This window comes from Acartia tonsa, chromosome 6 (assembly GCF_053477335.1).
Source record: "Acartia tonsa isolate MP-2025a chromosome 6, ASM5347733v1, whole genome shotgun sequence".
Lineage (NCBI taxonomy): Eukaryota > Metazoa > Arthropoda > Copepoda > Calanoida > Acartiidae > Acartia > Acartia tonsa.
The window spans coordinates 24,494,714-24,638,892 of NC_137265.1; the positions used below are offsets into that span (position 1 = coordinate 24,494,714).

At 32.0% G+C, this 144,179-nt stretch overlaps 9 protein-coding genes and 2 long non-coding RNA genes across 18 annotated transcripts; 7 read left to right on the forward strand and 4 right to left on the reverse strand.

The window, feature by feature from the left end:
• Positions 1-409: 409 nt before the first annotated feature.
• Positions 410-20,983, reverse strand: LOC145322193 (scm-like with four MBT domains protein 1). 2 transcript variants are annotated; one of them, XM_080164035.1, is made up of 25 exons: positions 20,286-20,983; positions 19,748-19,804; positions 19,012-19,157; positions 18,713-18,830; positions 18,225-18,308; positions 16,686-16,804; positions 16,212-16,279; positions 15,605-15,724; positions 14,712-14,785; positions 14,314-14,414; positions 13,764-13,940; positions 12,931-13,032; positions 12,410-12,477; positions 11,795-11,934; positions 9,898-10,035; positions 9,362-9,437; positions 7,683-7,816; positions 7,065-7,191; positions 6,556-6,631; positions 6,034-6,149; positions 5,778-5,912; positions 5,247-5,315; positions 4,748-4,850; positions 2,760-2,848; positions 410-840 (listed from the first exon to the last, which is right to left on the reverse strand). In XM_080164035.1, exons 1-25 carry the CDS (start codon positions 20,446-20,448, stop codon positions 762-764), a joined length of 2,679 nt encoding a protein of 892 aa, XP_080020161.1. In that variant the 5' UTR covers positions 20,449-20,983; the 3' UTR covers positions 410-761. The 2 variants fall into 2 exon arrangements, with proteins under 2 accessions (XP_080020161.1, XP_080020160.1); XM_080164034.1 differs by having other exon boundaries at positions 11,795-11,940.
• Positions 20,984-21,131: 148 nt separating this feature from the next.
• On the reverse strand, positions 21,132-30,850 carry LOC145322195 (uncharacterized). The gene is made up of 10 exons (XM_080164036.1): positions 30,715-30,850; positions 29,442-29,541; positions 29,237-29,282; positions 28,727-28,873; positions 27,723-27,832; positions 27,265-27,471; positions 26,658-26,787; positions 25,892-25,958; positions 21,752-21,861; positions 21,132-21,403 (listed from the first exon to the last, which is right to left on the reverse strand). Exons 1-10 carry the CDS (start codon positions 30,839-30,841, stop codon positions 21,284-21,286), a joined length of 1,164 nt encoding a protein of 387 aa, XP_080020162.1. The 5' UTR covers positions 30,842-30,850; the 3' UTR covers positions 21,132-21,283.
• Positions 30,851-36,728: 5,878 nt separating this feature from the next.
• LOC145323026 (putative ATP-dependent RNA helicase DDX5) lies at positions 36,729-41,717 on the reverse strand. The gene is given in 5 exon segments (XM_080165413.1): positions 36,729-36,887; positions 37,101-37,226; positions 37,718-37,817; positions 38,426-38,617; positions 41,503-41,717. Coding segments are annotated over 5 exon segments (792 nt in total).
• Positions 41,718-41,719: 2 nt separating this feature from the next.
• Positions 41,720-42,063, reverse strand: LOC145323027 (uncharacterized). Its single transcript, XM_080165414.1, has one exon. It carries the CDS (start codon positions 42,050-42,052, stop codon positions 41,720-41,722), a length of 333 nt encoding a protein of 110 aa, XP_080021540.1. The 5' UTR covers positions 42,053-42,063.
• Positions 42,064-45,418: 3,355 nt separating this feature from the next.
• On the forward strand, positions 45,419-47,683 carry LOC145322199 (uncharacterized). Its single transcript, XM_080164045.1, has 5 exons — positions 45,419-45,888; positions 46,278-46,374; positions 46,697-46,805; positions 47,005-47,136; positions 47,379-47,683. The coding sequence occupies exons 1-5, from the start codon at positions 45,845-45,847 to the stop codon at positions 47,567-47,569; spliced, it is 573 nt and encodes a 190-aa protein (XP_080020171.1). The 5' UTR covers positions 45,419-45,844; the 3' UTR covers positions 47,570-47,683.
• LOC145322200 (uncharacterized) lies at positions 47,630-52,098 on the forward strand. Its single transcript, XM_080164046.1, has 4 exons — positions 47,630-47,746; positions 47,843-47,939; positions 51,448-51,551; positions 51,915-52,098. The coding sequence occupies exons 1-4, from the start codon at positions 47,658-47,660 to the stop codon at positions 51,964-51,966; spliced, it is 342 nt and encodes a 113-aa protein (XP_080020172.1). The 5' UTR covers positions 47,630-47,657; the 3' UTR covers positions 51,967-52,098.
• A 1,508-nt stretch (positions 52,099-53,606) lies between these two features.
• LOC145322198 (peptidyl-prolyl cis-trans isomerase FKBP4-like) lies at positions 53,607-66,417 on the forward strand. 3 transcript variants are annotated; one of them, XR_013880554.1, is made up of 13 exons: positions 53,607-53,757; positions 54,171-54,275; positions 54,804-54,901; positions 55,149-55,207; positions 55,664-55,762; positions 57,822-57,865; positions 58,708-58,807; positions 59,117-59,194; positions 59,601-59,697; positions 61,991-62,077; positions 64,904-65,042; positions 65,282-65,608; positions 66,363-66,417. XR_013880554.1 is itself a non-coding variant. In XM_080164044.1 (12 exons), exons 1-11 carry the CDS (start codon positions 53,611-53,613, stop codon positions 64,992-64,994), a joined length of 1,005 nt encoding a protein of 334 aa, XP_080020170.1. In that variant the 5' UTR covers positions 53,607-53,610; the 3' UTR covers positions 64,995-65,020; positions 65,282-65,670. The 3 variants fall into 3 exon arrangements, 1 of the variants encoding a protein (XP_080020170.1); XR_013880553.1 differs by having other exon boundaries at positions 64,904-65,020; XM_080164044.1 differs by lacking the exon at positions 66,363-66,417 and having other exon boundaries at positions 64,904-65,020; positions 65,282-65,670.
• grsm (probable aminopeptidase NPEPL1 granny smith protein) lies at positions 66,394-80,549 on the forward strand. The gene is made up of 17 exons (XM_080164043.1): positions 66,394-66,549; positions 66,960-67,046; positions 67,389-67,484; positions 68,144-68,227; positions 68,604-68,674; positions 69,431-69,483; positions 70,340-70,445; positions 73,610-73,735; positions 75,311-75,404; positions 75,596-75,655; positions 76,023-76,115; positions 76,836-76,974; positions 77,425-77,501; positions 78,489-78,631; positions 79,038-79,180; positions 79,512-79,632; positions 80,207-80,549. Exons 1-17 carry the CDS (start codon positions 66,478-66,480, stop codon positions 80,241-80,243), a joined length of 1,602 nt encoding a protein of 533 aa, XP_080020169.1. The 5' UTR covers positions 66,394-66,477; the 3' UTR covers positions 80,244-80,549.
• LOC145322196 (uncharacterized) lies at positions 80,519-102,999 on the forward strand. Of its 5 annotated transcripts, XM_080164039.1 has the most exons (23): positions 80,519-80,589; positions 81,356-81,458; positions 81,934-82,071; positions 82,908-83,001; positions 84,706-84,823; positions 85,438-85,648; positions 85,935-86,229; positions 86,606-86,733; positions 87,156-87,204; positions 87,532-88,355; positions 89,363-89,600; positions 89,862-89,916; positions 90,758-90,902; positions 91,864-91,954; positions 92,339-92,438; positions 92,808-92,899; positions 93,405-93,477; positions 93,930-93,995; positions 94,656-94,730; positions 95,216-95,282; positions 95,533-95,593; positions 96,425-96,575; positions 102,985-102,999. In XM_080164039.1, exons 2-22 carry the CDS (start codon positions 81,356-81,358, stop codon positions 96,534-96,536), a joined length of 3,135 nt encoding a protein of 1,044 aa, XP_080020165.1. In that variant the 5' UTR covers positions 80,519-80,589; the 3' UTR covers positions 96,537-96,575; positions 102,985-102,999. The 5 variants fall into 5 exon arrangements, with proteins under 5 accessions (XP_080020165.1, XP_080020163.1, XP_080020167.1 ...); XM_080164037.1 differs by lacking the exon at positions 102,985-102,999 and having other exon boundaries at positions 96,425-96,584; XM_080164041.1 differs by lacking the exon at positions 102,985-102,999 and having other exon boundaries at positions 87,538-88,355; positions 96,425-96,584.
• Positions 103,000-103,316: 317 nt separating this feature from the next.
• On the forward strand, positions 103,317-103,919 carry LOC145322202 (uncharacterized). The gene is made up of 2 exons (XR_013880555.1): positions 103,317-103,610; positions 103,830-103,919. It is a non-coding gene; the product is annotated as an uncharacterized LOC145322202 (long non-coding RNA).
• A 28,412-nt stretch (positions 103,920-132,331) lies between these two features.
• LOC145323437 (uncharacterized) lies at positions 132,332-133,044 on the forward strand. Its single transcript, XR_013880979.1, has 3 exons — positions 132,332-132,413; positions 132,874-132,934; positions 133,014-133,044. It is a non-coding gene; the product is annotated as an uncharacterized LOC145323437 (long non-coding RNA).
• Positions 133,045-144,179: the final 11,135 nt, after the last annotated feature.

Sequence of the window (144,179 nt, forward strand, 5' to 3'; positions counted from 1 at the left end):
TTTAACTTAATTTGTATTTGCGCCTTTAAATAAAGAATTATATAAAAAACTAATTTTATAAAAAATCCTTAAAATTTTATGCAGATTTCAAATCTATTATATCGATTAAAAATCTTTAAAACTTTTATAGTCTATTATACATTCAATATTTTAATTTTCAAAATTTTGATTTTTTTTTGGAAGTTTGAAGCTTTTTTAGCTAGCAGCAAATTTTGAGATAGGACGCGGACGCTAGGTACACTTTCGGAAACTAAATTTCAGTTCATCTCTAATTGTCATTAAACTTGTAGAATATCTTTGCTATGATAAGGATGGTAACCTCCAAAAATGGAAACTCAAGAAATAAGATAAAAATACTCACTACGGACTTCTTACAAACCTCAAAATCAGTTATAATAAAATACAATAATTTCACTAAAAATTTATTTATATTGTAAATTTTCTGCAAATAATACAATAGATCTAAAAAAAATACCCGAAAGATTACATAATAAAAAGAAACATTAATAAGTTATAGATATGGGGCGCAAAAGTATGTAACTATCACGTAATCAGAGAGTTTTTTTTGATTTGATTTGATCTATAAGAAAAAAAGAAAATAATAACATTTAAGTAGGCAATTATTATCAAAATAGATTTATTTTTGCTTGATTACAAGATCATTACATACTCGCCCCCTCCCCATTCTCTTAATTTGATTTAAAATACTAGACATATAAACAAAACAACAAAAAAATTAAAAAGGGTAGGTATAAATATTTCTAATTTTTAATGTCTTTTTGGTTTCTGTTTTGATGTGCGAACTGAAGGTAAAAAGCTAGCTTCACACTCTCAATCAACCTAAAAAATAATATTAGTACTATGATGGTTATCTAATTGTCTTACAGACATAAATCCGCGGATAGGAAGGATTTATATTTTTTTAAATAATAATTTTTTGACAAGCAAAAAGTTTTTTTTGTGCCTTTGTTTTTTTTACTGTACCATTAGTCTATTGTAACCTTAAAAACGGTTATTTTTACAAATAGCAATGGTGGAAATAGAATATAAGGGGATATTGTGACATGGGGAAAATTGTCGTCAATTTAGGTTGCTAACATGAACCCAGTTCCTCCATCCAGTAGGAGGAGAGCCACAGTGGGATCTTTTGCCAAAAAACGGGACATTAAGGGTAGACAAAAGTAAACATCAATAAAAAAGCTTGTATTTGACGAAATGATGTAATTTCTTTTGCTTTAACTCAAAAATAACATAAATTTTGCTCCTGTTAACTTCTAATGTGCATTTGGTAAGTACGTCTGGCGGTTTTGGAGGAGCGAAGCTACCCTATTTTTAAAAAATCTATAAACCTTCATAACTTTAGTTAGGATAGGAATATTTTAACAAAATAAACGTCTATGTAAATATTTCTTCAATTCAAACAATGTTTGTGAACATGAATATAGCGTCAGGTGCACCCAGTTCGAGTCCCGGGATTTTTAGGTAGGTCCAGTATAAGTAAAATAGGACACTAACAAGGCATGTTTTCTAATGTTTTTTTTACAGATATAAACAACAATAACATAATTTTCAAAACACTTTTGATTTTGTGTTAATACCTTTATTCTAAGTCTAGCTATCTTCATTTAAAGTTTGTATAAGAATATAACCATAATTGCTTACATTATATTCTCTCTCAAACGTATATTTCTCTCTCTCTCTCAGACGCATATATAATGTTTTTGCAATATTATAATTAATCCCCGAATTTAAATTTCTGCTGAACCAAAACCAGTTAGAAATACATTTTTTTTCAGAACACATGAAATTGAGCAAATTTAATTGCTGAAATAAAAGTATTTATAAGTCATCTTTTTTTAAGGACTCCTTGTTCCCTTAAATGTCCATTAAAACGGCGAGAACGGCAAAAATCGTTAAAAATCACACCTACGGCGGCAAATAACGGCGAAACGGTTGGCCGGAGGCAAATAATGCATAAGTAAAGAAAGTTCCGCCTCAAAAAGTTAGAAAACATTGCAGAGATGACTTTGGGCTCTAAAATGACTCCTTCCCCCTCTAACGAGGGAAAATTTCAAATTAACAAGAACGAAATTATTCAAACCATGCAATGTAAAATGCTCAATTACTCAAAAACGGCCGGGAGGCCCTAGGTTATGAAAACTGTTTTAAACACAATACATGTTGCATATTAATATTATTATTGCAAAACCCGGGGCATCCTGGCCGTTTTTGGGTAAAATGGAGAAACTGATTTTTTGGGGTTAAAAATCTTAATATTTTTGGTGAAATTTTCTCACAAAATGTCAATTTACACCACCAAAAAAATATTTTTTTTAAAATTTTTCTTTAATTAGACATTGGTACAGGTATCTGAAAAGTACCTCAATCAAAAATTATTTTCATAAGATGAACATAAATGTATTTTTTGTAGCTTTGAAAAAATTGTGTAAAAAAATCTGGAAAATCATCAAAACTGAAAAGAAATTTTTCACTACCTTTTTTAAAAATGGCATAAATCCGCCAAAAATGAATATTTTTTAAAAATTTCTTTTCTAGCTGTCTACTTACAGCCATTATTAATTCCTAGGATAGATAAAAGTCAATCTTAAATTTTTTGGATGTCCCACTGGATCCCACTGTGCGATAGGGAGTGCGGTAGGGTAAAGAAGGTGTGGGGTATCATTATTTTAGCACTTTACACATTTCACATAGCGCAGCTAAAATTCTATAAAATTTAATTACCATGTGTCTGTATTTACCTGCACAAAGAGTAAGCTGTAGTGAATTTTATCCGCCAGTGATCCAGAATTGTTGGCAGATTAAGCAACAGAAACGCTGGACCATCAATCTAAATTTCAATAACTTAATAATTAATCCAAAAATTTTAAAAGCTATTGTTAGTGTCGAAACGGTCAGTCTTTTCATGATTATTTCTTTAAATAAGATTTTACACCTTAGTAATATTTTTTTATGGGGGGAGGGGAGAGAGCAGGGTGGGCATACAAAAAAAACCACCCAAAAAAACCCACCCAGGGTTTTTTTTAAAACCCATTGAAAAAACCCCAAGGTTTTTTGGGTTTTTTAAATTTACAAATTAAACCTCTATTTACTCAAAGACTAGGATCTAATAACATTTTAAAGCAAATTTTACCTAAAAAACGTAAAAAAAATATGAAGTAGGGGGGGGGGGGTTAATGCAACCATCTCGTAATCAATGATTAAATGGCACTTAGAATTCGAATTTTGATCTGAAATTTTGCATGAATAATCCTTGGTAAGTCTATTTTCCCTAAATCGAACAAAAAGTTGGTAAAGTAATAGCTAACGGCTGGCAGCTCAGATGTTTTGCCATTTTTCGGCTATCTTAAGAGCAAATTAGTCACTAAACCTATTTCCACATAATACTTTTTGTCGCACAAAAACCTTATCAAACGGTTCTAGCCGGTTGCTGTAGGTACTAGAAATTTTAAAAATGGTTATTGCTATCATTTAACATGAATTAAACCAAAATATGTTTTAAAAAGTTGATTCCTACGTAATTAATGATGAATTTGCCCACAAAATAGGCAAAAAACGGCTAAACAGCTGAGCCGCCAGCCGTTACTTTTTCCAACTTTTTGTTCGATTTAGGGAAATTAGACCTACCAAGGATTACTCATGAAAAATTTTAGATCGAAATTCGAATTCTAAGTGCTATTTAATCATTGATTACGAGATGGTTGCATTAACCCCCCCCCCTTATAAAAATGATGCTCTTCTTATTGTTCAAATGTTTATGAAATTACTTTCTCTCAAAACTTAATTTCAGAAAACGCTTTGCTACTAAATTGATGATATATTAATTGTGTAAATTACATAATCATTAATCATATTTGATTTTTAAACTAAAACATAACAATTTATGAAAGGAAATAGTTACAGTGGCGTGCAGAGGGTTTTATTAAGGGGATGTAAAAAGGGGAATACCTTATAATTTCTGGGAGGGGGGGGGGGGGGGGGTGAGTGTTGACAGCTTAGGAATAGAGGAGGAGGTTCTATGTTTTGAAGCTTTTAACCTCACCTCCCCTTTAATAGAATATTTTGTGCACCGTTGCTAATAAGGGTTTATTTATAATTGATCGAAATGCCAGATTTTTTCATTATCTATCTTGTTTATTGTGAAATCTTGCTTACCTTTTACCTACAACAACATAAACATTATTATTTCATCAATATATCAAATGTATTTGACTCCTAAATGAAAAAAACCAATAAAACCCGAAAAAACCAATAAAACCCAGGGTTTTAAGGGTTTTTACGGGTTGGGTTGGGCTTTTTAAAAAAAAACCTGGGTTTTTCCCCACCCTGGGAGAGAGGATTAGTTTTACAAGGCTCCTAGTCTTTTTCATTTGATAACAACAGATTTAGGAACAAATAAGTTAAGAACATTTCTGCAGATAGGACATTATTTTATACTAGTTGCTTCGACCTTAGCCTTTAGGGGAGGGCGAGGGAGTGTAAAAAAAAGATCCGAAAACCCAGGGATCTAAAGGGATAGACAATGGCCGATAAATAATGTACATTCCTAATGATGACACACAAAATTACCCTTCTGTAGAATAGTGTTGAAACGTTTGAACACTCAACTTAAAAAAAAACCAATCATGATTCTTAAGCCAACGAAAATAATAAAAACGTTGGAGACTAGTGTAATAAACAGCCCATTGTCTCCTTTCTCTCTGTGGAAACTCCCCTAATTTGATTTTACCTGTTCCTGTTTGAATGCCTGTGCAAGCTGTGAGATTTCCTCTTCTTTCTGACTTAATATAAACTCAGAAACCTTCTCGGGTGACCAGTTTACAGGATTACTTCTAAACAAAATCATTTGTTTTTTTTCAAGATTTTCATTAAAAATAAAATACCCAACCTTACAAAGTCATATAAAAGATCTCAAACATGTTAGATCCTTTGTGTAAATGTTTAGAAATAGATAACATCAAAGCGGTTTTTTTTTAGGGAGGGAGGGGACATTGGGCTGTTTATTTCACTAGTCCCCAAAGTTTTTAATGACGTTTTCTATCTGTTTGCTTAACAACTTTGGAGACTTCTATTTAATTTGGATTGGTTGGTTAATTGAAATCTACAGAAGGGATACATTTTTGTATCATTATTGAGGATTTACATGACTATCCTTTAGAACCCTGGTTTTGTTTAAATGTATAATAAATGACAAATTTGGTGAAAAGTACAAAATTTATATTGTTTACCTGAGATGTATCTTTTTAACTGGTGGTGGTTCCATCATAGGCCTTGCAGGGAATACTAGATCCTCATATCTTGAAAAAAAATGTTTCATATGATTTTATTAATAAAAAAGTATAAGGAATAAGCTTCTCTCAAATATTTGTTTCCAATTGAGAGAGGATGGATATGATAGATATAAAGGGATTGGACAATGAAGGATAAATGATAGTAGCCCCAAATATGATAATTATTGGTTTAAATGTTTGAACATGATTTAATTGTACAAACCAATTATTCTCTTTGGAGGGTGGTTGTAAACACGACCCGTCAAATGATTAAAAACCTTCCACGGACCTATGAAAAGGTTTATAGCAAAGTAGAGCTATACCGGTTCGGCAGTTATAGAAAATCTTCGGTACATACAGACGCACAGAAATACATCCTGTTATTTTTATATAATAATAATTTTGTAGTGGTTTCATCCAAAATTAAAAACATCCATTTAACTAATGGCAGATTAGTTGTAATTGCGGTAATATTGTAATAAACTGTACCTGAAGGCTGGTTCTAGCTCAATGCCGCGGCCAATTACCGCTGGATCCGGCTCATCAAACCCGTTAATCGGAGAGGCGCGTGACAGTGGCGTGTTTGATGGTGTTAGTGGCAACGGCGATGCAGGTTTAGGCTTTCTAATATCAGGGATTTATAGATAAGTATGGTTATAAAACAAGATTATAAAATAAAAACTTTTAGATACAAAATTTACTTTTACATAGGTTGAGCTAATTTACTTATGCATATGAACCCTGCCTGGAGCGAAGAAATTTAGGTGATGGGGGGCGGATGGGTGGACTTGGTGTATCATCTCGCAAAGATTCTTCCAACAGTTCCTCCATTTCTTCCATCTCTTTCGGTGTGGGCTCCACCTAAACAAACAATCTATGTAAAATATAACAAAGATAGGTTCCTGCGACTGTAGCGCATATGCTGTGATTGGTTTTAACATCCGTCCTTCTTACCGCATCGTAATTACAGACGTTAAATTTGTACCTTCTGCTGCTTTGACAGATGCGCAAAATTAATGACCAGCGTAAGAAAAGGCCTTGCCATAAAAACAAAACAAAAAATAAACAACTTAAATCCTTACAAGATCTTCCCAGGTAATAATAATGAACAATGAGATCTATTAATCGCATACCTATAGGTTTCAAAAATAGAAGATGAAATAGTTTTTAACTTACTCCTAAACAAATACATATAACAAGCATTTGTAATATTATAGCTATGCTGAATCAGTTACACGGATAATGGATGGGTGAAAGGAAAACTTGCCTTAAGTTGTGAAACAGCTCTCTTCTTGAGTGGTGGTCCATTTTCTTTATCTGGGGAAGTCTCTCGACTTGGATCCCTGAAATATATATATAATTACTTGATTGCACGTTCTTTCTCTTAAAATCCTGATTTTGCAAAGACCTAGCATTTTCACGCAACTAACATAGTAGCAGAATGTAATTGTACAGTCTAATAAAGTCTAGAATTTTCTCAGGGCCAAGATTCGAACCCACCAGTCCAGAAAAATAGCATGCAAAGATCTAAAGAAATAAGACAATGATCGATAAATTGTTGTACATCCCAATGACGATACACAATATTACCACTTCTGTAGATTATCATTAGTTGTTGAAACGTTTAAACACTCAACTAATGAATCAACCAATCAAAATTCACAGTCCCCCAAGTTGTTAAGCTAACGAATAATAAAACGTTTATGAAACTTTGGGGACTAGTGTAATAAACAGCCCATTGTTCCCTCACTCTCTGTCAGATATGTTAATATTGACCTTGTATTTGAGCAGGAAGGAGTGGCAGATTCAGTTTCATCGCTGCTACTCTCCTCTCCGCCATTTTTCTCTTCGCCGCCATTTTGTTCCTCTGGTTTTCGGTGCCGTTTTTTCCCGCCTCTTCGGCCTTTAAAAAGGAGATTGTTCAACATGTTTCATACATTTCATGATCTATTTCATCTAACTTAGATTAAAAATAAAACATGATTATTTTTCATGAAAGCTTAAAATTGCTGATTCATGAATAAACTTATTAAAACAACAGGAAATTCTAACTTAGAGGCAACGCCCATGGAAGTCTTTAAGCTGAGTAAAAACTTTATTTTTGTTAAGGGGGGGGGGGTGGGGGGGGGTCATTACCTTTTTTTGAAAGCTGGAAGTAACCTTCCCTAAAAAAGTTATAAACTTTCTTAGACCTTCTTTCTTTAGATGGGAAGCTTCACTGTAATGGAGAAAACAGCTAGAGACACGCATATTTTACTGTTACTTTTACAAAACAATTAGCTAAAAATTTTGAAAACATCAGAGAAAAAATAAGAAATTAATTCAAAATTACATTAAGTTAGAAAGACACACATTTTCAGACAAAAAAAAACTAGTCAATCATAATGTTCATACCTTTATTTTTATTTGATCTTGTTTCCAGTAGAAATTCATGTTTTGGTCTTGTCTGACATGCGGAGGGACACTCACCCCCCACTCTGACAGGTCCAAACAGGTAGGGACAACACTCCAGCTTCTGACAAACCTCCCTGAGATAAATTAACATTAACTAAGTAGTAACAATAAGAAATGTAGGTAATGTTAATACATTTCTTTGTTACTAAAAAAGCTAGGTACTTACCCAAAGAAGGTGTATCAACTTTTTTTTTTTATAGCGAGCCGGTTCTTTTAGTAAGTAGTAGATGTAAAATTTTTCATAGAATTCAGATATGCAATCGGTTTTTTTTGTAGACCTCTTATTTTTTAAGTAATTTAAGTTTTTTTAAAAAATAATTAAGTCGGTTTTAAGGTACTAAAACGCAACAAAATAAAAGAAGAAAATGGCCAGTAAGAACAAAAATAGTAAGATCTTTAATTTGACACCTTACTTTTAAAATTCTGTTGAGTAATTATTGAAAAAATCTATTTTTTTAACCTCGGTTTAATAAAAACTTTAGACCTAAATATTTTCTCAAACAGACATAAAAAACATGGGTTCATATATACCTTTAGAATCAGAAAAATATTACGAATCCATTGTAAGCAAAATTGAAAAAAAAGTAAAAAAATAAACAAATGGCCAATTATATTTTTTGTTCAGGCAACACTATCGTCTTCCCTTTTTTACCCCCTCTTTACCCCCTTCCCATTTTTATACTCAATTCAAGAATTAAGACGTTGCCTGTACAATATAATATGATATTTTCATATAATTCCTTTTATTGTAGTTTATATACTACATTGTAAACTTTTTTTTCAATTTTGCTTACAATGGATTCGTAATATTTTTCTGATTCTAAAGGTATATATGAACCCATATTTTTTTACCTGTGAAATAATAAAAGTAAGTTCAAAGTTTTTATTCTCATGGGTTTAAAAAAATCGATTTTTTCAATAATTACCTGACAGAATTGAAAAAGTAAGGTGTCAAATTAAAGATCTTACTATTTTTGTTCATAATGACCATTTTCTTTCTTTTTTTTGTTGCATTTTAGTACCTTAAAATCGACTTAATTTTTTTTTTTAACTTAAATTACTTAAAAAATAAGAGGTCTACAAAAAAACCGATTGCATATCTGAATTCTATGAAAAACTTTACATCTACTACTTACTAAAAGAACCGGCTAGCTATAAAAAAAATAGTTGATACACCTTCTTTATAAAAAAAATTAATAGCGAAGATTTTCTATAATTGTCCGTCCGTCTGTACGATTCGGGCAGCGTAACAACTCTTTAATCGTCATTAGGAAGTCCGTCAGTCAACTTGAAATATGATGTTTTTTTTAGTTTTTTGACAATAATTTTTTTCCAGTAAAAAAAATTCATATTAGTCTGATTTCAACATTTTAATTATCTTTCTTAGTATAATAAGGTACAATTATAATATTATAAGCGAAGCACCTCTAAAAGTAAGTCTAAAAAATGTAAGTATGTACTTATACAGTATCCTGTATTTCATCAATTTTCCAACAAATTTATATACATCTTTGTTAAGACTTACAAATTAATGTTCTTCTATTAAGATCTGACACTCTACAAAAGTTATCCTTGATCATTATGTGCTTATTATTGATCTAACTAAAAAAATATTTTACCTGCAAAATTCAGTAACCTGTTCAGCTCTGGAAGGAACCTCTACCTGACCCTCCAGCAGTAACACACGCGATTTACCTGGATATTATTGTATGTTAGACTTAAGCAAAACATGTGAGAGCCTTAAAATAGCGGATTCAAAAAAGTTTAAGTAAAATGTGTATTTTTCTAAAAACATATCAACATATATTGAGAAAAAGTAAAAAAACCTAATATTGTTTCAGAGACCTAAGAATTATACCTTTCTTAATTGTTAATAAGATAATAATAGATATTAAAACACGGCGTTTTCCTAAAAGTGCCTGTAATGCACTGAACCCCATCTTCCTTTTAAAAAAATTTGGAAATAAGGGGGTTACTTAGTTTAGTTAGGTTTATTGAGTACTTTGAAGCAGGATTAGGGCCCCCGGGCCCCGACAGGTCGTTAGGCACAGGAAAACAAATTACCTCACACTATTCTTTTCAATCTTTAGAAAAAAAAGGGAAGGGGTTCATGGATCAACAAGCACTTAAAGGAAAAAGCAACAAAAATAAATACCTTTCATGGTTTCCAACCAGAAATCCGGCCGTCTTCTTTCCCCGACTTCCAGCTTTTTAAGAACAGCTCCAGACTTGAAACTGGATCCTACGAGACGGGATAACACCTCCCTGATTACCAGACGGACGGGGCCAGGACCTACAAATATATTTTGCTGGTAATTAAAAGTAAATAGGTACATAATATGATTTGATTTTAGTTCCTATATGGGAGAGAGAGGGGTTGCTTACTGAAAGAAAGAAATCTTAGGACTGGATGATCGGGCTTGTCTTTAAAGCTTTACCAAAAAAAATTAAAGATTAAAAATAAGGAATTGGATTGATATCTTTAAAAACAATAGGTACTATTGTTCCAACCTCAAGATTTTCATTTCCTATAAGTGTATAAGTCCCCCAAACTTTATTTTTATGAGTAAAGGTAAAGTTGAGGTTTTCCAAAAAAAATACTTAGAAAGACTTGGGTTGCAAGCTAATGACCTCCCTTACAAATTCCTATAGGATAGGGACGCATTCGCTTGATTGATTTATAGAAGGATCAATCAATAGAATTTATTTGAAACCTTATAGAAGGTTCCTAGGAAAAAATATCTTCATTTGTATCAAAGATACAAAACGAAGAATAATTTACAAAACACGTAGTAAATTCTTAAACCTTCTGTTATAATAAAAACAAAATTTATAATAAAATACCTTGATTCAAATTTACATTTATAATAATTGTAAAAGCAATTAAGTACTAAAGTAATATCAGATTTTACAGTATTGTTATAAGTTGTTGACAAACAAAATTCTAACTTATGTCATTTACGAAACACAGAACTATAAGAAGTATGTGAGACATCTAGTGTTCGTAAATTGAACAATATTCTGTTTTCAGAGAGAGCCTTTTATGACACAGTCTCCGATATCAGAGACGATGTGTGTGTGTGTGTGTATGTGTGTGAATAAAAGAGCAGAACATTTTATTCAACGGGGGTTGGGAGGGCGATAAAGGGAATTTACAAAAATACGAGAAAGAAAGCATGAGAGAGATAGAGAGAGGGAAGAGAGGTATAGACAGAATAGGAGAAGGGGTGAGAGGGGGAGGGGAGTGAGTGAAAACAAAAAATATGTTAAAATGTTTGATTTTTCAAAGAAACATATAAACAAACATAGACAAATGATGTTTATTACACTAATACCCAAAGTTTTATAATAACGTTTTCTTGTTTATTAGCTTAACAATTTTGGGGACTTTAGTGAATTTTGATTTGTTGGTTCGTTGAGTTGAGTGTTCAAAAGTTTCAACCACTAATTTTAATCTACAAAAGGGGTAAATTTGTGTATTATCATTGAGGATGTACATCAATTTGTCGGCCATGGTCTTATCCCCGTATAAAAAGACAGACATAGACAAATGATTCATTCATTATACATTAAATTTGCAAGTATATGCATTTTGTATAAAAGGCACACGTGCATAAAATTTACTATAAATTAAATAAATAATGATTGTAAATTTACATTAACCTTACACAAAAAACAATTAATAGCTTTATTAAATAGATATAAAATTATTTGAAGATATTTGATTAATATTGAAAATTAAATTATTAATAACAAACTGTTCTAATAATACAGTAAAATATTATACTGCAATTAAATTCTATAAATGAGGTATTACAATATAATTTTGTTTTAGCATACATACGTATGCAGACGGAGTTAGTTAGAGTAGCAGACAGACAGGAGTACAGATAAATAAAAGAGTAGCTGCACTTTCTCAAAAATACCAACCTATCATCTGTAATTGCGCATCTAATCTTTATGTCCATCAAAATTAGGAAATATAGAACAAAGTTTATTTAAAGACGTAGTACATACAAATATAGAGCAGCTGTGCTGCTAAAAGTACCAACCTATGAACTGTGGAAGCGCCTCTAGCCTTTGTTTCCTCAAGAATGATGCCGAGTAGCATTGATGGTTGAAATAAATGGGGGGACACCAGTATCCTTTGAGAGATGTCTTGCCATGCTCTGTCTTGTCTCCGACAACAGAACTAATTCTTATAGAAAAAAAAATTATGTTAAAAACGCGTATGTCCGTAATAAGTGCAGCGTTTCGAACAAATAACAGCACATTAATTTTTATTAGATGAGAGTATTTTGGCTGCAATGGTGAGTTTTCTGGGTTTAAAATTACCAAAAGATAATCCTGTATATACCTAACATATTTAAAGAAATTAAGACAAAGGACAATAATTTTTTGTAAACAAAATAACCCTTTCTGTAGATTAATTATTGGTTGAAAAGTTTGTACAAGAACCCATAGTTTTTAAGGCAATGAGTGAGAAAAAGTGGTTATAAAACTTCGGTATCAGTATATTTTACAGTCTAAAGTCCCCTCCCACCCTGCATCATAAAAATTAAATTAAGTAAGAATAAGAATTGAATCAATGAAATAGATGCGATAAACAATACATTGCATATTTATTTGTATTATCCAAATATATTCAATTAAAAAAATTAACTTACTTTTCCTCTTTTATTTCTATATCTGTCTCTTCTTCAGTTTCACAGAAAGATTTCAGTTCCTCAGACACCTTAATGTAAAAAAAAGATTAGCTTTCACATTATTTAAAAAAATGGTAAATCAAAAGCACATAATTTCTTCAATTTTATTGAACCATAATAGCTACTTATCGTCCTTGTGATGTAATGTATGATGTTAGGTATACATCTACAAGCTTGAGGAAAGTTATGAACTTAAGTTAAAACTCCCTTAAAATTGAATTTGTGATGGCCAACCTTCCCCTTCCCCCCCCCCCACATAAAGAAATACTCCCCCTGCAAAACTTTTATATAGAATTTAGAATCATATAGGAAATGGCTCTCTGTAACACTGTAACAAAATTCTTATGATAGAAACTGTGGTAGAAAAACTTCGTTAAGAATGAACTGCGTTAAGACTCATTATTTACTCATCTAAGAAAAAACAGACAGTCAGACATACCCTAGTTGTAAAGTAGCTGCGCTGATAAAAAAGTAAATACTACCTTGATATCGAATGAATTAGAAGCTGCCCATCCAACAGGAAATATTCTGGTGCTGCCGGCGTTCACAACTAGATTTCTTTTCTCTCCAGAATCAAGCAATACCTGAAGATTAGGTATTAAGTATTTGGATGCAGAAAGAGAGGGGACAATGAGTTGTTTATTACACTAGTCCGTAAAGTTTTATACTAACGTTTTCTTATTCGTTGCAGACTTTTAATGAATTTTGATTGGTTTGTTTATGTTTATTAAGAGGTGTCCAAAAGTATCAACCAATATTTGTATTCTACAGAAGGGGTAGTTTTGTGTATCATCATTTGAGATGTAATTCAGTTTATCGGTCATTGTCTTATCCCTTTAAATCCCTGATTTAGATGAGTGCTTACAATTCTGGTGGTAGATGGTTCGAATCCTTTTATTAGTGGTAATCATAAAAAATCCGTGATGCTTAGGTAATCAGGGATAGATCAATGGCCAATAAATAACACAAGTGGTAGATGGTTCGGATCCTTTAAACATCTGTGATGCTATAGCAAAGTTAAGGTAGTATTTATTAAATAGATCGATTAACAATTAATAACACTACGCCAAAATCTGATGTGAGGAAATATGCCTATGAAAGCCATTCCTTTTTTGTGTAGGGGGGGGGGGGGGGGGGGGAATGTTGTAGACTAATTGATACGGCCTTGCTCCCTCTTTGATTTTTGCTTACAATATGCAAAATATTCTGAGAAATGAGGACTAATTGGTTATGAATTATAAAATCTGCCGTTCAGTTCACACTCAAAATTCTTTTAAATCAATAAAATTAACTAAATAAACAACGTTGGACCTACCTCAAGCAGAAGAATATGCTCTTTAACCTCCGTAATCTTTGCAATATTGATGGTTGGAGTGAGAGTTTCTGTCATATATTCCAGGTATTGTCCTGCCACAAATCCAGGATACTTGTCACTGTGACTGGGGAACAGATACTTAGGAGCTATCTTACTCTGGGGACTACATGCCATATTCTAAAATATAAACACACATATTTTCAAATTAAAGTATTATTATTAGAGTAAAATAATAGTGGGGGAAGGGTTTAAATAACTGATGTCCCCACCCCGTGGACACCATCTGCAAACTTCAATTGGGTCTTTGAAAATCCACCAATAGCGTCGGGAATAATAACACAGCCAAGTCGCTACAAAAGGGCCAAGGAATTTGCTCAATGCTAGGATACGAAAAATGTCTCAAACAGGGGGATCCAGGGAGTTGTCTGGCTATATAATAATATCTATATTTTTAAAGTTATTGCCTTATTAAAGTTTTATGTTATTTTTATGTCCCCTTTTATATCATATGCTTAGGGCACAAGCACTAATAATGATCATTAGACTATACCTGCAAAGAATCTCTGTCTAATAAACCTTCTCCTATAGCCCATGGAATAGAACAAATAGACTCGCAGCTTGAGGAACACACACATGTTACACGTGCCTCTTCTAAAATAGACCTGATTTTATAGATTTGATTTTATGTAAAACGTAGGACGAACGAACAAGGTTAGATATATATAGAAAATATTGACATTTTCCCTCAAAGTGGCTTGTTTGTTCAGCAATAACAAATTTTTAAAAAGGGGGGGGGGTGTAGTTTTTCGTTTGTTTGTTTATTACTTTAGGTGAGGTTGAGTTAGGTTATATTGGATAACTCCGCAGGGTTAGGGTCACCTGCAGGGATTAGACATGAGGAAATTAACTCACTCATATTTTCTCAAGCAAAAGAGGGATAATATTTACCTAATAATGATATTTTGAAGAATGTTTGATCAATAATTTCTTCCACAATGCACACTCGAAATCTTTCCTCCTGTCTAAAAAATTTTCATCAATATATGGAGCAAAATAGTTGAAAAATGACATTATGATTTTACTAAAATATTTTCTCACAAGCTGAAAGCGAGAATAGGCTATTCAAGTCAACAAACCTAAATCGTAGCTTTATAGAATAAGAACTTTTTTTGGGGAAAGAGGGTAGGTAAGTATTTTTTCTTTGTCTTTTGTCGTACGCTTCCTGTAGTAGTAGTTGTAGCCATGATTCTCTGAAGTTAGGACTCAGATGCACACGGAGACTGGAAGTGAGAATCCTTTGGCCAATCTTAAATTGGTAAGCTTCGCGCACAGCTGATTGTATTCTATACATTACAAGCTGACCCGCAATTCTCGTGGAAGCTACTCAATTATTACATCACCCTGGCCTAGAGTTTTGGCAGGTGTTCCATATTAAGCCACCCTAATTAATGGCACTCTCATACAAGGAGCATGGATTAGGGAAAGCATGGTTAGAGCTGCTTGATTTGTAGAATCCTAACTTCCTACAAATCTCCCCCCTTACAACCCTAGGGCATCTTAGGGAAGGTTGCGTGATCATAATCTGACAAATTGCAACAGCATTTGTCAACCAAGTGCAAAGTCTATGTGGGGACTTGAACTCGGTTTCTCCCAACCACAGCGTAGTGCGCTAACCACTACACTATGGGACACCCTCGTACGCTTCCTGAATTTGGACAAAGAAAGACTAACACCATATATATTGAAAAAGGAGAACCAAATTGGTCCAGCGATTAAATCGAAATTTTTAAGGCATGACAGTAAAACATTTCTCTTATAATAGGATATATATATATTTTTACCTTGGGTCTATGGCAGCTAAAAGCATTTTCTGTTGAAAATTATGTTTCATCAGAGGAGCGGCTGTAGGAAGCAAGTGAAGCAGCTCTATCATAGTAGCATCCGTGACTGCTGGATCAGAACTAAAAAGGATGTCAACATACATAAGTAGTGAAGTACAAACAAAAGCATGGATTGACAGACCGTCAGTGAATTATATAGCACCGACGGACCATAGTAAATTATATACTGAATGTCAATCAGGAAAACCTGATAAATCCATCACAAACATTTTAAGTCCCCATTGCTCACCCAAGGTTTAAGGCCCATAAAATATTGAATAATCTATCCATTTTTTCATCCCTAGATCCCGGAGAACAAGGAGCCCGCAACAAAGACATTAATAGACGTTGAATTTATGAACATCGCTAATGACGATAACCAAAATTATCCCTTCAATAGATTTGAATTATGGGTTGTAAAGTTTGGATATCGCAATTTTAAACCAACCTCTCAAGTGCTAAGAATAATGTTAAAAGTTTATGAGCCAACACAAAAAAAACTAGTAAACAGTATTGAAATAGAATATCAAGATATTTAGAAATATGGTCTTATTAAAGCTTCCTTTACCTGAAGCTGGATTTAAGAACTTTCCATACAGGTTCTGGGTGACCGAGGGCTCTTAAACTTTCTGGTACCTAAATATTATTTATTTAAAATGTCTCTTAAATTTTATCATAAAGTTTTTATGTATCAAGATATACCCTAATACTTATTAAATGTTCGATTAAAGGTAAATGGTATATTGGAATAACAGTAATAAGTGTTCTTTTAAAATGGATAAGTGGATGTAGAAAATACGTGGATATCATGCATGACAGGTGAAAAATTAACGTCAATATAACTCGCTCACATGAAACTCGTTTATAGGTAAGTTCGTTCATCCAGTATGAGTAGAGGTGATTGGGTAAAGGGGTGGAACGGGAGGATCGTTAAATTTGGAATGCTAGCTGCAAGTTCCACATTATTAATGAAAATGAAAATCTGGTGTAAGATCCAAGTAATAATATATCCAAATTGATCTTTTTGAAAAATGACCAATACCTGGAACTCAAATTTTTTGTTTGATTTAGCTACAGTGCCGCACAGACAAAGCCTGGGGTCGGTCATGAACAATCGTAGATCTGTGTGTGGCCGTAGATCGGGCGAGGCATAACTTAAACCTAAAAATTTATTTATCCATAATTAAATAGTAGAATTTTAATTTTTTTTTACTTGTACAACCTTTGACAGCCTAAGTTTACATGATGGAAAAGTGTGCTTATAAGGCCCATTGTATTCCCTCTTCTTAATGATTACTTAATAACTTATATTCTACCCTATTTTTTTACTTTATCCTATAAAGTATTCAGTAAACCTAAACATTGAACCGATTGATAAGTTATGTAATTTTAGGGAAAATGTACATTACCCTGTCCCGTTTTAGAAAAACTTTGTTAAAATTTTTGCCCCCAGCCATAATATGGTTTATTTATGCAAAATAATGACCCATGCAAAATATTTTTTCTGTAATGCAAAAATTGCGATGGTACAAGCACTGCAAAATTTTTAAAATTTGCAAAAAGACCTGTTTTTAAAGCTCTTGTACCATCTCAATTTTAAAGATTTTTAAAAAATTTCAATTCTAGTGTGTCAAAATAAACCTGAAATTTACCAAAAAAAATGGGGGCAGTCTCAATTCTAACATATGAAGGACAAAGGTGTAGCAAGTTATCTTTCAAAGTAAAAATTGCCAGATTTCATACACAAATAATAGGGTTAGGCCGGATTGGATGGATACAGATATCCGGCTGATCTATAATTCTGGATATCAAGTATTTAGGTTTATATTGACACACTAGAATTGAAATTTCATAAAAATCTTTAAAATTGAGATGAAACAAAAGCTTTAAAAATGGTCTTTTTGCAGATTTTAAAAAGTTTGTACCATCTCAATTTTAAAGATTTTTACGAAATTTCAATTCTAGTGTGTCAATATAACCCTAAATACTTGATATCCAGAATTATGAATCAGTCGGATATCTGTATCTATCGATTCCAGCCCAACCCCATTATTTATGTATGAAATCTGGCAATTTTTACTTTGGAAAATTACTTGCTACACCTTCTTCCATTATATGTTAGAATTGAGACTGCCCCCATTTTTTTTGGTAAATTTCAGGTTTATATAGACACACTAGAATTGAAATTTTGTAAAAATCTTTAAAATTGAGATGGTACAAGAGCTTTAAAAACAGGTCTTTTTTGCAAATTTCAAAATCTTTGCAGTGCTTGTACCATCGCAATTTTTGCATTACAGAAAAAATATTTTGCATGGGTCAATATTTTGCATAAATCAACTATATTATGGCTGGGGGCAAAAATTTTAACAAAATTTTTCAAATCCGGGACAGGCTAATGTACATATGCCCCCGATCGGAATGGCTTTATTGTATTTTAATCTTAAAGTCTTTGGATGGTTTTAGGCTATCTACCAGAGAGTACCAATACAAATAAGTTCTTAATAACGCAGAGTTAGCCTAACTCAAATTCCAAATAGACGCAAAAATTCATGCTAAATTCAGAGGTTTTTAATTCACTTACCCAAGAGTCCTCCTTTATTTTCAGTGACAGACACCATCCAGAATTTTCTTGGATCAGTCTCATCCTGCAGCTCAAACTGGGTCCCTGAAAAACAGTTACTTTGGTCCACTTACAGTTTAATGGAGTAGGCCCCTAGATCTTAATTTAAACACAAACAATCTTATATTACATTAAATTAACTGATAAAAATGGCAATTAAATTACTCATTTAAGAACTGGTTTTATGAAGATCCTATAAAAGCAAACTTGTTCTTAATTCTAAAAAATAATCTTGGCTTTTCTTATCATGATTGTGCGAGAACTCCTTGGGGATGAAAATAAAACTTTAAACTTAATTTTCTCAAAAATTAGATTTCTTAGGAATTTCTAGATGCCAGAAATTAAATCTACCAATCTTGTTTAGCTAAATGGCATTGGTCTAGTTAAGATTGGGAATTTGAAACTAAATTTTTACAGTAGCAGTGCAACCTTACTGTCTAATATCTTACCTATCTTCATGGAATCACACAGGATTGGACTTTTCCCCTGTTCAATATTTCTTGTCAGAGGTTGCCATCCCTGCCTCTCCATAAGCTCTGTAATTTTCTTGTAAATACCTTCTTTTTCCTAAAATATGTTATTAATTAATATTCTTTTACAATAAAAGCTGATTTAAAAGGTTTGTAATCTGAAATGTGGCTTTGTATTAGGCCCCGATTGTATTTAGGCTTAGGTAAAAAAAGTCATTTTCGATGTTTGTTCTAATTTTATTTAAGATATATGTAGGTATGAACTTTAATTATTTTACCTTAGCCGAACAAGGATCACCACGTAACGATATCTCTTTCTCCTGAGATTTAGCAAATCCAAAATAGAAGACAGGGTTGGTATCTAGGTTGTGCCAGGTATACTCGGTAGGGCATTCCAATTTTTCTTCCTCTACTGATATGTATCCTAAACAATTGAAAGTATAGTCATCCAATGCATGTTTTTTTATGTATTTAGCTTTAAAAAAAATTTCTTTTTTCAATTTTTAAATATCAGGGAGTTTGGGGACATTTGACTGTAAATTATGCTAATACATAAAGTATTCCTAACAAGATTATTTATTCCTTGAATTAAAAGCTTTTGGGACTTTATTAATTACCTATTGATTGGTTTGTACAGACTCATCCCTTTAACCGTGTTAAATAAGCTTATTAATAAGTATTACTCTGTGCTAATGGATGTAAATAGAATATACGTGGATATTTTTACAGAGGAAAAATTGTCACCAATTTAGCTTGCTCACTTGGCATAGACGTCCAAGGGGGGGGGGGGGTAATGGGGCGATTACCCCCCCCCCCCCCCAAATAAAAAGCTTGGACGCCCCTGTCACTTGGCACACGTTTATTGGTCAGTTGGTTTATCCAGTAGGAGAGGAATAATTGGAAATCGTTATTTTAGCCCGCTGCAAGTTTCACTTTATTTGAGACTATGAAAATCTGGTGTAATATCCATGTAATAATATATCCAATGCTGAGCTACTCAATTAAAAAAGTTACCTAAATTGACTAGTTGTCCGGAAACTAACTTTACATGGCAGAATGATATCTTGTCATCTGAAAGCAAAGGAGATTTTAAACACCAATAATTCACATGATTGTATTTTTAAACATCTCTAATTTTTTAACATAGTTGCTTTTTTTCCATATATTATTTTAACCTATACTCTAAACCACTTTACCTAATAACTACTTAATCTTTAAATAAAACATTTTAAGATTTTTTCGTGTGTAGCTTAAATTTGAGATAACCGCTGAACCGATTGAGTTCCATAGCAGCGTTGGTTTTGGATTTTTTTTTACTTTTAGAATTAAGTGCTGGGATGCTTCAGGCTATTTTTCTGCTCTTCCCTGCTATTAAAACATAGAACCCCTAGATGCTAGTTCATAAAAGTATCAACAAGTTTTAATATAGCTTTTGTCCTGAAGATAAAAATTTCTAGGTATTGTCTTTCCATATTTTTTTCTCAATTCTACCTATAGTTTTAATAAATAAAAAAAAGTGGGACATCTACTATACACTTCAATCGAATATTACCTTTTTCTATTTCACAAACAGAGTTTTGAGGTAGTAGACTGATGAGAGAGGATTCAACATGAATGAAACTATCCGCAGGAGCCTCGGCTCCCTCGACACTCTCCAGATATGCGTACCAGTCAAAATGCATTCTTCTGAAAATTATATGAATATATTTAAGCATGATCAAAATAAAGATGCGTAAATTCTCCTTAATAAAAATAAAAGTTCTTTTTCACTTCTTTCCCATGTTTTTGTTTACCTAGGTAAGAGGTAAAAATAAAAATAATAACCTATCCTCTCAGTGCAAAAATAAAACCTATGCACACTGTTTACGCAAATGTGTCAAAACTTCCCCCCCTCTTATTCAATATTTACTAAAGCCCAATAAACAATGCAATGTAGAGCACATAGAAAACTGTTCTGAAAGTCAAAGTAGGTAAATTTCAATATTGTAACTAATATTTTCTTTCTAGTTGCTTGCATGCTTTGGAAAAGAATTAATCATGTATGTTAATTTTTGACAGGGATAAAAGTTAAAGACAAAATATTTGTTTTCTTCATGTGTTCTAGACTTGATATTATCGTACTGTAAATGTTTTGATCATACTGTACCTAGGTATTATTTTAACTATATGAACATGTTGACAATAGGTAATGTTTACATAAGTATGTTAAGCGTATTCTTTTCAATGTTTGATAAGTATTTTAAGCGTAGATAATCATTTCAATGTATCACTTATTGTAACATTATTGAGAGAAGGCGTGTGAAAATATACAATAAGATGTATTTTCTGCAATATTTAATATCAAAGTTTTTTTTCTAAAGTGGTGTGGAAATGTAAAGAGAAAATGTTAAAACTTAAAACCTAATTTATATAGATATTTTACAGCTAAGTTCTTTTTTACAAAATAATGAATAAACATTATGATAAAAATGTGTTAGAAGATAGGCATGTTTATAAGATAAAAAATATTAAAATAAAGTGTTTTTTCTTATATTTTTAAAAATTCTAAAATTATAAATCATCGTCCATATCTTCCATAATTTGATCTAGATTGACAAGTTCTGTTGATGGATTTTTTTCTGGTTCAGGTTCTAGTTCTCGTCCAGGCGTGCTCGCGGATTTTTCTTTTTCCTTTCAAGAAAAGAAATTTGTATTTTTATTAAAATTTTAAAGATTTTAAAAGAATACAAATCGGCAGCTGGTATTGCTAAGAAAAATATTGCCTCATAAAAAAACGTAATAACAATAAACAACAACAAAAACGGTAGAAGCAAATATTGTAGTAATCGAGGTATGGAGGACATTTGATTTAATCCTAGTAAAAACTTAAAAATATCTTTCATTAATGAGACCTTATTGAAATAAAAATTATTTCTTTTTCTTAGCTATTTTTAAAGCCATATGAATACAAAACTTGAAGAAATGGTATAAAACACAAATGGGAAAACAATGTAGATTAAATTTTTTTTCTTGAATTGCCTGTGACCACTCTCCGGCAGCTGGTGGTGCTTTGGTATCGATAGTAAGTTCATCATCATCTTTATCTTCTGAAGCTTCGGTAGCTACTGATTCAACATTATCTTTCTTTTCTGTTCCCAAGAAAAAAGATTAAATAGAAAAAATCAAAAATTCATGTTAAAAATAGGTATGTCATAATATTTTATTCTAAGCATACACAAATAACTAAACATTTGGTGTACTGCACATGAATAAGGGGGGGGTTTTTAATGCAACCATCTCGTAATCAATGTATAAATGGCACTTAGAATTCGAATTTCGTTCTCAAATTTTGCATGAGTAATCCTTGGTAGGTCTATTTTCCCTAAATCGAACAAAAAGTTGGAAAAGTAACGGCTGGCAGCTGGCGGCTCAGCCGTTTAGCTGTTTTTTGCCTATTTTCAGGGCAAATTCATCATTAATTACGTAGGAATCAACTTTTAAAAACAGATTTTTGGTTTAATTCATGTTAAATGATAGCAATAACCATTTTTTAAATTTCTAGTACCAGCTGCTAAACGGCTAGAACCGGCTAAAAACGGCTGGGAGCTGCCAAGAGTATGAAGAGTTGATAGGGCATGTGACATGTCTAGGGGTAGGTTTTTATGGTTGCTGAGCTCAAAAATGCTACCAAAAATAGTGGCAGCCCATCCATATGGCAGCTGGGTAACAGCTGCAGCTCAGCTGGTAGCGGCCAAGAGTAGAATGAGTAGATAGGGCTTGTAACGTGTCTAATGGTAGGTTTTTATTGGTGCTGAGCTCATAAATACTACCAAAAATAGTGGCAGCTCAATCATATGGCAGCTGGGTAACGGCCGCTGCTGAGCTGGGAGCTGCCAAGAGTTGAATGTGTAGATAGGGCTTGTGACGTGTCTAGGGGTAGGTTTTTAGGGGTGCTAAGCTCAAAAATACTACCAAAAATAGTGGCCGCCCATCCATATGGCAGCTGGGTAACAGCTGCAGCTCACCTTGGAGCGGCCAAGAGTAGAATGAGTACATAGGGCTTGTGACATGTCTAGGGGTAGGTTTTTAGGGGTGCTAAACTCAAAAATGCTACCAAAAGTAGTGGCAGCCCATCCATATGGCAGCTGGGTAACAGCTGCAGCTCAGCTGGGAGCGGACAAGATTAGAATGAGTAGATAGGGCTTGTGACGTGTCAAGGGGTAGGTTTTTATGGGTGCTGAGCTCAATACTACTACCAAAAATAGTGGCCGCCCATCCATATGGCAGCTGGGTAACGGCCGCAGCTCACCTTGGAGCGGCCAAGAGTAGAATAAGTAGATAGGACTTGTGACGTGTCTAGGGGTAGGTTTTCGGAGTGCTGAGCTCAAAAATACTACCAAAAATAGTGGCGGCCCATCCACATGGCAGCTGGGTAACAGCTACAGCTCATCTAGGAGGGGCCAATAGTAGAATGAGTAGATGGGGCTTGTGACGTGTCTAGCAGTGTTCTGGAGCCGGAGCCGGAGCCGGGAGCCGGGAGCAGCAACATTTTTGGTGGAGCCGGAGCCGGATCCGGAGCCGTATTTTTCGTTAAAAACGGCTCCGGCTCCGGACTAGCTAAAAATGATTTTTTAAAGTAATATTATAATTTGGCAAAGGTCTATTTTCATATAATAAACTGAAAAACTATTGTTACTTAACAAATAGACACACATCCTTCTACTTTTATATAGCTTTAATCAAATAAAAGCAAAATATTTTATATTATTTATTTTATTTTATCAAATTCAATAATGAAAAAAAATTGATATATTAATTTTAAGGTAGGAGCCGGAGCCGGAGCTGGAGCCGGAGCCGGAGCCGGGAGCCGTATTTCCAAATACGGCTCCGCGGAGCCGGAGCCGGAGCCGCATCAAAATTATACGGCTCCGGCACACTGTGTCTAGGGGTAGGCTTTTATGGTTGCTTTGCTCAAAAATACTACCAAAAATAGTGGCCGCCCATCCATATGGCAGCTGGGTAACAGCTGCAGCTCAGCTGGGAGCGGCCAAAAGTAGATGAGTAGATAGGGCTTCTGATGTGTCTAGGGGTAGGTTTTAATGGACGCTGAGCACAAAAATTAGTGCCGTCCCTTCTATATGGCAGCTGGGTAATGGCCACAGCTCAGCTGTTTTTGAGGCTTAAAAAATTGATTATTTCAGTGGAATTAAACTTCTCCCTATTAACATTTTACCTTTTTTTTCATGGATATATTACTAATAACTCTTTTTAATTACTAGATTTCACTGTTTCAAGAGCTGAAAACTACCATAAAACGGCTGAGAAAAGCTAACAATAGCCAAAAGTACATAGCATGTGACGTGTCTAGGGGTAGGTTTTTATGGGTGTTGAGCTCTAAAATACTACCAATAAAAGTTCGGGCCTGTCTATATGGCAGCTGGGTAACAGCTACAGCTGAGCAGCAGCCCTTACCATGCTGCCATATGGATGGGCTTTTCTATTTTTGGGAGTATTAATGAGCTTGGCACCTATAAAAACTTACACCTCTTTGACACATCACAAGCTACTTGTTTACTTTTATCTGTTGGTAACTGTTCTCAGCCAATTTCAGCCGTTTTACAACTAAATCAATACATTGATAAGGTGTTGTTATTAATAATATAAAATGACAATAGTGTATTTATACTGAAATATTCAATATTTGGTTATCCCAATAGTCAATGAGTCTTAAATAACGGCTTACTGCTAAGCTTAGCTGTTACCCAGCTGCAATATGGATGGGCGGCCACTTTTTTTAGTAGTATTTTTGAGCTCAGCACCCATGAAAACCTACCCCTAAACACGTCATAAGCCCTATGAACTCATTCTACTCTTGGCCGCTCCCAGCTGAGCTGTAGCTTTTACCCAGCTGCCAAGTGAATGGGTGGCCACTTATTTTTTATAGCATTTTTGAGCTCAGCACCCATAAAAACCTACCCCTAGACATGTCACAAGCCCTATCTACCCATTCTACTCTTGGCCGCTACCAGCTGAGCTGCGGCCGTTACCCAGCTGCCATATTGATAGGCGGCCACTATTTTTGGTAGTATTTTTGAGCTCAGCACCCAATAAAACCTATCCCTAGACACCTTACATGCGCTATGTACTCATTCTACTCTTGGCCGCTCCCAGCTGAGCTGTAGCTTTTACCCAGCTGCCATGTGGATGGGCCGCCACTATTTTTAATAGTATTTATGAGCTCAGCACCCCTAAAAACCTACCCCTAGACACGTCAAAAGCCCTATCTACTCATTCTACTCTTGGCTGCTCCCAGCCGAGCAGCGGCCGTTACCCAGCTGCCATATGGATGAGCTGCCACTATTTTTGATAGCATTTTTGAGCTCAGCACCCATAAAAACCTACCCCTAGACATGTCACAAGCCCTATCTACCCATTCTACTCTTGGCCGCTACCAGCTGAGCTGCAGCTGTTACCCAGCTACCATATTGATGGGCTGCCACTATTTTTGGTAGCATTTTTGAGCTCAGCAACCATAAAAACCTACCCCTAGACATGTCACAAGCACTATCTACACATTCAACTCTTGGCAGCTCCCAGCTCAGCAGCGGCCGTTACCCAGCTGCCATATGATTGAGCTGCCACTATTTTTGGTAGTATTTTTGAGCTCAGCAACCATAAAAACCTACCCCTAGACATGTCACATGCCCTATCAACTATTCATACTCTTGGCAGCTCCCAGCCGTTTTCAGCCGGTTCTAGCCGTTTAGCAGCTGGTACAAGAAATTTTAAAAATGGTTATTGCTATCATTTAACATGAATTAAACCAAAAATATGTTTTAAAAAGTTGATTCCTACGTAATTAATTATGAATTTGCCCTGAAATTAGGCAAAAAACGGCTAAACGGCTGAGCCGCCAGCTGCCAGCCGTTACTTTTCCAACTTTTTGTTCGATTTAGGGAAAATAGACCTACCAAGGATTACTCATGCAAAATTTGAGGTCGAAATTCGAATTCTAAGTGCCATTTATACATTGATTACGAGATGGTTGCATTAAAACCCCCCCCCTTTTTTTGATTGATAGTAATTTTTCTTTATGCCTAACCATACTCTGTATCCTAACAAAATTTCTTTTTAATTTCTTATAACTTTGGTATTTAAATTCTTTGATAATCTGAATTCCTGTATCAATGTTGCAAGAGTTATCTAATCTTGTTCTTGTCTCTTCCATTTCCCTTTGATTTTCTTCCTAAAAAAATGCATAGTTCCAGTTAGTACCTAGTGTATTTAGATACAAGGAAACAGTTTATATAAAAAACGAAAATAATTTAAAAACTCACAAAACCTATACATGATTTTCAGCTGTCGTTGGGGGGCAACACATGGTAAAATTAAGGACCTTTTTATCTGCCTCCCAAATATTATTTTACATTTATTTCGCTTGTTGACTATACCTTATTCCTTTAAAGGGAAAAATTTTAATATTCTATCAATAAAATACTCATTATTAGGACGAAGTGTTTTGTTTTTCTTTATGAAATATCAAATAAAACTTAAAGTAAATCTTATGTTGACACTGTTGTGCTTCACACAAAAAGTGCCTGCTAAGCACTGATAACCTCAGGGTAAATCTTAACTTTTATTACCTATAAATTATTTTATTACAGACATATTAGTTATAAGAACAGTACTGCTGCTGTAATAGGAGTTTACCATTGGATTTAGATTATACGTGGATATTAAGACAAAAGAGGAAATTCGTTTATTTAGCTTGTTAACATGGAACTCGTTCATTGCCGGTCTGTTCGTACATCCAGTAGGAGGGGAGGTATTGAGGTAAAAGGGGTGGAAGGAGGGAATCGTTACTTTAGCCCACTGCATATTTCACTTCATTAGAGAATATATAATATGGTGCAAGATCCAAGTAATAATATGTCCATTGAATTACCATTTCTCTCATTAATTCCTCTTCCTCGTCAAGCTGTAGTTCTAGATCATCTCTGTTGTTGTTGGCAGTAGCAGTTGCAGCAAGATCTTTCTCGGCTTCATGGATATCCTCAGCAGTTAATCTATTCACATCCTGGTCAAATCATATCCATTATATTTATGCTTATATGTACTGTGATTTTTTTATTTGGCGGATTTAACAGATTAATCCATAAATTGTCAAAATTTAAAAACAGCTGTCTTTTTTTATAAAACTATCAGATTGTATAGTTTATAAACAACAATCGGATGTGCCCCTAGACTTAAGGGGCTTAATTAATAAGAAAAAGGGTGTAAGGTCATTAGCCAATAACCACCCAAAGGTTTACAATAAGCTTTCCTGTAAAGCACCCAGTAATTGAAGTTATTCTTTGCTTCATTGACAACAAAAATTTTACTTCTTTATGATAATGACAGGTACCTTTTAATTCTATTTCTAACTGTATTAAACTAATGCGTTCTGTTTTTTAACAGTAAGCCATATTGTAATTTTGTTGAGTTATCTAAGTCCTTATAAAAATAGTTTTTATATTACATATAATAATGCAATTAAATTAAAATGGATAATTTCCTCTTGTTCACGGCGTTTCTTTTCTTCTCTTTCTCTCTTTTTCTGGGCAGCCATTTCTTTATTTCTTCTCATTCGTTCCAGCTGTTCGTCAGAGAGGGTTGTTGTTGTATTGGATTGTTGTGTCAGTGGACGTTGTGTTTGGGTTGAAGAGGTCATGCTTTCAAATTCTTCTTCTGCAGTAGGTTGAGATGGTTCTTCACCATACCTAAAAAAATATAAATACCTACATAGTAATCACATCATATTATAGACAGCTTCCCACGAAAAGTAAAATAGAAATTTTTTATTAATTCTATGATTATTATTTTTATAATTCGTGAAAATTTATCTACAATATACTTACATAAGATAAATAACTATAGGTATTTTTTAAAGTCTGGCTCAGAACCGTTCCTAAGCCAACGGATATTATGCGGTTAATTACATAGATTAAATTACAAAAATAAAAACACAAACCTTTCGACTTCATCATCATTGACATCATTGCTAGGTTGATCATCATTAGTCTCTTGTCTAACAGGAACTACCATATCCATGCGGATTTTCTTTACATATGTTGACACAGCCTTAAATGATAATGTAATTAAAGTTAAGATAGGCAATAGATGTAACAAAGTCATTTATACTGTATCATATAACATAACATTTTGCGTATACTTCATTTATTTGTTATATTAATAACAGCACACTATTCTACAATAATTTGGAACAAAACAATTTTTTTCTCCATGATTTTTTTTTCTAAACTGACTAGGGGTAAGAATTGGTACGAAAAAAATTGTATTCCTAAAGCAATCTAGTACCTACATGCAGGGGCGTCCAAGCTTTTTATTTTGGGGGGGGTAAAATTTTTTTAAGGGGGGGGGTAAAATGGCGCGCGAAGCGCGCCTTAAATTTTTTTTACCCCACCAAAATTTTTACCCCAGGGGTAAAATTTGCTTGGGGGGGTTAATTACCCCCCCTGAAATCTGTTGGCAGGGGTAAAATTTGTTTACCCCCCCCCCAAAAATTTACCCCCGGGGTAAAATTTTTGGGGGGGTAATTTAAATTTTATCAAAAATTTAGCATTAAAAATGCGCGCAAAATTTTTTTTTGTTAGAGATTTTCTATTTTGGGGGGATAAAATGAAAAAATTTTGGGCACCCCCAAATTCGTTTGGGGGGGGGGGTAATCGCCCCATTACCCCCCCCCCCCCCCTTGGACGCCTATGCCTACATGATTAAACCCCAAGTGTTCAGGTTTTGAGTATAGCCTAAAACCATCCTAAAATATTGATAAAGCCCATTCCAATCAGATCAGCCAATCTGAGATATTTATCTTTAGAACAAATAAAATAATAGATAATAGACAAGCTTCGCAAGTTATAATGTACCTAGACATTTCTAAATTAAGATAGCGATATAATCTTACAAAACTTTTAAAACTTTATATTTGTTCAAAAAAGTATTGTGTCATTGTACCTTTTTGTTGCCAAGTCTGTTTTCAATAACATTAAGAGTGTCATCAAACGGAAGCTTTGGATAAAGTCTGTGGGTCCAGTGGTTCAGCTTGGATAAAATTTGGTCTAAATCCTGAAATTCATGGCCATCTCCTCGAGGCTTCCAATCCTGATAAGCATTAGTTTTAATATTAATATTATAATGTTAATTGAACAATCATTTAAGATTAACAGCACTTATTATATGAATAAGAATGGGTTAGCTTCGAAAGCCTTTGACCATTTTTTCGAGTTTTCCCAAAAGTACATGTAGAGCACACAGACCCCCTTTATAAAATAAAATCTAAAATAAGGGTGGGTAGGTAGTTTTTTTCCGTGCATTACCCCTGCGAGTGGCTTTATTCCCGAGGGGATACCCAGTACCCATTGTAACCTGATCTAACATAATAAACAAACAGACGAAAACCTCCTCCCCTACTTAAAACTTTGTTATTTTCAAAGGATATGATCTAGGTAGTAAGTTTTTGTTTACCTTAAATTCTTCTTCTAAGGCCATTAATCCACGGGGTCCCATTAACCTAAAAAAAAAATAGGAATAAAGTAGGTAATGATTATACAAACAAAAAAAGGTAGGTATATAATAATAGAGTTGTCTACCTAGGTATAGAATATGTATATATATTGATCAAAAAAATTATTATTATTTATACTTTTTTCCTTGATTAATCAAAATATACCTTTCAGGATTTAATTTAGGTTGTGGATTTTTTATGACTCGTTTGGGCTTAACAACGGCTGATACGTCCAGGTTCGCAGTCATATTTCCAGCTTGAGTCCCTAACAAAAAGATTCAAGATATTGTAATTATTATTAGCTATGTTATTTACTTGATAGGTAATACCTACATTGATTTGATTACATATCTATTAGTGTTCTTTGCTATCTTGTTATGTTTACGCTTTTTATGAATTTGTTTGTCCTTGGTCATATGCAAAACGATCTGAGAAATATTTTTGTTTATAAGAGCTGAGCTTGATCTTTAAATCGTTTTTATGGTGATTTAAACCGGGGCGATTCAGAGGTGAACTGTAGGTGCGTTGGTGTTAAGCCACAGCGCGCCTATAAAACATGGATTTTTAAAAGATTTTCGGCGCGGTGTTGTTAAATCGCCTGCGCACTCACTAAAATATCGATCCGCGCCAGTACAACTTTATTACTTAAGCAGTGTCATTAAGGTATTTTATATAAAATGCCGTGTCCGTATGGTATTTTATATAAGACATTAATATATAATTTATTTTAAAAATGTTTAAACGATAGTTTTGCAATAAAATATTAAAGTAATTAAAAAAAAATATTTATTTATTAAATAAATCACCCCGATTTGGTTCGGCAATCGCACTCGGTGAGTGCCATTGCCGCGCCGGGCCCGCGCCACTGCCCGATTCAAATCGCCCATGCAAATTCGATTTAAAGATTGATATTAATAATTTGATGGTGCGCCAAATGAATCGCCCCGGTTTAAATCACCTATAAACGATTTAAAGATCGAGCTCAGGAAATTAGAGGGCTTTTGTATTATAATTTGAAAGGGTAAAAAAGCAAACAAATAGCTTAATTCATCCCAAAACTTAATTCCAAGATACTAAGCTACAGACAGACATCCTGTTACTTTCATATGAATGAATGTCTGGTTTTCTTTTGAAGTTCAAGTCTTGAAACATTATCCTAGCAACTATTCCCATGGTGGTTAATCAGAGAGAGAGTCGACAATGGGCTGTTTAGTACAAAAGGCCCGAAGTTTTATAATTATAACGTTTTCTTAATCGTTGGGTTGGCTTAACAACTTTTAATGAATTTAGATTGGTTGCTTTTTTAAGTTGAGTGTCCAAACGTTTCAACCACTAATTGTAATCTTAAAACAGGGCTAATTTTGTGTTTTAACATTGGGGATGTAAATAAATTCATTTGCTATCCCATATCCTTTAAGATCCCTCTAGGCGGTAATACCTTGAGTGGCTGGAACCTCGACAGCATAATCCTCCGGGTTATTGCTCTCATCCTCCATTTCTCTTTCATCTTCAGCAAATAGATTTCTATTTTCATCATCAGACATGGGTTCTTCTACATCCATCATTTTGTCTGAAAATATGTGTATTTATGGATAAGACAATGGAGGATGATTAGATGTATATTACCAATTGAGATAAACTGAATGTGACCAAAGTTGTTCTGTCTAAAAGATCCATAACTTACTTTATACATTTCATTTAAATCTTTGGTGAACAAGTTGCATCGCCTCTAGCTTCTTGAAAGAACGGAAAAGAACAAGAAAATAGCTTAAAATCTCCTAAGACAGTAAAAGAGCTTCCCTAAAATTAGCGATGCATTTTGACCAGCAAATTCCAGACTTAAGATTCATCATATTTTAAAAGTAAAAAGAGTTTTTGTTTTGACTAAAGCTTAAAATCTTAATAACTACCTACTGAACAGATTGGGTTCTCTGTTTGGGAAAGCTTCATGGGTTTTAGGCTATTTTGTTTTTAGATTTAAGACTGATGGTGGTTTTAAGCTATGTTTCTAGTAAAAAGTAATAATTAACTACCTATTAATTAAGGGTATATACATATATATCTTTATAAAAATCAGAAATAAAAAATCACATTCTTAAATACATTTACAGCTCATGTTTCAATAATAATACTCAATTTTTAGCTACATAGGAACATCGATTCCTTGATAACTTTTTAAAAAGATTTAAAAGGTAAATTACAAATGTGTGTCTCTCTGAGAGCAGAAATATTTTTTAGCGGACAAATTGTTTTGTTTTGCTCTTTTCAAGAATAAGGGCTGCCAAAATAAAATGTTATCTCAGTAATAATTGGAAATTTTATGCGAAAATTCGAAGCATAACAACAATTTAGTATGTTATAATCAAATGAATTTAATTTGTATCGAAAAAATGCCAAATATTTCTAAAAGAGATAGATAAATATAGTAAATTTTACTCTAATTAACTCAAATTTTGAAAAATTGCATCAGGATGAAAAAAAAGTCGATAGCGCTGTTTATAACGCGCTTTTGCCGTGATTAATTTTATACAAGTTGCCGAATTTCAATATTTTGAAATTGAAAAATCAATTAATTTATTAATAAATTACAAGTATCCAGGAAAGGAAGAGCAAGGGGACAGAAAGGTAGCCTAAAACCATGCCAACACTTATATTTAAATAAAGTTGTCATTAAATTTATCCTAAAACGCTTCCTACAATGAATGGACAACTACATCGGTTCAGTTGTTAGCGAGATCTTCCCAGTCAAATGTGCATCATTTTTCCAAAAAATTAAATGAATTCAGAGCTAGATCTTTAAATGTGTAGCCGTTGGCGTTGCCGCTGCCGTAGCCGTGGCTGTAGCTGTTGCCGTTGCCGTGGTCGTAGTCATAGCCGTAGCCGTAGCTGTAGCCATAGTCGTCGCCTCGGTGCTGCTAATAAAACATCAATTTTTAAAAGATTTTAAAGCAGTGCAATGCCAGCTATACCTTGAAATAAAAAAATATTTTTAACAAAGAAATAAAATTACTATGCCTAATTTTTGAAGTTTTTTTTTACACAAAATTACAATTTTAATTTAAAAATACACTTTAAATTAAACTGTTTTTAACCTATTTTTTTATCATATATCAAAAATATACTATGACACCAGTAGAATCAGACTGCAGAGCCCAAATTTGAATTAAGTCCCCAATAAACTTTTTTGGGGGGATTTAAAAATCAATTTTATATGTTGCTGTGATCATTTTGATGGAAGCAAAAGCATTTTTTAGTTTGGGGTTAAATTGTTTCTTACAGAACAATTTGATGTGATTCAGATTATATCAATACAATAATAAAAACTCTACTCTGTTCGATGCAAATAATTTTTTTCTAAAACAATAATTTATATAGAAGAAATTTAACATTAAAATAAAACATATTATTCTGAAGTCTGAACCAATTAAAAGTCTCGTTTCATTTCAGTTTTTTACAATTCAAAAAAGAGTGTTTTCACAAAGTGATTTATTTCCAATGTAGTTAAATAATTTTTATTTAATTAAAATGAAAAGAATGAAAACTATACACATAAAAGATACATGCTTTTAAAAAATATTTTAAAAAATAAGTTTGAATAATCTTATATTTTATCATATTTGTATATGTGACAAAAAAAATTTGTTGTATTGCGTAAACGTTTGTTGTCATCTTTCACTATTTAACCCTTTACAGCCAATTTTTTTGTGTTTTAAATAAGTGATGGAAAACAAGCACGATAAAGTTAATTCATTGATATATTGTAAAGAATTAAGTTTTTAATGAATTAATTTAGATGAAATCAAAAGGCCTAATTTTACTCTATACCAGAATACTATATATATGAAGCAAAACACTCTAAAAGCTACGAATTTTACCCAAATAAAAAAAGACCTTTTGCTCTGATCCAAAAAGACCCCAGCAACAGTAAAATTAATTTTTAAATCACCTCAAAAAAGTTTATTGGGGACTTAATTCAAATTTAGGCTCTGCAGTTTAATTCTACTGGTGTCATAATATATTTTTGATATATGTTTTAAAAATAGGTTAAAAACAGTTTAAGAGTAAAATTTTATATTTGGAATTAAGAGAAAAGTTTTATCTTCTTTACACCTTTCCCCGAATCTTCCACTTTTTTAAAGTGTACCTTTACTTCCGCTTTATCAAATAATCGTAACGCTTATTATTCCCAGTGAAACTTTAAGAAAAAAAAGTAGCATGCTACCTTTTTAGATTTCTATAAGAGTAGCATTTTGGCGAACTTTTATGAGCTCGTATGCTGGTAGCTAGCTAGTATTTGCGAGTTCCTACACTAGTAGCTTAATACCTCATAATTTATTAGCTTTTCTGCTAACATTGGCGAACTCGTAAATACTAGCTGAAGAAAAAACGCGATGTCTCTTAAATGTAACATTTTATATAGTTAACAAACATTTACAAACAAACACACAATCAACCAATGATCAAAATTGATAGGAGAGAAATATAGTTTATAATTTTGCCACTAGGGACTCAAATAATTTGTGAAGATTGTTTTAATTAATCTGTTTTCTAACTGAAAACAATAAAAAATGGTAAGACATAAAATTTTATAGTGTTGATAGTCTCTGGTAAAAAAATTATTTTTAAAAAGGCATTCTTTTTTTAAAATCACGGCAAATATATAAGATTATCTTAGTGATGGTTAAATTTAGCCAATCTCCGCATTATCTTACACTACAATGTTAAAAGTAACTTGCATAAAATGTAAAGAGTTTTAATTGGGTGACAAAGGAAAGACAAATCTGGTATACTCTCTTACTATATCTCTGTTCCCCTCTCTCTGTCTCCTACCCCCTTCCCTCTCTATATCTCTAATCCCCTCTCTCTTTCTCTCACTCCCTTCTCTCTCTCCCCCTCTCTATTTCTCTCTTCCCCTCTCTCACTCCACAAACAATATTATGAAAACATTAATTTCTCCGCTTAACTTGCCCCTTCCTATATGTGCTTTGATTCAAGAAATTAGGAATTCGTATAAGAAATGTTTCGAGTCGCCATCGATATCTCCTTTGACTTTAATTTGTGCTACTATTGTGCGACTTCGCTTCATACTCTGCTACGATATCGATGGCAAACTCGCATGCTACCTTTTGCTTGAAAGGACAATTTTCCAACGTTGTTCACCAAAAAATCAGGTGTTAATTCATGGCAAATGGGATTCGAGGTAGCATAGGACTCCGTACATATATTGCACGAGCTCGTAGGCGACTCTATGGAGAAATGTCTCGCTGGGTTACAACAGCACAAACTGTCGCCTTTTCCGTTAATTTAATCATTAAACATTTCCTTCTTTTTATTTGCTTTCATATATTTTTTGCGTTTTTGAGACACGATCAGGTTATATGTGGAAGAAATTGAACACTCCCGTTCCAAAACACTGGCACGGCACGTCTGCCTATACATTCCGTTCAGGGATGCAAGGGAAGAGATTCTTTATAAATCTTATTAGAATGTGGGCTTTTATTCACTATAACTTAAGAAATATTTTTGATTACTAATATCTTTAAATAGCAATCATTTAAAATCTACCAAAAAGTGTATTTTAGGTACATATTTTAGTATTTATTTATTTAAAATTGTCCCTTACAATTGGCAGGCAACATACCTAATACGGATGTGACGAGACTTTTTTTTTACTTCATTCCGTGTCAGTACAAAAAAATTATACATTTAAATACATACGAAAAACATCCATTTGATCATTTGATTATTTTTTATAAAAAAAACCTCAATTTCAATGGTTTTACGTTAAAATTATCAAAAGTAGCTGTCTTTGTGGCTTTGGCAATGCTTTAGCAACACTAACGTAATGTAGCCACTTTTAGCGTGGCCGGCCATGACTTCGGCCACGGCTACGCATTGCCAATATTATTTAAAGATCGCATTGTTTTTTTTTGTGGCCACGGCAAGGCGTGGTTAATATGATTTAAAGATCGCTATTAGGTTGGTGGCTGTACCTCTGGCTACAACTACGGCAACGGCTACACATTTAAAGATCTTGCTCAGAACATGCCAGAAAGATGACAGGAATGTTTTTTTCATGAAAAAATGAAAAGAAAATGACCAGCATTTATTTTTCATTTTTGTAATTTTCCGGAAAATGACCCAGCATTAAATTTTCATGTTCACCTTTTTCCAAATTATGCCAAGAATCTTCATATCATTAAGAGATGAAAAATAAATGCTGGTCATTTCCTTTTCATTTTTTCATGAAAAAAACATTCCTGTCATCTTTTTTTCATCTAAATGCCTTTCATTTAATTTTCATGCCTTTCTTTTTTTCTATATTACATGGTTAGAAAAAATCCTACTAGAGGTCTCAAATTTTAATTTTAAAAGTGGAAAAGAAATTATGACGAAAATATTTTTGAACATGTTAGGAATTTTTTTCATTCATTTGAAAGAAAGAAATCTTATTTGAATTAGAATTTCAATTACTCATATAAATGTTTAAATTCAGTGACTACTACAACACATTACTTATTTTAGTAATATCTTTGGCCATTATACTTAGGAACATGTGGCAAGTCCTTGGATGTTGCTTTAAATTTTATACTATTTCCGTGAAAAGATGACCTGGCATGTAAATTTCATTTCTCTACAAACATGACTGTCATTTAAAAGTCAGGTCTCCACAAAAATGACTTTCATTTAAAATTCATTTCTATAATCATTGAAAACGGTGCCATTTTAGAAGGGAGTTGATTCTGAAAAATCTCTGACTTTCATTTTTCTGGCATGATGATTTTAAATGAATAGATGTAAGAGAAAAAGATGAAAATAAAATGATTTTAAATGAAAATGTTAGCTGGGTTTAACTGAGAAGCCAATAAATGTAATAGTAAAATACGTTGTAGAAATTAAAATCAAATGAAAACAATAAATAAGCTCCCAGGCCATAAATTTTACCAGGAATATTAGTGGATTTTACAAGATTCTTGTAAAATTTGATCAGCTTTTAAAAAATTTTACGTTATAAAATCTGGTCCAACCCTTGTAAAATTTGACAAGAAAGTGGTAAAAAAAATTTTTCTTGTAAAACCTCACCGTTTTTACCAGCTGATTTTACCAGAATTTTTGGTAAAATTTTACCAGATTCTTGTAAAATCTTACAGCAAATTTCTGTAAGATTTTACACAAACTGGTCAAATTTGATGAGATTCCATATTTTCGGTCCGGTGATATTTGTAAATTTTTACCAGATTCTTGTAAAATTTAACAATAATCTTGTAAAACCCTGGTAAAAATTAGCGTCCTAAATTTGTAAAATTTTTTAAAAAATCTGGTAAAATTTTACCAAAAAAAAAATTGCAAAAATTAAGAAAATTTTTGTTGTATTTTTATATTTATTTAACTTAAACATATATTATTTAGATAATAATGATTTACATAGGTTATGTTTACTGTATATACTGTTTAATGCTTAATAAGCTCTGGATTCACACGGGTCAGGTCATCCGCCTTCCTCTTAGTCTTGGTAAACACCAACATCTTGGCGGCCTAGTCTGTGCCAATTTCCTCCAAAAGTCTGGCCAACTTTGTCTTCTTCTCGTGCTCTTCGCATACATCAACAATCTACAAAAAAAATAACTTTTCAACACATTCACATTGTATGACAAAACTCCATGGACTTAAATCTGAATATTAAAATTAGTGTTTGAAACGTTTGGACACTCAACTTAATGAACCAACAATTCAAAATTTAGTAAAAGTCACAGTTTTAATGTTAATGAATAAGAAACGATGACTCACTCCTCACCCAGAGTATTAAATGAAAATAAATCAAACCTGTAAAATATTGTGGTTGGCGCTGAGATCTGTGGCTCCAATGTTAATGTGGATATAATCTTTGCTTAAAAAATTGTGGGCCAACTGTTTAACCTCCTTGGGCCATGTAGCACTTCACACAAGAACCTGTAATAAAATTTAATTAAAATATATGCAAGTAGCACTGGGTATAATTTTTTATCTCGTATATAGTTTTTGATCTATTATATTACTTTAAATCAAGAAAAATTCATTGGAAATACTTTACATTACAGGGGTGTAAATTCCCCCCCCCCCCTGGCTTTTTCCACAAACTAGGGGAAAAATGGAAAAATATTAACAAGACTCTTAATTTTATTCATATTATCCCCCCCCCCCTCTTGCATATTCTTTTAGATTTTTTACACCAAGGAGGGGATAAAAATAGAAAAATAGTTTCAGTTATCTTAATTTTTACATTTTCCCCCATACACATGTTTTTTTCTAAAGCCCCCCTCCCTGAGCAGTTATACACCCCTAAAACAATATTTATGATAATATTTGTTGGATTAATATTAAGGCACGAAATTTTTCTTTTACATTATGAATCTATGTATCATTATTATAGACAAGCAGTGCTACTAATAATAATACATTACCTTTTTGTTGGGTCTGATCTGTTCGAAAATTTTTCTGATTTGAAGTTCGAAACCCATGTCCAACATTCTGTCGGCTTCGTCCAAGACCATGTAAGTTACCCTAGGTAATAAATAATATGTTAGTTGGGTATTTGAATAAATATTAGTAGCTTGTTAGGTATGATATTACTAAGATTTTAATGTTCTATTATAGTGGAAAAAGCAGCCGGCTAAAAAGTAAGAGTGCCCCCCCCCCCTATTCCTCCCACTGCACTGGATGAACGAACTAACCAATAATAATATTTGAGGTTAGAAAGCTAAATTTCCTCGTTATGACCATGAGTTTTCTACAACAAATTGTTAGAAAAAAAACTTTCTGACAAAAGCAGTAGGTTTCAAGTAAAATTCGTAAAGGTGTGTGTTTTAAGGCTTTAAAAAAAGTTATAGAACAATAATATTCACTAAATATGTGTATTTCTTTTTGAAAAGACAGACAATTTTTTTTTTTAAGTTAACAAATTTTTATCCTTCTACTTCTGTTTTAACACAACCTCTGCAGATTTTACCCGAAACCTACTTCTCGCTCTTCTCACTTAAAAAAAATCCAGAAATAATTTTCTAAACCTTGAAAGGAAGTAGAAAAAAACAGAATTACTTTTACTTCTGTCTACGAATATTTTTATGTAACTATCTCCCACCCTGTACAAACTATTTCAATTAAAGATTTACCTTCTAAGGTTCTTCTTTCCCATCTCCAAGAAATCAATAAGTCTGCCGGGTGTGGCAATCACCACCTTGCAGCCGTTCTCAATGTCGCGCAGCTGAGGACCCTTGGGTGCGCTGCCAAACACACAAGTGTTCTTGATTCTACTGCTCTGGCCGAACTGTTGGGCAACCTCCTGGATTTGCTGGGCCAACTCTCTAAAATAGAAGTTATTTTAAAGAAAACTTTAGCAAGGTGATAAATGCATGAAATTCTAATCATGGATATAAAGGGATAAAACAATGGAATACAAATTAGGATATTAAATAAATTACACCTTCTGTAGATTACATCATCATCAGGCGCATCTCTCTTTTTGACTGTTAAGTCCAGAGAATACGGACACCTTGTTCCTCCATGAATTCCTTTTTTTGGCAAGTGCTTCAGCTTCTCCCCATGTTAATTCCAAATTAAAGAGGTCCTTTTCAGTGCTCCGCCTCCAGGTCATTTTTGGTTGTCCCCGTTTATGTTTACCAGTGGTGGGGTTCCATTTTAAGCACTTATTTGGAAACCTATTTTGTTCCATTCTGAGCACATGTCCTAGCCACCTTAGTCTTTTATATTTCACTTCTGCTTCAATACTATTGCACTTGGTCTTAGCATTCAGCTCAATGTTTGATATTTTGTTTGGCCAGAATATTTTGCAAATTCTTCTTAGGCAGCTATTGTGAAAAGCATTAAGTTGATTTGTTTCAGTTTTCACAGTTCTCCAGCATTCAGCTCCATAAAGAAGAACTGATTTCACATTACTGTTGTAAAGTCTGATTTTTGTTTTCAGAGCAAGTTTCTTTGAATTCCAAACGTTGTGTAGACTGTTGAAAGCAACCCTAGCCTTATCAATCCTGGTCTTAATATCAGCTTTTGAGCCATTTTCGCTGCTGATAACACTCCCCAGATAGGTAAATTTGTTGCTTTGTTTCAATTGTTCACCATTTATTGTTATATTTTGATCAGGGTTTGTAGGTATATTCATAATTTCGGTCTTCTTGACATTAACAAAGAGCCCGACTTGTCCTGCATATTTGACTAGTCTATCTGTTTTAGCTTGTAGATGTTTGATTGTTTCTGAAATCAGTGCCAGGTCATCAGCAAAGTCCAGATCCTCTAGGTGTCCTAGTATGCCCAGCTGGAGACCACGTTTTTTGTCCTCTGTGGTTTTCTTCATCACCCAGTCAATGACCAATATAAATAGAATAGGTGATAAAATGCATCCCTGTCTAACTCCAGTGCTTATTCTAAAGAAATCAGATGTCTTATTGTTTCCAACTGAAACACAGGCTTGGAAGTTGTCATAGAATTTAGTTATCATAATTATCATCTTTTCAGGTATACCATAACTTCTTAGTATTTTCCAGAGTGTTTGTCTGTGTATGGAGTCAAAGGCCTTAGAGAAATCAACAAAATTTACATGGAGTGGCTTGTTAAATTCAACACATTGTTCAATAACCGTCCTAAGGGTGAAAATTTGGTCAACACAGCCCCTTCCAGCACGGAATCCAGCTTGTTCTTCTCTTAGTTTATTGTCGATTTTCTCATCAATTCTGTTTAAAATAATTTTACATAGGACCTTGCTTGGGATAGAAAGCAGCATAATTCCTCTCCAATTATCACAATTGTTCAAATCTCCCTTCTTAGGAAGTTTTATGATTATACCTTTAGACCAGTCCATTGGTATCTTTTCTTGCCTCCAAATTTTATCAAAGAGATCAGTTAGAGTCCTAGCAGAAAGATCTATGTGTCTGCCTTTAGCATTTCGGCAGTTATTAAGTCAGGTCCAGGTGCTTTGTCATTCTTTAGACTATGTATAGCAGCTTTAACTTCTTGAATAGTTGGTGGTCGTGTGTCTATGTTTATTTCATGTCCTGGTTCTGGTTCAGCAGTAATTTCTGGTTCAGGTCTGTTCAACACTTCTTCAAAATGCGATTTCCACCTTTCAGCAACTTCTTTTTCTGTAGTGAGTAATTTACCATCTTTAGCCTTGATAGTCTCACCAATCTTTTTGTTACATTTTCCACTTAGTTGCCTGGTTATGTTGTATACTGTTTTCATGTTACCGAAGTCAGCTGCTCTTTGGGCCTTTTCAGCCAGATTGTCAATGTAATCTCTCTTGTCTTTCCTTGTGCACTTTTTGACCTCTTTATCTTTAGCAGTATATTCAGCTCTTAAATTGCTCATGTCAGCCAAATGTTGAGCACTATGAATTTTATTTTTAAGCTTCTTTCTCTCTTCTATTTTGTTCCATGTTTCATCAGAGATCCAGTCCTTTTTCTCTGGTTTCTTGTGTCCTAGGATTTCCTTAGCAGTAGATTGAAAGTTTTCTTTAATTGAAGTCCATGTGATCTCAGTCTCGTCATTTAGGTCCTCTTAGACCTGAAATCTATTTCTGAGTTTTAAGACAAATTCATTCTTTATCACAGGGTCCTTTAATCTTGAAGAATCATATTGTCTACCAATCTCACTCTTTTTATCATGGCCATTACGCTTCAGCTTTAATTTAATCTTACTGACAACTAGTTCATGGTCACTGAATATGTCGGCTCCTCTGTAACTCCTACAGTCTTGCATTGACTTGACCCATTTTCTATTGATCATAATATGGTCAATCATGTTTCTTGTTTGTCCATCAGGCGTTGTCCAGGTATATTTGTGAATGTTTTTGTGTTGGAATAGTGTACCTCCTACAACCATATCATTATTTAAACAGAATTCAAGTAAAAGTTCTCCATTTTCATTTCTTGTACCTATACCAAAGTGTCCCATTGCGTTCTCCACTCCAGTCCTGTCAGTTCCTACTTTAGCATTCATATCTCCAAGAATGGAATACAAATTAGGATATTAAATAAATTACACCTTCTGTAGATTACAATTACTGGTTAAAACGTTTGGACACTCAAGTTTATAAATCAACCTATTTTTTGTCCCCCAAGTTTTGGGCCAATTTACACACATTTATTAGTTCGATAAAAAGAAATTTTATTTACCTTCAGACTTTAATTTGACTAAGACTTTTATTATCACAGATTGATTGCAATTGATATATTACCTGGTGGGTGCAAGGACAAGAACAATGGGACCATCTCCACGCTGCAAATAATCCTGGTTGTTGCAGTGAATAATACCAGGGAGCATGAAGCCGAAAGTTTTGCCGGAACCGGTCTGAGCAATGCCGACCATATCGTGGCCCTGCAGGGCAATGGGCCAACCCTGGGACTGAATTGGGGTTGGCTTCTCATATCCAGCTTGTTTGATCTTCTTCATGATCAACAACGATCAGCGCTCTTCATGAGTGTGATCTCATAATTAATATGGATTCTTTCCACCATCTTGGGATCAGCATTGCGGCAAGAATCTACAACATTGTAGAAATCCTTCTCAAAAGATTTCAGTGTATGGTTCTTCCAGTTGACTGGTCTCAAATTGCCACCGGGTTGACTGCCCTTACTGCCGCCTCCACCACAACCCCCATATCCACCTCCCCCACCGCCACCGTATCCACCGCCACCCCTGCTACCCCCATAACCACTGTCTCTGTCGCCACCTCTGCTACCGCCGCCATACCCACGATCACGATCTCTATCACCGTATCTTGACATGGTTTATCCTAATGATATAAATTTAGCATTTACATAATGGAACTAAAATTGATCCAGTGGTTGTCTCGTAACGCTGATTTTAAAGTTGTTATAAATGCTGCGCATATTATAAATTTAATAATGTTGTCTTCGAAACGAAAATTTTACGCTAGCGAATTTTTTAACTTCTTTTGTGATTAATATGGATCTTTTACCATAAAAATACTTTTTATAAACTAATTATTATTCAACTACCTTTTTAAAAATAGCTGAACTAATTTTCCACCAAAAAAATTATTGACTGCACTTAATAGACAAACATGGCACTACTTTATTCAATAGGATTTAGAATATCCTAATACTTACTTGAGTAAGGCATCTTGGAGTAGAAGGTTCTTCTGTGCTGGGGGCATTTTTCCACCGCAGCAAGCAACGATTTATTTATAATATCATTATAGCTGATGTATACTCAAGCGTGGTCAAAACAGAACTGGAATCATCATAGAGTCATGTGACCTAAAGTGTGTGTGTTGGTCCACGTGGTACGATGAGAGGGTTACGAAAGTTTAAATTAATGTTATTTTTTTTTAATGTTAATATTGAATGTAATATAGTTTTGCAATGACATATAAAATATATTCGATAGAATATAAAAAAAATATAGTGCATTCAATATTAAAAAAAAATATTTAAATATATAGTTGTTAACCTTTACAGCATGTAGCAATTGAAACCTGAAACAGCGGTGCCAGATGTACGCATTTTGCACGTAATGTACACATTTCTGACCTGATTTTTGATAAATGTACACATTGGGCAAAACCGATGCGGATGTATGCATTTTCAACATTTTTTCTTAAAATGTACACGTGTACACTCAAAATTGGAATTTTCCTGAAAAAAATTGACTTTTTACCCCCAAAAATTGGATTCCTTCCTTGATTTTTCAATCAAGGAAGGAATCCATTTTTGGAAGGAAAATTCCAATTTATGTGTGTACACGTGTACATTTTAAAAAAAATGTTGAAAATGCGTACATCCTCGCTGGTTTTGCCCTATGCGTACATTTGTAAAAAATCAGGTCAAAAATGCGTTTATTATGCACAAAATGTGTACATCTGGCATCGAGAAAGAATTTTCAGGTTGGCAGAGACAACATAAATATAGAAATCGTGAAACAAATTGTTTGTTCCACAATTTTGCCACATTTTTAACATCTTGCCTAAAAAAATCTTCCAAACAAATTGTAAATTCTATAAATTTAAATATTTAGGAAAAATTGAGTAGTAATTTACTCCTTGATTCAAAATATTTGATTAAATTGAATCAAAACTAATAATTATTTTTTTGGCACTCTATATTTAAATAATCATAGGTAGACGCAAGCTTATCTAGTGCGCATGCACACAGAGATGCCATAAATTTCAAAAACTGAAAAATATAAGTTTTGTAGCGAAATTACTCTATAATTTGAAATCTCTGTCTTTCTTTTAGAAACATTCAGGGGAATATACGAAAGCTTATATTTATATTAAAGATGAAAAATCGATAAATTCAAATGCACATGGCACATCTGATCGTAATCACCTGGATTTTTTTTTCTTTTAATTTGAATATCATGAAGCTAGCTCTAAAAAGTATATATTAAATTTGATATATTTTTGACTATGCGGAAGGATGTTTTAAAAGAAATGATAAAATAATTTTCCAGGTTTTTTAAAAAAAAATTTAACTTCTTTTATGCGAAAAAAATTCAATAAACTGGTTTTTAAAAAAATTTTCCATTTATTTGCAATGAAAAAAATGACGTTTAAAAAAATTTGGACTTTGCCTGAAAAAATTAACTTGTAAAAATTGGCCAGATTTTTGGTAAAAATTTACCAAGTTAAACCCGCAGATATGGCTCAGTGGTTTAACGTCCTCTTATCTGTTGGGGAGGTGTCGGGTTCGAGTCCCCAGACCGCATCAATACTAAAGATGTAAAAATTAGTACCTACTGCTGCTCTTTCAGGCGTTAGAGATTTGGAGAAAGAGTAGGGGGGAAGCCTTAGCCCTAAATCAGGTATGCATGGGTGGTCCTTGGCATGGTACACTAGTGATCGAAAAACTTTGCTCAGTCATAGGTTGACTGAAAAGTCCCTGTGGACAAGCATTGTGTAGTAGCTAGCTAGTGTGTTAGTGGCGTTTGTTAGTTCATCTACTAGGAGTCATCCTTGAATACTAGGTTGACTGGAAAGTCCCTAGGATTTGATGTGACTTGATTGTGTCGTTGTCAAAACAGAGCCACGTCCTGTGCCTTGGTTGCATTAAAAGTCGCAATAATATCATGACAAAAATCACGAAACCTTAACTCACCATCCATAGGGTTAAAGTGTAAATTACCCACAAGCCCTAATTAAAAGTGTCAAGGGAAATGCTGGGAAGGATGCAAACTCGAATCCACGTCATACCAAAGACGTTAAAAATGGTACCTACCTGCTCTGTTCGGCACAGGACATCAAAGAGTTTGAGTAGGGGGAATGCCTTGGCCCCAAACAGGCGCAACTCACTACCATGCACAGTTAGGATCTCCAGACAAAGGTCGTGCAATCAAAGGGTTGGTTGTCTGCAATGTACTGTACCACGGGTATGAGGTGAAGGACCAAGAGTCTGGCCTTGAGTTGACAAGTTGACTGTTCAGTCCAGGTGCAACTCACCCACACGACATTGACATTGACATACCAAGTTGCATTTTTTATCAAAGACCTAAAATTTGGACTTAGCCTGAAAAAATTATCTTGTAAAATTTGACCAGACTTTTGGTAAAAATTTACCAAGTTGCGTTTTTTTATAAAAGACCAAAAATTTTGACTTAGCCTGAAAAAATTAGCTTGTATAATTTGACCAGATTTTTGGTAAAAATTTACCAAGTTGTGATTTTTTGTCAAAGACCGAAAATTTGGACTTAGCCTGAAAAATATAGTTGTAAAATTTTACCAGATTTTTGGTAAAACTTGGAAATGTTGTAAAATTCACAAAAAAAAATTGAAATTTAGGCTGCGTTGATTAGAAATCATTATTTTAAAGTACTGTAATTGATTTTTAATAACTTACATTCATTTAAAACAAAGAAAACGGGTTTTTTTGTTTGGTCAAATTTTACAAAAAAAAACGGTAAAATTTTACCAATTTTTTGGCTAAAATTTTGGCTGGTAAAATTTTACAACGAAACCTGTAAGATCTTACAATTTTACAAGTTTTACCAGAATTCTTGTAAAATCGGCCGATTTTTCTGGTCGGACGATTGGCCTGTTTTCATTTTTTTACATGTTTATGTTAATGATGAACGCTGTAAAATAAATTTTTGTGATGATATTACATTTTGGCAACGCCGAATATCACAAGTCATTCAAAAATAGCAAATTCATCGCCTAACTTTATTTTATTGTTATTTTAATAATACGAATCTATAGGTATTTCTATCCGTAGTGTAAAATTATATTAATTGTCATATTTATATGATATTATAAATTATGAATGCGTGTCGTTATGACAGTAGTATTTTTTTTGCCGTTTTATATATAATATCTAAAAGAGGTTTAGCCTTTTCTCCATACTGTGATATTTACGACAAGTGTCGATATCCCCTACGTACGTATAATGTTTTTGTCCGTAACGTAATCTTCACATTTTTGTCTTCGCCACAAACAATTTTCATTTATTTTTATATATGTGTCGATAGCTAGGTAGTTATTTTTTTTTCTTAAATCTTTACCTATTTCGGCTAGCTGCTAAAGTTTATTCTTGTGATAAAATATTTTTTTTGACAGCAAAATGATATTCCTAAAAACTCTGAACAACAACTACCATTTGAGAAGGTAAAATATTGTTTGTTCATGTATAATTATTAATAAAAAATATATATTTAACCACAACAAACATTATTTTTGATTCCTCCTAATTTAAATAAAAGCAACCTTTTGTAAGTTCTGTAGCTACAAAAAAATACTACCCTTAACAAAAGTAACAATATCTAGTTGTCTGCTTGTATGTACCGAAAGATCCCGCCAACCACTGAACCGATATGGTACTCATTTACAGTGCATGTAGCTTCATCTCATAGGTCCTAGGAAGATTTATAACTTTTTTTTTTGATGAGGGGTATTAGTCGCCCTGACCCCCCCCCCCCCTCCACGAAAAAAGGACTCCTCCCTTTCCGTTACTGCGATATTTATGGCTATATTAACTGTCCTTGTCACATATTCAGGATGTTTAGTAGTAAAACTGTGACAGACCCTTGGACACTAAAATCTTCATATTCCTGGTTTCTGCCAGTTCAGACTAGATGGAAAGATAATGATCAGGCATTTTTTATACCTAAATTGTTTTACAGATACTATATGATGACTTGCCTATTTTTTGTTATAATATGATTTGCTATTTTTCTTTAAGTCTATTATAAAGATTCATGGGGATTTCCTTTCTTCTCCTAAAGTTTTTCTCAAAATGAAAGAATTTTTTTTTCTAACTAGGTGGAAACCCCTTCCCTAAAATAATAGCATAAATAAACATACCCAATGAATTATTAGAAATGGCTCACCATTAATAAATAAAAAATATATGTGTATAAATATCTAACCAACAGATTTAATTATTATATGTACCTATTTATAAAGTTTTATTAAGTATGGTCACATGAACAACGCAGTATATCACGCAATATTTGATACTGTTATTAATGTCTACCTAATACGCCATGTTGGTCTTGATGTTGCCAGCAGTGAATCACCCATAGGTAATTATTAGGAGCACAGCTACTCTGTAACTCCGGCCCTGCAATATTTATACTTTATTCGTTATGTTTTCTGTAAAATATTTTTCCACCAAGATATTTGCCATGCTCTTAATAACATAAAATTCATAATCCAAGACAAAACATTTTTAGTTATGAGATGAAATATTATAACATGTTAACATACACTCAAACATTACAGGATACATGTTAAAGGGAAACTGTACCTTTCTTGGCTCGGCAAAATATCCAGATGTTTACTTGGCTGGGCTAGGCATCCAGAAAATTGGAAATACATCATTAACATACAAATTGGCGTTGTTTAACCCAATCAAGGAATGCATTAATTGTTATTTGCAAGTCAAAGAAATCATTACAATAAATGTTATGATATCTGCCTTAACGCCCAGTCGGTACAATGAATGGTTCAAGTTAAGAAGTTTATTTACCCTACTTTTATAACTAATGTGTTCATAGGCCTACTAAATTTAATGCCTATAAACTTTATTTATAACGTTCCTTGTATGACACATTCGGAAGATTATATGTTAAGGCAAACTTTTGCATAACTGTGTTAGGAATCTGATGATATTTATATGAACCTTGTGAATGGTCATAATCACAATGATCCAGTAGTGGACAAATTTAGAGACTCTGGAATAGTTCTTGGCGACTATACACATGTATTTGTGGATCCTGTTAATAAAAGACCTACTCCGTTTAGCAAAGATTGGATACCAAAATTAGAAAATTTATTGTTGAAATGATACCTAATAGTTCAAGTTTTTAGCTGTCTTGCATTTAAATATTTTTATATAATTTAGAATACTATTAATAATAGTTACACCTAGTCAAATGATAACATTATCTATTGCAGAAAATATGAACTTGTTAAAAATCCTTAACATATCAAGACCCAATTTGCTTCAATTTTCATTTATAAGGTATTGCTTATTTTATTTGTCTTTTTACTTTTTATGATTTGGTTATTAAGTTTTTATTAGTACCTAGAAGATAAATGAGACAATTAATTTGTTTAGAAATTACTGTTCAAAGCCTTCTGAGGATCATTGGTTATTAAAATCTTCATACTCCTGGTTTTTGCCTGTACAAACTAGATGGAAAGATAATGACCAGGCAATAAAAGCTTAAACCATAAACAAATTTCTGTATTTTTAAAACAAGGAGAAACATCCATAAGAGTTTGATATTTTATCCGAAAAGTGGCTTGAATTTATATGCACAACAGTTTGAAACAAAGCAGCAATTTCAGTACAACTCAAAGTGGACCTTAAACAGACTTTAAACATGGTCATTGCTTTTTAAAGTAGGTTAAGTAAGTAAGTTAAGAAGGGGGGGGGTAAGTTTTGCCACTTTCGCGTAATCAGTGTTGTGTGGGCTAGGTATTGATCTGAGATTATAGGTTATTTAGGATAAAAGTTTACTTTTGGGTAGTAGTTCACGGAAATTTAATCATTTTTTGAATAGGTCTCCAGGTTCAGGTGCTGCAGGCTGGAAGGTCGTTTCTGGACAGGTAAAAAATTTAAAAAAATTTTGTTTAAAGAGTTAGAGAGCAACTTATGAAACAAAATATGCTTCTTTTTGAATGTTATTAACATATCTGCAGAAAAAATTAAGATCGGCCTCCAGGTTCAGGTGCTGCAGGCCTCCAGGTTCACTCTGGACAGGTAAAAATTAAAAATTTTTATTTGAAGAGTTAGGGGTACACCTATAAAACCAAATATGCGTGTTTTTGGATGTTATTACCATATTTGAAGAAAAAATTTAAAATCGGCCTCCAGGTTCAGGTGCTGCAGGCCTCCAGGTTCACTCTGGACAGGTAAAAAATAAAATTTCTTATTTGAAGAGTTAGAGGTACAATTATAAAACAAAATATGCATCTTTTTGATGTTATCATATTTGCAGAAAAATTAATAATCAGTCTCCAGGTTCAGGTGCTGCAGGCCTCCAGGTACACTCTGGACAGGTAAAAATTAAAAATTTTTATTTGAAGAGTTACAGGTACACTTATTAAACAAAATATGCATCTTTTTGGATGTTATCATCATATTTGCATAAAAAATTTAAAATCGGCCTCCAGGTTCAGGTGCTGTAGGCCTCCAGGTACACTCGGGACAGGTAAAAATTAAAACTTTTTATTTGAAGAGTTACAGGTACACTTATTAAACAAAATATGCATCTTTTTGGATGTTATCATCATATTTGCATAAAAAATTTAAAATCAGCCTCCAGGTTCAGGTGCTGTAGGCCTCCAGGTACACTCGGGACAGGTAAAAATTAAAATTTTTTATTTGAAGAGTTACAGGTACACTTATAAAACAAAATATGCATCTTTTTGGATGTTATTACCATATTTGAAGATAAAATGACAATTGGCCTCCAGATTCAGGTGCTGCAGGCCTCCAGGTACACTCTGGACAGGTAAAAATTAAAATTTCTTATTTGAGGAGTTACAGGTACACTTATCAAATCAAATATGCATCTTTTTGGATGTTATCATCATATTTACAGAAAAATTTAAAATCGGCCTCCAGGTTCAGGTGCTGCAGGCCTCCAGGTACACTCTGGACAGGTAAAACTTAAAAATTCTTATTGAGGTATTTTTTGATATTAGAGGAAAGGTTTCTAAATAGAAATTGTTAAAATATAATAAAATAGTAAAATTTATCAAGTAAACCTTCTATTCGTGTTCCAGGCAGGCTCTGGTGGCCTCCAGGAGCCTGCAGGATAGCTAATAATCCTAATACATAATTTTTGAATTTAGAGAAAAGGTTATAAAATAGAAAATGGATAAATATCATTATCGAATAAAATACATATTATTAAATGTCCCTAGATGTGCTTTAGACAGGCTCAAGGTGGCCTCCATGAGACTGCTGGACAGGTTTAAAAAATTAATTTAATATTTTTTTTATTTAGATGAAAGGTTTGAGTTATGCTTCGGACAGGGTCAAGGTGGCCTCCAGTGGCCAGGTAGATAGATTTGAAGTATTCATTACTTTTTGTTTATGTATGGTTTTCCACACATATGCAAAATATAATTCTGTCTCAGATATAATATTACAGATACTCAGAATGGGGAATGCACCTGAACCTGGAGGCCGATTGTCAATTTATCTTTAAATATGATAATAACATCCAAAATTACGCATATTTAGTTTAATAAGTTTACCTCTAACTCTTTAAAAAAGAAATTATAATTTTTAACTGTTTAGACTGGACCTAAAGGCCTGCAGCACCTGAAACTGGAGTCTGATTTTTAATTTTAACTGCAAATATGATGATAACATCCAAGGAGATGCATATTTGGTTTAATAAATGTACCTCTAACTCTTCAAATAAAATATTTTATTTTTACCTGTCCAGAGTGTAACTGGAGGCCTGCAGCACCTGAACCTGGAGGCCAATTGTCATTTTTTCTTCAAATATGGTAATAACATACAAAAAGATGCATATTTTGTTTTATAAGTGTACCTGTAATCTTCAAATAAGAAATTTTAATTTTTACCTGTCCAGAGTGTACCTGGAGGCCTGCAGCACCTGAACCAGGAGGCCGATTTTAATTTTTTTCTGCAGATATGTTAATAACATTCAAAAAGAAGCATATTTTGTTTTATAAGTTGCTCTCTAACTCTTCAAACAAAATTTTTAAATTTTTTTACCTGTCTTGAAACGAGCTTCCAGCCTGCAGCACCTGAACCTGGAGACCTATTCAAAAAATGATTAAATTTCCGTGAACTACTACCCAAAAGTAAACTTTTATCCTAAATAACCTATAATCTCAGATCAATACCTAGCCCACACAACACTGATTACGCGAAAGTGGCAAAACTTACCCCCCCCCCCCTTATCCCAAGGGGGTTATAGGTTCCCACCGTGCATAGGAAAATAAGATTTAATAAGATGAAAATAGGGTGACAGAAGGAGGGGATTTTGTCCCATCGATTCAATTTTAAAGGGGGGAGGCGGATGTGCCACTTTTTGAAACCAAAAGTAAAACGCGCATGATCTAAACCCATAAAAGAGTTACCGCTATAATATTTGGCACAGCAATTGCTTTTGTGGAGAACAATATGGAACTGTGAAGAAACGGCGGCGGAACCACCACTCCCGCCGAAAACCGCCGTTTCCCGCCGAAATTTTATTTGCCTTTTCTCGCCATAATAGACAATTTTCAATCATCTGAGAATAACTTTTTTTATGAAAAATTCCCTTATATTTTCACTTGACACTTGTAAGATGTTACACTTGCATTTTTTTTTAATATTGACATGTTTGAAATATTACAAGTGTCCCGTGAAAATATAAGGGGAAATTTTTATGAGAAAAAAGTTTATCTTAGATGATTGAGAACTGTCTAATTTGGCGAAAAAAAGGCAAAAAAATAATTCGGCGGGAACAGCGGTTACGAAGCCGCCGTTTCTTCAGTTCCATATTGTTCTCCACAAAAGCAATTTATGTGCCAAATCTTATAGCTATTTATAACTATTTTATGGGCTGAGATCAAGCGCGTTTTACTTTTGGTTTCAAAAAAGGGCACATCCGCCTCCCCCCTTTATAAAAATGTCTGAAACGCTAAGAGACACAATACCAGATAAATATTATGTCTAAGCTTTTATTGTAGTATGGTCATTTAAACAATGCTGTGTATCACACACTGTTTGAACTTGTTATTGACAAATATTTAGTAAAACATGTTGGAATGGACTCAAAATTAACATTAGGCAGGTATTACATTTATTTTTCAATAGTAAAGTAAAGTGTAAATGATTTTTTTCTTGAATACTCTATACCTATACAAAGGTTCCTGCTCACAACATTTTCATTAGTAGGTACATATTTATTGATTTATTAAAATTACGGTTACCTACGTACGATTTACCAAATTTAAGGACACCTAGCCTTACATATTATGGCCAGTATTAGGTTTAATGAAAAATGACATATCTGTTTAATGTTAGTATACCGTTCTGATGATTATTTAAGGTCTATCTTTAAGATAGGAGTAGGAGATCCAAACTTAAATAAACATTTGTTTATATGAGCATTAGGTATACCTTTTATGATCTGGTCATTCTGAATCTGTTTCAGATTATCTGTTGACAGGAAACTGTACATTTCATGGGTCTGCTTCTTATCCTGATATATATCTGACCGGCCTTGGCTTACAAAAGATTGGCAACACTTCGGTGACTTTTCAGCTAGCCATGTTTCCACCTTCTCAGGGATGTTATTTTTTAAGTAATAATTTTTTGGCGGGAGGTTTTGGTCTTTCGTGGATTTTTGTTTTTAATTTCATTTAAAATATCTTTTTTTTTTACATAGGTATGTACTTTCCCTAATTCAGTAGAAAATTCTGCTCAAAATATTTATCCTATAATATATATAAGGTAGTGAAATTTTGTTGGCCGTGGCTTAAGGGTTTTGTATCCACTGAACCGATTGAGATCTTGATATGGTTTTAGAATATTTTTCTATCCTTCTCTACCCCTTCGAAAATAGAGCACTTAGATGCTATGGGCGCTCCTACTAGTTGATAAATAAAAAATAGCATTATGTAGAAAGGAGAGGATATGCTTGTAAATCTAGAAAATGGCCATACTTCTAAAGATACAATAATTCATAAATTCAATGATAGAGGTTTGTTTATTTTATTTATTTGTGGAAATTTCGAACTTGGCAAAGCGTTTAATGTTAATGAATTAATATAAACAAAACAAATAAGATTTAGATTATTTTATTCCAATTGAGCTTACTAATACATATGATATATTCATCCGAAGATGTATTTGATTTTTTACTTTTTGGGATGTATTTAAAATGTAATAAATGTTATTTATATTAAAATATTTTTTGCTTAGACTTCTAAATAGTGATGAATATTAGATTCGTTAGTACTCTGTTTTTGTAAATGTCGTTTGTCTGACCATTTGATTTTTTAAGCTTTGCTGTTATAGATGATGTTATCCTTGTTACAGGTATTGTTTTTGGTGAGCAGGTGCACGTGTTTGTTGATCCTAAAACTAAAAGGCCAACGCCTATTCCTAATGATTGGAGAATTAAATTGGAAAAGTTGAGATTATAGATTTTTACATTTGGTTTTCAACAAATAATTTTTTCAAACCTCCTCAGTCTCACATTTGTATTTGCATGGTACCCAAAGTTTTTTATCATGTATATAAATAAATTCACCATCCATCAGAGTTGGCATAAAAAGAACACTTAGTTTAAACCAAAAAACCAAGGAGGGGATGGTTTTAAAAAAAGAATATTTTTACAAAGGCCTATCTTTCCAGTTGTATCTATTATCTTTTTATAATGTTGGTGATTATATATAATAGACAATTTAATACTTTTCTAAAGGCAAACAATTTTTCTAAAAGAAGTTTAAATGCATTATTATACATTGTTTAGGTATTTAAGTTAAAACATTCAATAAGTTCCATAAAAATTCAACTTTATACCTACTAAATTAGAATACTATAATTTGGATATTATTTTAAAAAAAAACATGTTTTTTTACCATCTGTGTCATCCATTGTCTTATCTCTCAAGATCCGTGAAATTGCCGCATTTTTTATAATTGCATTTAATTCAAACATTTGACTTGGAGTTCCAATAATATTATATTATGCCAACCTCCTGTCAGATTTAATAAATTATTTCTGTATAAAAAAAAGTATAAGTTATTGTGATATTTTCTTTATTGTGCTATGATAGTTTCTGTTTTTTAGTGCTATTTACATTATATTTTATATCGAATATATTTTTATATTTCAGATTAAAAATGTCAGAAAATGAAAAACCCAAAGAAAATGGTAGTGAAGAAACAAAAGAGAATAAAGGCACAGAAGATAATCCAACAGCATCTGAACCTCGCCCTATTCCAGAACCTTTGAAATTTAGAGAATCATTAGATTTTACAATTACAAAGGTAGGTACCATAGGTAGTATAGATTCGGGTTGGGAACTTTTAAGCTTCACGTGATCTAATAAAAATAAGTTATCAATATTTTAGAATAGGTATGGCTATAACTTAAAAGTAAACGGGTGCAGTGCTTTCAGAATGTCATTTGCCAACAGCTCATATTATTTTGTATTACTTTTCTCATATTCATTACCAGTTTTTAAGATATTGGAAATAAGGGGGTTGTTGAGGGTTTATGCCTAACCATGCGGGAGACCTACTACAGTGTTGCACCTTCGCACCAACCATGTTCCTGTTGGTATAACCTATCCAATATAAGAACATAGGTGAAACAATAGCATACGAAAACAATCCCCCCCCCCCCCTTATTTTCGATTTTATTAATTCAAATCTACTAAAATTATTTTTCATGTTTCCAGACGATGGTAACGGAAGGTGATGTAGATTCGTGGCCACCAAGGTTTGGAAGCTCTGGCAGTATTCAGTTTAATATCATCAGTATTTCTGGTGCCACTCATGAACAGGTAAAAAGTACAGGGATATTAATGGATGAGAAAATGGAAGACGATAAAGGGTCGGGGGGAAGTATTGACACATTTGCGTAAACCTGGCACCTAGGCTTTATCTTTGGACTGAGAGGATAGGTTATTCATGATAAAATCATTCTTATATGATGAATTTCACAAAGTTTTAAGATTTTTTGGATAGGCCTCCAGGTTCCGGAGCTCCATATATCATCATATAAGAATGATTTTATCATTAATAACCTATCCTCTCAGTCCAAAGATAAAGCCTAGGTGCCAGGTTTACGCAAATGTGTCAAAACTCCCCCCCCCCCCCCCTTGATGCTTCTCCCCTTTCTTTCTTGTGATTATTTCCCTGAACAATGGGCAAAAGCATCTATGCACTTAAACACATTTTGTCAGTTTTTCTGTTAGGCTGCTGTTTATTACTGTGCTGCACGTTTTAGTTCATCTATCGATAGTAAGTTCACGAAAGATTATTGCTCATCTAACTTTTCAGCCAGCCTAAAATATGGTATTAATGTTTAGATAAGCAGTACTGAAACACTGAGCCGATATTTTGTAAGTTCACCATGTGAATTTATTATTGGATCTGCTGAAACTGAACTGGATAGACAACTGGAAAGGTCAGTCAATCTTTTTATATGTTAAAGAACCATTTAAAATTTAGAATAAAAGAAATAAAACCTGTAAATAATGGCTTCAAAGGTATAATGCTTCTTTCCGTTTTGAGTAGAATTTCAAAATTGTTTTGAGAATTGAGTCACCTTCGTTCTTTGGCACCGTTAAAAAAAGTCCTTTACGGTTGAGAGAAAACATAAAATATAAACTTTTTGATTAATGTTAAATATATGTAGATGCCTATTATTATAGATGTATACAAATGATGCAGTTAAATGAATCCTCACAATTTAATATGAGAGTATTATTAGGTAAGCAATACAAAATTGAAAATATTGAAAACAGAAAAGTATTTGAAAACAGGGATTACCTATAAAACTTGCAGATTAAACTTTTTTCTCTTTAACTTTACTGTCATATCAGTATTTTTATTAAAGAAAAGTTTGTTACCTATTTAAATAATTTTTTGGAACCTATTTAATTTATTTTCTTAGTTAGAATTTTTCCAGTATGGCTCCGAAACCGATTAATATCCGCTGGATTTGAACCGGTTTTTAGCCATACTGCCATTTTGAAAAATCATGTTTAACATCGTATTACAGACAAGTTTCCACAAATATTGAAATAAAGATCATAAAATTAATACCAGTTTTGTTAACCTGGGCCTTCGACCCTTCGGGGCTAACAAAACATTTTAATATCCATGGAAAGCTGTCTATAAAACGATGCGATGAATAACTATTCTCCAATCTTATTTTTGTTTTTAGAACCTAATCTAAACGGAGGAGTAGGAAAATGTAAAGAAGCGTGTGAACCAGACTGGATATCCATAGAGCTTAATATTACACTAGATGCGTTGTGCAATGCAGGAAAAAATTTCTATTATTAAACTAACTTTAGCAGTTTTATGCCCAGAGACCTGAGTGGTTCCCTAAAGAAAGACGATTCATTTTACAATGATATTGAGGAGAGTGTGGTGCAACTATTAATTTCTATATTCTAATTAAAAATGGCAATTACCCAGAACTTCAATTGGATACATGTTAATGAACTTATGAAGGTATACAGATATTAGGGTTGGCAATCCGTCCAATTATTGGACCGGATTTGTATTCGGATTCTTACAAAAATCCGCCCAAAAATGAAACGGATTAATCCGTGGATTCCGGATTCTTTTTTTTTTTGACGGATTGCGAATTTTCGGTTTCCGGATTACGGATTCTAGCAATATTTTAAAAGTTCTTTTTTAAAATAAATTAAGGGATTAAATTCGGTTACTAAGAATAATCTAAAGCTACCTACGTTTTTTTCATTTTTTCGCATCAGCTTTTTTACAATTTCTAGACCCTTTAGCAGCATTTTCTAACCCTTACTCAACCTAACCCAACTTTGTTAAAAACTAAAATATATATTTGGACAAAAAAACAACTCAAGACGGTAGGGTAAAGCGGGGCGATCTCGGTTTTGAGGTGAAGTCGGTATTTTTTTGACCACCTTCATTAAATGACATTTTTCTCCATGTTCTAATCGACTGACAGAAAAAAACATAAAATCAAATTTGTTCCTTATTAAATTGCCTACAAAAAAGTCTAAAATAAAATTTTTGTGAGATGAATTTTTAGGGTACTTATTGGGTCTTAAAGTCGGACGACACAAATTTTTTTTTCGATTTTTTTGCTTCGGTCGGAAAAACGGTAAGTTGGACAAAAACTGGTAAGAGCTAGAGCTTAGACGTCTTCAGGGGACTTATTAAGAATCTAATAGGCTATCCATTTCCGTTTAAAAATTTAAAAAAGCTTGTATAGTTTTTTCTTAAATCGACTAAAAGTGAAGCGGGGCGAATTCGGTTTTTTCACTTTTTATACTAACTTTTTCAATTTTATATAAAAAAGTGAAATTTTCGAGAGAAAAAAGTCAAATTTCTCGTACTTAGAAAAAAAATATTTTTTTTTGTAGAAAAAATGTCCGATCTTCATAATAGCTCTTTATTACATTTAGCAACTTTAACCTTTAGGGCATGCTGTAATTAAATCAATATGTCATAGGTTTTTTGAAGCTGGAAAATCGACCACAGATTTTGCCAAACTTTTCTCTTTTTTTCAACTTGATTTTTTTAGGAAATTTTGCTAATAGAACTAATTTTTTTTTGGCCAAATCTATTCAAAATTGCCTGAATTTTAAGGATCAGGCCTTTAAAGTCATAAAAAGTTATTTTTTCTAGTAGTATTTTTATGTTTTTTATCAAAAAAAATTTTCGAAAAATAAGTCAAATTTCGCGTACTTCGGAAAAATTATTTTTTTTGGTAGAAAAAATTGACCTATCTTAATAAAATTTTTTGTGCATACTCTTTATTACATTTAGCAACTTTTACCTTTTGGGCATGCTGTAATAAAATCAATACGTCATCGATTTTTCGAAGCTTGAAAATGCCCTACCGACTTCGCCTCAAGGCGGGGCGAAGTCGGTGCCGTTTTAGAGATCAATTTTGACAAACTTCCCAAAGTCCTAGGTTTACGTCCTTTTAGGACATGATCGACTTTTCCGAGATCTTTCTACTGGTCTTGGTCCCATTTAAAAAAAATAATTTTTACGATTTGCAGGTTCAAAAAACCGAAAAAAAGACCGAGTTCGCCCCGCTTTACCCTAATTTTAGCATGACAATTAACAATCCGAATACGCTATTTAAATAACGTAGTGCGGATTCTGGATCAAAAAATTGGACGGATTTCAGATTCGGATTGCCAACCCTAACAGATAAACAGTACTTCGAACGATGAGTTACGCCACTACCATGGGTTTCAAACCATGCAAGTTTATAATTTATGAAAGTTAATTTTTCTTTCTCAGTCCTTTCCTTCCTAGACAGAAACCCAGCCGATTAAGTCATGATACTGTAACATATTATAAAAATAGAATTTCCATATCAGATCCAATTTATAAATGGTTTAATGAAACTAAATTAAACAAGGTAATATTTTTAAACTGTTTGTGGGATTATTTTCTAGACTTTTTATGAAGGGATTAATAGTCAGGGAGTAAGGGAGGGGACAATGGGCAATTAATTCAATATAAGAGTTATCAAAGAAAGGGCATGAAATTCAGTTAAATCCAATAAATTTGTAGGAAATTATAAAGGGATTCTTAATTGAATAATAGATTTCCATAGCGTCATGTAAAGTGAAATCACAACTTGTTTTTGATGAAATATATTGAGGTTTTTTGGTGTGATTTTTATATTAAAAGATTATTGGACCCGGCCAGCTGCTAGCAAGAATATGACTGCCCCTTTTTATTCTGTTTATTTCCCTTGCCCCTACCTCCCTTCTCCTTTCTCCCCGTCTGCTACATTCCAAACTAACACAACGAGTGTTTATTTCCCTTCCCCCCACTTCCCTTAACACTTCTCCCCGTCTGCAATATTCAAAACATACATAACGAGTAGCGGCATTCTATGCGCAAGTCCCCAAACTCAGTCAGAAACTGCTAAATTCTTGCACATTCCCTTTAAGCCAGTCCCCAAAGTCTGAGACTCCTAAAAATTGAATATTCGATCCATTGTCCCCTCCCTTACTCTCTGATTAATAGTACATAGCCTTAGGTATTTGAATTTGAAAGCACAGCTTATTTTTCTATGTAAAAAACCTAATTTAATAATAATAAGTAGCTAAATGTGTGTCTAAGAGGGAAAGCAACTTATTGAATTTAAATAAGAAATTACATAACCTACCTAACTGTTAATTCTTTGACAACTTTAAAATATGCAAAGATTAATATAAAAAAAACACCAAATAATTTACAATTTCATTTCAGGCATTGGATTTTCATTCGGCTGGTGTGAGATTATTTAAAGAAAAAAGATATCTCGACTCTTTTCATATGTTCAAGACTGCCTATAAACTTTCAGTATTAGGTAGGTATCACATGTTACTATTTTTTATCTGTTTTCAGATGCTTAGCTTCCCTATAAGTATCCTCTTCTCTTACTGATAGACTGATTCATTCCAACAGATACATTGTATTCCGTATTAGATCATAGAGTCAAAACTTTTAGAGTATTTTAGTGTATATGACATGATAGATAATACACTTTTATTAGTTCATTGAAATGTTTTTTTTTTCATATCCAGTTTTGGTATTTTTATTATTTTGGGGAGGTTACCTTTCTTTTTTATGCACGCCACTGAATTTACCACTAGCCTGTAATTGTATTTTTTTCCAGCTAGAGGATTACCAACAGACAATTATGGAGACACAGCCAAAGCACAAAACTTAATGAATCTCTGTTGTAATAATTTAGGTAAAACATATCAAAAAAAAATTGTAAATGATTTGCAAAAAAATATGTACAAAATAGGTATGATATCTTTAAAATGCAACAAAGATCTTGTTAATTCCTTAAATAACCAAAAATAATAGATTATAAGTACTATGTTTAAACCTTGATAAAATAATTTTTTTAAAACTTTCTATATATGACCTCAGCTGCAAGCATTCATTATTGTAGGTCCGGCCCTTTGAGTGTAAAAGACAATGTGCTTTGCATAATTTACTGACTCTTAACAATTATTATTAAAGATCTATGTGTGTCTTAAATATAACTTAAAAATCTATATATTGTCGGTTAAATCGAAAACTTAAGAACAAAACATTCTGAGGATTCATTTGAAAATCTTTCAACTGAGTAATTTACTTTTTATTTTTAGCTGCCTGCCATTTTCAATGGAAGAACAACCAAAGTGTGATAGATTTATCAGAAAAAGTTCTGGAGTCGGATCCTGACAATGTTAAAACACTCTACAGGTAAAAGTAAAGTACTAGATTAGATTAATCGACATACCAATCGATTAATTGGGTATTGCACCATTAATTCACCTACTGTAATAAAATGGTAATTTCATCTGGCTAATATAACGATAATCTCATCCACCCTTTTTATCCCACTCTTCCTCTACTTCCTGGTTAACGTACTGACCAAGGGGGGGGGGGGAAGTTTTGACACATTTGCGTAAACAGTGAGTATAGGCTTTATCTTTGGACTGAGAGGATAGGTTATTAGAGATAAAATCATTCTTATATGATGAACTTCCCCCAGATTTAAGATTTTTTGGATAGACCTCCAGGTTCCGGAGCTCCAGGCCTCCAGGTCCTCTCTGTACAGGTAAAAATTAAAAAAATAATTTTTTTTAAAGAGTTAAAAGTCAACTTATGAAACAAAATAGGGTGAGGCGGGGCATTACCGGTAATTTTTTCGGTTTTTTGAAAAAAAAATGGGGTAAATATTAATATTTTTAAATGGGACCAAGACCATTAGAAAGCTTACGGAAAGGACTATCAGGTCCTAATAGGACGTTATCCTAGGACTTTTAGAAGTTTGTCATAATTGGACTCAAAGAAATTACCGATAAATGCCCCATGGTGGGGCATTGTGGGTAACGTCTTTTCAACCTAAAAAAAATCGATGAAAAACGGCCAAACGGCCAGTCAAACATAAATAATCATAATTAGTATAGGTTATAGGGATTATTCACAAAAATTTTCATAAAGATCGGACTATTCCTTCTATGTCAAAAATCATTTTTTTTTAAAAACGAGAAATTTCGATTTTTTTTACACAAAAATTTTCTTTCAAAATAAAATTTGAATTTTTTTATATAAAAAAATCTGTTCTATTCACTTTTTGGCCTAATTCTTAAAAAGCCCATATTGAATTTTAGATTTTACCAAAGAAAACCTGAAAATTGATATTAAAAATCGAATTTGAATTTTTTTTTCGACGTTACCGAAAAATACCCCGCGCGAACTTTGGTCATTTTTGAAAAAAATATTAACTCTACATTTAAGCTCTCAACGGATTTGGAAAGAGCGGGCAATTCTTAGTTCAAAAGGTTTTTACGGATCAGTTCTAGGTCTTACCAATTTTTGTGTAGGTCGATCTTTATACACATAGGTGAAAAATTTTTTGAAAAAGTACCCTTAAAATTTATCTCACAAAAATTTCATTTTATACTTTTTTGTAGGCAATTTAATAAGGAACAAATTTGCTTTTATGTTTTTTTCTGTCAGTCGATTAGAACATGGAGAAAAATGTCATTTTCTGAAGGTGGGTAAAAAATTACCGGTAATGCCCCTTACCGGTTAATGCCCCGCTTGACCCTATGCTTTTTTTCTTCAAATATGTGAATAACATTCAAAGATATACATATTTTGTTTCATAGGTTGACTTCTAACTCTTCAAAAAAAAATTATTTTTTTTATTTTTACCTGTACAGAGAGGACCTGGAGGCCTGGAGCTCTGGAACCTGGAGGCCTATCCAAAAAATCTTAAATCCGGGGGAAGTTCATCATATAAGAATGATTTTATCCCTAATAACCTATCCTCTCAGTCCAAAGATAAAGCCTATACTCACTGTTTACGCAAATGTGTCAAAACTTCCCCCCCCCCCCTTAATGAGGACAATAGTAGTAACCTAAATTGATAAATGAGCTACATATTGTTAATTGCAGTCTTCGTGAAGAATTTTTCTTATACTAATTAAAAGTAAAATGTGCTATAAAATAAAATCTTATTAACAAGGATGACAACATCCATAAAAGCGAAGCACTGAAACGGTAGGACAAACGGACATTAACACTTGTATAGTGTCTAAACTGAATTATTAATTATTGTAAGTAAATTTGTTGAAAAACTTCTTGATACAGGATAATGTTTATTGAGTTTATGGACATACTTACATTTTTAGGATTTGATTATAGAGTTGCTTCGCTTAAAATATTGTTCTTTGTTGTCCCAGGAATCAATATACCAAAAATCAGATCAAACGGATAATTAGATCACATAAAAATTTGCTGTTAAAAAATTAGAAAAATCAACATGTTTAAAATGGACGTACGGACATTCTGGTAATGATTATAGAGTTGATACGCTTTCTAAATCGTACCTAACTACTACAGGAATCATCATGCAAAGTTTGAAATCGATAGGACAATTCTAACATGCCTAAATTAACGAATAAAAGCTATCTATCTCAGACGTACGGACGGACGGACCGACCCTAATTATAGAAAAGCTTCGCTTTTAAAAATATAATTTTAGAAAAAGTGTGTCAAACAAAGCTTTGCAAGAGTATGACGAAGCAGAGAAAGATCTTATCAAAGCAAAGAAATTGGAACCTAATAACAGGTAAGTTTATTATTTATTTCTCTGCGCTACTTATGGATATTGTCATCCTTGTTTTGTTTGTTTAATGTATTGATTGCTACTTATGGATATTGTCATCCTTGTTTAGTTTGTTATTTGTTGCTCTCTAAAAAAGAAGAAAGTGTTGTAGAATAGTAAAAAAAAATTCAGAATGAAAACCTTTTACATAATAGGATATCATACAACAAATAAAAAGCAATATTTACTTAATACTAAATCCTATTATATAAAGTAGTGAGCTTTTTTCTGTCTGTAGCGAAGGATCTCGCTAACCACTGAACAGAGGTGGATTCTTTAAAAAAGTTTGCCCCACTAATCGCTTAGTGGGGCAAAATTGTTTTCGTGATAAATCCACCAAAATCACATTAAAAATCTACAAAAAATAAACAAAATCATAGAAGGGTTATGAACATAAGATTTTATTTAATTTTTGTAGATTTTTTATGTGATTTTGGAAGATTTTACACGAAAACAATTTTGCCCCACTAAGCGATTAGTGGGGCAAATTTTTTTTTTAAGAATCCACCTCTGATATGGTTCTCCTTTACAGTGAAGCTTCATAAAGGTCCTGTGGTGGTTTTAGGCTATTTTTGCCCTTCTATATTCCTTTGAATATAAAGCCCCTAAATGCTTGGGGCGCAGCCGCTAGTATTTAATAAAGACAAAGCAAATATGGACGTAATAAAATCAGAATATATGTACTGTTATAGATTTGTAACTAGTAGAGTAGCTTCGCTACTACTAAATTATTAACTGAGAGCCAAAGTTCAATATTTTTTTTGTGTGTGTAATAAACTGCAACTGTAAAAAAACATTTATTGAGGGGAGACAAATGTTCATATATTTATATTTATTTGAATTACATAAGCAATGTTTATTTAGCAAGTTTAAATGAAAAACTCGACGTATTTGCTATTCGCACATCATTTGTAATACTTACATTACAAAGAACAAAATTAACCCCCCACCCCTCTTAAAAATATGTTTTGGGTGGTTAATTATCCCTTTCAATATATATATGTTACTTCTTGAATAAAAAAATGTTTTTAAAATGAGGGGTGCCGGGGAGGTAAAAAAAAAATGTTTTTAAAATGAGGGGTGCCGGGGAGGTAAAAAAAAAAATGTTTTTAAAATGAGGGGTGCCGGGGAGGTAAAAAAAAAAGATTTCTGTTACATTATATTTTTAAGAATTCAAAGTTTAATTTTACCCCCTTTAATATTAAATCCATTTTGCCCCATAAATAAAGTATGAATATCAGAATCCTAACAAAACTCCGTTTTAATATAAACTTATGGTTAGGATTCAATCGTTCCTGATTCAACCGCAATTTTTTATCTAATACATAATCCGAAATTGTGGGAAATTTCCGAATATCTGTTCCTAACCTTGAGCACTTCGGAAACATGTCTGAATATCTGTTCCTATTTTTGAGTACTACGTGTTAGTAGTAATATTAGTGAAGATATTAAGACTTGTCTTTTGTTTACGCAAGGATATATTATGTGTTCTAAACAGATTAGATCTTCCATGCTTTACAAAAGAGATAAACAGAGGTGGATTCTTTTTAAAAAATTGCCCCACTAGCCGCTTAGTGTGGCCTAATTGTTTTTCATATATTAAAACATATTAAAAATCTACAAAAATAAACAAAATCATATGTTAATAACCCTTCTATCTATGCAGATTTTTAAAAATTTTTGTAGATTTTTAATGTGATTTTGGTGGATTTTTCACTAAAACAATTTTGCCCCACTAAGCGATTAGTTGTGCAAATTTTTTATAAGAATCCAACTCTGTTTGCAGGCATATATAAAAAAAATAAAACTACTTCACCTTAAACTTTTTCTCCATTCAAATGACAGTGTTGATTAGATTTTTTCTTTGTTTGCAGTACAATTAAAGTTAGGTTTTAATGAAACTAACCTTTAACCAAAACAAGTTCGATGTGAAGGGAGGATGAGGACATTGAGCTGTTAACTTCATTAGTCCCCAAAGTTGTAAAATTTTTCTTTTTGCTTGGCTTAACAATTTTGAAGATTTTCATCGAATTTTGAAATGCTTGTTGATAAAGTTGTCCAAAGTTTCCAACCACCAATTTAAGTCTACAGAAGGTGTAATTTATGTACCATCATTGGGGATGTACATGAAATCATCGGCCATTGTCTTATCCCTTTATATCCCTGGGTGATATGGAATTAAAATCTGGTAAGATTATTTAGATATTAATAGAGATGCCTTAATTCTATAAATAATAACAATCCAGAAGTTTTGTTTTACTGTTAGTCAATATGTAAGATAAGCCAGATATCTGAAGAAATAGGAAATCAATGGCCGATAAATTGAAGAATATACCCAATAATGACACACAAAAGTTAAGGTACCCCTTATGCAAATTGAAATTAGTGATTAAAATGTTTGAACACTCAACTTAATAGTCCCTAAAGCCGACATATAAGGAAACTTTACTATAAAACTTTGGGGACTAGCGTAATAAACAGCCCATTGTCTCCTTCCTCCCTGTATTTATAGAGTAGCTTCAGTTCTATAAATAATAACATTACAGAATTATTGTTTTACTGTTAGACAATATGTAAGATAAGCAAACATTATTCAATATATTCCGTTATGTTATTTCTTCTCATAAATATTAATGAATACAAATGTCTAATTTTCTTATGTGTTTACTAGCGGCTACGCCCCTAGAGACCTCTAGGGGCACTTAAAGGAGGGGGGGGGGGTGTGATCGAAAAATATTAGTCCCTCTACTTGAATAAAAACAAAAATATGCTGATTTTTTCTTTTTTCAGAGCAGTCAGCGATGAATTAGGCAGAGTTCAACATTTGAAGAAAACTACGGAGGCCAAACTCGCCCAACGAATGAGCAAAATGTTTGCTTGATCTACCTATCAAATATATTTTTTATGGTTTGCATTCACTTCTGCATCTGTATCATATTAGCAAATTACAATACAAATGACCAATGAAAGGCCAGTATACACTTTACCATTGGATATTTGTATTGTATGACGTTATTTTTTATTAGGCACTATAAGCTGCTTCATATTCTTATTAAACAAGTAAATGACACTTTTCCTTAATTAATCATGAAACCTCTTCTTATGATTATTTGCTATTGTGTCTTTATTGTGAGTATTAAAAAAAACCAACGTGTGGTATATTTGCAGTAGGGAATGCAAACCGCTAAACTTTTTTATCCTGGTTTTGTTAACGTTGTGATGTTAAATTATATTTGTATTTTTCTACTTACCTTTTAAGTTATATTTTTAATACTTTAAGTTTAAGTTTAAACCTTTTTTTATTCAGTTTCATATTAATTTTTTTTGGCTGTGTTTTTGTTTAAACTAACTATATTTTGTTTGTTTACCCAGTAACAATAACTGATGTTAATTTTACCGCTAAACATACATATGAATATGTTAATGGATAAAGGGAAAAAGAATAAGATTATAAAATCATTTATCGCATTGAATTATAGAATTAGACAGCTTTCAGTTGATATTAAAATGAAAAATTATAAGATTAAAACTTGTTTAAATCCTGGGCTTTTCGGGGTTAACAAACCTGGTATTAATTTTATGATTTTTATTTTAATATTCGTGGAAAATTGTCTGTAATACCATTCTATACATGACTTTTCTGTGTGGCTGAGAACCGGTTCTAATCCAGCTAATATTAATCGGTTTGAAAACCATACTGAAAAATAGTAAAAAAGATTAGGTAATAAAAAACTAAAAAACGTAATTTCACTATATATTGAAGGAGGAATGGCTTTATTTTACAGATTCATAATTTCTAGTTTCTAGGCTTTATCTAGTCTTTAAAGGTCACATTTATGATCCGATGATCATGATCTAATGACAAAAGGCCAAAAATATATCAAATTTCTTTATCCTTTTATCTCTGTGCATACAGATAAGAATTTCACAGTTGCTGTTATGTTATAATTATTATTTCAGTGTCCAATCACTTCTGCATTTGAATCACATTATCAAATTATTACAAAAGCAACAAATGCTTAACATAAACTCTTTGTTTTTCTTCTATTTTTCAACGTGACCTTTAATTTTTAGTATGGCTTCACAATCGATTAATATCCGTTAGATTAGAACCGTTTCTTATCCATACTGAATAACCAAGTGTAGCATCGTATTACAGACATTTTTTTGAATATTAAAATATAAAATACTCAGGGGTATCAAAAATGGTTTTAAGCATATACTTTTTTATTTTAATATCTGTGGAAAGCTGAATGTGATACTTTGCGGAAATGAATGGACACCACTATGAATTATTTCAGAAACACATTGTTGATGTTAGCAGTGTGTGGTGATATTAGTTTTGTTCGGGTAGCCGCCTCACAATGAGTGGCAGCGGGGGTAAACAGGTCAAGTTCAGTGCGGGCCTTCAGCCAGGAGATCCTGCCAGCAGCCCGGTAAGATATACAGCCTTCTACATTATCACTATTCTAAAGTATTAGACCTTTTTTCATCTCTGTTGGCTATAATTTAAAAAAACATTTAATTATAGATATGCAAGGAAAAAACACTAGTCCCTACCATAATGTGTTAGAGAAAACAAATCTGAAGAGCTTGGATTTTAAAATAATAATATATAATAATATTCTAGTTGTTGATTATTGGGCAGCATAAATATCTGAAGAGCTTGGATTTTAAAATAATATATAATAATATTCTAGTTGTTGATTATTTGGCAGTATAAATATCTGGAGAGCTTGGATTTTAATCTAATAATATATAATAATATTCTAGTTGTTGATTATTGGGCAGCATAAATATCTGGAGAGCTTGGATTTTAATCTAATAATATAAAATAATATTCTAGTTGTTGATTATTGGGCAGCATAAATATCTAAAGAGCTTGGATTTTAATCTGGTCAAACCAAAGTTCAATGGTAAAGTCACAAATGAGGTAATGAATTTTTATTTTAAAATTGAAAAATGTCAATGAAATCCAGTTTATTTAGGGGGTGGGGGAATCAACCCTCTCCCCCAGTTTTACTTTTAGCCTAAAAAGAAAGATTTTTTAAAAATGAGTGGAGGAGGTATTTTTTTTTTAAATTTCTCTTGGGAGGGTGGTACTGGTGGTACCCTCACTAATATGGCAATAATAGTTATAAACCTTTCTTAGGCCTATGATAGGCTATAGTGTAAAGGAGAACCATATCAGTCTAGCGGTTAGCGACATCCTTCACTAAACAGACATCCTTTTAAGAATATATATCTGTTTTAATGGCAAATATTTTAATTTTAGTTATGGACTGAAGCTTTAACAAAATTGAATGCAAATAGTCTGGATTCAGTAAAACTTTATCTAAATCAAGTCACGCTATCCTCACTACCTGCTAAGGTTGGTTTTTACTACGGCTACGCCCCTAATAGACCTCTAGGAGAAACTGAAGGAGGGTAGGGTTATCCTGCCCCAAAATAGTTATAAATATAAACCTTCCCAGGACATAAGATAAACCTCACTCTAATTCAGAACCATATCGTTGCAGATGCTAGGTTAGCGAGAGACAGACAGATTCACACACATCCTGTTATTTCGACATAAGGACTGGTCAGTTTATCTATTTATCAGTGAAAGGTCATTATTTGATATAATAAACTGAAGCTTTATCTACCTAATCAAGTGTATTCGAATGTAAAGTAGCTTTGCATCTGTATGATTGATATTAATCAGGGAGGGAGAGGACATTGGGCTGTTTATTACACTAGTCCTCAAAGTTTTAGAATAGCGTTTTCTTTTTCGTTGGCTTAATCACTTTAGGGACTTTTATAGAATTTTGATTGGTTCATTTGATTCATAAAGTTGACCGCCCAAACGATTCAACCACTAATTGTAATCTACAGAAGGGGGTATTTTGTGTTTTATCATAGGGTAGGTATGTAAATCAGTTTATCGGCCATTGACTTATCCCTTTAGATCTCTGGATATCAATACAACCCCCATTTTTGTAAAAAAAAAAAAAAAAAGACATTAATTATACCTAACCTGTATTTGTTTAGGTATCACGTCATAATACCCCATCAAGAGCTCACTTCATTTCTAAAATAATCAAAGGATTATCTCCAGCACCTGAAAATGTATTGGTAAGTGTTTTGATTGCTGTCATTTTTTATTTCAATTTCAATGTCCGTTTGTCCGACTCAAGCCATCATAAGAAATATGAAATATTATAAGGTTTTTTTGTAATGACTGAATTCTGATTCCTATTACAGCAAGGTACAATGTTATAAGCGAAGCATCTCTACAATAAAAGTCCTAAAAATGTAAGTATGTCCTGAAACAGTATCCTGCTTATTCAGATCTGACACTACAAGTGTCAATGTTCGTTTGTTCAACCATTTCAGAGCTTCGCTTTTAAGGATGGTTTAATGCATTTAGAATTTATTATATAGGTAAACTTTTAGGTACAATTGAAACCATGGCATATTGACAAATATTATTTTTAAATTCTGAATTTAGATATTATGTGAACGAGACTGTGTATTTGCGGCTGGTTGTGCCGTTGCTAAATGTTTCCCTCAATATAACAGGTATGAAAATATAAAATATAAAAAAAGATTTATGAATATTTGCGGGTATTTTTAATAAAGTTACCTACATACTTGCAAAAGGCTTTTCATTTCTTTTTAAATAACATACTGTTTCACTTTCACAAAGAAATTTTTTTGGGGTGAAAAGGGTGGTAATTTTTTCTTCAGGCTATATGTCTGCAGGGTTTTGTATCCTTCGTCCAAAACGCATTTCTTCTTATTATTAAATGAGAAAGTAAGATGAAAAAAATATATTAAGTGGGAAGTCATTTTCTAGTAAATCCCGTAAAGGTGTGTGTTATAAGGCCTAAAAATAGTAGTAGAACGATAAGGTGCTCTATATATTTGTATTCCCTATTGAATAGAACAATAGGGAAATTTTTTTTTTTTTGATAACCGTACCTGGAATATCTTTAAAAAATAAGAAATTTCTATCAAACGCTTTGTTTGGCTCAAACTGACAAAAATTTAAAAAAATATAATTATAATAATAATGTTTTCTATAGGTACAAGGTAAAGGTTAAGAACAATCTATACCATTAAACAAAGGAAGAAGCCAAACAAAGCGTTTGATAGAAATTTCGTATTTTTTTAAGATATTCCAGGTACGGTTATAAAAAAAAAAAAAAATCCCTATTGTTCTATTCAATAGGGAATACAAATATATAGAGCACCTTATCGTTCTACTACTATTTTTAGGCCTTATAACACACACCTTTACGGGATTTACTAGAAAATGACTTCCCTCTTTTTTAGGAAGACTGGTGATGATTCTCGTAAAAGCAGTCAAAACAATACTGTAACTGTAGGTAAGATATCATTATTTTTTCCTAAGGTTATATTTTTTAGCTCAATTTTGTACATTAACATAACACACACAAAAAGAATACAGTTGGTCTTAATAATGCTATTTATAAAGTTATAAAAATGAAATAACTCTTTCTTTTAGTTCTTAAAAATATACTAAATTTCCATTATTTTTCTTCAAATCCGATCATTTAATGCTGGTTCTGAGCAATACAGAAAAATCATATCATATCGTATTATAGAAGATTTTCCAAGAATAATAAAATGATTCCCTTTTTGTTGGTCTGGTACTTTGTTCCCTCGGGGCCTACAAAATTGGAATCAATCTTATAATTTTCATTTAATCCTTAATTATACGATGTGATGAATTATTAAAGTAGAATGGGAAGATTTTGGTGGATTTTATTCTTGTTCAAACTGACACAGTTGCGTCTAAAAATACCCTAAAAATAGTTTTGCAATATAATATTGCATTTATAGTTTGTGGTTATTTTTTGCAATAGATAAAACATACGTTGTAATACAAACTCCGAAGCGCAGATACTCTATTATTCTATACTCTGTGTGAAGCTTTCCATAAGTTTTGGTTAATATTTCAAAGTATAGGTACTAAATGTACTCTAGCATTTAGGAACTCTGTAACTGTATTTAACAGAAAATAGTGTAAAACCATCCCAATTAATAAATCTAATTATGAAATATCGAATAACTATCCCAACTTTATGTGAAGCTTTTCTAAAAAGGATAACTCAATCAGTTCAATAGTTATTGAAATTACTGGTTTTTATAATAGGTTAATTGTGGATATAGATATATTTTTTAATTCACAAAAGTTAAACCACTTATGTATATGTTTAGAATTCTTGGTTGATTCTGGTAGTGGAAAATTAGTATCTTCAGACTTGACTGAACCAGAGATAAATCTTCTCAATGAATCTGCTTTTGGCATCCAGCTGGCCGCTAGGTATGAAGCATTTTAAGAGGAGTGTATATTCTGCAGAGGATCCCCTGCTAAGGGGGGGGGGGGGGAAGTGAAATTTAAAATATTTGAAGGGGGAAAAATGTAAAAATAAAGATGCAGGGTGGCCACAATGTACGGATGTACGAAAATGTACGGAAATGTACGGATTTTTAAAAAAGTGCAAAAAAAATGTACGGATTGTACGGATTTTTCATTTTGGTGTACGGAATTTCCGAGCATGGTGTTATAATTAGTGTAGGTATTATCTTTAAAAATTAAGTAAAATGTATCATTTTTTGGGATCATGAAAAGAAAACGAAGTTTCCGGTTTACGTCGTTTTTTTTCACAGTAGCCTTTCTTCTATTTCTAGCCCCTGTCGGGGGCTCTAGCCCTGCGGGGCAATCATTGACATTTAATTAACCTAACCTAACCTAAAATAACCCTTCAAAAGCTGCTGTGAAAAAAATACGATGAAACCGGCAACTTCGTTTTCTTTCCATGATCCATTTTTTGTTCTGTATCATTATAATATTTGTAAGTTACATTTAGATTTCACGGGAACCAGTTAGGACAAGAATGGTGTACCAGAAGTTGAATTATTCAAACTATTCAAGATTTGTCTTCAAAGTTTCTATTCAAGGGGGGGGGGGGGTTCTGACACTTTTGCGTAAACAGTGATTATAGGCTTTGTCTTTGGAGTGAGAGGATAGGTTATTTGACAAAAAAGTTTCCTTTTGGGATGTAGTTTTCCTATTTTTAAAAAAATTTTGGATTCGGCCTCCAGGTTCCGGTACTCCAGGCCTCCAGGTGGATTCTGGACAAGTAAAAAAAAAATTTCAAGTAAGAACAAAACTTATTTAACAAAAGTAGCTTCTTTATAGATGGTATTAACTAATTTGAAGAAAATTTTGAAATCGGGCTCCAGGTTCAGGTACTGCAGGCCTCCAGGTGGATCCTGGACAGGTAAAAATTGAAAATTTTTACTTTAAAAGTTAGAACAAAACTTATTTAACAAAAGTAGCTTCTTTATAGATGGTATTGACTAATTTTAAAAAAAATTTGAAATCGGGCTCCAGGTTCAGGTGTTGCAGGCCTCCAGGTAGATCCTGGACAGGTAAAAATTGAATTTTTTTACTTTAAAAGTTAGAACAAAACTTATTTGACAAAAGGTACTGCAGGCCTCCAGATGGATCCTGGACAGGTAAAAACTGACATTTTTTTCTATTAAAGTTAGAACAAAACTTATTTAACAAAAATTGATACTTTATGGATGGTATTAACTAATTTAAAGAAAATTTTGAAATTGGGCTCCAGGTTCAGGTACTGCAGGCATCCAGGTAGATCCTGGACGGGTAAAAATTGAAAATTTTTACTTTAAAAGTTAGAACAAAACTTATTAAACAAAAGTAGCTTCTTTATAGATGGTATTATCTAATTTAAAGAAAATTTTGAAATCGGGCTCCAGGTTCAGGTTCTGCAGGCCTCCAGGTAAATCCAGGACAGGTAAAAATTGAATTTTTTACTTTAAAAGTTAGAACAAAACTTATTTAACAAAAGTGGTTTTTTTATAGATGGTATTAACTAATTTGAAGAAAATTTTAAAATCGGGCCCCAGGTCAAGGTACTGGTAGGATCAAGGTAGGATCAAGGAACAGGTAAAAACGGAAATTAATTTACTATTTAAGTTAGGAAAAAATTTATTTAACAAAAGTTGTTACTTTTTAGCTAGTATTACCTAATTTGAAGAAAAAGACGAAATCAAGTTTTGTTCTAACTTTATTAGGAAAAATTTTCAGTTTTTATCTGTCCAGGATCCACCTGGAGGCCTGCAGTACCTGAACCTGAAGCCCGATTTTAAAATTTTCTTCAAATTAGTTCCTACCATCCATAAAGTATCAACTTTTGTTAAATAAGTTTTGTTCTAACTTTTAAACTAAAAAATTTCAATTTTTACCTGTCCAGGATCTACCTGGAGGCCTGTAGTACCTAAACCTGGAGCCCAACTTCAAAATTTGCTTTAAATTAGTTAATACCATCCATAAAGTATCAACTTTTGTTAAATAAGTTTTGTTCTAACTTTTAAAGTAAAAAAATTCAATTTTTACCTGTCCAGGATCCACCTGGAGGCCTGCAGTACCTGAACCTGGAGCCCAATTTCAAAATTTTCTTTAAATCAGTTAATACCATCTATAAAGTATCAACTTTTGGTTTATAAGTTTTGTTCTAACTCTAATAGAAAAAATTTTCAGTTTTTACCTGTCTGGGATCCACCTGGAGACCTGCAGTACCTGGACCTGGAGCCCTATTTCAAAATTTTCTCTAAATTTGTTCCTACCATCCATAAAGAAACAACTTTTGTTAAATAAGTTTTGTTCTGGAGGCCTGCAGTACCTGAACCTGGAGCCCGATTTCGAATTTTCTTCAAATTAGTTAATACTATCTATAAAGAAGCTACTTTAGTTAAATAAGTTTTGTTCTAACTTTTTAAGTAAAAAATTTCAATTTTTACCTGTCTAGGATCTATCTGGAAGCCTGCAGTACCTGAACCTGGAGCCCAATTTCAAAATTTTCTTTAGATTAGTTAATACCATCCATAAAGTATCAACTTTTGTTAAATAAGTTTTGTTCTAACTTTAATAGAAAAATTGATCTTAATCTGTACCTAGTATGAAACCAATTTTACTAAATAATATATTTACTACATAGTATAAAAATGTACGGAAATGTACGGAAAAATGTACGGATTTTTTTTTAGCATGCACGGAAATGTACGGATTTTTTAAAAAAAACCTTGTGGCCACCCTGAAGATGTCTAAAACCATTTTTGTCAATTTTTCTCCTCCTTGGGTGGAAACTAGGGGGGGGGGGGGATGAAATATTTTGCAGCTGGGGAAAAAAGAATCTTGTGCAGAATATACAATGACATTCACCATTGCATTTCAACTTTTTCAATTAACATATTGTTGAGGTTATGGATTTGAAACTCGGCCCAAACTGTGTTTTAACTAAAGACGTTTAAAATTATACATACTTCGGCTATGTCACATGTGCCATAATTTTCCTTTGCCCAAAGCAGGGGCATATAATTACCATTCACTGTTCAATGCGTTGCCACTAGTTTGACTTAGTTGATTATAGAATAGCTTATGAAATATTACGTTTTCAGGCTGGTTGACACTCCCTGTCTTGAGATGCATACAGATGCTTTTGTTGAGGAAGCAAAGAGAGTTATCTCCCTTCTCTCTGAATATCCTAGTGTTGATATTAGTATTATTAGAGGAGAGGAATTAAGGTAATATTATTATTATAAAGATATTATAGTTATATCTCCCTTCTCTCTGAATATCCTAGTGTTAATATTAGTATTATTAGAGGAGAAGAATTAAAGTATTATTATTATTATATAGATATTATAGTTATATCTCCCTTCTCTCTGAATATCCTAGTGTTGATATTAGTATTATTAGAGGAGAGGAATTAAGGTATTATTATTATTATATAGATATTATAGTTATATCTCCCTTCTCTCTGAATATCCTAGTGTTGATATTAGTATTATTAGAGGAGAGGAATTAAGGTAATATTATTATTATAAAGATATTATAGTTATATCTCCCTTCTCTCTGAATATCCTAGTGTTAATATTAGTATTATTAGAGGAGAGGAATTAAAGTAATATTATTATTATATAGATATTATAGTAATATCTCCCTTCTCTCTGAATATCCTAGTGTTGATATTAGTATTATTAGAGGAGAGGAATTAAGGTATTATTATTATTATATAGATATGATAGTTATATCTCCCTTCTCTCTGAATATCCTAGTGTTGATATTAGTATTATTAGAGGAGAGGAATTAAGGTATTATTATTATTATATAGATATGATAGTTATATCTCCCTTCTCTCTGAATATCCTAGTGTTGATATTAGTATTATTAGAGGAGAGGAATTAAGGTATTATTATTATTATATAGATATTATAGTTATATCTCCCTTCTCTCTGAATATCCTAGTGTTGATATTAGTATTATTAGAGGAGAGGAATTAAGGTAATATTATTATTATAAAGATATTATAGTTATATCTCCCTTCTCTCTGAATATCCTAGTGTTAATATTAGTATTATTAGAGGAGAGGAATTAAAGTAATATTATTATTATATAGATATTATAGTTATATCTCCCTTCTCTCTGAATATCCTAGTGTTAATATTAGTATTATTAGAGGAGAGGAATTAAGGTATTATTATTATTATATAGATATGATAGTTATATCTCTCTTCTCTCTGAATATCCTAGTGTTGATATTAGTATTATTAGAGGAGAGGAATTAAGGTATTATTATTATTATATAGATATTATAGTTATATCTCCCTTCTCTCTGAATATCCTAGTGTTGATATTAGTATTATTAGAGGAGAGGAATTAAGGTATAGTTATTTATTACATCGTATCATAGACAGCTTTCTGCGGATGGCAAAATGATATAAATATAAGATTTTGTTAGCCCCGAAGGCTCTTGCTGATAAAATTTATACGATTTTTTATTTTATTCTTCCTTGTAAATTGTCAATAATACGATAGGTACTGTGTATAATTTTTTCAGTACGGCTTTGAACATTAAAATTGAGCGGATATTATTCGTTGCTAAACGCGTGCTCTAAGAAACTGGCTAATTTATGAATGTTAGATTTAAGGAAAGCATTTGATTGTATAATGTATTTCAACATCTAGTAAAAGCTTTATTATTTTCCATTGCATAGTATTAAACATTAACCACCTAGTTTATTTACCAAATGATGCAGGTTTTATAGCATTAGTCATTGTTCATATAGCATAATTTTAACTGATTATTTTTAATTCAGGGAGCGTGGATTTGGAGGTTTGTATGGTGTGGGTAAAGCAGCAGAACATCCCCCCTCATTGGTTGTTCTTAAACATAATCCAGAAAATGCTAAGGTATGTTTTTCTTGCAGTTTTAGCGGATTTTTTTTGTCTTACAATTCGGTGGTTACTCTACTGAATTATATATGTTTACTAGCGGCTAAGCCCCTAGCATCTAGGGGCTCTGTATTCAAAGAGGCAGATAGAGCCTCGAAAAAACTTACATATAAAAATGAAACTTTGTAATACTTTTTGTTTTGTTTCAGAGAAATATTGCTTGGGTTGGAAAGGGAATTGTCTACGATACTGGTGGACTTTCTATTAAGGTAAGTTGATTGTCATATTTATAGATATGTTGTTCAAGGGATTTTTTTAACATAGCCTATTTAGATATTTTGCTTTAGATCATTTGGTATTTAGACTTTTTCATCTTATGTATTTTTTTCATAAAAGAATAAAATTTATTATTTATTGTCATTCTTTGCGATTTATCTTTTATTAATAGTTAAAAAGTTTGGAGATTTAACTACCAAAGATTTTAAAAAAAAATAACTTAAAGATTCAAGCCAGCAAATGAGAGGACGACATTATAAGATTTTGGGTACTATTATAATTTTATGGTTGAAAAAAATTAAGACGGAAAAGTTTTGCAATATTTTGGAGCAATTTTTTTCAGTTTTCTTAATTTTTTAGACTAAACTGCTGATGCCTGGTATGAAGGCTGATTGCGGAGGTGCAGCTGCTGTATTGTCAGCTTTCTATGTAGCTGTCAAGTCTGGTTTCAAGGTTAGATTATTTATTTGCAGCTGCTGTCATGTCAGCTTTCTATGTTGCTGTCAAGTCTGGTTTCAAGGTTAGATTATTTATTTGCAGCTGCTGTCATGTCAGCTTTCTATGTTGCTGTCAAGTCTGGTTTCAAGGTTAGATTATTTATTTGCAGCTGCTGTCATGTCAGCTTTCTATGTTGCTGTCAAGTCTGGTTTCAAGGTTTAGATTATTTACTTCTGAACAGTAATTAAAAAAATAAAACACCTAAATATTTAAATACGTATATAAAAGTATCTCTGTCTTTTTGTCTGTCTTTACCAAAGGATCTCGTTAACCGCTGAACCGATATGGTTCTCTTTTACAGGGTAGCTTCTCATAGGTCTTGGGAAAGCTTATAATCATTTTGGGGGAGGGAACCAGCACCTTCCCATGAGAAATCGCGCATTAAAAAAATCTCTTTTTTTAAACTTTTTCTTTTTAAATAAAAATAAAAAATTGGGTAGTCAAAATTAACCCCCTTCCCCTTAAGTGTTTAAAAGCCTCTAGGGGCGTAGCTGCCAGTATACTGTTAAAGAAGAAGACATATTTGATTATTAAAGGAGAGAAAATAAACTGTTCTCCTTAGATGTTAATCTAAATTATCGTTGTTAGGACCAATGTAAAATATACTAGATCTTTTTATGCCTGGCTGAGAACAGTGTGAATGAGCGGTCAACTTACTTTCATGTCCCTATTTAGGAGAACCTGTACGGATTGTTATGCCTTGCTGAGAACAGTGTGGGTGAGCGGTCAACTCGTCCTGACGATGTTCACACAATGTACAGCGGCAAGTCCGTAGAAATTAACAACACTGACGCAGAGGGAAGACTTGTTCTGGGTAAGTTTGGTCAAAAGTTTTACTATTTAATTCTTAAAGGAAGCCTGCAAGAAATACACCGATCAAGCGGCTAAGAGACTGTCACGGGTAGTTACAAAAATCAAAATTTGAAGCCTTCATATTCAATAAAAAAAAAAGTTATAGGCAGTAGCTGTGTATTTCTTGTGAACTGCCTTAAAGTAATTTTGACAGTCATAATTTTCTAAATTTGGTGAATTCCTAATATAATCGGGAAAAAATTCTGATAGTTTTTAGTTTATGCTACTAAGCATTTTTAAAAATAATGTTAATACCTAAATGTAGAAATCACTTTTTAATTTTAGTCGTAACTAAATAAATGACCAGGGCTTTGTTTTTCTGTAAATTTATATTACAGCTAACGTAAAACATTATCTCCTAAAAAACAGTTCGATTATAACTTTGTTATATTTGTTACTTTGTTACTTCTAGCTGATGGAGTTGCCTATGCTCAGAAAGATTTGAAATGTGACATTATTTTGGATATCTGTACACTCACAGGAGCTCAGGTTAGCATGGCTTTCACCTTTTAGTAGCGAAGCTACTCTATAAATCTAAATGTCAGTCTGTCCGTCCGTCTGTCAGAGACAGAAAGGGGGAAACGTGATTTTCTCGGCAATTATAAAAGATAGCCTCCTGAAATTTTCAGGGATTAGATATGTTACCTTTTTTCATATTTTCACCATGTTTCATTAAGATTCGTCAATAAATGGGAGTGCTAGATCGATTCCTACATTTTTAAGTTTTCATTATTTTCTCAACTCCTATTCAAGATAGACGGATGAAATTATCAGAATCTGAATACTGTATGTTTAGGGATTAAATAAGTTTACAATTTACATATCCCCACAAAGTTTCATTTAGATTTGTCTATTGATTGAGGTGCTAGATCGATTCCTAGATTTTCACGTTATAAATCTTACAAGGTTTCGTGATTTTTTTATGAAACTACTCTGTAGTTCATTTTTCCGGATATCTATACATAATTTTTGAGCCTCGCTACATATGGATGTTGTCATCCTTGTTATTAAGATATTTAAAATGTTAAAGTTAAATAGGTTTAAAGTTATGTATATAAATCATGTGTACAAAAAAGAGTGACAATGACCGATAAATTGATGTACCATTGTACATCCCCATTTCTCAATGAGGAGCCTTTCTGTAGATTACAATTAGTGGTTGAAATTTGGACACTCAACTAAATGAAGCAACCAATAAAAGTTGGATAAAACGTCTTCAAGGTTTATAAGCCAACTAATAAAAAAACATTATTATAAGACTTTAGGGACAAGTGTAAAAACAGCCCAATGTGTCCCCTGTCGGCATCTCTGGTACAAAACTGTGATTTTTAGTCATACTATCAGTGTAAAAGTCCTAATTATTTTGTAGACAGAAGCTTTTCTATAATTGGGGTCGGTCCGTACGTCCATTACAAACTTGCCGCTTATTAGCTCTTTGGACAATAATATGATGTTGTCATCCTTGTTTATATTTAGTCTACAGCCACAGGAACACTGCACTCTGCTCACCTGACCAACTCCGAGGACTGGGAGGTTGCGGTCAGCCAGGCTGGCAAATCTTCAGGAGACCTGTCCTTCCCTATCATATTCTGCCCAGAGTTTCATTTCTCTGAATTCAAGTAAGTTAATAAAAAATAGTTTTTTTCATATCCATTTTATCCCGTGAAGTTATGAATTTTAAGACTTTAAAACAGCATTAGAAAGTTGAAATAAGGAAAGTTCCTTTACAGTTCCTTATTGTACCAAGTAATAACACAACAGCCAAGTGATACAAATGTTAAGTTAATGCTATATTTTAACAAATTCCCAAAAAATAACATGAAACTAGTGTTTGTCAAACGCCTATATCGTTATTATTTAACAATTCAAAATCAAAAGTAATACAAAAAGATACCTAGGTAATATAACCACTTAAGGAAATGGAAAATACTTATTTTGATACCTGTATAATATTTTTTTAAATCAAGTAGCAAACTATATCTCTAAGAAATATCCTTTTGATTTTAAGTAACTTAAAATATTCAGTTCCATGGTTGCGGACATGAAGAACAGTGCGGCTAACCGCACCAACGCGGCCTCAAGTTGCGCGGGTCTGTTTATGCTTGCTCACTTGGACTTTGACTGGGAAGGAACCTGGATTCATGTGGATATGGCTGCTCCTGCTGTAGGTAAAGTCATGTTTAATTCTTCGTTTTCATGAAAGCGTAGCAAATGTATAGGTAATGATCGTCGGTAAGTTCGTATGTTCGTAACGCACGTTAACAACCCCTGCCCCTTATTTTGTTAGTAAATTGATAATAACGGGGGGGGGGGGGCGGTATTTTTTCTTTTCCTTATTCTCCTTCTGGGGGCCCTAACCTATTAAACTCACGTGACCTGACCCAAAGTAAAATTCAAATGCAAGAAAAAACAACCTTCTGTATTAGTTTATTAAAGATTTTACTAAAAATTATTATTAAGTATTGTAACATTTGTTTCTTGTATCGATTTTTTTTATAGAAAAAGAGCGCGCCACTGGTTACGGAGTGTGCCTACTCAACACTTTGTTTGGTGCTATGAGCTCCAACATCATGTTGCAGACCCTGGCTCCTGATGTCAACCAACACAACAATGCAAATGGGTAAGGGTTTTGGAATCATGGAAAGAAAACGAAGTAGTGGGTTTCGTCGAATTTTCAAAGTAGCTTTTGATAGGTTAGGTAAATGTTAATGAATGCCCCGCAGGGTGAGACCCCTCCGCAGGGGCTAGAAATAGGATAAAAGCTACTGTGAAAATACGACAAAACCCACTACTTCGTTTTCTTTCCTTGATTTGGTTTTTGTTTGTCAACAAGACACAGAGTTTTGGCACCAAGATTTTTTTTTTGAGAGGGTAAAATGAGGATTTCAAAGGTTTGAGTAAAAGATTATCTACAGCAGGTATTTTTAAAAAATTTGAGAAGGGGTTTTAAAGTTAGAATGGGGTGGACGCTACTTTACCCAAAGCCTTAGAAACGCATGGGGGAATCCTTCCCCAAAATGTTTATAAAACTTACTTGGATCTAATAGAAGCTTCACGGTGAAGAAGAACCATTCGGCCCAGCGATTAGCGAATTCTTTTTACTGTAATAAAAGGAATATTATTATGAAGGAAAAGTGAGTTTTTTCTTGAGAAAAGTCATTATAGACTTGAAATCAATCATTTTATTTATTTAGAAACGAGACTAGTCCTAAACGTAGAAGACTGAACTAACAAGTATCAAAAGTTGCATGGATGGACAACACAACAACATAATCTACTCCAAACACTTTAATTCATCTTTATCAACTGGTATCTTGATATCAAAAAGATTTAGTTAAAAATGCAAATAATGTAATAATTTTATCATTTATTATTTATGTTTAGTCCGAATTTAAATAAATAAAAATGTTGATTGTTTCTTGTAATTAAGTTTTAATAATATACGTTGCTTAGTTGATTTACTTTCTTAATTTATTTTTTAAATGAATGTACACATTATGATGTCCAAAGAAATCTTCATTCTTGATGAATTACAGATATATTAAGTAAAATGTTTTAAGACTGATTAAAGAATAAGGTAAATATTTTGAATTGTATCAAACACCTTGATTAAGTCTAAACTACACTAGTCCGAAATTTAAGTATGAATACAAATATTTTTTATTGAATATGTGCTGTGTTTAAACTTTGGAAGCTTTTAGTAATAGTTGATAACTTCATTGCCAATTGATTACGATCAATTTAAAACCAAAAATTTATTAATCTATTGTTAAGCCTTGGGGTATTTCAAACCTGAAGTACTCTAAATATTTTTAGGATAAAATCTCATATATCTTATTTTTATTTTAAGCATTTTTTTGCTATATGATAATATTATACGTGGGAAGGTAGGGAGGGTAATAGAAAATATACCCCACAAAACGTTTTCTTATTCGATGGGTTAAACTCTTTGGGTAATTTTATTATCAAATCTTATTAGTAAGTATAAGTTTCCAGACTTTTCACCTATAAGGGGAGAGGCGGATGTGCCACTTTTTGAAACCAAAAGTAAAACGTGCATGATCTCAGCTCATAAAAGAGTTGCAGCTCTAAAATTCGGCACAGCAGTTGCTTTTGTGGAGAACAATATGGAACTGTAAAGAAACGGCAGTTCTTCACAAAAGCAACTGCTGTGCCGAATTTTAGAGCTGTAACTCTTTTATGGGCTGAGATCATGCACGTTTTACTTTTGGTTTCAAAATGTGGCACATCCGCCTCCCTACTTTTAAGGGGGTAATTTGTTACAACAAAAATTAGTAGATTATTATCAATAAATCGCTCATTGTCTTATTCTTTGTTCATAGATGGAACGGTTTACTGGTAGAACAGATGGTAAAGCCTTTAAAAACAAATTCTTTGGTTCTCTTTCCTCAGATGGAGACGAGGAAATAGACAAAATATTAGAAAAGGAAAACTTGTTTTTATTCAAAGCTAATAAATGTAGATGTATAGATGCATAACCTAGACAACTACCTGGACCTATTTCGTTTTCTCTTTAGCGACTTTGCTGTGCTAATATTTCCCACGATATTGGCTGATATTCAAAGACCCAGTTGAAAGTCGGCACAGGGTCCCTAACCCGTGGATATTCAGTTATTTAACCCGGCCCTGCTCCCTCTATTCTTTTACTTCAATGCCTGTAATAACTTAATTTTACCCCCCTCCCCCCCCCTTTAGCAGGGTCAAATTTGCAGAATATTCACCCCTGATCTCAATACTTAAACTTTTGTTGGATTAATGTTCTTCTCCAACTTAATACCTACCTAAAGATTTCCAGTAAACGTTTTTAGAACTTGTCTAAATCAAAGCTAGAATTGTTGATGAAAGAAAGATGCATTTAATTATTATTAGACTTTGATTTAAAAATATGTCTCCCCTAAGCAGAAGAGCTCTAAAAGCGGCCAGAATTCCAAAAGCCCAGGTAACAGCAGCATGGCCACGGACAGCCAGGTGGTCAACTTTCCTGGCTCCGACGGGGATTTTGCCATCTCAGGCTCTTCGCAAGAGTCCCTAATGTCAGGCACGACTTTTTTTTTAGCATAGCTATCCTATAGCTAGGATCTGACTATTTGTACGTCAAAGTAACGTAAGCACGATCAATTGTGATTTTCAACAAAATGCCTATCGAGCACTGAACTCATCCCCCGCCCTCTCATCATTATTTTTTATAACTAGCGGCTAAGCCCCTAGAGGCCTCTAGGGGCACTTGAGGAGGGGAGAGTCGAATTTGATAACCCAATTTCTTAGTTTAGATTTTAAAAGAAAAAGTAGGAAAATAAATTTTTTAGGGGGGGATTTTTAATTTTTTTGGGCGGGTTGGGGGTGTCCCACCCCCCAAGAAAATAGTTATGAACCTTCCCGGGACCTATGAGAAGCTACCTTGTTAAGGAGAACCCGATCGGTTCAGCGGTTAGCGAGATCCTTCGGTACAAATAAACACACAAACATACAAACACACAGACACACATCCCTTTACTTTAGTATAAGGATAGATTGTAGATAAATTGGGGGGAGTTATTTGTTTTCTTACGCATAGCCAATAAAACCTAACTTATCCTAGCCTTAAATACTTTACAAAGATTATCAATATCCATTACAAGACTCAAAACAAAAGTCTTTAACATATGATGTTAAATTGTCTTGATAATTTACACTTAGATGTAGTATTCTCTTTCTTATTTTCTGGGTTTTTCAATTCGTATACTTTTGTTACAGACAATTTACAGATTTGTCCAGAGTCTAAATTAGTAATAGGCAACAAATGAAATGTGAAAAATAATTTGGGTAGATAGTAAAAGACAATTGTTTGTTTTTTTCAGTGGGTATAAAGTAAAAATTCTGATTTTATTAATTTAGTTTCATCTGAAGAAAAGGCTCCAGTACCGAAGCTGTTACTTAAATCTCCAGAAGAACAGAAAACTGTCAGAGCAGCAGTAGATTCTCGTATCAGGTAAGGTTTGTGAACACGCAATGTTTGTTCTACAATCAATTCTTATATTTTTTTGTGACAACTATGAATTAGAAAAATCTGAAAATAGGTAATTTTTGTATAAAAGGTCGTTACCCCCCCCCCCCCCCCAAAAAAAAAACGTAATAACTCTGCTAAAATTACTAAAACAAGGATAACAACATCCATAAAAGCGAAGCACTGAATCAGTAGGACAAACGGACATTAACACTTGTATAGTGTCTAAACTGAATAATCAGAATATAAAAGTATAAGAGTCGTAGCAAAATTGTAAGCAGCGATTTTATTTTGGGTGCTACTCCCTTAGTTTTAGAGATAATTGGGTGAAATCTTTTGGGCTGGGTCACTAATTACCCCAAGTTTTGGTATCTTTAAAAAAAACCGGCGGCGGGTCCGCCGTTCGCCGCGATTTTCCGCCGCCGCCAAAAAAAATTTTTATTGCATTTCTCGCCGAATTAGGCAATTTGGAATCATTTGAGACCATGTTATTTTTTTCAAAAATTTTTCCCCTTATAACCAACCCTGCAGTAAAAAAATATTTGAATAAAAAATGGCGGCGGTACCGCCGATCCCGCCGTTCGCCACCAATTTCCGCCGTCGCCAAAAAAAAAATTTTATTGCATTTCTCGCCGAATTAGGCAATTTGGAATCATTTGAGACCATGTTATTTTTTTTAAATGCAATAAAAAAAATTTTGGCGGCGGAAAATGGCGGTGGACGGCGGGAGCGGCGGTACCGCCGCCATTTTTTAATCAAATATTTTTTACTGATCTACCTCAAAAGGTTTTGTCTCAATATCTTTAAAAGCTTAGGAGAGGCACTGAATTTAAGCTATATCTTGATAAACGAGAATTTGAAAAAAATGACTAAGTCCCCCCACAGGGTTGCTTGTAAGGGGATAAATTTTTGAAATAAATAACATGGTCTCAAATGATTCCAAATTGCTGGTATGTCGTGGCACGAGTCACCACATCCCCCCCCCCTTTGTTGAAAAACTGCTGGATACAGAATAATGTTTATGGACTGGACATACTTACGTTTTTAGGGCTTGATTATAGAGTTTCTTCGCTTATAATATTGTTCTTTGTTGTCCCAGGAATCAATATACCAAAAATCAGATCAAACGGATTATAATTAGATCACATAAAAATTAGTTGTTAAAAAAGTAGAAAAATCAACATGTTTAAAATGGACATACGGACATTCTGGTTATGATTATAGAGTTGCTACGCTTTCTAAATCGTACCTAACTACTACAGGAATCATCATGCAAAGTTTGAAATCGATAGGATAATTCTAACATGCCTAAATTAACGAATAAAAGCTTTCTATCTCGGACGGACGTACGGACGGACCGACCCTAATTATAGAAAAGCTTCGCTTTTAAAAATTTTGAACGAATTCACTTATTGGTTACAGCTGCCCTAGGGGCGTCACCGCTTTATTTAATCTAATATTACTTGGATCTTACACCAGATTTTCATGTTCTACAATAAAGTGAACTCTATAGCGGGCTGAAATCTCCCCCATCCTGTCCTTTACCCAGCCCCCTCCCCTACTTCTGGATAAACGGCCCAACCAATAAAAGCAAGGGGAAATTGCAACCTAAATGGACAATAATTTTTCTTCTGTCATAATATCCACGTATATTCTACATCCAGTTTTAATCTGTTACTTTATTTACAGGAATCCGTTTGCTATCAGTAAGGTAAACGATAGCAAAGAAGATCTAAAAAGAAAGATGTGCAAAGATATATTTGATTCTTCATGTGCAAACTCGGATTCTTCAGAGCCTCAAACGCCAAGGAAATCTGGTTTTCATATATTTTTAAAAATGCAACAAGTTGTTTCAAATGTTCTCATGAAATAAACCGTTTTAGATTGGAATTTTTATCTAATCTTGCCAAATTAAATGATTGGCTCATTTCCAAACAAAAAACTCTTTGGCCTTTAAAGTTTTCAGTTTTATAAGTTATTGTTTCTTTCAAAGAGGGTATGCACGAACGAGAGCAAGATATTCTAAGCATCTTCCAGCAGTGATTCTAAATGTTTTTGGGGTGAACATACTAGGGTTATGTTTAATATTTTTTTATATCAATATAAAAAAAATAAGTTTCTCCACGGTTTTATATAAAAAAAACTTTGAAATGTTACACATTTTTTGGCTATTTGTCATCAAATATTCTGTTGAGTTCAAACTGTTCTGGCAGTCCCCTTTAAAAAAAATCTTAAAATGTTGGTGCCAAATGTTTTTTTTTTAATTAAGATAAAATTCCTTTCACCTCTAACCTGAGCTTTTTTATGCCTTTCTTATGATAATTATCATATATGCATATCTAAGATAGGAATAACTTACTAGCTGCCAAAGCTATTGGTCATTCAAGATATCATTTTTAAAACCATTATTCTTTTAAAATCAGACCGGAAAAAAAGAAGAAAAAGACGAACACTGAAAACTCGAAATATTTTGATAAAAAATCCATCGAAGAAGAATCTAAGAGTTTGACAGAAAACAAGGACGACAGTAATGCAGAGAAAGATACACCAGAAAACAAGTGCAAGTGTGATACAGAGAAGGACCAGAGCTTGGAGGATTTACTTAAAGACGATGATGATGACATGTTTGCAGGTGATCTGCTTTTTTTTACTAATTGTATGTTATCTTTGACGTTTTTCCCCCGATTTTTTCTTTATTTTTGTCTAAAAGTAATTTAAGATAGGTAACTTCCATTCGTTCTATGAGATAGAAAAATGTCTATTCGTCAGTCAAAGAAGTACTTATGCTCTAAATGGAGGATCAGCTACATTCTGACTTAGAAAAGCAATGTTAATGCGTTGAATATTTTTTAAAAATCCTCTAAGATTTTTAGAAAAATCTTCGAAATATTTAATAATTACCTACATAAATATTTTAGATTGTGAATTATCTAATGTTGAATCAAATACAACAATTTCTCCAATAATCCATTCTACTTCGAAACAAACTTCTCCTAAAAGTAAAACTTCACCAATGTCCCCAATTGAAAAGTCCAAACGCGAAAAATCCGAAGCTGCTGTGAAAAAAGAAGAGTTACCTTCGCCTAATATATCAAATGAAAAATATATCTCCTATGATGACTCTAAGCTGTCAAAGAAAGAAGAATCTGTATCATCTAGATCGAAAACAACAACATCAGAAAGTTTGTCAACAAAGGATAAGAAAAAATCCAGGTATAGATATTATAATACCTACCCACATTTTTATGTTATTGTAATGAAAAAATTAGATTTGATTTCTAATTTTTAGGTTTCAGTAAAACATTGATGTTACTATCTTAAATTAGGGATCTAAAGGGATTAGACAATGGCCGATGAATTGATGTTCAACCAGATTGATGATATAAAAACTACCCCTTCTCTAGATTACAAGTGGTTAAAACTTTTGAACAATCAACTTAATGAACCAAACAATTAACATTTTGTATGGTCCTCAAAGTTGTTGAGCCAATGAATAAGAAAACGTTATTATAAAACTATGGGGACCAGTGTAATAAACAGCCCCATGTCCCAACCCTCCCTTATCTTAAATAATGTTGACTAACAATAGTAGGTCAGAAAAGAAAAATGAAGGGAAAGGCGACAAAAGTATCCCAAGTTCTACCTCCCTAGACAGATGGGTGGTGAAAACCCCCTCCAGAAGTAAACCTGCAGATTCTCCACCTCCCCACTCTGAAGGTCTCAATACAAAATTGTTATAATTTGAAAACTGTTGACAAAATAATTTGCATAAACTGCAAACAATATGCACCATTTTGAGTCTCAATAAAAACAACATCTTATGAAAAAAAGTAAGGTTTTTGTTTGAAGCGAAAGATCTCAAAAACTATTTGAAAGATTAAGTTCTCTATTTTGATCAAGCTGCACATAGGTCCTGTTGTGTTTTAACGTTCTTTCTAGCCCCTCTCTGGCTCTTTGAATACAGAGCGCCCCTAAATAATAGGGATGTAGGCTCTAGTTTTATTATTTTCTTTTGCTAACAGAACAATGATTAAATATTATTATGAAATCGATTATCTTATGAACTAACCTCTTTAGCCAATCCTCTATTAAATAGGATACAAATAACAAAAGAACAATTTTGTATATATATTTTTTAGAGGACAGAGAACTATTGAGCCTTATCCTTAAAGATGAAGATTTAGACAGGTTTAATAATGATTCGCTTGGACACAACTTCTAAATTTTAAGCTCTTCTCACCTTATGTAGGTATAGGCAGTGACCTTCTTTTTCAGAATTTTTATTTTCTTAATCATTAAAGTTTCCAAACTTGTCTTAAAAAATGCCTGTCTTAGAAAATGCTTATATCAAAAAACGCATATTTCATAAAATGCCTAGGAGGTACTACATTATTAAAAATAAAGATAGCCTATAGAGTCATAATAGAGGAAAGGATGTACTTACTAAGGCTCATTCAAAAGTACAGCATTTCCAACTATAATGTTTTACATGCAGCAGCCAATCATTTTTATTAGCATAAGATGCCCTTCACCTGACATTTTCAAGTCGTCACAAAGTCAAGATGTTAACATTAATTCAGAAGATAACTACAAAAGTTCTAGTCAAGACAAATCCAAGTCAAAAGATAACAAAGTCAGAAAGGAACGTTTACAAAGCCCAGATCTACCAAGCTCTCAAGATTCCGATTCTTCAAAGAAGTCTTCTCAAGAAAAAAAATCGTCCAGATATCGTTCTAAAGAATCGCCAAGGAAAAAACCTTTCAAATTTTTTGATGACAATTTTCATAAAAGTTCGCAAGAAGCTAGAAGTAGCCAAGAAAAACAGAGTTCAGTAGAAATTAAACCAGCTAAGAAAAAAACCTTTAAATTCTTTGATGATAGCTATCATAATAATTCACAAGAAAGTTCACAAGAGAAAAAATCCACAAAATGTTTAGAGGAAAACTTGCTAGACAATGAAAATTCTCAGGTACCAAAAAGTAGCCATGATAAAACTGAAGGTAAAAAAGACACTCAATCCCAATCCACAAAGTATAAAGTCTTTGATTATTTTGGATCTTCGGAGGACGAAAAAGAATCTTCTAAAAAAGAAGTAGAGAAAAAAGACACTGAAAAATCTACTAACAGTGAGAAAGACAAATCTGATCATAAATCAAAGAGACGAAAGGACCCCGAAGAAAAAAGTTCCAGCCAGGAAAAACACAAAAAAGAATCTAAATCAAAGAAAGAAAAAGAGACTTCAACGGGTACTAAAAAGACATCGGAGTCAATTATAAAGGACAAAAGCGCAAAATCTGACAAGAAACAGTTAAAATCTAATGACCTTGCAAAATCTTTAGGTTGGTGTGCATTCACTTCCACAAACATTAAAAGTTTTCCTTTCGCAAAAATGTCCATAAGCAAATTAATGAAAGTTTTGTATTTTATATAAGATGACGTAAAGGGGACGAACGTTTAAGCATCTTCCAGCAGTGATGCCGGAAAGGAATTTTTTTAGTTGTTATACTAGTTTCTGATATAAATGATTTACAGTGCTAAATAATTTTTAAAAAGTTTAGATCTACCATAGTCTAGACCAAAGAATTGAAAATATACGATGAGTTGGGATTTTAAACCATCAAATGCTTTGACACAAAAGTACACTTTTTTCATGACAAATGTTTATAGCTAAAGGAGTGGTAAATTGTAATAATGTAAACAGCTTAATTTGTGTACTTTTGCATTTTACAGAATTTTATGATGTTTTGCAGTGTTCTTTTTTTATTTTGCTCTTTCAACTCAACAAAACATTCGATGGTGTTTTTAAAAAACTATTTAACATTTCTTTTTCATATAAAACCATGGTGAAATTTTTTTCAATTATGGATATAAGTTTTTTTAAACAGAAACCTATCATATTTAGCAAAAAATATCTCGCTTTACTGCTGGAAGGTGCTTAAAATCCAGGGAGTAAGGGAGGGGTCAATGGGCAATTAATTCAATTTAAGAGTTTTTTCCCTTTCTCGTCTACTTTAAAAAAGGAGGTGGGGGAGAAGGGAGTGAAAAAGAGTATGAGAAGGGGGTCGTGTATTTATATTTAAACTACTCTCTGCCTGCAAAACTATATATATTCAAAATTAACACAGCGAGTAGCGGCATTTCTTGCGCAAGTACCCAAACTCAGTCAGAAACTGCTAAATTCTTGCACATTCCCTTTAAGCCAGTACCCAAAGTCTGAGACTCCTAAAGATTGAATATTCGATCCATTGTCCCCTCCCTTACTTCCTGCTTAAAATCACTTTCCTCTTTGCGGTTGTAACGAATTTATAATGTGACACATATGCGGAAGTGAAAGCATACCTTTTAGGTCCAGTAGACAGTGAGGAAGAGGGTAGAAAAGAAAACATTAGAAATTTCACAATTCCAAAGCTTAACAGAACCGACTCGGAAAAATCCACCGCAAGCAACAAACCTTCCACCTCAACAGCTAGAAATAGATCTGCGGCGAAAAAGCCCACCAGCTTTTTTGGTGGGATGAATAACAGAAAAGTTGAGACTGGTCCTTCTGGATTAAAATTTTTCAAAAAAGAAGACGTCGCGAAAGAAGGAATGCTTATTATTATTTATTTTCTTAATCTTTGGTAAATTGTTATCTTAGGTAGTGTGGATTGGTTTTCTTAATTTACGTTTTATAATCATTACAAGAAATCTTTTTTTTTTAATAATTCTTAGTTCATTGATAAAACTCTTTCTGTTTTGATTGTCAATTGATGATAATAAGATTCTGCCCATTTTATTTCAGTTAAACTGTTTTATTACATCTGTTAAAAAATATTCAACCTAAATAATAATAAGTTAATACTTGCAGAAGTACTTGATTTTAAATACGTCAAGGATGAAAAGACCGGCAAATTGATAAAGGCATAGAAACTATTGATGAAGTTGTTATTATTTAGCCGAATTTCTGTTCTCCATTATAAACCCTTGTGTCATCTTAAATAAAAAAAATATGATAAAAGAACAGGATCTCTGTGTGTCTGTCTCTGTACCGAAGGATCCCGTTAACTGCTGAACCTATATGATTCTCCTTTACAATGAAGCTTCTGATAGGTCGTGGGAGGGTTTATAACTATTTTGGAGAAGGGTACCACAACCCTCCCTAGAGAATCGTCGGGTATAGTCCCTTTCGTAACATCGCAACTTATGGGGCGATTCTTCGTATTTTTCACAGTAGCTTTTCTCCTATTTCTAGCCCATGCGGGGGGCTCTAACCCTGCGGGGCCAATTACCTATCCCTGTGGGACAATCACATAACCTAACCTAAAATAACCCATAAAAAGCCATTTTAAAATACGACGAATCGCCCTTTATGGGACGATGTTACGAAGGGAATATTCCCGAATCGTCTCTAGAATCCGCTATTAAAAAAGTTTGAAGTATACAATTTTTTGTTCTTGTGTTAATAACAATGACAGACACCCATTAGACAATGAATGCACGCAAGTTAAAAAGGTAGGTACCTAAATGATCACTGAAATACTGCCTCTAAAAGTTTAATAGAGATGAAAAGAATACCTAAATAAACCTTGATAACACATTTGTAAAACTTGAGGGGACTCAAATGTGTATGTACTCTACAAAATAAGACCCTGAAGTAATCCCATTAAAAAATAAATGAATAATTTTCAAAAGAAAAAAGGGCTTGTATGTAGAGTAATTATGCTACTGAGAATATATATTATTAGTTTCCATGAAATTAAAGGTTAAGATGGACCCAAAGGAAATTAAGAAGCGCAGCAAGAAAATACCAAATTGTAACCTGGGTCCCGAGGGACAGGCTATTCTAGATTATTGTTATGGTGTTCATGATAAGAAGAAGAAGGAGGAGAAATGGGTGCCACCACCAAGCAGGAAAGGAGTTTTAAATTGAAACTTGGCAATGGATGTAGATTCGTAGAAAATACGTATATACTATGACAGGGGAAAATTGTCGTCAATCTAGGTTGCTTTTTCTCCTGTCACCTATTGGTCAGTTCGTTCAAACAGTAGTAGGGAGGGGATCGTTATTTTAGCCCGCTATAAGTTTCGCTTCATAAGTGTTCATGATAATCTGGTGTAAGATCCAGAATTGTTGGAAGGTTACTTCATATTTCAATATTCTATGATAATGTGGAGTTGATTTATCCTAGAAACTAAAGCAGTTGTTAACATTTTTTGTTTGTCGTTAATATCTTAATAGCCACTGAACCTAATGAGTTTTAGATTGTAAGTAAAACTCATAAGATGCTACGGTGTAAGTATGAATTGTTCCTATATCAAAGACTTGGATAGGTTTTGGGCTATTTTTCTGCTTCTTCTCTCTTCGAATACGTAGCCTATTAGTAATATAATATGTCTAACAACTGTCTGATTTTTTAGATTCGCTTTTTGGATATTGGCATCCTTGTTTAATATAGTAAAAGTTAAAGGGGACTTTTAAAGTTTTAATTTAACAAATATATTCGTATTTTTATGCCTTATTGAAAAAATGCATCTAGTTTTCACATCTTTACTAATTAAAAAAAAACATTCAAAGCATTCTCGTCATTTGTATGGGGAAAAATACCTGATGCTTAATCTAGGACACTACGTAGTACGTACGTCCGCCGGCCGTCCGTTTGCACGTCTGTCCGTCCAAGTAAGTTAACAAAAACTTTAACTTGGCTATATTAGGGCCATACCAATGGTTCTTACAGTTTTATAACTAAGCCTAATTAATCTAGGACACTGGGTTTGTATGTCTTTACACTTATTTCAGTTAAAAAAGGCATCAGTTTTCATGAGGACTAATCCTGTTTTACAATTTATCAAAAATTAAAAACTAATCCTGCAGTGACGAAGAGGAAGCTGGATCAAGTGAACAACAAGGAGGTGAAAAATCCAAGAAGCAAAGCAGTATTTTGAGTTTTATGACCTTAAGGCATAGATTAAAAAGAAGTGTTAATGTCCATTTCAAATAAATAGCTTTGAATCATATAAGAATACCAATGCAATGGCTGAGCCTTTAATGTACTAAAGAGATTATGGAGGTCGGTTACACCCTTGCCCCAAATTATCCATAAAACAGCTTGGAATTTTCCTAAAAAGACTTACCTAAAGGGAACTTTATACAGAAAATTCGTCTTACCCGGCCACCCAACCCCCTGTAATAAACACTCCCTCAATGAGTTTATATCTATTGCAAAAACTTCTAACGTTTTATTGGCTAACCTGATCTAAAATGATAACACAAAATATATTATATTTTGTTTTTGCACCGCTTTTCTTATATTACTTATAAATTTACTTTATAATCTGATATTAGACATGATGATGCTGAATTAAAAGAACTATTGAAAAGAGATGAGCCCAATGATGGTATTGATATCAAGGAAATACTTAGGAAAAACAAGGAGTTAGATGAGGTGAGTGCTAGAATAGTTATTTATCAAACCGTAATATAGTCAGCTTTCTGGGGATATTAAAATAAGAAAAATATAAATTAAATCAAGTTTTGTTAGACCGAAGGACGAAGGCCCGTGCTAACAAAACAGGTATTAAGTTTATGATTTTTATTTTAATATTCGTGGAAAATTGTTATACATCATTTTTCAGTATGGCTGAGAACCGGTTATAATCTACCGGATATTAATCGGCTTTGAAGCCGTACTGGGAAAGGATTAAGTACTTTTATATTTTGTTAATGTTCTGTAACATTAATTTAAAGACACAATTTTTTCAAACTGAGACAGAGATTTACAGGTTCGAACTCTATACACTCACTCTTATTGTAGGCCAATCAAAGAAGAGTTAAAGAAATGAAAGCGCAAGAAAGACAGAAAAGGAAAGAAAGAGAACGTTATGAGGATGAAAATATCGCATACAGGTTTGTATTTTTGTATTTTAGTATTTGAGTTAGTATTGTCCTATCGATTTCAAACTTGGCATGGTGATTCTTATCGTAGTTAAGTACAATTTTGGAAGCGTAGCAATTGTAATCCTTACCAAAACATGATGATTTATACGTTTTTTTGTTGGAAAAAATATTTTTAATGATTAGGTATCCTACATCCTTTATACTTTCCTTTAAGGCGATTAGGTACAATGTTAGAAAGCAGAGCATCTCTAAAACTGCACATTAATAATAATCATCTCCTTATTGAATTTCAGTGTTATGAAAATGACAATAAAACTGTGTTTATGACAGCTGTAAAGATGTAATTTTGACAGTGGATAGAAAAATGTTGCCAAAAATAAAGCAAAAAAAAATTGACAAAAATTACATTCATTTTTTGTCAAAAACACAAAAACAATTTTTTTGCTAGTGGTAGAAGTGGCAGCACTCCTTATTTCCAAGTAATTTTTATTGTTTAATTATCATCTTTGTTCAGGGATAGATTGGAAGCTGATCTGACATTTGATAAAATCACAGAATACTTCAAGGAGTTTCATCCTATCTGTGAGGCAAGTTTTATTATTTAATAGTATCAGAAATCATAGAATCAATGATAACCACTAGAAATTTGGATATCAGATTGTTAAATTCATTTGTATTTTTCCACAAAACTTTACTTTTTGTGCTCTTTTTGGAGAAAAAAGTCATACCTATTTTTTCCCACCAATTCAAATTTATGTACTTTTTAAAAAAAGAAAAATTAGTAAGATGCATGTGTGTCTGTCGGCTGTCTTGATGAAATTTATTATCTCCGCCATTTTTTTTCTTCGGATTTTCCTTAGTTTTTAGCATTCATTATACATTCTCTGTCGTTTTATGGGTTTCATATTTTTTTACCTATCGAAAGAAAAGCTAGGTATTTTTTTTTCATTTCAAAAGTTTATAAAATATTTTATTATCCTTGATAATGTCAGGTTTTCATATATTTAATTTAAAATATTTTTTTGTATTTAATATTTAGGAGATAAAACGGGGTGATGCAGAATGGTGTTGGAGACACACACAGTTCGAGTCTGGAAACAAACAGGCACAATAATACAAAATATACTATGTGTGTGGTGTGTGTGTGTGTGTTGTTTAGCCACTGTTTCTTAGTGTTTGGACCTAAGTAGTTTAATACCATATACACATTTTTATTAGATATTTTTGTTTCCTTTTATTTCCTAGGTATAAAGTTAGCACTACTATATGTTGTAAGGTTGTTTTTATGATGCTAGTCTCTGACACAATTGAGGTCTCTTTTCATGCAATTGACACAAGTCCCTAATTAGTAGTTGCTATTTTTCTGCCCTCTTCTTCCCATATCGAATACAGAGCCTGTACATCGATGCTATGGCAAACGAAACTGCTAGTTTTATTGAATAGTATCGTTTTTAATGTAATGCTATAAGAATTGATTATGTTCAGAATTATATTTTTAATAAGAATTAATACCACTTTATTTCCTTTTATTCTTATATTAAATTATAAAAAAAGAAAAAGTAGTTAGGGGGGGGGTCGAGGTTAATCTTCATTTTCTCCGGTAAGTTGGCCTTTTTTAACCCAAGTATCTTAAATCTTGCTAAGGACCATAGCGAAGCTCACATAAAAATTGTAGATCAATCACTTTATTCCCATTTTACAGGCGTGTTATGGTCTTTAATTTTTACAATTCTATTTTGTATTAGAAATGTTGTTTGATTATTAGGGACTACTGTACAGACAAATTCTGGACCCCTTCACCTCTGACCAAGTTGAACATGCTAACAGGGAGCTCATGAAGGTCAGCTGTTTTCAAATAACTTAATTTAAAGAGAAAGTTGCCATCGACTTTTTTTCTATAATCTGAAAATTCATTATTTACCTACCTATTTGTGATTTTTATTTTAACTGATTTTATTGTTCAAATCACGACTCAACTAATCAATTACGCTTAGAGTTTTTACCTTTTTGACGTTCTTTCTTATTGGATATGTTATCTATACGCTATTTGTAATGGATGAAGTTTCTTTAAAAAAAAAGAAGAATATTATTTCACACCTTTTTTATCTGATATTAAAAAATTAAGAGGTAGAATTCAATTGATTCATACAATTAAACTAGAGTAATTGCCTATTGCATGTCATAGAATCTCTTTTATCTCGATAATAAGTGGCCATTAATAGTTTGTATTAAGAAGTTTGAGGGGAGGGAAGGATCAAATGCTTTGCACAGGTCAAACAATCACAATTGTAACACAGGTAGCTTTTTATGCCTCTCATATTTCAGGTGTATATGAGAAACAGAGAGGAATGGTTTGCCAATAATCATTACTGCGATAATGTTCTTTTACCAGGTTCACAATATTTTATAATTATCTCAGTGTAAAATTTTAATTACTAATAATCAGTTATAATAACACTAATAATTATGATGGATTGTTTATAGAAATTTAGCACTTAGTCTTATTTTACAGAAAATGTCTGCCATATCTCAAGGACTTTCAACAACAACAAAAATTCTGATCTGTCAAACTTTGTTTTTTTTTTTAAATGTGTAACTTTGTATACCAAATATTTCAATACATGGAAGAACATTTTTTATAGAATTTCTGGTGTGGATGTACATGCAGATGTTTAATCTGGAAAGAGACGATTCTGCGGAGAGGTAACTTAATTTTACATTAATTTGAAAAGGGCTACCTAGCCTATACGTAGTATTTTTATCCTGTGTTAAACATAAGAAAACTGAGCATTGATACTTGTCATATTTTATTCAATTTTGGAAAGGAACGGAAGATCAACCCTTGAAAGAGAAATTCATATTTCAGAAACTTTCTCATATTTGATATCAAACTTCGTAAGTTTCTTAGAAAAAAATATTAATCAACTTTCATCAACACTTGCATCTATTCTGTCAGGGGAAAAATTGTCGTTGATTTAGGTCGCTAACATGGACATCATTTTTGGTCAGTTCGTTAAAGCTTTATCTACTTCACTCCCCATTCCTGAACCTCTCTAATGTCTGTTGGTTGTCAGTTAAAATTCTGTCGAATTAGATGAGAAGCTATTCTATAATAAGCTTTGTCTATGCGACAAACTTTATTATTAAGGGTAAAATATAATTTTCCCGTCTGCTATTTAAGATAGACGGCTTAAGATTTTTTGTAAAGATCAATTTGCATCCAGTATATAATTTACTTGGTCCGTTGTCCGTGTTTTTTATGCTTCTTTTCTATTGAAGTTGTCATCCTTGTGTTTCTATCTAAAACAATGGGTATATTATCATTTGGATCTTACACCAGATTTTCATGTTCTCTGATAAAGTGAAACTATTTAGTAGCTGGCTAAAACAACGATCCACCCCATCAACCATCCACTCCTACTGGATGAATGAATTAACAATAATGTTAGGAACCTAAATTGACGACAAATTTTACCCTGTTAAAATATCCACGTATATTCTACATCCATTTCTAAAACCTAAATTCAATTTCAGAATCCGTAACACACCCCTGAAACCGGAAGACGACTTTAAGGGAGTGTTCACCAGGAAAAAGCACAGCTCTGACGAGGAAAGCGACGGGGAAACTGACAAGAACAAGTCATAATTTACAATTATTCAAGAGTATAGTTACTGAGTTTATATCAGGGGAGTATATTCTGCAATATTCATTTTTCCCTTGCCGCAAAAACATTTAATTTTTTTCCCTCCCCTGTTAAAATTTAATTTCCCATCATTCTAAAGGATTTTTGCAGATTTTTCAAATATTTTCCAATATCTTGGGTGTTTTTGGTCCGATTTAAATATTTTTCTGGATTTTTAAAGTATATTTTATTGGCCCCTTCCCTTAGCTGAGGATCCCAATTAGAATGATATTATTCACCCCTGATTAATATCTTCAGGAAATTATTGTAAAATTGTCACCTTTAAAGGTTGTCACTTAAACCAGGATATTTTTTAAAGCACATTTTTCTTGATTGGCAGAAAAATTGGATCATATGAAGAAAATGAAGTCATTCCTAAAAAGGACAGAAATTCCCTTCCTAGGGTATAGGAAGGCTATTTACTTTCCTTTTTCTTACAAATTCTCAGTAAGGAAGGTGATTTCTGTCCACTATCTTACAAATTCTCACTAAAGGAAGGTGACCTCTGTCCACCATCTTACAAATTCTTTCTAATTCTTAGAAACTCTTCCTTTTCCTCACTATTACAACTATGCTTGATAAATCTACCTTATTTACCCAAATTCTTCTAATAAGATCTACCTTATTATAAGACATTCTTCCTTATTCTAAGAAAATCTATATTATTCTAAGACATTCTTCCTTATTCTAAGAAAATCTACCTTATTCTAAGACATTCTTCCTTTTTCTAAGAAATTCTTCCTTATTCTAATAAGATCTACCTTATTCTAAGAAATACTTCCTAATTCTATGAAAATCTACCTTATTCTAAGACATTCTTCCTTATTCTAAGAAAATCTACCTTATTCTAAGACATTCTTCCTTATTCTAAGAAAATCTAGCTTATTCTAAGTAATTCTTCCTTTTCCTTACTAATTCTCTCTTGTTTTCAGATAACCTAGCTTATTCTATGAAGTTCTTCCTTAATTCCCCTAATTCTTCCTTTTTCTCAGATAATTTTCCTAATTTATATTGGGATATCATAACTGAAATAGAGGTATAGAGAATATATAAATTCTGCCTTTTCACCTTCCTTATTCTCTCAAAATCTTGGTTTTTCTCACATATATTTCCTTATGTTTATTGGGATATCAGAACACATGTGTAGGATAAGTTTGGGTTGTATCTTTTGACCTGAAATATTTGTTTGTACTTTTGAGGTGGAATGTTCATAAAGTACATTTTAATAGAAGGAACCACAGTCTGTAAAACAAGTATGAAATTATCTTAAGAAATAATAGTAGATTCAGTATTTTTTTGGTTGTATCTTTTGACATTTAGTGTTTATGTTTTTATTCATAAAATTATTGATAATATTAACATAATTTTACTGAGAAATAAACCTTATAATAACAGGATGGCAGAAAATAAGAACAGGAGTCTTTATAATCCTTCACTAGCCAACACATACAAATATTAGACCAAGACCAAAAAAGTAATAATTTCAAAAAAAAAATTAATATTTTGTATATTTTACTGATATTTTTTTCAATAACTATATGTAATTATCAATCCTTTTATAAAAGTAACAGGATGTTTGTCTGGGCTCCCAAGAGAAATTGCCTAAAGAAAAAGTTCCTCCCCTACCCATCAGAAGAAAATTAATTTCCTTGTCAAAAATAAAATCCCAGGCTTAGAGTCAGACATTTTTATTTGATTAATTACCCTAAGTGTCCATGGAAGCCTCTAGTGGCGTAGCTGCTAGTCTCAACCAATGTAATGTTTTTTTTTCACATTCCTATTTATGTGGTAAAAACTCTATAGAAGGTTGGCAACTTATTTTGTTCGCCGGAAGTGATTGAACAGCTGATACTTATGAAATCAATTCAAGGGCGTACATTGAAGTTTTACTATTTAACCAAAATGGGGGTAAAAGTTTAATACATAGGTAATAGAAAAAAATAAATAGAAAGTAGTAATTAATTAATTAAACTTGGAAATTAAAATTATTTTACCGGCCATTATCTTATCCCTTAGATCTTGAACTCTGGTTTTCACACATTATCCACCCCATAAACTGCATACGGAAGCAAAGGTTTTCTATAATTAGGGTCGTTCCGTCCATGTGTTAGCTTTTTTCGTTTATTTAGACATTCAAAACATGCGGATTTTTTTACAACTTTTTGTATGAAACTAGCGGCTGCGTCCCTAGCCTTTGGGGGCTTTGTATTTCAATGTGTAGAAAAGAGCAGAATAGACTAAAACCATCCCTAGACTTAAATTAAAATAAAAAAGTTGCCTAAAACCATCCTATACCTATGTAAAGGTTCTCTAATCGGTTCAGCGGTTAGCGATATATCAAATTTACTTTATATACTTGGAATAGCGGCTGCGCCCCTGGCATCAAGTAGACTCTTTCTGTTGAGGGGTAAGGAGGTGGAAGAAAAATAGCCTAAAACCATCCCAAGGCTTAAATATAAAATAGCCTAAAACCATCGGGACCTATGAGAAGGTTCTCTACAATGGAGAACCTAATCGGTTCAGCGGTTAGCAAGATCCTTTGTTACAGACCAAAAAAAGCTTACTACTTTATATAATACTAGCGGCTACGCCCCTAGAAGCCTCTAGGGGCACTGCAGGTAGGAGAAGGAAAAGTCGACCTCATCCTATTTTAAATTTGAGTTTCCAAAGAGTTATAAAAATATTTTTTGGGGGGGAGAGGGGGGTTAGGACACCCTCTCGAAAAATAGTTTAAAACCTTCCCAGGACCTATAAGAAGCTTCACTGTAAAGGAGAACAATATCGGTTCAGCGGTTAGCGAGATCCTTTGGGACAGACAACAAACGCATACTACTTTATATAATAGGACTAGCGGCTACGCCCCTAGAGGCCTCTAGGGACACGTAATTTTTTTTCTCTTATCAATCTATTTTAAAATCAGCTATTTACCAAAAATATTTTTTCGCTGATAGATTGTGTTAGTTATGTTTTTTCCCGGGACATATGAGAAGCTACCCTGTTAAGGAGAACCCGATCGGTTCAGCAGTTAGCAAGATCCTTCGGTACAAACTTACAAACACAGAGACATCCTGTTACTTTATTATAAGGATTTATTTATATATGTAACATGGGTTATTTTTTTACATTTTATTAATGGAAGACAATTGTTTCACTAATAAACAGATCATCGGTTCCAATTAAAATGTATTGTATAAAAAGAGTTACATCAGAACTGAATAATCAGAATATAAAACAAGGATGACAACATCCATAAAAGCGAAGCACTGAAACGGTAGGACAAACGGACATTAACACTTGTATAGTGTCTGAACTGAATAATCAGAATATAAAAGTATAAGAGTCGAAGCAAAAGTGTAAGTAAATTTTTTGCTAAACTGCTTGATACAGGATAATGTTCATGGACATACTTTTGCTAAACTGCTTGATACAGGATAATAGTTTATGGACATACTTACATTTTGATGACTTGATTATAGAGTTGCTTCGCTTATAAAATTAAACGGGCGGACGGACGGACGGACGGACGGACGGACGGACGGACCGACCCTAATTATAGAAAAGCTTCGCTTTTAAAAAGGAGTCAAAGCAAAATTGTGAGTAAATTTGTTGGATAAACTTCTTGATAGAGGATAATGTTTATGGACATATTTAATTTTTTGGACTTGATTATAGAGTAGCTTTGCTTATAATATTGTACTTTGTTGTCTCAGAATCACTATACCAACAAATTATAACAATCGGATTATTAGATCACATAAAAATTTGTTGTTAAAAAAGTAAAGAACCAACATGTTTAAAATGAACGTACGGACATTCTGGTAATGATTATAGAGTTGCTACGCTTTCTTAATCATACTATCTACTAAAGGAATCACCATGAAATCGACATGATTCTAACATGCCTAAATTAATGAAAAAAGCTATCTCTCTCAGACGTACGGACGGACGGACGGACGGACTAACCCTAATTATAGAAAAGCTTCGCTTTTTAAAAAAATGACAACATCCATAAAAATGAAGCTCTGAAATCAGAAGGACCTCATTGTTATAGGAATCATCATGCCAAGTTTAAAATTGATAAAACAATTTTAACTGTTTAAATTAACGAAAAAAGCTAACTGTTACATAAAGACGGACCAACCCTAATTATAGAAAACCTTTGCTTCGACCACTTTGAAGTCTCAGGGATTTAAAGGGATAAGATTATGTGTTCAATTTTTTAACTATAAGTTAAGTCAGTATTTAAATTATGTATCGTACAGACTTTAAGGTTAAGGAAAACATTCACATTTCTAAAAGAGAATATACAATTTAACATTAGCGATTGGGTGGGGGTGGGTAGATAGATAGATAAATACTATGCTATATTTTGTACAGTTTACATGATTTGTAATTTACATAATTATAATCTTACGTAACTCCAGTCTTGTATATTTTAATGTTTTTATTTGCAATCTTAGTTCGTTATCGATAAATAATTGCTATTCTGCATAATTTTACACATTGCTATCGTGTTATATAAAGATAAATGATGATCACTGTTCAAAAAGTTTAATTTTAAATATTTCTGGAGAGAACAACAAAAACTTTCTTTATACCCCAAATAGTAAAAATTCATAGTACGCCCTTGCATCCATTACATAATTATCAGCTGATTTATAGACAGACTGAAAATTAAGTTGCCAACCATTTGAGGGGGGGGGGGGTTGTACTTTTCATTATATACAAATATCTGACTCTCTGCCTGGGTTTTTATTTTATTATTGTAAAGAAAAATTTTTTTTCACCCATGTTTTTCCATTTTGGTCTAATATTTGTATCAGTTGGCAAGTAGAACAGATTATTGATACAGCTAGTGTGTTCTTTAATCCTGATTATAAAGAATTATAACTAAGAAGTTTATGTAGTATGCAGCTGTTAGGGAGATCCTTCAGTGCACACAGATAAACAGACAGACAGAGATTCTGTTTATCTCTAATGACTGGGGTTTCTAAATTTTATTAAATGTACTTACACTTACCTGTCCAAATGACTTGGGTTTCTAAATTTTATTAAATGTACTTATTACCATTCTGAATGTACTATTTGTATGTAGGAAATAATTTCTTATTCTTGTTCTGATATCCCAATATAAAAGGATCAAAAGGTCAAAGGATACAACCATAAATGCACTGTACAAATCCTACTTATTATGTACTTATATATTCTCTATACCTGTATTTCAGTTCTGACATCCCAATATAAATTAGGAAAATTATCTGAGGAAAAGGAAGAATTAGAGGGATTAAGGAAGGTGTTGGTAGAATTTGAGGGAATAAGGTAGATTTTCTTAGAACAAGGAAGAATGTCTTAGAATAAGGAAGATTTTCTTAGAATAAGGAAGAATGTCTTAGAATAAGGTAGATTTTCTTAGAATAAGGAAGAATGTCTTATAATAAGGTAGATTTTCATAGAATTAGGAAGTATTTCTTAGAATAAGGTAGATCTTATTAGAATAACTAAGAATTATTTAGAATAAGGAAGAATGTCTTAGAATAAGGTAGATTTTCTTAGAATAAGGAAGAATGTCTTAGAATAAGGTAGATTTTCTTAGAATAAGGAAGAATGTCTTATAATAAGGTAGATTTTCATAGAATTAGGAAGTATTTCTTAGAATAAGGTAGATCTTATTAGAATAAGGAAGAATTTCTTAGAATAAGGAAGAATGTCTTAGAATAAGGTAGATTTTCTTAGAATAAGGAAGAATGTCTTAGAATAAGGTAAATTTTCTTAGAATAAGGAAGAATGTCTTATAATAAGGTAGATTTTTATAGAATTAGGAAGAATTTCTTAGAATAAGGAAGAATGTCTTAGAATAACTAAGAATTTCTTAGAATAAGGAAGAATGTCTCAGAATAAGGTAGATTTTCTTAGAATAAGGAAGAATGTCTTATAATAAGGTAGATTTTCATAGAATTAGGAAGAATTTCTTAGAATAAGGAAGAATGTCTTAGAATAAGGTAGATTTTCTTAGAATAATGAAGAATGTCTTAGAATAAGGTAGATTTTCTTAGAATAAGGAAGAATTTCTTAGAATAAGGTAGGTTATCTGAGAATAAGGGAGAATTTGTAAGGACAAGGAAGAATTTCTTAGAATAAGGTAGATTATCTGAGAATAAGGAAGAACTTGGAGGTATTGGATTAATTTTCTTAGAATTAGGAAGAATAAGTGAGATTTAGGAAGGTGATTTTTATCCTCTTTTTCAGATATGTGAGAAAAAGGAGAGTGATTTTTGTCCATATTTGAGATATCTGAGAAAAAGGAAGATGATTTCTGTCCTTTTTGGAAGGGAATTTCTGTCCTTTTTAGGAATGACTTCATTTCCTTCATATGATCCGAAAAATTGACCATTGAAATGATAATTCTTTCGTAGCTGTAAAATATAATATGTATATTATAATTGCGGTTATATATGGGCATTTCTGTTATTATATGAAGTTGATAATTAATCATGTTAATTTTATTTTGTAAAAGATTATTACACTATTTATTATTAAGCTTAATTTTATAATATTATACTCAAAAATATGCCATTTTTACATACATAGAGCATTAAAAAAACATTCGAATCTATTCACTATTGTAAAATGTCTACGTAGTTTTGCAATTGTCTAAAAGATATTTAAGGTTTTAAAAAGTTATATATTCTAGCTCCTGTTGATTTTTTTTCATTTTGGTGTTTTATATTGTTTGTGAGGCTTGAGCTAGTTACAATATTTAAATTCTGTTGTTATCTTTCATAAAGATATTCAATGTTAAAATATTTGTTTTATTTTCAATAATATAAAGGGAAATTGTTATAGGGGTTGATGTTGATCTAAAAAATATTTTCATTTCAGTCGGAAGGTTTATTTTAGTTTTAACTGGTATTATAAAGATCTCAAATTGTTCTTTAGTCAAAGAAAAGTTTTCATTACGCTTAGATTGTGATAAAAATTGCGATATTCGCTAACAAGCCCCGACCTAGCAGTCAATTTACAGAATCTAGCGGCTAAAGGTATCCAGCTACTTTTATGCATTGTGGATCATGGAAAGAAAATGAAATAGCGATTTTTGTTGTATTTTCACAGTAGCTTTTCTCCTATTTCTAGCCTCTTCGGGGTAATCATTTGAATTTAACTAACCTAAAATAACCTATCTAAAGCTATTGTGAAAATACGACGAATTCCGCTACTTTGTTTTCCTTTCATGATCCTAAATTTGAAACTTAATATAGTGGCTTGTTAGCGGTTGATTTAAATACCTGAAAATTATTTCTCATATAAATGTATGTGATATAATTTAAATATATATTTTTTAGATTCAATTAGCATATTTCTTAATTCTCTATCCTATTCTATAAAGTAGTAAGGCTTTTTATTTGTCCTTTAAGATCACACTAACCACTGGATCGATCGAATTCTCTTTTATAGAGAAGCTTTACATTGGTCCCGGGGATGGTTAAAAGCTTTTTAAAATTTGAGTCTTAGGATGATTTTAGGCTTCTTTTCTTCTAGATACTAGAGATACAGTCACTTTTACTATATTAAAGTACTAGCGGCTACGCCCCTAGAGGCCTTGTTGGTCTCTATAGTGAAATGGAGAAAGGTAATTTGTTTTAAGAGCGATGTCTCTTGGGAGGGTTGTGATAGACTCTCCCAAAATAGTTATACACCTTCCCTGGACCTATGAGAATCTTTACTGTAAAGGTGGACCATATCGGTTCAGCGGTTAGCGAGATTCTTAACTACACAGAGATATGCATACATTGTGTTACGTTTATATAAGGATTACTTATTTTTGTGATTGCAATCGATCTGTGATACTTCAACTCCTTGACCGATTTTCAATTTCCTACTTTTAATTTATTCGTTTTTAAGCTGCCAGTTGCCGAATTTTAAAACAGCTCTAGACCAAACAATTTTTTTATGTGGTCTTTTATTGTGATTAGAAGCAGATAAAATATTAATTGGAGCTGCCAATCGCCGTGCTTTAAAATGGGCCGCTCTACAGCTGCTTTAATATTTAGCAGCTGGCCGCTAAAACTGGCTGAGGAGGGGTCTGACCGCTATGACTAGAAAAAGTAATTTTTGTCTAAAAGTACACATGAAATACTAGAAAAAAATTTATATCTATCTGTAGAGCCCCTCCCCCCAATCTATTTAGGTGCGAATTGGGGCACGATCTGTAGAGTTAAGTATTGTAATTTATTAACCTATATAATTATACAGTAACAAGATGTGGACATTGAACTGTAACATATTCTAACATCTCAATAATTATAAATAAAATTAAAAAATTTAGGGTTTATCTTGATTTGTTTGTACCAATTTTAATCTGCGTAACAGATAATTTAGTTTATTATAATTTGAGACTTACATAATCGTTTATTGTCTTAGAGAAAGAGCTCCAGACCTTAACCCTACCTTCCTCCGCACACAGCAAAATGTTTTCCCATGTGAAAAAAAAAACGATACAATTATTTTCTAAATTATAATAATTAATTTTGTTAGTTTATTGGAAAATAATAAACAGTCAATATTCACTTCAAAACCCATGGTTTGTTGTATCAAGCTTTTTTTAGTAATACATGTATAAAAAATGTTCTAATCCAAATCAAAAAACTTATTTTAAAGATAGTGCAAAGTTATTTTTGGTTAAAATTATGTTAATGAGATCGACAACATCCATAAGTAGCGAATTTCTTAAATGGAGTACTAAGGCATTGGATATAAAAGATCGATGTTAAAGTTACTCAATGGTCTCTACAATGTCCAACTTTTTCACCAATGATTTTAACTTACATTTGGTGATTTACATCAATTAATTATCCATTGTCTTATGCCTTAACATCCCTGATTGTTAAATATTCTTGGTTGACTAATTTTTTTGATAATCTATGTCTCTCAGGAATTTTCTTGGCGGCAGAAAAGCCTTTTGAATATATCTTAACATGGAATTATATAAAATGTTTGACCTGTAAATATTATTGCAAATCTATCATGTATATAGTCTGTGCATGGCTTGGTTTTTTGAAAATCCCCCACGTGTATTCATGTCATTGACCTGGTCTTAGCGGTCAACTCCAACCAATAGGAGCTGTGCGTCTTTGAGTAACACATGGAAGTTTAACTCACATGCAAATTTGTGCCCCCCCCCCCCCCTTTTTCTTGACTCACAGCAGAGCTTTCCCATAAAGCAAAGTCTAGCACTAAAAACATAGCATCTTTTTGAGTCTGCAGTTTTTTTGAAAAGACCGCCTATTTTTCTTTTGTTGAATGTATATTGAAAGAAATCAAAATTTGGACCGTGAGCTAAGCCAAATTTTCATTGTTGCACAGTGGGATCTTTTGACAAATATCGGGACATTAAGAGTAGGCAAAAGTAAACTTCAATAAATAAGCTTGTATTTGAAGAAATTATGTAATTTCTTTTGCTTTAACTCAGAAATAACTCAAATTTTGCTCCTGTTAACTTCTAATTTGCATTTGGTAAGTACGTCTTGCTGTTTTGGAGGAGCGAAGCTACCCTATTTTTAAAAAATCTACAAACCTTCATAACTTTAGTTAGGATAGGCATATTTTAACAAAATCAATGTCTATGTAAACATTTCTTCAATGCAAACAATGTTTGTAAACAAGAATATAGCGTCAGGTGCACCCAGTTTGAGTCCCGGCATTTTTAGATAGGCCTAGAATAAGTAAAATAGGACACTTATAAGGCATGTTTTCAAATATTTTTTTTACAGATATAAACAACAATAACATAATTTTCAAAACACTTTTGATTTTGTGCTAATACCTTTATTCTAAGTGTAGTTATATTCATTTAAAGTTTGTGTAAGAATATAAACATAATTACTTATATTATTCTCACACGTATATTGCTCTCTCTCACACACGCATACATTATAAGGTTTTAGCAAATATTATAAAAATCCCCAAAGTTGAATTTCTGCAGGACCAAAATCCGTTAAAAATACAATTTTTTTAGAAAACATGAAATTTAGCAAATTCAATTGCGAAAATAAAAGTATTTATAAGTCATCTTTATTTAACGACTCCTTTAACCCTTAAATATGTCCATTAAAACCGCGAGAACGGCAAAAATCGTTAAAAATCACGCCAATGGCGGCAAATAATGGTGAAACTGTTTGCCTCAAAAAGTTAGAAAACATTGCAGAGATGAGTTTGGTCTCTAAAATGACTCCTTCCTCCTCTAACGAGGGAAAATTTTAAATTAACAAGAACGAAATTGTTCAAACCATGCAATGTAAAATGCTCAATTACTCAAAAACGGCCGGGAGGGCGCACATAGCGAAAACTTTTTTATACATAGTACATGTTGCATATTGATATTATTATTGCCAAATCCGCGCCCTCCTGGCCGTTTTTGGATAAAATGGAAAAAACTATTTTTTTGGGGTTAAAAATCTTTAGGTATATTTTTGTTGAAATTTTATCAAAAAATGTCAATTTACACCCCCAAAAAAATATTGTTTTTTAATTTTCCATTATTAGACATTTGTACAGGTATCTGAAAAGTACCTCAACCAAAAAATATTTTCATAAGCTGAACATAAATGTATTTTTTGTTGCTTTGGAAAAATTGGGTAAAAAAATCTGGAAAATCATGAAAACTGACAGGAAGTTTTTCACTACCCTTTTTAAAAATGGCATAAATCCGCCAAAAATTAATATTTTAAAAAAATTTCTTTTCTAGCTGTCTACTTACAGCCATTATTAGGTCCTAGGATAGATAAAAGTAGATTTTAAATTTTTTGGAGGTCCCGATTTTTTTCAAAAGATCCCACTGTGTGTTGCTTGTGTACTTAAAAAACAAGGCGAATATTTTTTATTTAAACATTTAAAGGCTTCTTTAATTAAGCAGATATTGAAATTGATTTTATTCTTTATTTCTTTAAAAGTGAATCCAAAAACAAGTATATTTTTGTCTTTTATATTTGTTGATTAACAATGTGAAGTTATATCATAAGTACTTAATTTATAGTTAGATAATCAAAACAATTCTTAAACTAAATGCTTTGATACACAATTGCATCCTTGATAATAAGTGGGTTGGAATATTTATCATTTCCCACATCCCTAAAAATCATAAGGGGGGGAGGGTGGAGGGGTGTTAAAACTTGATGAAAGATAAAAATAAAAATAAGAAAAACATGACTTAGTAGTTTCCCCAGAATTTTTTTTTTTTTTTTGGGGGGGGGGGTTGGGGGTGTCCCACCCCCCAAGAAAATAGCTTTAGACCACCATAGGAACACTAAGTATATTCCCTGAAGAGTAGAGCTCATTCGGTTCAGTGGTTACCGAGATCTTAAGCTTTAGACATCAAGCTACTTTGTATTATAGATAATGATTTTTTAAGTTTCAGGGCTTTTGAAATACATATTTATAGCTTGGCCAACGATAAAAATTATTAGAAAAAAAATGGGGTAAATCAGTCCGCCTTAATGGTCATAAGTAACTCTACACAAAATTTTAACATTAGACTTTGTGAAATTAAAGTTAAAAACTTATCACGCCAGGCTACAATTGAATCAAGACAAAAGTAAGTGCCGAGCTCTGGGACCTTTTTATGATGAAATTAGACATAAAACCATGATGATTCCAGGTAAAACCAAAATATTTCAGCGGGATCTTTTTGAGAAAATTAGATTTGAAAATTTCAGGTTCAATTTTCACCCCCTAGGAGTTGCCGTATAATCATGACAAGAAAAGCAAAGATTATTTATTTACAATTTTGAACATCTTTGCTTTTAAGAAGTCTTTCATAAAACCTCTCTATATATGATTTATTTAAGGCTAAATTTCCGTGACCTTAGCAAAGCATCTGATAAAAATGGCCATTAATTAACTCCCTTCAGAAGTGGTTTTATGAAAAACTTTATAAAAGCAAAATTGTTCAAAATTTTATATAAATAATCTTTGCTTTTCTTGTCATGATTATGCGGCAACTCCTAGTGGGTGAAAATTGAACTTGAAATTTTCAAATCTAATTTTCTCAAAAAGATCCCGCTGAAATATTTTGGTTTTACCTGGAATCATTATGGTTTTATGTCTAATTTCACCATACATAGATCCCAGAGCTCGGCACTTACTTTTGTCTTGATTTAATTGTAGCCTGGCGTGTTATATTATTTGGTTGCCAGGGAAAAGGAAATGATATTCTAAAGGAAAATTTCCCCACAACCCACTTCGCCTTTTCCTCCCCTTCTTACCCACCCCTCGTCAGTTATATGAAAAAAACAAGATTTACCCCCAGCAAACTTCGTGATTTTTGTAGATTTGATTGTTACAATAGCTAGGCCTGGATTGTTTATATGATTGTATAACCCAAAGTAAATAATAAAGTAACAAGGATGACAACATCCATATAAGCGAAGCTCTGAAATGGAAGGACAAACGAACATTAAAACTTGAGAGTGTCGGAAATGAATAAGGAGAATATTAATGCCAAATTAATTAGGTCTAAACAAAATCGTAAGTAAATTTGTTAAAAAACTGCATTTATACATGATACTGTTTAATTACATACTTATATTTTGAGGACATGATTACAGAGATGCTTTGCTTTTAACACTGTATAACCTTGTTGATATAGGAATCAGTATTCCAAAAATCAGATGAATCGGATAATTTTAACATAGAAAAATTGTTGTCAAAAAGAAAAAAAATGAGCATGTTTTAAATGGACTGTAAACTATTATAGAGTGCCTGCGCTTTCTAAGTAAGTTAAAGAAAAGCTTAACTAATAAAAAATTTCATAACGTAATTCTTTTAATTAAACTGCAGAAAGGCATTAATGATAATATTTTATCAAAATTTCTTTCAATATAATGTACACAATCTAATAATCTACACAAAGCCTCTTGAACATAATTTGCATTTTGCGTTAAATTATTTAATAACAAAATTGTATGTAAATCAATGTAATTAATGAAAATAAATTAAAATTGGTGGAATTTTCAGTTCACGATGCGTGTAGAATTTTAATTTATGCACTGTATGCGTATAACTTTATTATCATCAGGAGGGAGGGGGGGGGGGGGGATATTATGTTTATTCATAATATATTTTTAGTGCAATTCTAGTCTCAAAAAAGGTTCTTTTATGTCTATAATACGAAGTGGACTATGTCTGTTAGTCCCTAATGATTTTGTGATATTACTGTAAAAGATCAGTAGAGAGCAAGTTAGTTTGATACTAGCAAAGCATTTAAGTACCTGAAAGCACCTCATCATTGCAAGCTTTAGCCCGTTGCTTGTAAAAACTCAAGTTTGACTCATAGGCAATAAATAAATTTCTTATTCATTGATTAACAAGGATGACAACAGTCATAAAAGTGAAGCTTTAAAATCAGAAGGTAGGACAAACAAACAGTTACTCTTATAGAGTGTCAGAACTTAACAAGCAAAACATTAATTTCTAAGTCTAAACAAAACTGTACTTTAAATTTGTTGCAAAATTCGGTAAATATAGGATACATCAAAAGAACATACTTTCATTTTTAGGGTTTCATTATAGAGTTGCCTTGCTTATAATACATTACCTTGTTGTCCTAAGAATCATTATAACAAAAATCAGATGAAAAGGATAATCATATCATACAAAATCTTATTTCTGATTGACCAAATCTAAGATTGCTATAGCTATATTATTGGATTTTTTCAAGATAAATCTGGCTTTACGCATATTGAGACAGAACAGAAATTAAATTAACCACCTTTGGATCTTCCTTATATCTCTGAATAAATTTAAATTGCTTTAGATTTAATCAGCTTATTAGCCGCATAAGCCTCAAATTTGAATCTGTTGTGTGCAACAAAAAAGATGAATTGTCTGTTTAGGAACATTCAGGGTTCAGACATTAAGCTGAATTTTATTGTTGTAATATGACAATTTCACTGATGCCTACAGGCGGCTGCTGAATCCTGGATTTAACTATCATCTAAAAAAGTCTGTACACTAATTTGTAGGTCGAAATCCAGATCTTAAGTACCTTCACTGTCAGTTACGACAGTTTGGCAAACAAAACCCCTTTGTACACTGTACAGTGTATATTATGAATTATAATTATCCAGTATGTAAATAAATTGTCATTACAATTTAAAGTTTCCATTTAATTCACTTTGTCGGGTAGGAAATTATTTTCTTCTTCAAGAGCCGCATAGGTTTTTCTAAACTTGGATATGTTTTACTGCAATCAATTTATAGCATAGCTGACACTGATTGATGATACTAAGGGGACTATGCACGCACGAGATCAAGTGATGTTAGACAACAGTAGAAATGTTAGACATTTTTTGTGAATATCTTGGGTTCTATTAAATTGAGATGAAATTAAGTTGTACCATGAAAAATATAAAGTTTTATAATGCATCATAATTATAAATCATCAAATGCCTAAATGTAAAAGCAAACTTTTATGGTCTATGAAACATATTTAGCAAATGTGATAATAATTTCTAATTCTTAAATGTATTTTTTTTTATAACATTCAAGGATCTTTAGCTCGTGATCTTTAAATGCAGTTTGAACTCAACAAAACATTTGATATTATTAAAACCGTTATATAACTTATTTTCTTCGTTGATAGACCTATATCTAAAAGACAGAAAATGCTTTAAATGATATTAAAAGGCCTAGAGATAAACTTTTATAGCCAAGATACAATAATGCATACTGAGCGCATGGCCAAAGAAAACACGCGTAAAATAAGTTTTTCGAGCGCGCTTCGAGATAACAGATCAGCAAACGTTTGCCGGTTACAATGGCGTGCTTACATAATATGTCAGTTCATAATGTCCGTCTGTTATGACTAATTGTTCCTTCCATCGTCTTTGATGCTCTTCCTCATTTTATAAGAGTCTCCCTACAAAAAAAGGCTGTCATCCTTGTTTTTTTGTAATTATAATAAATTGCAAAATAAAGTTTGTAATTATTATACATGTTGAAAAAAATATGTCTTCATTGAAAAATAAAATGCGTTGAAGAAATAATTAGAATAATCAGGGATAGATCTATGGAAAAATATTTTTTTCTAATCTATGAAACAAAATTCTATTGTATTAAATAATTGTAAGATTTATTTATAGTCTTTTATTTAAATAACAGTTAATAGATAGTACGAAACAATTATAGAATATTTTTACTTCAAACGTCATAGTCTACATTTATATAACGTGGTGTTTTTTTTTAAGGCGAAGCTCTCTAGAATTAGGATCGATCCGTTGTAACGGTTAGCTCTCACAGTGCCTTCGAAGGTGCTTTGACTTTAGTGTCAGAACCTAAATTGGGACATAGTGCATTTCATTACCCTAGGTTAGGTAACTTCATTTCACTTTTCAATAAAATCTAAAATGCAGCGGTTTTTGAGAAAATTAAATTTGAAAATTTCAAGTTCAATTTTCACCCACTAGGAGTGTCCGCATAATCATGACAAGAAAAGCAAAGATTATTTATTTAAAATTTTGAACAACTTTGCTTTTATCAAGTTCTTCATAAAACCAATCCTGAAGTGAGTTAATTAATGGCCATTTTTATCAATTGCTTTGCTAAGGTCACGGAAATTCAGCCTTAAATAAATCATATATAGAGAGGTTTTATGACTGACTTTATAAAAGCAAAGTTGTTCAAAATTTTAAATTCAAAATTAAGTGGGTGAAAATTGAACTTGAAATTTTTAAATCTAATTTTCTCAAAAACCGCTACATTTTAGATTTTATTGAAAAGTGAAATGAAGTTACCTAACCTAGGGTAATGAAATGCACTATGTCCCAATTTAGGTTCTGACACTAAAGTCAAAGCACCTTTGAAGGCACTGTGCTCTTATCATAAATCTATACAAATCAGGATTTTTCTATCGACCTAAAAATTTGATTCCTATAACTGTTAGGTACGAAGCGTAGCAGTTTTTAATCTTTACCTGAAATTCAATATGTTCATTTAAAATATGCTGATTTTTTTTTGGAAAATGCATCTTTTCATACGATGTTATTATCCTGTTCATCTGATTTTTGGAATATCCATTCCTAGGACAACAATATACAATAGACTTAGGATAATTATATCACATTAAAAGATTTTTGTCAAAAAAGTTTAAGGTAACGATTATAGAGTTGTTACATTTGCTAAACTTATCTAATCATCACATGAATCACCATGCAAGGTTTGAAATCGATAGGAAAATTGTAATGTGGAAAAATTACATAAATAGCTAACGGACCGACACTAATTATATAAACGCTTCGCTTTCAATAAAAAGTTTGCGGCTTTTATTCCTCGGCCTTAATTGATGTTGACAACAAAAAACTCAATAAATTTTTAATTCAATAACTTAACATTAAATATGGTTATTCTGTTAATTGTGCCATGAAGGTCTTCTGAAAAGGTAATAACTTAATAATAACAAAAACGGTTCCATTGGAATTCAGTCCACACGGGATTCAACCCACGGAATTCAGCCCAGCGGGATTCAACCCAACGGTATTCAGCCCGCACGGGATTCAACCCACGGGATTCAGCCCACACGGAATTCAGCCCACATGGGACTTAACCCACGGAATTCAGTCCATACGGGACTCAACCCACTGAATTCAGTCCATACGGGACTCAACCCACGGAATTCAGTCCATACGGGACTCAACCCACGGAATTCAGTCCATACGGTACTCAACCCATGGAATTCAGTCCAAACGGGATTCAACCCATTATATATATGAAATTACCAGTTTTCAAAAATATTTTTTTTTAAATTTGAGAACTAAATTTTTAGAAAATTTTAAAAAAAAGTTTTGAAAAAAGTTTGTCAATTTTTTTTATTGTAGAAATTATTTTAAGTACAAAATATGCTTTATAAAAAAAATTGAAAAAAAAGATAATTTTCTAAAAATTTGTTTCTCATATTTGAAAAAAAATATTTGTTTTTAAAACTGAGAATTCAGTCAACATGGAATTCAACCCAATTTATAAATATAAAATTCTCAGTTTTAAAAACAAATATTTTTTTTTTAAATTTGAGAAACAAATTTTTAGAAAATAATTCTTTTTTCTCAAATTTTTTATAAAGCATATTTTATAAAATAATTTCTACAATAAAAAAATTGACATAAACTTTTTTCAAAACTTTAAAAAAAAAAAATTCTAAAAATTTTGTTCTCAAATTTAAAAAAAAATATTTTTTTTCAAACTGGTAATTTTACATATATAATGGGTTGAATCCCGTGTGGACTGAATTCCGTGGGTTGAGTCCCGTATGGACTGAATTCCGTGGGTTGAGTCCCGTATGGACTGAATACCGTGGGTTGAATCCCGTGTGGGCTGAATACCATGGGTTGAATCCCGTGTGGGCTGAATACCGTTGGGTTGAATCCCGCTGGGCTGAATTCCGTGGGTTGAATCCCGTGTGGGCTGAATTCCAATGGAACCAACAAAAACACATGAAAAAAAGTAGTTTTCCTTAAATTTTACAAAAAAAAATTGTAGTTCTATATATCTATAATACAAAAAGTAGCTTGATGTCTGTCCGTCCGTCGCTTGAGATCTCGGTAACCACTGAATCTATTGAATTCTACTCTTCAGGGATTATACCTACTGGTCCTGTGGTGTTTTTTTTTGTAGATAAAGGGTGTCAAAAAACCAATCGCTTCACTCTTTTCAATATAAACCCTACAGTTTTGGTATAAAAATTTTTAAAAATGACCCAATTCATGTCCAAGCAATGACAATGAGAAAACAATAATGAATTTTGAATCTACTCACCTCTCCAGAGTACTACAAGTCGAGACCTAGCCCTTGTGGAAAATTTTTCTTTACGTGGAGAGTGCATACCTTATTACAAATTAAGACAGTTTTGTCTTTCTTTAAAAAGAATAAACTGTCTAAGTACTAAAAAAATCTTGTAGTTAACCCCATAATGTTTAGAGTTTTTGATGGGGCATATAAAGACCTTTCTATAGACGCCTTATCCAGATTTCTGACTCAATCCTTGCTAATTTGGCATTAAAAAGACAGACCCATCAAACATTAAGACATTACGGCTCTGTCTTTAAAAAAAGAACAAGCCGACTTAAATACTTAAAATCTTGTAGATAGACCCCATAATGCAGGGATAAGGGATGGGAAACGTAGGAAAATATTATTTCAGGCCTATTTCAAGCCTAGGCCTAATAAACCAGTTTTGGGATGGCGCAGTGGTTCGTCCTAAACGCTAATAAAAAAGCTGTGTGTGTGTGTGTGTGTAGATAAAGTATAGAATCAAATTCAGGTAGCTAGTTTAAAGTAAAAAACATAACTTTTTATAAACCTATATATTAATGGCTTTTGTTAAAATGAAGTTTTTTCTCTCCCAAATTTTTTTTATCTTTTACTTTGGTAATTTGAACTGTCAGAAAGCTATCATTGAGTTTCCCTCAGACAGATTTTAGTTTGTATTATTTGCATTTTTATTAATGAGTAAAACTTTTATTTGAAAATTTCATTGCTAATTAAAATTCAAAATAAATAAATAAATATGCACTTGGGTAACATTCTATCAAGTTCTTTGGATACTATAATGTAATGATATATCTGTACTGTGTTGTATTGTACAAAAATTAGGGTTAAGGTGTTGTATCAATTCCGTATTAAATTTTTAAAATTCAAAATACAACATCTAATTTATAAACTACCAAATGAAAATTCGTAGCTACCTTCTTTCCAAAAAAATAATCCCGTTATTTTTGTTTTTTCTATATGGCCCTTTCTTAATGTTTAACTCTAAGCAGATTTAATAATTAAACTAATGTTATCTAACACCATTTATATTTATTTTTTCGTAGCAGACAAATCATTATTTTTTCTAGAATTGTCTGCTTCTAAAATTTCCACCAATCGGTGATTGGTTGATACAAAACAAGCCCAAATCACAGAACACTATTGGTTTAGAGCGGTAGCCAATATGAGCCGTCCGCCAGTAAGGTCATTAAATTAGGCAAATGGTAAAAGTTGCATGATCCCTTTCAAAACCAGGCCGAGACCTAATTTATGGCCAGGTTTCCTATCCCTTATCCCTTCCATAATGTTATAATTTTTTTATGGGGAATGTCAAGATCTTTCTATAGACACCTTAACCATGTTACTAACACAATCTTAGCCATTTTGGTATAAAAAAGAAAGATCTGTCAAACATCAAGAACTAGAGAGACCCGTCATGTCTAAATGTTTGATGGGTCTGTCTTTTTTATGCCAAATTGGCTAGGATTAAGTTAGAAACCTGGTTAAGGTGTGTATAGAAAGGTTATTACATGAACAATAAAAAACTCTGAACATTATGGGGTTTAACTACACGATTTCTAGTATTTAAGACGATTTGTTGATTTTTAATCTCCATGTATGGAAAAATTTTTCACAAGGGCTAGGACTCGAGCTGTAGTGCTTAGGAGAGGTGATCAGAAATCAAAATTCAATACTGTATTCTAATTGATTTGGTTCATTTTTCGACCAAAACTGTAGGGTTTATATTAAAAAAAGTGGAGTGATTGGTTTTTTATTCAACACCCTTTAGGTACCTACCACATACAAATTCTATATAGGAGGGTTGACTTCCCCTTACCTCATAGGGCCGATATTTTTTTTGTGTAGTATTAGTTGCTTGAATATTTCCAGTAAGTACCAAACTTTTTAATAGAAATAACATAAAAGTTAATAATGTCTATTGGTCCGTACGTCAGTCTAAAAACAGTTAGAACTGTTTCTGTAATATTTCATTAGAGATATGAAGCAAACTTTATTTTTTGGGCGGCTCTGCTCCTTTTCCAGCGTAAATTAAGATTTTTACTACGACAATGTAGTATGTAGATATAATATCATTAGAATGTCGCTATAATGTTAGCCAAGATCACTTTTTATTAAAGTCGGCGTAAATATTGTTAAAAAGAAGCATGTCAAAAGTATGTCAGCTACTAAATTATATCTTTAAATCTTTAACTAGAATCGTCGTTATCAGAATAATTTTTGCATACCTTTCTTAAGAAAATTTGACCTACTTTAGTAAATTATGACTTTGTTTTTTTTTTACCTTTTCATTACTAAAGAATATTTTCATTCCTAAACTTTTATTTTTAAGATTCTGTTAAAATGATTTTAATGAGAATGTTACATGTCTGCTTCTTGGTATTTTTATTTACACCCTACAAAGGTACTCATTTAAAACATTATAAGTCATGTATATTTTTACAGACAATATGGACTTTAAACTGTTTTTAACCTATTTTTGAATGGGGGGTCAAAAATATACTAGGACACCTATAGAATCAGACTGCAGAGCCCAAATTTGAATTTAGTCCCCAATAAACTTTTTTTGGGGGATTTAAAAATTAATTTTTAGTGTTGCTGTAATCATTTTGACCGAAGCAAAAGCTTTTTTTTTACTTCGGGTAATATTGTGGCTTACAGAACATTTTTATATAATTCACTTTATATTGATACAATAAAAAAACATTACTCTGTTCATTGGAAATAATTTTTTTTTCCAAAACAATTAATTTCATTGAAAAAATCTAACATTTATAATAAAACAAATAATTCTGAAATCTAACCAATAAAAAGTCTTGTTTTATATAATTCTTTACAATTCAAAAAAAGAGTGTTTTCACAAAGTGACGTATTTCCAATGTAGTTAAATATTTTTTATTTAATTAAAATGAAAAGAATGAAAACCATACACATAAAAGATACATACTTTTTAAAATTATTTCAAAAGATAAGTTTGAATAATCTTATTTTATAACACATTTGTATATGTTACAAAAATAAATTTGTTGTATTGCATAAACATTTGTTGTCATTTAACCCTTTACAGCCATTTTTTATGTTTTTAAAATAAGTAAGAGAACACAAACATGTTAATGTTAATTCATTGATATATTATAAAGAATTAACTTTTTAGTGAATTTTTATAGTAAAATCATAAGGCCTAATTTTACTCTATACCAGAATACAATATTTATGAAGCAAAACACTCTAAAAGCTACGAATTTTACCCAATTAAAAAAAAGACCTTTTGCTTCGATCAAAATGATCACGGCAACAGTAAAAATTAATATTTAAATCCCCCCCAAAAAGTTTATTGGGGACTTAATTCAAATTTAGGCTCTGCAGTCTCATTCTACTGGTGTCATAGTATATTTTTTATATACGTTTTAAAAATAGGTTAAAAACAGTTTAAATATTTTATACTCCATCTGGTTGTTTCCCAAAACCAGAAGATGCAGTTTTTTTTCTGCGACACCATGTGTTGTGTATCTTATTTGTTTATTTTTGTCTTTTAGTTTTGTTTTTAATGTATCTTTATGTGTTTGGACAGTTTTGCTTCTTGTTTTGATTTTAATTTACGAACTTAAATGTCTTTCAAATAAAAATTATGTCATTTTTGGAAATTATAGAATGAATTTTGAAGTTGCATCTTTATTAGATCGTCTATACGGCACTTAAAAATTTTAGTAGTGTGTTAATTGCCTTGTTATATATTTAAACTAGCAGATTCGCACCTAACCTCAAGGGGCATCGCCCTTTGAGATAATGGGAAGTCCCCCTCCTTTATAGAATTTTTATTAAAGCTATTTATTTTCAAAAAAATATACTTTGTAAAATTACTCTGTGGCAAAATCAAAATTAAATTTTGTTTTTTGATACTGGGAATTTACAACACATATAACTTAATATTTTTTAGGGGGTCGTTTTTTTTATATTTTTGGGGCGGTTGGGGGAATAGTTTACAACCACCACAGGACCAGCAGGTATATTCCCTACTTTGAATTATAGATTAAATTCCATTAAGTTTATGGTGAAGATGTTACAAATTGGAAAAGTCGAGTAACAGGTAAAATAATTGAAGATCATGAAATCTAAAGGTTGGTCAAAAGGATATTTAGTGTATGGCAGAAAAATGGTCCAAAACAATACTGGGCTGAATTCTGAAAATAAAATAGCCTAAAACCACATGAAAGGAGAGCTTACTCAGTTCAGAAATTATCGAAATCTAAGGCTTTAGAGAAAAAAAAATTACTACTGTATAGAATAAGGTATAGGTTAATTGAAATGTCCAAAGTTGTATAAATTCAACCATGACTTCATATCTTTGAATTCGTAAACATGTTCGGTATTGTTTATTTGCAGGAACGGCTGAAAACTGGGCGGACAAGAAATGGACAACAGATGCAGATGTTAACATTACAGACTTCACTGTTTGCTTCAGGTTACTAACATAATATTAAACTTTGTTGCAATTATTGCATCATCATAAGACTAGTCTATCAATTTTTGGAAGTATGTAGTTATATTTGGTTTTGCCATAATAGGTCAGCCGGGACCACTTCTATTTAATGCTATAAAGTGTGTTAAACTGTTTTTAAACTATTTTTAAAAGGTATATTAAAAATATACTTTGACATCTGTAGAATCATACTGCAAAGCCAAAAATGAGAACAATTGCCCACATCAATTTTTATTAGGATTTTAATGTTTATTTTTTACTATGGATTAAATAATTTTTACTGAATCGTGATGTTTCTTCCCTTTGTAGGTAAAATACTCAGCTTTTAGGGTGTCTTGCTTCGTAAATATTGTATGCTAGTATACAGTAAAGTTAGGTCTTTTAATTTTATCTATCAATACTAATTAAAAATTAATTTTTTACAATATATCAATGAATTAACATAAAAATGTTTCATGTCTATTATACATTAAAACACATAAAAATTGGCTGAAAAGGGTTAAATAAATTAAGATGACAACAAATGTTTATGCAATACAACAAATTTATTTTTGTCCCATATACAAATATGATATAAAATAAGATTATTCAAACATATTTTTAAAAATATTTTTAAAAAGTATGTATCTTTTATGAGTAGGGTTTTCATTCTTTTCATTTTTATTAAATAAAATTATTTAACTACGTTTGAAATAAGTCACTTTGTGAAAACACTCTTTCGGAAATTCTAATTTCTAATTGGTTTAAATTCAGCATTATGTTTTTTATTGTATTATGTCAGTTTTTTCAATGAAATTAATTGTTTTAGAAAAAAAATTATCTCCATTGAACAGAGTAATGCTTTTTTTATTGTATCAGTATAAAGTGAATTGTATAAAATTGTTCACTAAGTTACAATATTACACGAAGTAAAAAAAGACAGGGAGTAAGGGAGGGGACAATGGATCGAATATTCAATTTTTAGGAGTCTTAGACTTTGGGGACTGGCTTAAAGGGAACATGCAAGAATTTAGCAGTTTCTAACCAATCTTGGGGACCAATTATGAATGACGTCACGCAAAATCATGCATAATCTCGCGGCAAACTAGCGCGTCAACAAAAAGATAAACAATAACAAGCAGACAGAATATTTTAATTTTGAAAATTATTTTGTAAATTAAATCATTACATTTTTTATATCTAATTCTTGTTTAATGTTAATTCATTCCGATTAGTTCGTTGTAGAAAGAAATTATATTAAGATTATTAGTTATTATGAGGAAAGCCTTCCTATAATAATACATTTGTACGTCCGTAAGGGTTAGCTCTTTTCGTTACTTTAGACATGTTAGATGTTTCTTATTGATTTAATGTATAGGCAAAAGTTTTTTGTCTTTAGCTTAATATTTCTGTAATTAATGATCCAATTAATTTCAAAATTTTAGGGAAAATTCACGAAGTCCTTAGTTGTTCAAGGTTTGTTTATCATTAAAATCTCAAGATGGTGTTATTTTATTTTTCTGTCCTGGATGCTAGGAGCGCAGCTACCAGTTATCCTAAGATATGTTACTTAAACCTTAAGATCTTTAAAATTAAGATGTACTTATGTTCTCAACTATTTTATTTATGTAGTATGAAATTTTGACGCAAGGTATCTCATTTTTATTTCGTTAAATGAAATAACTTGAGTTAAAAGTTCTGTTGGAAGGTAATTGTTTTAGTAAGTTTTGTAATATAATTATTTAAAGGCTTTTTCATGTCTAAGCTTTTTAATAAATACAATAAAAAATTTGGGTAAAAGAAGTTGTAAAAGTAAAATGGTCTGTTTCCTTAATTTTCCGAAGTTTAAATAATAACAATTATGGAAATGAATTGTAAACAAGGGTTTTGATCTCTAGAATCAAAGGCTTGTGGTATAGCATCAGTTTAAAGGGCGAATATAGGTTTGATATAATATGAGCTTATTTCAAAGGTGCCATTATATAGATTATAAATAACTTAAGGATATTGACATATCTAATTGTATAACAGTTAGGGAGTTGAATCCATTTTTATAGAAGCAGAAACATAATCTATGATTATGGTTTGGACCCTATAAAACTGTAATCTACCCTTCCACTTTCCCCTCTCTTGGTGAAGATATCTTCAACGCCGATACGATATTTGAAATGTAAGATTCCACTTTCAATAGAGGCGAAACTGGAATCATACATTCATGTTTACATATCAGCGTATTCATAAACATTGATTTCCTTATTTATATCGACATAATAGTAATGTATCATTCTACTTTCAATAGAGACAAAACTGGAATGATACATTCAAGATAACATATCATATATTTAAATCGACATAGTAGAAATTGTACATATTAGTTAGTTTTTTTTTCTATTTTTATTAGTTTGAAGTTTTTAAGAAAAAAAGGACCTAAAAATAAAGGTTGCTAACACTTAACAATCAGGCCCATTTCCGGACCTTAGTAGTTTAATCCCCCCCCCCCACATATCATCTCAGATCCTATTAGAGTTAGATGGCAAAAAAAATTGTGCATGTTCCCTGTTAAATAATAAATTTCCGACTTTAAGTGAGACAAAGTCATTTTTTGCTTACTTCACCCTTTCATTTAACAAATTTTTTTTTAAGGTTAATTAAAATGTTAAATGGATGTAATTTCCTTATTTTTGAAGCTAGAACAATTTTTTCAGAAAATCTTTATCTTAAAGTAAATTTTATATTAGAAATCTCAAACATAAATTTTCTTATTCGTTTGCTTAACAACTTTGGGCACTTTTACTGAATTATTTAATATCTATAATACAAAGTAGAACGATGTCTTTCTGTCTATCTGTCTGTCCATCCGGCTGTTCCTTAAGATCTCAGTAACAACTGAACCAATCAGATTCTACTCTTCAGGGTATATACCTATTGGTCCTGTTGTGGTTTTAAGCTATTTTCTGGAGGGGTGGGACAACCCCAACCCCCCCAAAAATGAAAATGCCCCCCCCCAAAAAAAAATATTCTGGTGATGCTCATAAATTATGGGCACAGCACCAGAATTTTATTTTTTTATTTTTTATTTTTAAATTTTTTTTTTAAAAATTACCTCATGGGGCAAAGCTCCTAGAGGCTAGGGGCGAAGCTGCTAGTACTTAATAACCTAACCATTCAAAATCCAATAAAAGTCCCCAAAGTTGTTAAGCCAGCCAATAAGAAAACGTTATTGTAAAACTTTGGGGACTAGTGTAATAAACAGTCCATTGTTCATCTCTCTCTATGCTAGTTCCCAAAGTTTTACAATAACGTTTTCATTTTTGTTTGCTTAACATCTTTGGGGACTTTTACTGAATTTTAATTGGTTAGTTAATTTAGTATAGTGTCGAAACGTTTCAACCACTGATGGCAAATTACAGTAGGGGTATTTTTGGGAATGTACATCTTTTATCGGCTATTGTCTTAAACCCATCAGATCCCTGGTGGCGATAAACTTGAATTAAAGTACCTAAAGGTTTTGGACCAGCTAGGAAGGTAATTTCAGTCCAATGTTCCCTACCTCCCTGGGTACAATAAAATTTGTATACAGGGAGGGAAAAATGGACGAAAAATTAAATAAAGTCTGTCTATAATAACATGAGAAAACAGAATGAGAAGGACAGTAGCACCCTGTAATCGATATCAGAAAGTCCTGAATGTCCATTTAAAATATTTGACGAAGCTTTTTATATCATCTATAATACAAAGTAGCTTGATGTCTGTCCGTCTGTCCGTCTGTCTGTCCCTTAAGATCTCGGTAACCACTGAACCAATTAGATTCTACTCTTCAGGGTATATACCTATTGGTCCTGTGGTGGTTTTAAGCTATTTTCTTGGGGGGTGGGACACATTGGTTGATGAAAACTGGCATTGTCAAAACTAAACAGCCAAGATTAGTTGTTTATTGCATCTGTTTTTCCAGTTTTGTTAGTCCTGAAGGGGCGAAGGCCCAGTCTAACAAAACTGGTGTTCATATTACAACTTTTTACTTTATTATTTGTAGAAAAATGTCTATAATACAATACATTATACAATATATGGTTTAAGTATGGATTAGACGGGTCTGATCCAGCGGATATTAATTGGTTCCGTAGCCATACTGGAAAATCATAAAAAATCATGGACAGAATGACGGACAGGCAGAAAAGTGAATTGTAGAGTACCATTGCATTTTATTCTTTTTTAGTTAGTATTCGTATCCAGAGAGGGAGGAGACAACTGACTGCATATTACAATAGTACACAAAGTTTTACAACAATGTTTTCTTATTCATTGGCTTTGGGGATTTTTACTGAATTTTGATTGGTTGAATAAATTGTGTTTATAAACGTTGGAACCACTAATTTTAATCTACAGAAGGGGTTATTTAGAGCGTCATCATTATGGATGTGCATTAATTTATCGGCCATTGTCTTATCTCTTTATATCCCTGATATGTTTCATAATTTTATTTGTTAGCTTTACTTAAAGGTACTGTGAACGAGAAAATTTCTCATCAGATTATCAAACCTTAACATCATCTCATTAATATAATCTCAAATATAGGGCAAAACTGTCTCTCATTCTTTTAAAAACGGCTTTTTCCGACGATTTTTACTATGTCCAAGTTTGGGGGAAAAATTTCCGGACTATATAAATGTGCAGTTAATTGTCTTTTTTCCTTCTATAGCTAAAACTAAACTTTTTAACATAGTTCTCTATTTTTCCTAACGGTTAAGCTGACTTTTAACAATATCCTTGCTGTAAACCAATGTATAGTTACTTAAAAATTGATAAAATAAGTAATATTTTTTATTGAAAACCAAATACAATAACAAAGCTAGAAACAGGTTATTTTATTAGTATCCAAGTAACTTTAGATGGCCCATCTCTCGCCCACCTTTAATTACAAATTTGTACATAATAAAGGTGCAATATTTCTTTATAAACAATCTGATAAAAGTGTAAACTTATTCTTCAAAGTGGGTTATTTACTGTCCAACACAATAAAAAAGGATATCATTATTTTAAATAACCTATGAGATTCAACCCTTTGTAGACTTTGAGGTATTTTTTTGTCAATAATACAAATTTAAGATAGATCTTTATTACCTAATTACTACGTTATAAAAAAACTAATTGGCAATTTTATATTACAAAATAAATTCCTTAAAAGTAACTAAATTGTTTCAACTAAATATGACAAGTTAAATACCCCTACAAACATTTTAAGAAACAAAAACGTTCAGATTTTCCTTGTTTTTTTCCTTTTTCCCTCCCAAAATACCATAAAATCAATGCATTATTTCTAGATATTTTTGTTAATAGAACGTTTTTGGTTGATCAATGTAGTGAAATGTGCTTAAAAAATGTTACAATTTGATAATCATTTGGGAAATTTTTACGTTCACACTCCCTTTAAGTGAAAGCTTTTCATTACATTAAGTTTTAAGTCTTAAGTATGTGTTATAACATATAACATAGGCCAAAGTTAAACTTTATCTGAGAGTGATAGGACAATGGCAGATTGGTTATCACACCTTTTTACATAAAAATGAAATGGTTTTGCAAGGGTAATTAATATTCCATCGTCCTTTACCATTATCCCAAAGTTAATTAAATCTATAAGGCCTTTGAATCTAATTTATTAAGCTATTTGAAATATATTTAAATCTATTTTTACAGTTTTAAAGAATCCTGAGATAAGAATTACCTTTACATAAATTCAATCCACCTACAATGAAAGCCAAAATAGACAGGCAAAATTTCTGGATTCTATTTTGTACTTCAGTTTGAATTTTCATTGGTTTGAAATAAATGCACATTTAAAATAACCTTTGTTTATTTTTTGTTATTTATGAATCATTCTAGTAATACAGCAAAGGAATTTTTCAACCATATGATTTCTAAAAAGCTATCTTTGTCTTAAGAAATGCAAATTTTATCTCTTCCCTGTCAAAATTTTTACATGTTTCTACCAATAACTTAGCCAGATTGTTCTTCTGCAGTTATTCTATTTGGCAAGAGAGTGTTCCACCTGACCCATCCAACAATCCTGACAGACCAGCAAATGGACAAGTTGATCTTCAACACAAACAAACTGACCATCTATCTAGCACAGCACTTCAAGGGGAGGGTGTTTATTCTAGGACCCTTCCCAAGACACATCTCTCAATGCTGTGGTTTGCAAGAACACTGTGCTAGACAGCAAAAATCAGAGAATCTCCATGACTGGTTACACCAACCTCCTTAACCAATACCTACAGTCAAGCCTGATCCTATCTGACAGATGCGAGTTCCTGGTTTACCAGAACATTTTTGGTATGAACTTCAACAAACACAGCCTAGTTGATGGAGTACACCTTACAGCTTCAGCCTATAAATCGTGTGCCAACTTTTTCCTGGGAGCTTTTCAGCGGAAACCGAGAAGACAAGCTGATAATACCTTGAAGATGACAACTTTCAACAGTTATCTGACCACAAAAGGACTGCTGACCAGAAATGACACCGACAACAAAGAACCAATGGAAGGCGCAATAGATGATGCCATCAATCTAGCAAAATAAACTATTGTAATCTTTTTTTTTAACCTGATTTTATTCGTGCTTTTATTCATTATCCTATTATCGTTTTAATTATTTATTTATTTTAATAATAAATTTTAATAATAATAATATTCTATTGGCTGATTTAGAGATGGTGTCTCTAAATTTTCACGATTCTTAATAAGTAAAGAATTCTATACCTTAATGTTTAAGATCAAAAAGAAAACAAATAAAACACTAAGACAAGTTAACCAAATTCCAGTCAAATCACAACTGCTGCATTGATTTCACATTAAAGAAAGCCTGCAAGAAATACCACGCTTTAACTGCTGAAAGACTGCCACAAGTAGACCCAATGCCCAAAATTTTAAAACAAAAAAAGTTTTAGGCGTTTTAAAATGACATTTATGTGCAATGAAAATTTTGAAAGAATCTAAATGCTAATGTTAGAAATTTTGAAATTAAACTACGTGGCCTAGAAACAAAATTATAAGCTTATTTTTGGCATAAATTTAGGTTGCCTGTAACTAATTATATTTTTACAATAAAAATATCCATTTTTATAGTCACAATCATTAAAAAAATTAAGTTTAACTCGTGTTATACCAAGTGTACTGTATCCAATCAGAAGGCTAAATCAGCTAAGCAACCAAACACAGCTGAGCTTGTATAAGTTTACCCCTTTGTTTCCTCTATGATTTTTGTTTTCAAATGCAATTTAAATCAAATTTTTTTCATAGATTTTGACTATGAAATTTGGTGTTTTTATTTTAAAAATCTAATCAGCAATCTAAGTTTCTGACAAAGATAAAGTTATAATTTTTTGTCTAGGCGACGTAATTCAATATTTTTTTTTCGGATCATGGAAAGAAAACAAAGTCATTCCTAATTAGGACAGAAGTCACTGGAAATTGATCTAAGGAAGGCTACTTATGTCCTTCATCTAACAAAATCTAACTTAAGGGAGGTGACTTATGTCCTTTGTCTGACAAATTCTTACATTAGGAAGGCTGCTTATGTCCTTCATCTTGCAAAACATAGCAAATTCTTACAAAACATAGCAAATTCTTGCATAACATAGCAAATTCTTGCAAAACATAACAAATTCTTGCAAAACTTAGCAAATTCTTGCAAAACATAGCAAATTCTTGGAAAACTTAGCTTTTCTGTCCTTCACATAGCTAATTCTTGCAAAACATAGCAAATTCTTACAAAACATAGCAAATTCTTGCAAAACATTGCAAATTCTTACAAAACATAGCAAATTCTTGCAAAACATAGCAAATTCTTGCAAAACATAGCAAATTCTTGGAAAACTTAGCTTTTCTGTCCTTCACATAGCTAATTCTTGCAAAACATAGCAAATTCTTACAAAACATAGCAAATTCTTGCAAAACATTGCAAATTCTTACAAAACATAGCAAATTCTTGCAAAACATTGCAAATTCTTACAAAACATAGCAAATTCTTGCAAAACATAGCAAATTCTTACAAAACATAGCAAATTCTTGCAAAACATAGCAAATTCTTGCAAAACATAGCAAATTCTTGCAAAACATAGAAAATTCTTGGAAAACTTAGCAAATTCTTACAAAACATAGCAAATTCTTGCAAAACATAGCAAATTCTTGCAAAACATAGAAAATTCTTGGAAAACTTAGCAAATTCTTACAAAACATAACAAATTCTTGCAAAACATAGCAAATTCTTGCAAAACATAGCAAATTCTTGGAAAACTTAGCTTTTCTGTCCTTCACATAGCTAATTCTTGCAAAACATAGCAAATTCTTACAAAACATAGCAAATTCTTGCAAAACATTGCAAATTCTTACAAAACATAGCAAATTCTTGCAAAACATAGCAAATTCTTGCAAAACATAGCAAATTCTTGGAAAACTTAGCTTTTCTGTCCTTCACATAGCTAATTCTTGCAAAACATAGCAAATTCTTACAAAACATAGCAAATTCTTGCAAAACATTGCAAATTCTTACAAAACATAGCAAATTCTTGCAAAACATTGCAAATTCTTACAAAACATAGCAAATTCTTGCAAAACATAGCAAATTCTTACAAAACATAGCAAATTCTTGCAAAATATAGCAAATTCTTGCAAAACATAGCAAATTCTTGCAAAACATAGAAAATTCTTGGAAAACTTAGCAAATTCTTACAAAACATAGCAAATTCTTGCAAAACATTGCTCTGTTTTGCAAAAATTTGCTATGTTTTGTAAGAATTTGCTATATTTTGTAAGAATTTGCAATGTTTTGCAAGAATTTGCTATGTTTTGTAAGAATTTGCTATGTTTTGCAAGAATTACCTATGTTTTGCAAGAATTAGCTATGTGAAGGACAGAAAAGCTTAGTTTTCCAAGAATTTGCTATTTTTTGCAAGAATTTGCTATGTTTTGTAAGAATTTGCAATGTTTTGCAAGAATTTGCTATGTTTTGTAAGAATTTGCTATGTTTTGCAAGAATTAGCTATGTGAAGGACAGAAAAGCTAAGTTTTCCAAGAATTTGCTATGTTTTGCAAGAATTTGCTATGTTTTGCAAGAATTTGCTATGTTTTGCAAGAATTTGCTATGTTTTGCAAGAATTTGCTATGTTTTGTAAGAATTTGCTATGTTTTGTAAGAATTTGCTATGTTTTGTAAGAATTTGCTTTGTTTTGCAAGAATTTGCTATGTTTTGCAAGAATTAGCTATGTGAAGGACAGAAAAGCTAAGTTTTCTTTTTTTGAAAGAATTTGCTATGTTTTGCAAGAATTTGCTATGTTTTGTAAGAATTTGCTATGTTTTGTAAGAATTTACAATGTTTTGCAAGAATTTGCTATGTTTTGCAAGAATTAGCTATGTGAAGGACAGAAAAGCTAAGTTTTCCAAGAATTTGCTATGTTTTGCAAGAATTTGCTATGTTTTGCAAGAATTTGCTATGTTTTGCAAGAATTTGCTATGTTTTGCAAGAATTTGCTATGTTTTGTAAGAATTTGCTATGTTTTGCAAGAATTTGCTATGTTTTGTAAGAATTTGCAATGTTTTGCAAGAATTTGCTATGTTTTGTAAGAATTTGCTATGTTTTGCAAGAATTAGCTATATGAAGGACAGAAAAGCTAAGTTTTCCAAGAATTTGCTATGTTTTGTAAGAATTTGCTATGTTTTGCAAGAATTTGCTATGTTTTGCAAGAATTTGCTATGTTTTGTAAGAATTTGCTATGTTTTGCAAGAATTTGCTATGTTTTGTAATAATTTGCAATGTTTTGCAAGAATTTGCTATGTTTTGTAAGAATTTGCTATGTTTTGCAAGAATTAGCTATGTGAAGGACAGAAAAGCTAAGTTTTCCAAGAATTTGCTATGTTTTGCAAGAATTTGCTATGTTTTGCAAGAATTTGCTATGTTTTGCAAGAATTTGCTATGTTTTGTAAGAATTTGCTATTTTTTGCAAGAATTAGCTATGTGAAGGACAGAAAAGTTAAGTTTTCCAAGAATTTGCTATGTTTTGCAAGATGAAGGACATAAGCAGCCTTCCTAATGTAAGAATTTGTCAGACAAAGGACATAAGTCACCCCCCTTAAGTTAGATTTTGTTAGATGAAGGACATAAGTAGCCTTCCTTAGATCAATTTCCGGTGATTTCTGTCCTAATTAGGAATGACTTTGTTTTCTTTCCATGATCCGATGAATTTTCCCCAGATTTAAGATATTTTGGATAGGCCTCCAGGTTCCGGAGCTCCAAGCCTCCAGGTGGTCTCTCTACAGGTAAAAATGAAAAAAAAAATTTTTTTTAAGAGTTAGAAGTCAGCTTATGAGACAAAATATGTATGTTTTTCTTCAAATATGTGAATAACAATCAAAAAGAAGCATATTTTGTTTTATAAGTTAACCTTTAACTCTTCAAAAAAAATCTTATTTTTAATTTTTATCTGTACAGAGACCACCTGGAGGCCTTAAGCTCCGGAACCTGGAGGCCTATCCAAAAAATCTTAAATCTGGGAGAAATCCATCATATAAGAATGATTTTATTCCTAATAACCTATCCTCTCAGTCCAAAGATAAAGCCTATACACCAGGTTTACGCAAATGTGTCAGAACTCCCCCCCCCCCCCCCTTATTACTACTCCTTCTTTTTCTTCACTTCAACCGATACAAGCAACTTTTACTATAAATGTCCATTTATTTACTCCATCCACTTTTAAAACACACAAATCATACCAAATTGTTCAGTAATTGATCAGTAATTTACCACAAAAATGCACAATTAGATAAGTAATTAACCTTTTAGTGCTTACTTACACGGTGAGAGATTACTAGGGAAATATTAAGATGAAATAAATTGAACAAAAAAATTACAAATATATACAATTGAATTAATTAATAAACGACTTTCTTAAAATAATTTTGATTACTCATTTGATACACTTTTAAAAGTATTTTTTTAAATAAACAAAACAACTTTTATAAAAGGCTCTTTGTATGTTTTGTTTAATCAATTAAGAATATACAACAATGTTTAAATTATATATAAAATCTATGCTTTTTTTCATATTTGACATAATTTTAAACTAGTATGGTACATTTCTATTATGTCGATGTTAAACAAGTAATGGAAGATTACAGAAACATAGATATTAAAAATGTAAACCATGATTCCAGTTTCGCCTCTATTGAAAGTGGAATCTTACATTTCAAAAATCATATCAGCGTTGAAGATATCTTCACCAAGAGAGGCAAAAGTGGAATCTTACATTTCAAAAATCGTATCGGCGTTGAAGATATCTTCACCAAGAGAGGGGAAAGTGGAAGGGTAGATTACAGTTTTAGAGGGTCCAAACCATAATCATAGATTATGTTTCTGCTTCTATAAAAATGGATTCAACTCCCTAACTGTATAAGTCTGTTTATAGCTTAAAACCTTTCTAACTCAAGATAATATTATGTAATAAGTGTGGTTCCCTAAGAACTCAATTACCCTAGCATCACACAAGGCTTCGTACCAAGGTTGAATTAAAAAGCTTTCGTTAAAGGATAGTCGTAATAACGTGGAAACCAATTAATCAGGGGTAAATATACCCATCTTCTACCTTAATACAAATTATACAAAGTAAAATATTTAAAAGTTTAAAAAAACATCAAATAATGTAAAAAGTAAAAAAAAAATAATTGATAAAATTTTCTTGGAGGAAGAATGATTTCAAATCCCTGTTTTTTTAAGGTTCGTGTGTGTGTGTGTTAAAATTGCGTACATTAGGGTTTTTATATTTTCCAGAATTAACCAATGATCTTTGTACAGAAAATAAACTTTAAGACGTATTATTTACCCTAGTCAAAACTATACAAGCACTTTTACGCAAATTATTTCTACGCTTTTTAAAAATTGAATTAAAGAGTATATAATCTAAAATAATAAACATTTAAATTATCATTTAAGATGCGTGCCATTGTAATAGTCAATCAAACTTAAGCAAAATAGTCAAAAAAAAGTCTTGTAAAGGGCTAAAATAAACCGTTTGTCGTCAATCTCATTTATCATATGTTCAATTGAAACAGAAAATTGCAAAATCTACTTAAGGATTTTTTTGAATTTTTAAATTTGGCATAGATATTCTAAAAGTATGAAATGGCACCTTTCATATAAGCTCATATCATATCGAACCTATATTCGCCCTTTAAGGATGGTGCATTTCGAATTAAAAACAATTCAAAAAGTCAAAAATTTCCACTAAAGGTTGCTATATTGCAAATACTTGTTTTATCTGGAAATATCTGGGTTTTCAACCTTAAAGGGTCACAACTATAAAATTGAATTAACTGACCATTGTCCCCTCCCTTACTCCCTGAAAAAAAGACCTTTTGATCTGGTAAAAATGACCAGAGCAACAGTAAAAATTAATTTTTAAATCCCCCAAAAAAAGTTTATTGGGGACTTAATTCAAATTTGGGCTCTGCAGTCTGATTCTATAGGTGTCCTAGTATATTTTTGACCCCCCATTCAAAAATAGTTTAAAAACAGTTTAACATAAATATTTTTTAGACGTATATGACAATTTTGATTTTATTGTTCTAAAGTTATACCAAGTTTAGTTGTAATGTTTATGATGTCGTCTTCAAGAGATTTAAATTGTAATTTTAAATCCGTTTAGGTTTATGGTTGAAGGATTTGGAAAAAGATCAATACTCAGGATCTTATTTATTTAACCATAATCAATTAATAATTTTATTCATTTTTTTTTTAAATCAGATGTGATTTAATGTATTATATATCATTTAATATATTATAGACTAAAACAAAATATTTGTCAATAATACTTATTCTTAATCAAAGAATACAACAGTTAAAATTATAGAAGAAAAAAACTGTTTACGCTTCTAGATAACATATAATCCATAAAAACATCTATTTATTAAAATTTTAGCTGACTTTAAAATAAGTCCCAGATGAATATAATATAATTGATTGTAAACTGCTATTGACAAAGTTATTGATAGATTTATAGCTCATTGTTCAGATTGTTTATTAGTTTCATTGGGTTTGTCTGTTAGCAGCAAAACTAATTTTGTGGCATTTTGCATGCAAGTCCCGAATGTATTTCAAATTAGCCAAAATAAGAAAAGTTGCATTTGTTCCAGTACTCAAAGTCCAAGAGAGCCAAAAAAGTAAATATTAGATTAATTGTCCCATCCCTATATCCCTGGAAAAGGCTGTACCCTTATTGACCAGTGACCATGTAATTCAACCTTTGATTCTAAGTTAAACATTCTGCATAATAGGGGTCACTGAAGAACCAGGGAGGTATTAGTCTGACAAATACATCTATTCCTAAATTTGATTTCTGACCTAATTTGTAGCAAAGAAAATCATCTTAATCTGGTAGGACGTGTCACGTTGGAACAACACCTAAATGTTGAAAAGCTTCATTAATAAAAATGAATATTAAAACCAGTATGGATCCACTGTTTCTATTGAAACTTGATGAAGATGAGGCCTATAAAAAATATTATGTAGGAATATTCAGATATAAGGTAATCCCTTTATATAATCTTTTAAATAAGATATATAACAAAAAATCTAAATTCTTAAAAATATTCTAAGGACTTGAATGAAATATAGACACAAATTTTTTAATATTCATAGACACGAAATCAAAAAAAACATTTAAAGTGCCACTTAAGGCCTCTAGGGGCGTCGCTGATAGTATTTTATAAAGCAAAATATGATGTCTCTCTAAGTTCGTGCTTGTTCGTCTGTACAAATTATCTCCAACCTTTGGACTGACATTGTTCTTTGCTGAAAGAAAGCTAGGGACAAAGCCACCTGCAAAATATCTGTAAGATCTCTAATATACCTAGTTGCTGTATGTTCATCTTAAGCTGAATGTTTTGACTATTATATTAGAGGATAGTTCAACATTTCTTCCTGATTTTACTATCAGTTATGATTATATGATGGTTGTTTTATATACCAATACAGATTTATTCTTAGGGAGGACATATTGATTTGCCTGTAACACCTCATGAATGGCACAGTTTCTGTATGGCAGTAGGTAAAATAATTTATAATAAAACAATAAGATATTTTTAAAAAATATGATTTTAAATTTTTTAATACATTATTTATTTTAGAGTTTCCTGGACCAAAGCTTATTGTGATCAGGGATGCACAAATACCAATAATAACATCATAATGATAAAATGTGATGATTAAAACAGAACATTTATAAAAAAAATCATCATGCAATATTGCTGTAAAGATAAAAAGACATCCTGTTGAGTGGTTGTCTGTTAAGATCCAATAAGGTCTCTAAAACTTCCAGCCTTTTATGCAACAAATGTTTATGAATCCTTGTATAAAAAAAATTTAAATAAAAACAAATGGCACCTTGAAGTGTATTAGCCAACTGCTTCTATTATTTATAAATATACATAATTTTTTTAATGGAAAAGAAATTAAGGGTATAATTGTGCATAGTGATGGTGAGAGTGTTGCTGAAATGAATGTACAGGTTGATTATGTTGGTCAGAAAAAATCTCTTATTGGTAATGGTATGATGATTCAGAGTGTTGGCAAAATTTCAGATATAAACCTTTGGGATTTTAGGATGAAAAGTAAGTTCATTATCTCTAAAGTTATTATCAGTCTAAATTTTAAAATCCTCTTAAATGTTCTTAGTTATTTTGGATTTTTATTCCAAAAATGACAATTTTTCTTCTTCAATACACTGATTTTATCTGGCTACACAAAAAAAAATCTTTAAAAAACTCAAATAATTTTAATTAATCCTATTTCATTACTTCCTAAATGTTACTAACAATATAAAAACAAGGATTACAACATTCATAAGTAGCGAAGCTCATAAATTATGAATGGATATCAGGAAAAAAGTTACCATAGGGCAATGTCATACAATAAACTTTATACTTGATAAAACAGGGAAACCACCAAACCTTTAAAATCACACAACCTTAAAATGATGAAAAATCTATCTAGCTTTGCAATTAATTGACAACTCTTAATGACACCTGATGGAAATATGAAGAATATGAGCATATTCAATCGCTAATAATTACAGTCATCAATCCTGAATAGGAATCAAGAAAATCTTAAAAACCTAAAAATCTAGGAATTTATCTAGCGCCTCAAGTAATTAACAAATCTTAAAAAAAGCTTGGGGAAAATCAATTAATCCCTGAAAATTTCAGCCCTCTGTCTTGAAAAGGAATTGAGAAAATCACGTAAACTTGAAAATCTAGGAATCAATCTAGCCCCAAAATAAGGATCTTGGACAAAGTAGCTTCGGACAAAGTAGCTTCAGACAAAGTAGCTTCGGACAAAGTAGCTTCAGGACATTTACTTAAGAAAAGTAGCTTCCTAAGAAAAATAGTCTCCAATATGGCCTACCTAGCCCTGGGCGCTCAGCCTCCTAGCCTTTAACCTAACCTAACCTATGCTAGCCTCAGAACATCTATTTAAGAAAAATGTCATATGTATATATATATATATGATTATACATATGTGGTTTAGAATTTCGTGGATTTTGCAAAAAGTGGTTGATAGATTTTTACAATTTTATTACTGTTTTTACAATTTTTTGGTTAGGTTAGGTTATAGGCTAGGGGGCCGAGCGCCTCCAGCTAGGCAGGCATGACCTTTATTAACAGAAGAGGCTACTTTCCTTAGGAGGCTACTTTGTCCGAAGCTACTTTGTCTAAGATCCCAAAATAATAAAGATGTACAAAACAAAGTATAGATTAGATGGGCATAAGTCATAAGAATCTTTACTAAGAATTTCAGCTGACTATCTTGAATAGGAGCTGAGAAAATAATGTTTCCCTCATAGTGTTATGGAGGGACTGACAAAGAGAATTATAGAGTAGCTTTGCTTCTAAAGACAAAGTGAATTATTGTGTAGCTTTGCTACTAAAAATATTTTATGATACCTTTTTTAGACAATGAAATGAATAATTTCACTTCTTGCAAACCAATTGAACAAAGAGATGGCAATCTTCTACAATGGAAACAATTTACTCCAGATCTAAGAGGATATATTGTTGAAACTCAACCTCTGGATACTTATTGTCCTAAGTTTTTAACCTCAAGTGGAAGGCCTGCAATTAATGGCATAATTGGACCAACTACAGCAATCTTACCTGTAAGAAGAGATTTTAAATCCTCTGATACAGTCTGTAAGGCATTCCAATCCACTATCCATGTTTACAATGACACCCTCAAGAAAATGTTTCCAGAGATTAAAGAAAACGCTGGAAACAATTATTGGACTGGTTTTATTCTAAAAGATAACACAAATAGCACTTATGTTGCTGTAGGAAATATAAACCTGAGTCAGACTGATTTACAATTTAAAGAGGGATATCCAAGTATAGGAAAAGATTCATCCTGTATAGTTTTCTCAGGAGATTTGGTACACATTGAAGATAGACCTTGTAATGAAAATATGTTTACATCATGTTATTTTGAACAAGTTCCAACATTTACTCTTCACAATCAAGCTCAAGTGAAACAAACCCTGAGATATCTTAACAAAGCTGATCCTGAATTTATAGTTAAGTTTGGCAATTCTGACCCAGATGAGGATTTTAAGCTGCTCAGCCCCAGTGGACATAGGATTGTTAGAGTAGGAGAAACTTGGGAAATGAAGGATATTCAATTTAAGTCTTTACTTTCCATGAGCTCTACAAACTTGCCAATTGGACTTCAAAGTTGGGAGGATGTAAGCACAAAAGAATTGATAGATTTGAACATCAACGCATGTGAGGTAATTGTTGTGTAAAATCAGAAATATTTAAGATCTTAGAATATCTGCGAGTTATATAATGTCTCTTAAATGTTAATGTTAAATTTCAAAATATATTTCAGAAATCAGACTTTAGCTGTGATGATGGTATATGCTTAGACAGATTTGCACACTGTAATCAGCTGTCTGATTGTGCTAATGGAGAGGATGAAATTGACTGTAACCTACTTCACATTCCTAAAGGTTATAATCCATTTGTGCCAGTAGCATCTGATTATGAAAAACTGGATCTTGAAGTGACCATTAATCTAATTAATATCCTAAAAGTTGATGACATGGAATCTTACTTCACAATACAATTTGAATTACAAGTTGAATGGGTGGATTCTCGGTTACTGTTTCGTAACTTACAAGAAAAAGAAAATGCAGTTCAAAATAATGAGTGGAGAAATATTTGGATTCCAAATTTCTCCCTCTATCCTACAAAATTCTTTGAGGAAACTGCCCTAATGCCATCAGATTCAAAAGCTCTGCTACAACTGTCATTAAATGACAGTGCTATATTTTTCTCCGAATATATTGACAAGAGGAACACCTTCATATATCCTGGCAACAATGTAAAGATTCTCAAGAATCAAAAGTTGACCATTGACTATATTTGTGCCTACAACTGGATAAACTACCCATTCGACACTCAAATTTGTAACATTAGCCTTCAGCTTATCTCAATAAGATCTGATCAAGTAAAGATAATTCATGAGGTAATCAACTCAATTAACACCTTCAGTACATTTACCATAAACATGAGCAATTCTTTTGTTGAATACACTAATGGTGGGATACCAGCTATCACTATGACAATTGAGTTTCAAAGAGACTTCAAGCCAATGGTTCTGAACACCTTCTTGCCCACAATGCTCCTGGTAATAATCAACCAGCTCACCAACTATTATGATGAAATAAGCTCTCTTGAAGGTATCATTGGGATCAACGCCTCAATTATGATGACACTTGGATCAATCTTTATATCAACCTTTAATTCAGCCCCAGCCTCAACATATGTGAAACTGATTGATGTCTGGATGATTGTTATCTTGTTCTACCCAGTCATTGTCATACTCTGTCATTCTATCAAGGCAGTGGTCACAAAGGAGAAATCAAAGAGGAGAATGAAGATAGGTAGACACATCTTGATGTTTTTACAGTGTCTAATGCCTGTACTGTTTATAATATTTTGTGTTGCCTATTGGATCTATGGAATGAGAATCTATTATGGCCTTTAAACTCCCTAATTAAAGAATATTAGGTTTGTTTATCAAACCTAGGGTCAAATATTGAAATTTTATCATCCAAATATTTTAATTGCATTGCTCTTGAAATGGTACAGCTATTCAACTCCTAAAACTCCAACTCATAAAAAGTAATGTTTAATTGTCAAGACTGTATTCTCTTAATAATTATTTGATATATGATTAAATGCACCTCAAAAATACTTGACAAAAAAATAACAGTTTGAACAAAATACCTATGCTATATATTTGAAAACAAATCTCTATTTCTCTAAATTTCTAATCTCTATTTCTCTAAATTTCTATTGTTAAAATCACATTCATAAAATCTTTTAACCAAAACACTAAAATTTTTTTTGTTATTAAAAACCTAGCTTTGATAATGTTATTATTCAGTTTTCTGAAAATCAATCTTTTTAATAAATTAAATGATAATTTTATTGGCACCATTTTAATAACAACAGAGTAAAGAATAGCATACAAATTTATATAAAACTGAAATTAATTTATGTTTAAATACTAAATTAACTATTTTTTAATCTAAATGTTAAAAAGTAGCAAACAATAATAAAACTTTTTAAATTTGATTTATGATAGTTTAAAAGTCTTAATATTATGGTATAAAAATTAATTAAACATGTTCATTTCTTTAATTTAACTATTTAACAAGTGACCAAGTAAAAAACCCTATGAGTATTATAGAAAATTATTTCATTTTCAAATGTAAAAACTAAAAACAATTTTTTTTCCTAATATTGTTTTTTTTTACAATTAATGATACATAGAAACTATATGTGGCATTTATTACATTTTTGGATCAGAAAATAAGTTTAACTTATAACTAAGTGTCATTATTTAATTTCAATTTTTAATATTATTTGAAAGAAAGGATACAAAGCTTATATTATATCTGTGTTAAAGTAAGTAACAGGGTTGGGCCAGATACTTTTTTGGCCGTATACCAGATATCCGGCTGAGTTCTAATGCCGGATATCCGGTATCCGGCCAGATATTGAAAACCTGATAACTGGCATAACAGATCAAACTATAGAGTATTACAAAAATAAAAGAGGCAGTTCAGAAAAGTGGTCACCTTAAATAATGCACAAAGTACTAATAAAATATTTCTAACTTTATCATTTTATTCATCACTAGCGGCTACTCCCCTAAAGTCTTCTGCCCTGCAGAGTCAGGTCCACCAACAGGAAGGAAAATAAACCAATTTATTTAATGATAAGAAGGGGATGGTCCTGTTGAATATTAATGTAAGGATTAAGTAAAATATTTCTTATGAAAATTTTTATAGAAACTTAATTCTGAAATATAGTACATAAAAATCTAAAAAGTCTAATTAAAATAAAAACAACACCCATTAATTAAAAATAGAATTCAGGTGCACAAAAAGTTTTCATACATTACCTTATTGGAATAATTCAGGAATTTTGTGAATTTGGAATTTGAATAATATGCTGTATTGAAGAGTCAAGGGTTGAATTGATATCATATATGAATCAATCATGAAAGGCGAAGCTTTTTTACATTTTGTAGTCCGTCCTTAATGAATAATTAAAGAATGAACAACAAAAAAATGAGACTTTTATTTCAGTAAATATCCTGGAACTATGTAGATGTTGCACAGTTTTTAATTTTAATTGGTTTGTTTCAATCTAGTAGTGTCTTATCCTTTTAACAATGATCCTTATCCAGAGATAGGGTAGTTTTGTTCAACGTCATTTGGGATGGACATCAATGTTTTCATCCAATTTCTTATTCCTGAGATTCTAATAACTGCGCAAGTAAAAGTATGACGTAATTACAAAATAAAGTTATTTTTATTAAAAAGTCCAATAATCAAACATTAAGCATGGTTGTTCAGTTAATTGAGCTGTGGAGGTCTATTGATAAGGTCATAGTAACAAAAACACATAATAAGATAATAATGTCTGTTCATCTGTCGGTCAATTAAAAATATTTCTAACTGTCACTGTAACAATAATATGTCAAAAATAGCATGTTAGAAAAAAAATATTCATTAGTTGATATAATATCGACATTAGACGTGATACTCAAAATACACTATTCGAATTTCATTCTTCTGCTGACCTATAAAGTTACTTTAGAGGCCTAGAAATACATGTACAAAATTTTATCTCTCTAATTCTACTGGCTAACTAAAGTTTATTTTGAGTATCACGTCTAATGTCGATATTATATCAAACTAATAAATAGTTTCATTTTTAATCTTATATTTCTAAGATTCTGGTAAAATGATTTTAAAAAGAATGCTAGATTTCTGCTTTGTGGTATTTTTCTTTACACCATACAAAGGTAAAAATATAACATTTTTGTTCTTCAGAAGTGTAGTAATTTTGTGTTAACCAGGGACTGTGATTCAGCAAATTAATTCGAAATAAAATTGTTAAAAGTTTGTATATTTGTGTGGCGTAGTGTTGGCGTAAAACTTTTTTGGGCTGTAACTAAAGGGGATTGGGTAAGAAGAGGTGGGTGGGGGGGATGGGGAGAAGAGTGGTTTGTTTGGAAATTTTCACTTAGAATTATTTGTCAGATTCCTAGTCCCTTGTCCCTGGTGTTCGTAATTCGTAAATCAGTCGGATTCTCTTCTGAAACTTTATCTTTTATCAGAGGTGCGTTTTTATCCTTATCCCAGCTTCTGGAAGAGTTAAAGGTCTTGAAACTTTTTTGTGCACTAGTTTCTCTGCTAACGACTACAGTTCAATACTAAAACAGATGCTCAGATTTCATATCTGGCAACCAGATAATCCAAAGAAACCTTATTTTTGTGAAAATTAAGTTTAAAATTTTAAGTTCCCCAGAAGCTCACATTTATTTATGACTAGATGTTCAGGGCGCATCCTCTAGGTATATATAATTAATGGTAACCTTTAGGGCACTACTTAGATAGGTGTAATTTCTTTATGAAATTAAAATAGTAAAAATGTAAAATTTCACTAATGTTAACCTTATAAAAACCTGGTTAGCATATGAAATATATCAATGTATAAAAGTAACAGGATGTATTGTCTTTTTGCATGTGTATCTTTTTGGGTATCTTTTTGTGTATCTTTCTGTGTCGATAGATATCGCTAACCAATGAACTATTTTTGAGGAGGGTAACACCACCTTTCAATTTTAATCATCCCTAGAAAAAATGTCACCACTCCACCAAATTTTTTTACCTCTTCTGTTTTCAACTAAAATTTAGATAGGGGGGGGGGGGTCAACTGCCCTTCCCCCTCCCCTTCTATATTCCGTTAGTATCATAATGTTAACCCATTCATTTATTCTTTAACAGACAAACAACACTTTGATAACATAACCTTTATCTTAAAAGCCAGTACTTTGTCAATCTCAAAAAGTGAAAGTATTTTTTTTTTTAATGTCAGAATTGCTTTGATGATTAATAATTAACTTCCTTTGTAAGATATTAGGAGCACCAACCATAAAAGAAACTGTCTCGCCAGCTGCCTTAATTTAATGCAATATATGTATTTAACGTCCGTCTGTATGTCTGTTTGATACGTTTTTTTCAGCATCTCTTTATGTCGCTAAGGCTTTGCTTCTGTTTTGCTAATGTTACTTAAAAAAGTTGGTTTGATATTTTAAAAATAACAATTAAATTTTAGGTGCATCTACAAAAAGGCGTAACATTTTGACTCCCCTCTGGTTCTTTTTCGTTCCAATTTTCTTAGTGTAAATAATGGGCCATAATTTAATATGACAAATGCTAGAATAAGATGTTTTGTAGCAAAACTACTCTATAATTCACTTTTTTATCTGTCTGTCAGTCCGTCCGTCAGTTAGTCTGTAACGCTGAGGGGAAAACATATTATATCGGCACCTATTCAAGGTAGACAGATATAATTTTCAGGGATTGAATAAGTTCACATTCACATATTTCCATCAAATTTCGTTAAGATTTGCCTTTTGGTTGGGGTGCTAGATCGAAACCTATATTTTCAAATTTTTGTGATTTTCTTGACTCATATTCAAGATAAACGATTGAAATTTTCATTCAATTTTACATTCTACATATTTTCAAAAATGTTTGTGGTCCTAGATCGATTTCTAGATTTTTAGGTTTTTGTGATTTTCTCTACTCATATTCAAGATAGACGGCTATAATTTTCATGGTTTGTTTGTATGTATGTATTTCATTGATTTAACTATCGATATACAATTTATGATAGTAATTTAGGATAAGGTATGAATAGTTTATGGTACAAGGATAGTAGAGCTTAGTACACCTCTTTTATTACATGGCAATACTGGTTTTACTACTAACTCGATTTTGATCTGAATTTAGGGGTGTAAAAACCCCCCGGAGATATGATTGCAAAATTAAATGTGACTTAACTGGTGGTTATTATGTAGTTATAAATGTAGTTACATTGTAGTTATATATGTAGTTATTATTGTAGTTATAATGAAATTTTGTAAGTAAAAGTATTGTAGAAATAATGAATGTGATTTAAGAGTTCTAAAATGTAAAAATATGCTGATTTGTGTGTTTAGAAGAAAATTATGTTGATTGTATCATAAATAAAATTTTTTATTGTGATATTTAGAAGGAAGCTACTATATATAAAAGTAAAAGTTTTTATTCTACATATTTCATTGGGAATTGCTTATTGGTTGGGGTGCTAGATTGATTCCTAGATTTTCAGGTTATTATATATATTTTTATTTATTATAAGGTTTCGTGATTTATTTTATTAAGTTTTTTTATGACACTGCTCTTTAGTTCATTTTTTTCTATCCAAAACTTTTGATATTGTCATCCTTGTTTTAATATCACTAACCAGGAGAACACAGAACATTTGTTTTAATTAAACAAGGCATATTAAATTAACACCTCCTGAAATTGTCCTTCTTGCAGAAACAAAAAATAATTATTAAAGTTTTAATTTAGTTTTTAATTAATTAAGAAACAAATTTTCCTTTTCAGTAAACTTTGTAAAACAAACAATAATTTGATAATTATAATGATAATCAATATTATAGTCAAACAATGGAAAACAGCAAACATTAAATTATAATTTATTATGCAGAGGAAAGCATTTTAGTGTGGCTTAAAAATTTATAATTATTATTAAAAGCGAAGCTTTTCTATAATTAGGGTGTGTATGTCCAAAGTCCATACAGAATGGATAGCTTTTTTCGTTAATTTAGGCATGTTAGAATTGTCCTATCGATTTAAAACTTTGTATTGGGATTTATGTAGTAGTTAGGTACGATTTAGAAAGCGTATCAACTCTATAATCGTTACCGGAAAGTCCATATTAAAAATGTCGATTTTTTCTTTTTAATAACAAATTTTCATGTGAATAATCCAATTGAATTGATTTTTTGAATACTGATTCCTATGACAACAAAGTACAATGTTATGAGCGATGTATTTCTATAATCAAGTCTGAAATGTAAGTATGTCCTTAAACATTATCTTGTATTCAAGCAGTCTTTCAAGAAATATACTTAAAATCTCGTGTCGACTTTTATACATTTATATTCTGATTATTCAGTTCTGACACTCTACAAGTGTTAATGTTCGTTTGTCCTGCCATTTCAGAGCTTCTCTTTTATGGATGTTTCCATCCTTGTTATATGTTTAAATTCTAGCATAAGTTATTTCCATTGTTTGTCGCACTTTTCAAATTGTAGTTTTCTCAATTTATGTGTGTCTGTAAGCAATGGTATGGGGGGAAAAAAATTATCGGAAGCTATTCTTGGACCCCTTGCCAAGGTGTTTTCTATTTAAAAAATCCTTTTATTAGTATAGTCATAATAAGATTGTACTGCATCAAATTATAGATATGTCAAACAGTAGATCCAGCTACCACTAAAAAGACAAACTCTTGAAACAACAAATATCAAATATCTGATGTGACAAACATTGGACTATATCGAAGATTAGAATTTTTAATTTTGCAACAATTGGTAGAATTTCAAAAGTGCGACAAACAATAGAAACAACTCATGCTAGAATTTAAACTTATAGAAAAATAGATATATATTTTTAAGCAAAATAAGTTTATATCTTCTAAGGAATTATAGAAAGAATTTTAGAAGTTGTATCTTTATTTAAATTTGTAATTCTGTGCTGTTTATATATTTAAATTCAATATCATTTAGTTTTTGGTGAAGATGTAACAAATTGGAAAAGTAGAGTAACAGGTAAAATAATCAAAAGTCATGAAATCAAACGGATATTTAGACAGAAAAGGAGACTTTGCTCCCCTTAGTTATGTTATTACCAATTGGACAAAAAAATTTATTGAGTTAAAGTACAGTTGGGGATTTGAATAATTTTTTTTTCCAATTGGACAACAAAATTATTTGAACTAAAGTACAAAAATTATAAAAAAATTTCCTATTGGAACAAGAGGTTTATCAAAAATTTTTGTAAAAATCATTGTAAAATTTAGAAGCATCGTATATTTTATTTGCAGGAACAGCTGAAAAATGGGTGGACAAGCAATGGACAACAGATGAGGATGTTAACATTACAGATTTTACAGTTTGTTTCAGGTTACAAAAATAAAATTAAACTTGTTGCAATTATTGCATCATCACCCAGGTACATCATTATATATGTCAATAAATCCCTTCATATGCCAAAATTTATGCTATAGTAAACATGGTCTTACCCGAAAATTGTATAAATTTTGTACTACTATACTATAGAAACTTTGTATGACATACAATAGTATACATTCAATATGGCAATTTTATACGACGCTACATCAGATTTTTATGGTACTAAAACTATATATCTATAATTAAAAGTAGAATGATGTCTGTCCGAAATTAGTGAAATAAGCAATATATGCATAGTTTTTTTAGACAAAGATTAAAAGTTACTGCATATAATATATATAGTTCTGATTGGTAAGTATCATTGACCATTATATGCAGTCAATATTTTTTCCCTTGGAATTATATTAGAGCAACTTTATTAAAGATAGTTAAATAGTAATTCATAATTAAAAAATCATTTTATTATATTAAATTTATTATATTTATTTTTATTATATTAGCAATCGCACTTTTCTTTTTATCTGTTCTTCTCCAATTAAAAAAGTTATACAATGAGTTACACAAAAAACTGCGTTTTCCAGTTTTGGGAATCAACCAGAATGAGCATGAAAAAAATAATTATAGGTCCATATTCTCTGTAAAAATGCACATAACATTTACTTAAGGTGGTTTTCGATATCTCTAAAAATGCC

Coding starts and splice junctions, on each gene's coding strand:
- LOC145322193 (XM_080164034.1), bottom strand. CDS start 20,448: ATGCTTAAATATATTCATATAATTTTCAGAAGAATGCATTTTGACTGG. Junction 14,415..14,711: donor CTTCAAAATATCATTATTAG/GTAAATATTATC, acceptor GGTCTATTTTAG/AAGAGGCACGTGTAACATGT. Junction 6,632..7,064: donor CCTTCCTGCTCAAATACAAG/GTCAATATTAAC, acceptor TATATATTTCAG/GGATCCAAGTCGAGAGACTT.
- LOC145322195 (XM_080164036.1), bottom strand. CDS start 30,841: ATGATGGATGTAGAAGAACCCATGTCTGATGATGAAAATAGAAATCTA. Junction 27,833..28,726: donor ACAGACTTGGCAACAAAAAG/GTACAATGACAC, acceptor TTATCATTTAAG/GCTGTGTCAACATATGTAAA. Junction 21,404..21,751: donor CTGCCGGAGAGTGGTCACAG/GCAATTCAAGAA, acceptor TTTTCTTGAAAG/GAAAAAGAAAAATCCGCGAG.
- LOC145323027 (XM_080165414.1), bottom strand. CDS start 42,052: ATGTCAAGATACGGTGATAGAGATCGTGATCGTGGGTATGGCGGCGGT.
- LOC145322199 (XM_080164045.1), top strand. CDS start 45,845: ATGATATTCCTAAAAACTCTGAACAACAACTACCATTTGAGAAG. Junction 46,375..46,696: donor GATGGAAAGATAATGATCAG/GCATTTTTTATA, acceptor AGTTTTATTAAG/TATGGTCACATGAACAACGC. Junction 46,806..47,004: donor CAGCAGTGAATCACCCATAG/GTAATTATTAGG, acceptor CAAACATTACAG/GATACATGTTAAAGGGAAAC.
- LOC145322200 (XM_080164046.1), top strand. CDS start 47,658: ATGATAACATTATCTATTGCAGAAAATATGAACTTGTTAAAAATCCTT. Junction 47,747..47,842: donor CTTCAATTTTCATTTATAAG/GTATTGCTTATT, acceptor TAATTTGTTTAG/AAATTACTGTTCAAAGCCTT. Junction 47,940..51,447: donor GATGGAAAGATAATGACCAG/GCAATAAAAGCT, acceptor CTTTTATTGTAG/TATGGTCATTTAAACAATGC.
- LOC145322198 (XM_080164044.1), top strand. CDS start 53,611: ATGTCAGAAAATGAAAAACCCAAAGAAAATGGTAGTGAAGAAACAAAA. Junction 57,866..58,707: donor ATGAAACTAAATTAAACAAG/GTAATATTTTTA, acceptor ATTTCATTTCAG/GCATTGGATTTTCATTCGGC. Junction 62,078..64,903: donor AAATTGGAACCTAATAACAG/GTAAGTTTATTA, acceptor TTCTTTTTTCAG/AGCAGTCAGCGATGAATTAG.
- grsm (XM_080164043.1), top strand. CDS start 66,478: ATGAGTGGCAGCGGGGGTAAACAGGTCAAGTTCAGTGCGGGCCTTCAG. Junction 66,550..66,959: donor GAGATCCTGCCAGCAGCCCG/GTAAGATATACA, acceptor ATAATATTCTAG/TTGTTGATTATTGGGCAGCA. Junction 68,228..68,603: donor CAGCACCTGAAAATGTATTG/GTAAGTGTTTTG, acceptor TTCTGAATTTAG/ATATTATGTGAACGAGACTG.
- LOC145322196 (XM_080164039.1), top strand. CDS start 81,356: ATGGAACGGTTTACTGGTAGAACAGATGGTAAAGCCTTTAAAAACAAA. Junction 85,649..85,934: donor TGATGATGACATGTTTGCAG/GTGATCTGCTTT, acceptor TAAATATTTTAG/ATTGTGAATTATCTAATGTT. Junction 94,731..95,215: donor CTAACAGGGAGCTCATGAAG/GTCAGCTGTTTT, acceptor CTCATATTTCAG/GTGTATATGAGAAACAGAGA.